The sequence below is a fragment of the Thermobia domestica genome, chromosome 8 (genome assembly GCF_964235325.1).
Source record: "Thermobia domestica chromosome 8, izTheDome1.hap1.1, whole genome shotgun sequence".
NCBI classification, from domain to species: Eukaryota; Metazoa; Arthropoda; class Insecta; order Zygentoma; family Lepismatidae; genus Thermobia; species Thermobia domestica.
The window spans coordinates 41,754,291-41,878,866 of NC_137461.1; the positions used below are offsets into that span (position 1 = coordinate 41,754,291).

General features: G+C 35.1%; 1 protein-coding gene and 1 long non-coding RNA gene across 9 annotated transcripts; one reads left to right on the top strand and one right to left on the bottom strand.

The window, feature by feature from the left end:
• Positions 1–12,165: 12,165 nt before the first annotated feature.
• LOC145692839 (uncharacterized) lies at positions 12,166–54,630 on the top strand. Of its 5 annotated transcripts, none has more exons than XM_081768344.1 (3): positions 12,166–12,421; positions 33,289–33,829; positions 47,848–54,630. In XM_081768344.1, the coding sequence occupies exons 2-3, from the start codon at positions 33,357–33,359 to the stop codon at positions 48,749–48,751; spliced, it is 1,377 nt and encodes a 458-aa protein (XP_081624470.1). In that variant the 5' UTR covers positions 12,166–12,421; positions 33,289–33,356; the 3' UTR covers positions 48,752–54,630. The 5 variants fall into 5 exon arrangements, with proteins under 5 accessions (XP_081624470.1, XP_081624467.1, XP_081624469.1 ...); XM_081768341.1 differs by lacking the exon at positions 12,166–12,421 and adding an exon at positions 12,488–12,640; XM_081768343.1 differs by lacking the exon at positions 12,166–12,421 and adding an exon at positions 12,513–12,681.
• Positions 54,631–57,469: 2,839 nt separating this feature from the next.
• LOC145692840 (uncharacterized) lies at positions 57,470–97,944 on the bottom strand. Of its 4 annotated transcripts, XR_014132652.1 has the most exons (4): positions 97,815–97,944; positions 70,393–70,705; positions 65,997–66,098; positions 57,470–57,716 (listed from the first exon to the last, which is right to left on the bottom strand). It is a non-coding gene; the product is annotated as an uncharacterized LOC145692840 (long non-coding RNA). The 4 variants fall into 4 exon arrangements; XR_014132649.1 differs by lacking the exon at positions 70,393–70,705 and having other exon boundaries at positions 57,470–57,751; positions 97,815–97,928; XR_014132650.1 differs by lacking the exon at positions 70,393–70,705 and having other exon boundaries at positions 57,470–57,751; positions 65,997–66,064; positions 97,815–97,926.
• Between the last annotated feature and the right edge of the window lie 26,632 nt (positions 97,945–124,576).

The window sequence follows — 124,576 nt, forward strand, 5'->3', positions numbered from 1 at the left end:
TGATGGAGAAGACAACGACAATAATGGTGACAGTTTTATTGCTCCAAGTGGAACAATGGGGACAAAATTGGATCTGGGACGTAACGTTTGCCGTCTATGTAAGCAGAATATTGTTCGCCAAGCCCTACTACAGATAAATTTTGGCAAGAAGCGAGTGTCTGAGGAAGAATTAGTAGTGTTTTTTGTTTACTATTTGATGAGCCAATGAAGAGGCATATACTGAAGTGCACTAAAGCTGAAGCGTATACGTAGGCAACTAGACTCACAAACATGGACTTCAACTCTTTCAGAACTACAATATTATTTGGGCCTTATTTACTGAGATGCTAATAGTACTTTGCAATATCCATTAGGGTCTTGTGGAAAAGAACAAATGGGCCACTAATTTATAGGTAAACAACGAATAGTTCAAACGGACAGTTTCGCACTCGTGCCAGAAATTTTGGTTGCATTTACTGAGAAGTGCACAAAATGTTACAAAATACATGACGTGATCGTTGCCGAGCAATTCTATCCTATGAAAGTCAGATGTCGATTTCAGCAATAAATGAAAAAATAAATCCGATAAACTTGGCATCAAGTTCTGATTACTTGCAGACGTGCAAAGTATGTCCTTTCCATATCTGGACAAGGATTTGGAATACCCTGCTGGAACACAGTTAAGTGAATTTGTAGTGTCTAGTTCGATAAACCCATTCACTAAAAGGGAATAAGTGTTACATGTGATAAGTTCTTCACGACAACGAAACTAGCTGAATCCTTTAGTTCTAAATGATTAGTTGGGGACAATAAAACTAAACAGAATAGAGCTTACTAAAGGTTTTGCAACCTCAAAAGACAAAGACCTGTATCACTGTGATGTTTACCATGATCAGAGTTGAGTTAATTTTAGTTTAGCGTCCCGTTCAGCAGCGAGGCTATATGAGAGGTGGACCTACTGATTAACGTGGAATCCGAACCACATGAGCTCTCGCCGGGAATCGAACCCGGGTCTCCCACGCCAAAGAAGCGTACGCTAACCGCGTAGCCACGAGGGAGCTCTACCATGATCACAATGGTAATATATTAACTGTCTATAAATGTAAGCGGATCAAAAGTGTTTGTGTCTTGAGTCCCATGCATAAGTAAGTATCAATTTCCGCGACACCAAAGAAAATGACCCAAAACTATAACATATTACAGTTAGATGAAGTTTTGTGTAAACATCGTGGATCATATGGTACAGAAATACCAGTACGATGTGAGTATAGACGGTGGCAAAATTGCGGTCTTTTCAACTTGGTTGATTTTACATGCTTTACTTTGTGGATAGTATATGAAGAAGCTACTGGAAAGAAAATCAGTTGGATACAGTATCCCCAACGTGTGGACAAAGAGATGATAGTCAATGTACTAATGGCAATGTCAGTGTATCTGAAATAGGGAAGCGAATACGATGTCAAGTACGATTGTCAAAAATTACAAAACAGCAGACATATGTTTCAAATGTCGTAAGTACGTTCGTGGATAGTGTACTGCAGAGATCCGAAAGCGAATTTTGTACATCAAGTGAAAGTAACACTATAATGGCCTCCTCCTAAGAAGATATTTTCGAAAGAGACAATAGAAAATGTTATTTTACAATAAACATTCACTCTCTAAGAGTTGACAGTAATGTTTGGCTATTTAGATTATTTAAAATCTATGGTATTAAACTTATTTTATTCATAAACATTTTGATATTACATATTTGATGTGCTTAATGTTTATAAATAAACATTATAAAATAAATAATTTGCGAGATAGAGTCACTTGTGGATGTGTCTCAATAATAAAGTCAAAAAATACAGTCATCCTGTGACGCCATTATTTTCTTTTTCAGTCAGAAACGGAAAGCAGTCAATTTGACTGCTTCGTGCTTCTAGGGGGTTCAAAATTTCCGTTCTTCTAGTGTTAAGAACAACAAAATATAGGTCAACGAAACATTTTGAACAGGTGCAGAGTTGTTTAAAAGACAACTTAAATGAAAGAGGTACGATATGAAACTAATAACTGCAAATTGAAATACCGGAAAAATACAAATGCAACAATACCTGCATATTCAAATACAATTAAAATTGAAAGCTAATGAGATACCTGAGCATGGTGTGATTTCACTAGTGCGGCAATGTCCTGTTCAATCTTCGTGACGCACATTATCAAGTCATTTAGAATACTCATTAACTTTTTTTCACACTGTCAAAGTTTTGTTAACCAAAATTGGTAATAGCTTTATATTTTAATCATATGACCCAAAATTAAGGGAGTGCTGAAGTTTCAAAATTTTCAAACTCCCATTTTGAAATAGTATAACGGATCGGACTGACCAAATTTGGTTTTAATCTATTCGCTTTTAGCGAAGTTACTGTATCCGTTGGTAAGTACTAACGTTGTAGTTTTCTTCTATTATACTTGTTTACTTTTATATGGGAAAGGGACATATTGTAATTGTTTGGAGTATAAGGGGGACGGAACTGTTTGGTTTTATCGGGAATTGATTGCGGATTTTCCGGCATTGAAAATGACATGACTCGGTGTACTTTTATGGAATTATAACGTGACTAAGATATAGTATAATATAATATGGAGGGTAGAGGGAATCATCATTAATGATTGCACCGGGACTCGAATTAGTATTCTCCCACGTGGAGAACCGTACGCTAAATATTTTGTTCCAGTGCGAACTTGTTACTTATGCATAGCTATGAATTGTGTAAGACATAACAGGTATATATAAATTTATTGTACAGAAAGTTAGCAGAATGCGCCCCCGGGACTCGAATTAGTATTCTCCCACGTGGAGAACCGTACGCTAAATATTTTTCTTGCAGTGCGAACTTGTTACTTATACATAGCTATGAATTGTGTAAGACATAACAGCTATATATAAATTATATTGTACAGAAAGTTAGCAGAATGCGCCTCCGAGAATCGAATGAGTATTCTCCCAGGTGGAGAACCGTATGCTAAATATTTTGCTTGCAGTGCGAACTTGTTACTTATACATAACTATGAATTGTGTAAGACATAACAGGTATATATAAATTATATTGTACAGAAAGTTAGCAGCATGCGTCCCGGGCAATCGAACCAGAGCTCTTCCACGTGAAAAGCCGTACGACAAACATTTTGCTTACCAGATGTTGTTACTTATATGTAGCTATCAATTGTGTAAGATATAACAGATATATATAAATTATATTGTACAGAAAGTTAGCAGCATGCGTCCCGGGCAATCGAACCAGGGCTATCCCACGTGGAGAACCGCACGCTTGCTTGCACTGTAGACTTTTTTCAGTTATAAATGGTATATTTTTACTGTGTATGAACAAACTTATATTGGATAGGTAGTTAACAGAATCTGCACAGCGAATCGAACCATGGCTCTCTTACATGCAAAGCCAATATGGTTGGGAACGTTAGTGCTACGTTGAATATCATATTTTGTAATTTGAAAACTCGTAACACGGTAACTAATTACAGTTTTTTTCTTTTCTGTTTTAGGTGCTGAAGCAAATAATAAGTGATAGGAGCGAGAAAAAGCAGAGAGCACGAAAGGCGTGGATTTGAATTGGATTATCACTTAAACAGAGATAAACTAATATTTAGTAAGTATTATTATTATTATTATTATTATTATTATTATTACTATTGTCAACTTTTGTGTTTTATTTCAGAAACGCTAGTGTAACAATGAGGATATATGGCGACAGAACGTTTAAAGTTACCGCAGATTGAACTTAAGGGTTTTTCATGTTGAAAGCTAAGGCAATAAAAAGAGACCCGAGATTGTTTGAACATATTACCCAGGACGAAATGTAGTAGTGAAGTTGAAAGGGAAACTTTATACGTATATTTTGTAATTGGAAGTCGTAATACAGCAAATAACTAATTCTTAATTTCTTTTATTGTTTTAGGTGGTGAAGGAAATAAAAAATCTTAATAGAAACACTGGAGATCAAACTTTATTTTCCTGAATTGTTTGCTTTTGAAATATAGCGGTGTTTTTAGTGAAAAGGAGTTATAGATTGGTTTTAAAACATGGATTCAATGAAACCGTTGGATCTTAGTACAAGAGGTGAAAGTGATTTTACAGAATTGTCATCTTTGCAGGTTACAGAGGTTTTATTTCAACCGGTGGTGATTTCGCACTTTCCACCACTGGAAACAGAAGTTACTCCGTTTAACTTGGATGTATTATCGGGAACAGAATTTTCATCCCAACCGGTGATGAGCCCGCAATCTCCCCCACTGGAAACAGAAGTTACCCTGGCGAACTTGGATGTATTGTCGTTTTCATCGGGGACATCCCAACCGGTGGTGAGCCCGCAACCTCCGCCACTGGAAACAGAAATTTTCCCGTTACTTGATGTTGAAAACGAAATAGAAGAATATCCCCCTACACCTTCACCAACAGTGAGTAATTCCCCGGTGCAGAATTGGGAGTTGGAAGAATTTTTGAAGTTACCATGTGAGTGTACTGTGGAACGTACATCATTGGATTGTATAAAAGAGTGTATAATATATTGGAAACCAGACGATATTTGTATTTGTATCGCATGCGGTTTTTTGGAAGGTGGACAGTTAAAGCATAATTGTTTGATGTTGGATACGGAATGTCTTGAACGGAAAGCTATAGAAACCATAACAAAAGTTGAGGTTCGTACAGAATTATTATCAATTTACAGAAAAAAGCATGCACATTTGTTTTTGATTACATGGAACTTTATTGAACGTTTCCGAGATCTTGTGTGTGACCTTGAATACAGGTCCACTCTATTAAAAATTTTACTAGAAAAAGATTTTGGGAAATATAGTGATATGGTGTAAAAAATGTACAAGAAGAATGTACGAAATTACGTTAAAAGTAACCTTAGTGTTAGTAAAAGATTTTTTGTATTGAAGTAGAATGTAGAATATATTGCCAATAACAATAAGACAAATATATATTTTTGCATTTATGTATTTTATTATAATGGAATATAAGTTTATGGAGTATATTTGGAAAATAATAGAACATACATCATGATGTTATATTAACGAATTGTTTCTTGGAAAAGATTTATTTTGTATTGCCTTGAAACATATTATTAAACAGAGAATTCGAATAAAATATTATTTGATTGTAATATAAGACACAGAATACATAGAACACTTTATTAAATGTAAGGAAAAAATGTTTTACACATGCGCAGAAGCTTTTATTGTAGGTATATAAATAGATGTATCACACTTGAAAAAAGTATTTATTTGATTTGTTTTTGCTGAAGAGCAGAAAAATGAGTAGCATGGAGACTGTTTATGTTTCACCTAGAGAAAAAGAAATTCAGCGTGAAAACGAAAAACCTATATTGTTAATTCACCCGTCTGACCCGATTTGCAGATGAATTACGTGATAAAGTTAGAATCATATATCCATCACAAGAAATAGAAGTGTATTATTTTAGACGCTATAATAGATATAATAATGAAATACTTCCGGAAAGTGATGATGATGACAGTGTTTTAAATATTAACTGTTTTGAACTGGAAGCTAATGAGTGCGAGTGTACTAGTGAAACTATTAGTGATACATGTGTTATATAATTATTTAATGAGTACACACCAAATTCAGTATTATTATGTGAAGCATGTGTTGAACATAATGAAAATGAAAAAGATCACAACTGTTTGCTGCAGTATGATTATGAATTATTACAAAAGGTGTGGACGATCTTAATTAAACGTGAAATGGAGAGAAAATCTATAAACTTTATTTAAAGAAGCATTTTATAGGTTGTAATATTAAGAACACTTATACTTTGGAGAAAAAGTTAATCTGGTATATGAATACATTACAGAGTGTGATTGTTATATCAAAGAAATAGTAGAAATGTTGTTAGAGAAAGATAAACAATTATTTAATTCTGTAAATGAACACTGAGACACTGTAGCATATGCATTTGATTGTGTATGAATAGAAGAACATATTTATTCTCATATATATATTAGGGCTAAATCCTTTTATGTAAGTTTGGAAATTACAAAAGGTTACAGAGAATTGAACTGTTATCTATATTATTTTATAAATGGATCAATTTGTAGTATTGTAATAATAAGAATTTGATAGATTACAAACATAGGACTAACACATGTAAATAATAGTTAGAGCTAAAATACTGAATTACTGGGAACTGAATTGTCAGTGAGAGTAATGTATTTTTAAAGAAATGAACTGATATTAGAAAAAATAATCTTAGTTGTTTATATGCTATATGAAGAAACTAGTGTTTAAGAAGAATATGGTAGGAAACTGAAAATATTTAATACTTTATTGTAGATTTTTAGAGACATTACCAAGGTAAGTAAATGACGAACTACTGTCGATTGTATGGGAATCACTGAGGTTGATACTTTGTGTTTAGTTTATGATATGAAGACTTTAACATTCTTGTTTACACACTTACTTTTAAATGAAAACAACATATAATCTTGTATGCAGAATGGATTGAATTAAGGGCGTACCTACGCGAGGGATTTATTGGATGCGGACCACATTTAAAACTCTATAACCCAACAAACATTTCAACACTTTTTAAAAGAGAATTATGGTTGCAGTAGGAGAGAAATGCGTGATATACAGTAAAGTCGATGTTACAGTACCCTTGTACTCTTTCTTTTCTTAGGGGCCGCGGTGGCTCAGTGGTAGAGCGTTCACCTCTGGTGCTTGGGGTCCCGGGTTTGATCCCAGCGCCTGCCAAGTGAACTTTGTGGTGGACAAACAACGGGTGCGAGGTTTTTTTCGGGTTCTCCCGTTTTCTCCCACTTTCTTCATTTCACCATTTTCATTCATTACTCATCATCACCGTCTGCTTTAGCCTAACCGGTATAACCATGGGACGTACAACTCAAAGATTTCATTTCATTGTCTTTCATTTCTTACGAAAGAAGTTAGTGTACTCTTTGCTGAAAATATAGATGACAATATTGTAAAATTACATGTCGTTTTATTGCAAGTAGAATAATATTACTTCAATAATGCTTAAACGCAGTGACTGTTTGTGCAGGATCCACCCTCCAACAAATTTCAGGAAGTGTAGATCATTACTTGGTATATGATTTTTAAAAGAATAAACATTGTATGGTAACCTCTTGAAACTTGTAGACCCACACCAAAGTATAGTCGGATATGGGGGAGGGCACGGTGACAGTGGTAGAACGAGATTTTGAAGTTTGTGATTTAAAACCGACCAAGTGAACTTTGTGGTGGACAACATCTGTATTCATATACCAGATTAAATTTTTCTCCAAAGTATAAGTGTTCTTAATATTACAACCTTTAAAATGCTTCTTTAAATAAAGTTTATAGATTTTCTCTCTCATTTCACGTTTAATTAAGATCGTCCACACCTTTTGTAATAATTCGTAAGCATACTGCAGCAAACAGTTGTGATCTTTTTCATTTTCATTATGTTCAACACATGCTTCATATAATAATACTGAATTTGGTGTATACTCATTAAATAATTGTATAACACATGTATCACTAATAGTTTCACTAGTACACTCGCACTCGTTAGCTTCCAGTTCAAAACAGTTAATATTTAAAACACTGTCATCATCATCACTTTCCGGAAGTATTTCATCATTATATCTATTATAGCGTCTAAAATAATACACTTCTTCTATTTCTTGTGATGGATATATTAATATGATTCTAACTTTATCACGTAATTCATCTGCAAATCGGTTCAGACGGGTGAATTAACAGTATAGGATTTTCGTTTTCACGCTGAATTTCTTTTTCTCTAGGTGAAACATAAACAGTCTCCATGCTACTCATTTTTCTGCTCTTCAGCAAAAACAAATCAAATAAATACTTTTTTCAAGTGTGATACATCTATTTATATACCTACAATAAAAGCTTCTGCGCATGTGTAAAACACATTTTTTTCCTTACATTTAATAAAGTGTTCTATGTATTCTGTGTCTTATATTACAACCAATAATATTTTATTCGAATTCTCTGTTTAATAATATGTTTCAAGGCAATACAAAATAAATCTTTTCCAAGAAACAATTCGTTAATATAACATCATGATGTATGTTCTATTATTTTCCAAATATACTCCATAAACTTATATTCCATTATAATAAAATACATAAATGCAAAAATATATATTTGTCTTATTGTTATTGGCAATATATTCTACATTCTACTTCAATATAAAAAATCTTTTACTAACACTAAGGTTACTTTTAACGTAATTTCGTACATTCTTCTTGTACATTTTTTACACCATATCACTATATTTCCCAAAATCTTTTTCTAGTAAAATTTTTAATAGAGTGGACCTGTATTCAAAGTCACACACAAGATCTCGGAAACGTTCAACAACGTTCCATGTAATCAAAAACAAATGTGCATGCTTTTTTCTGTAAATTGATAATAATTCTGTACGAACCTCAACTTTTGTTATGGTCTCTATAGCTTTCCGTTCAAGACATTCCGTATCCAACATCAAACAATTATGCTTTAACTGTCCACCTTCCAAAAAACCGAATGCAATACAAATACAAATATCGTCTGGTTTCCAATATATTATACACTCTTTTATACAATCCAATGATGTACGTTCCACAGTACACTCACATGGTAACTTCAAAAATTCTTCCAACTCCCAATTCTGCACCGGGGAATTACTCACTGTTGGTGAAGGTGTAGGGGGATAATCTTCTATTTCGTTTTCAACATCAAGTAAAGGGAAAATGTCTGTTTCCAGTGGCGGAGGTTGCGGGCTCACCACCGGTTGGAATGTCCCCGATGAAAACGACAATACATCCAAGTTCGCCGGGGTAACTTTTGTTTCCAGTGGGGGAGATTGCGGGCTCACCACCGGTTGGGATGAAAATTCTGTTCCCGATAATACATCCAAGTTAAACGGAGTAACTTCTGTTTCCAGTGGTGGAAAGTGCGAAATCACCACCGGTTGAAATAAAACCTCTGTAACCTGCAAAGATGACAATTCTGTAAAATCACTTTCACCTCTTGTACTAAGATCCAACGGTTTCATTGAATCCATGTTTTAAAACCAATCTGTAACTCCTTTTCACTAAAAACACCGCTATATTTCAACAGCAAACAATTCAGGAAAATAAAGTTTGATCTCCAGTGTTTCTATTAAGATTTTTTATTTCCTTCACCACCTAAAACAATAAAAGAAATTAAGAATTAGTTATTTGCTGTATTACGACTTCCAATTACAAAATATACGTATAAAGTTTCCCTTTCAACTTCACTACTACATTTCGTCCTGGGTAATATGTTCAAACAATCTCGGGTCTCTTTTTATTGCCTTAGCTTTCAACATGAAAAACCCTTAAGTTCAATCTGCGGTAACTTTAAACGTTCTGTCGCCATATATCCTCATTGTTACACTAGCGTTTCTGAAATAAAACACAAAAGTTGACAATAGTAATAATAATAATAATAATAATAATAATAATAATACTTACTAAATATTAGTTTATCTCTGTTTAAGTGATAATCCAATTCAAATCCACGCCTTTCGTGCTCTCTGCTTTTTCTCGCTCCTATCACTTATTATTTGCTTCAGCACCTAAAACAGAAAAGAAAAAAACTGTAATTAGTTACCGTGTTACGAGTTTTCAAATTACAAAATATGATATTCAACGTAGCACTAACGTTCCCAACCATATTGCCTTTGCATGTCAGAGAGCCATGGTTCGATTCGCTGTGCAGATTCTGTTAACTACCTATCCAATATAAGTTTGTTCATACACAGTAAAAATATACCATTTATAACCGAAAAGAGTCTACAGTGCAAGCAAGCGTGCGGTTCTCCACGTGGGATAGCCCCGGTTCGATTCCCGGGGGCGCATTCTGCTAACTTTTTGTACAATATAATTTATATATACCTGTTATATCTTACACAATTGATAGCTACATATAAGTAACAACATCTGGTAAGCAAAATGTTTGTCGTACGGCTTTTCACATGGAAGAGCTCTGGTTCGATTCCCGGGGGGCGCATTCTGCTAACTTTCTGTACAATATAATTTATATATACCTGTTATGTCATACACAATTCATAGCTACATATAAGTAATAAGTTCACAATGCAAGCATAAAATTTAGCGTACGGTTCTCCACCTGGAAGAATACTCATTCGATTCCCGGGGGTGCATTCTGCTAACTTTCTGTACAATATAATTTATATATAGCTGTTATGTCTTACACAATTCATAGCTATGTATAAGTAACAAGTTCGCACTGCAAGCAAAATATTTAGCGTACGGTTCTCCACGTGGGAGAATACTAATTCGAGTCCCGGGGGTGCATTCTGCTAACTATCTGTACAATATATTTTATATATACCTGTTATGTCTTACACAATTCATAGCTATGCATAAGTAACAAGTTCGCACTGGAAGCAAAATATTTAGCGTACGGTTCTCCACGTGGGAGAATACTAATTCGAGTCCCGGTGCAATCATTAATGATGATTCCCTCTACCCTCCATATTATATTATACTATATCTTAGTCACGTTATAATTCCATAAAAGTACACCGAGTCATATCATTTTCAATGCCGGAAAATCCGCAATCAATTCCCGATAAAACCAAACAGTTCCGTCCCCCTTATACTCCAAACAATTACAATATGTCCCTTTCCCATATAAAAGTAAACGAGTATAATACAAGAAAACTACAACGTTAGTACTTACCAATCTTCCAGTCTCTCCTAGTAGTAAAATATCTTCTTCGCAAACTTAACACTTGATGTTCCTGCTGTCTTCTTTCTAAATGTACACATCATGCAAATGCATCAGTATTTTTTATACCCTTCAATCTTTCCAGAAGTTTCGAGTGTGTTCTTTCCCCTATTCCAACAATAATAAGCTTAGAAAAAGACCTCGACGTTTCCAGCATTTTCTTTCACTCATTCCAACGATCAAAATTCCAGAATATTCTCCAACAGCTGCCGCGTTACATGTGCTGAATATTAATGAATCCAACAATCTATTACCTTGTTCTACGTGTGTGATCTGCATATTTTTTTCCGAAAGGTCTTTTCTGTATTTTGCTTGTCCAATTAACATTTCTTTTCACCGGAAACCATTTATTATGTGTCATGTTCTCTATACAACCTCCGGCCGCACTTGCAAACATTATGTGTCATTAATATGCGAAAAAAAAAGGTGTATCCATTCTTCAAACTGTCAACCGGCCGTGTATTACGAAGTGCAAAAATGTCAAAATTATCGACACTCATGGATATTCATGAGTGTTTACCGGATGGTAACTACCTATTAAGCTTTTGATATAACGTGCAATAATACTACTTTTGGAAAAGAATATTTAATTAATGCGTTACTCTAGAGTTCGAGTCCTGCCTTGCTTTAGTAATAAATACAATTGTAGACTGAAAATGAAATCCAGGCTAAGTGCCAAAAATTGAAAACTTCGGTTTAATGTAACAATGTGACCAATGTGCCAAATGCTACTCAATGTACTCAGTGAAAAACTGGCTATCTAGTATTCACTGTGGAAGTAGTTCAAATAATTGCCAGAAGAATGCGCGTAGGCCTATGTGCCACCAGGTCTGAAGTAAAATTTTTTTTTTTTTTTGCTAAACATTTTCATTTTGGCATTTAGCACGGAGTTTACAGTCAGTTTACAACTACTGACTTTTACTTTCGTTACAACTACTTATGAATTTCCCAACTTCTGTTTTAATATAAGATAATAATTAACCATAACGAGCAATAACGTGTAAGAATAACTTTACAACCGCCTTCCGGACATGGCCCCCTTACCGTCCCACCAATGAGTATTTTTTTGGAGTCCTGAATTTACCTGGTAAAGACACCAAGGGACATTTCCAAAAGGATATTACAGAATTTTGAATATATATCAGGGATGCAAATACGCAACAACATTTTATTCGCCCAAGAAAACGGTTACCATCCCACATCCCATAATAGAAATCTTACCTTCGGTATGATATTAAATACTCGCCTGTACCGATAAACCACTCGCGCCGGACGAGTGGTTATTTGCATCCCTGATTCACGTTTGCATGGGCGCCCTTTTCGTGGAATTGTCCACCGCCCTCGTTAGTATCCCAGCACGGCCCTGGTTTGCTGGGAGCTACGAAGAAGCGTGCAGCCAACGAAAATTTTGTGCTGCTAATCAGGCGCCTCATTCCACATGAGATGGAAAACTTAGTATTATAGTAAATAATAAAAGGGAAGGGGGAGCCATCCACTTATAGACAACGTCCATCAAAGGCGTGCGCTCTGGCGATTAAGCCAGCAGGAAGGGCACAGGTTTTACTAAAGAACAACTATGCCCAACTAGTAATTACTCGTTACTCCAAAGAGGGACAGCTATTATCGGTATTATTATTATTATTATTATTATTATTATTATTATTATTATTATTATTATTATATAGTTGTTATGAGATTAGTTTTAGCCCAAGCCATTAAACCATTATACGCCACCCTTGAGATGATGACGAATAATTGTTATTTAGTAAATAAGAAAATTAAGATGAAGAACTGTGTTGAATTCAATGAGAGTTTAATGTCATCTAGTCATAAAACCGTCAACAGGTGAACAATTTTGTTCTAATTTCAAAATTCGTTCTTGTGAGGTATACAGAAAACAATTTTGCATTTTTTTAATAAGAAAATATGCCAACATGTATTTGCAATTAGATTTTTACGTAAATTATAAATTCACAATGTGTTAACGTGAATTTGTATATGCTTATGAATTTGGTTAGTGTTCCTAGCAAAGATATTGCTCTCCAGAATATTTTTTGGTTGGTCTTGTGATAATATTACAATCGGAGTTGGTGAAATTAAAGGAATTCACCAGATTTAACTTTAAGAAGTAAATTCTGTCACGATATGTGTATTTACTGGCTGCAATGAAAAAATTTAAAATGGAAAACACCCAAATGAACCTGTGCTATGTGCTCAAGAAACACTACGAAATCTGTTTAGGCCTAACTAGTGATGGGCAGTGGGAATATTCGCGGTGGGAAGGAATTTAAAAAATGGGAATGTTCCCTGGCCTACAAATTCCCGGGAAGGAATTTATTTCCATTTCTTTATCTTCCAAAGGGGTTAAATTCCAAAGTTGGGCGTCCGTTTCCAGCGAAATTTTTAAAATTTACAGGAAAGATATGGATAATTTGATCGTTTGTGTGCTTGATAATATATAAGGGTCTCGAAAAATCTTTTTATTTGTTATATATAAGCGGTTATAAACACGGGACTGTACGGCGAGCGGAGGGAACTACTTGGCGCAAGGTAATCAAACAGTTGCATTGTGGGAAAGTAACGAGCATTTATGTTATCAACATGGCGAATGTACAAGGGCAATGAACTAACAATTTTAACATTTGTGAAGCAATACGTTGATAACGAGGAAAATCTTTTAAAAGTTTGTGAAGAGCATGGATTAATGAACCTAATAACAAAAAGTGTGGAAAGGAGATAACAGCGAAAAAAACGTGGCGAAAGCGGACGCCCAACTTCGGAATAAATGCCTTCCAAAGTATAAAAACCATATGCCTAATTACTTTATTTTAATATATTATGATTTACTTCTAGGTTTTAAAGAATTTGGAGGTTAAAAAAATTAAAATTATTTGACGGTACTTTATATAACTAATAATATGATTTTTTAAGTTCCATTTCCATTTGTATTAAAAATTAAGGTAATTGTTTAGAATTGGAGGTCCAAAACTAGCAAAAAGTAGGATGAATTATGAAAGAAATGAGTTGATTGTGATGTTCAGGCAGTCAAGAAAGTATCGAACACATTTTTTTAGGGCAGTAGGGGATTTATATAAGACGGAAAGGTAAGTGGAAGTGATTTATGTGAGAAAAGAAAGTGAATTGTTGGTAACAAAGATAGAAAACAACGTGCCATGCGGAGCTCTGACCCGCCTTCATTCCCTAACGCTCGCTCTGCAATACTGGCTGAATTTAATGTTCGTAACGTAATTTAACGTATGAAACCATAAAACAACCGCATCGGAATAGAATATCGCAAAAAAGTAGGTGCAAAAGTTGGCCCCCAATGCTAAAGAACAGCCAAAATTAGCAAAGTACTAATTTACAAATCATGAAAAGGAACCATTTTGTAAAGTAATTTAGAATTATGTATAAATAGAGATGAAGTACTATTAATAAACCCTGAACCACCATTAGTAATAGACGTCGGTCTGTCTCCTCTCTCTGATTCGAATTTCTGAAGAATTATTCGGACTTCTTTTACATGTGAATTAACGTTTGAAATTTCGAGAAATAGGTAGAATGAAAGGTCGTTTATGGCAATGTTACGTGCTAAAATATAAAGATAAGTAAGTATCTTGCAAATTTTATGAACATAAATATTTATGCGCAAATGTTGATAAATTGGTGAGACATGTATCTTCTAGCATTTACCCAATCTAATTGGTTATAACATTTATAAATGTAATGTGTTTATAATATCAGTAATGGAGTCAAGTTGAGAAAATCCACTTACATATAAATTTAAACTGTTGCTATATAATTTCTTTACACATATTTAATTGATAGAACATATTGTAAATAAATATACATTTATGCGTACTCTCTAAATATAGTAAAGTGTTAATGAAGTAACATAGTACCGTTCAGAATATACATTTTAAAGAATCCTCTGTGGACAGCAGTAATCATATCAGGGACGTAGCTAAGGGGGGGCCCGAGGGGGCACCGGCCTCCCCAAATCTTGGCTTGGCCCCCCCAAATATTTATGTAAAATTATGATACAATTTTTTTTTTAGCCGACAATAAATGAAAAAAATATTCATAGTAAACTGAAATTATTCATATTTCTAAGAAAAGGTTATTTTCTTTAAATCCATTTATAGGCTATTTCTTAAACGTTAAGTGAATGGTAATAAGAGTATAAGATCAGTAACTTTGGGGCCTGGGCGTCATTTTCGTTAACACTGGGGGGTTCTTCCAGCCCTTAGAGTGATTCCAGCCTTATAGTCGCCTTGAGGTGCTAAGGGCTAAAAATCTATACGAATGCACTTTTTATAACCAAGACAGAACTGAAAGGTCGATTTGACTCAAAGGCTACGAGAATCCCTCTCCCCCATTGCTGAATTTTGCAACATAGTATTTTATACTTTAATTGTTTTACTAGAAGGTATTGAGTGTAGATTTACTTTCGTATATTTATTATATTTAACAACGATTCTGCCAAAACAGATGAGAAACTATTTAGAACCCCTATACAGTATGTACTGGCGCTGGCAACAGGCTGAGCGGGAAAAAGAGTATTTTTGTACTGAATGTGGAGTGCGCAGTGTTAAGTTTGCTATGTACGTGTTCTTGAAATTAAGTTAAATATGGAGAGGTTTATAAAATCTGGATATTTTATTTCACATGACTGAATACCTGCGAGACTGAGAAACACTTGACGAGTACATTCAGCGAAACTGATAAGGTGCATGTTGTTGCTGAGGAAAATATTCATTCGGACAATGTTGATAAGGAAGAAGCTAAGGAAATTGCTAGCACCTCACAACAAAACATTCATGTGAATGACTTATTTTCAGAGAACCAAAGAAACTGGAGAGATTTTGGATCTACAAAACCACGCATCTAGAGAAGTAATAACTGCCCGTCGCGAGTGCTTAAAACGTATAGTGGCGATTGTGATCCATTTAGTTCGACAGGGATTAGCTTTACGAGGCAAAGATGAAGATGACAACAGTGTAAATAAAGAGAATTTTTAGTAAATATTCAAGTTGTTACGACGTTTTGAACCTTTTATAAAGAATATGCAGCGCCAGGGAATTCCACTTATTTGTCCCCAGAAATTCAAAATGAAGATATCTCATGCTGCGGCGAGGAAATCATCAATGTCATTATAAGTGAACTGAATGCCGCTGGAAAGTTCAGTGTTATAGCTGATGAAACACGAGATATTAGTGTTTCTGAACAACTTAGTGTTTGCGTGAGATATGTGAAAAATTCTAAAACGGTAGAGCACTTTTTGAAATTTGAGGAAAACAATTATCGAAACTTTGGCTTCTATAGGTGTTAATAAGGCCTCAAAATGCATTGGGTAAGCTTACGATGAGGTGAGCGTTATGAGAGACCACATAGGTGTTGTGCAAAAGTTATTTCGCAAGTCTCATCCCCTCGCACTGTATATCCATTGCTATGTGCACCAGTTAAATTTAATAATATTTAATAATTGTAAAAGTGTGTTCGTTCGAACAAGCAAATACCTTTATGATTTATTGCAGACTGCACGTAACTGTTTCTCTGTGTAAAAGCTTATAGACGATAAAGCAAGCTCAGATAGCGTTAGGTTTGGAGCAATCCAGTATACCTGGCCTTTCAGACATTCGTTGGTCTTCACATACCGGTATTTGTTCACTGAACGCTGTAAAAAAGAATTATGGAGCTATAATCTCTGCATTAGAGGGTAAGGATGCTAAGAAGACTACTGAAGTATTGCGAACAAACTGAAATCATTCGCAACTGTTTCATGCTTGATTGCTTTAGCAAGATTGTGGGAATTATTAGTGGCCTGAATAATTTTCTACAAGGAGAAAATATTATCCTAGCAGACGCCCAGCTATCTATTTGTTCGGTTGTTGGAGCCATAAAAGAACTTAAAACAGAAGAAAATTCATTGTGTCTCTACACTGAAGCATTGGAGTTTGACACACAAAATGGTGTAGAATGTTTTCATCAACCAAAGAGAAGAGAAAAGCGAGATAATAGTATGATGAAAGGTTTTCTGGTTTCCGTTAGTATTCCGAAGAGATACACTATCGGGTAGTATTTCACTATCCAAAAGTACATGTTTCAGAATCCTAAGGTACTCACGAAACAACTTGTATAGAAAGAGTTTGGCACCTTACATATAATTTGAAGTACTCACCAACTACCTTGTTGCAGAAGTACCGGAAGATTGTGAAACTTGGATATTTGGATAGGGCACATATTAGTTTCTAAGTGAAGTCTTGACCCGACTACGGTAGGTCCCATAGTTTCGGAGCTATGGATCTTTAGTTCTTTTTTTAAAATATGTTTTCGAGTGCTTATAACTCCGAAAAGAAGCATTTGTGCACCCAGGTTGGTCTATACTTTTTGTCCTATCTTTGCGTCAGAAATTACCTCCCAACGTCGGCGTTGTTTTGAAACACCCTATATATATATATATATATATATATATATATATATATATATATATATATATATATATATATATATATATATAAATTTCATTTGTAAATATGGCCCCCCCAAACTCAGAACTCTGGCTACGTCCCTGAATCATATGCTGTGATATAAAAATTAATTCAACTTTGAAATGATAATATAGTAATAAAATGCAATTTTATTTCTGATTGAACATAAATTCCCGGATAAATTCCTATTTTGGGAATCTTCCCGGGAATTTACCCATAACTAGGCGTAACTGAACTTGGCAGTGCGAATTTCGTGTAGCTGTGCTGCAGCTCGGATGTGCGTCCGTGGGACGATGCTCATCAGCGATTTTGCATTTGCTCTTAAGCGATAATAGTGGAAAAAGGTACATTCTTAAAAATGATGCCCTCTTTTCTTAGGCTAATGATTGTTTGATACACGCAAGCTATTCTGAAAAATCGAAAAATATGCTAGTTTCACGAAATGTTATTATTATTAGGTTAGGATAGATTCCACACATTTGGCCCCCTTTGTCTAAACAGGAACTTGACAAGTTTTTACTTTGGTCACTTCATTCATATTATGCGATTCTTTGATTAAGTGATTTGTTTTTTTGGTTTCGGTTCCAATGTGTGTATCTGTTCCACTAGGTACATAATGGTATCGAGTCACATGGGAATCGTCTCGTACTGTTTATGCTTTTTTTTTTTTTTTTTTTTTTTAACCGGGGAAGTTTGCATATCACTTGATATGTCCTCATCCTTGTTTTCCACCTCTTTACGTGGTTTGTACTGTTGGAAATTTTATATATAAAAAAAACTAAATATAATACGTGAGTACCTTACCTCAATTTCCACAAGCGTGGTTTCCTTTCGTCGTCTTGGATAAAAAGAAGAGAAAAAAAAACTTATCTTACAGGTAATGCTCCCTTTGATCTTCCTATCTTCTAGAAGATTCGACGTGATTTTCACACTGTCAGTCCTGTGCACAGGCTGGAGTCCAATATTATACACGTCCCAACTTCCTGCAGCACTAACTTTCAGTAACTATAAAAATCACACTGGAGCACGTAATTATACTCGCTTCATTTACTATTAAACTCATGTGTTAGACAAGTACACGATCTGTGTTGACCGCACTCTACGATAGTTGCATACGACTGCTTCCTACAGAGCAGCAACTTCCAGCGCACAGCACTCATACAGAACACGAACTGTAACTGTGCATCTCGCTACAACAACTGCCCTTACGTATTGTCACTAGAGGGCGTAAGGTAATACACGTCACTCACCCTGACGTCACTAAACGAAAACTTGATAAACAAAAGCACATAAAAAGATCCGTATGTGCAACACTTTCTCTTGTTGACAAGTTTTCGTCAATATTATGATACATGGATAACAATATTGAGTTACTTACATATATATACAATTAGTGTACAACTAACTATGTTCTAATTTACAAGGCCTATCTTGTTACAAAGTAGTGCTAACCTATTTCTCATGAGAGGCTTTGTGAGCAAATCTGCCAGCTGTTCTTGTGTTGAGATCTGCTTCACCCCTAATTCTTCTTGAGTCACCTTTTCGCGAATAAAGAACTGCTTGGTCTGAATATGTTTGGTTCTCTTGTGAAATTCCGGGTTCTCTGCAAGTCTCACCGCAGCGCTGTTATCGACTTGAATGACGGGCATCTTCTCCAGCTGTGCAATCTCTTGGAAAAGCCGTTTTAGCCAGATGACTTCCTTCGCCGCCTCTGTAGCTGCTACTAGTTCAGCTTCTGTGGTTGAGGTCGTTACCATACTTTGACGTTGACTCAACCAACTTATATTTCCTCCAGAATACAGCACAAGAACTCCCGTGGTTGACTTCCCTGTTTTCTCACAGCCAGCAAAGTCAGCATCACTGTAGCATTCAAGAATACCTGTATTCTTGTTATGCTGATAAACAATTCCTAGCTCAACAGTACCTCTTATGTATCTAAATACACGTTTTAGTCTCGTGACATCAGTGTCTGTAGGATGTTCAAGCGTTCTTGAAAGCACACTCACACTGTAGGCAATATCTGGTCTCGTACCTAGCATGAGATACATCAAACAACCCGCTGCCTTGCGATAAGGATAGTCTTTGTTTACCTTTTCTTCAGATGTTTTCATTTTAATAATAGGTGTGGTTACTGCTCTACACGCATCAAAATGGAACTTGTGAAGCAGTCTTTTGGTGTATGCTGTCTGATGTATCTTGATATCGCCATTGTCACGCCTCTCTATTTCCAATCCCAGGAAGTAGTGAGCCTCTTCTTGAACAGTTATCTTGAATTCGCTTTTCAGCGTCCCTAGGAATTCATTAACTTTTTCTTTGTTACTAAATGCGACCAGGCCGTCATCCACATAAAGAATTAAGAGAATTTTATCCGTATCTCTTTCCCGAATAAAAAGGCATGGATCAGCATCACTTTTCATAAAACCCTGATTAAGCAAGAAATCACCAAACCGTCTGTTCCAACAACGGGGTGATTGCTTCAATCCGTACAGACTTCTCTTAAGTTTGCACACCTTTTCTGAGCCATCTTGGTACCCTTCTGGCTGCTTTATATATATTTCTTCTTCTAGATTTCCATAGAGAAAAGCTGTGGATACGTCAAATTGAAGTAGATGTAGTCCCTCATTCGCTGCTACACTCAACATGGCTCTTATTGTACCAAGTTTTGCCACTGGACTGAAAGTCTGCTTGTAGCCGATGTCTTTCTTCTGACTAAAACCTTTCGCCACTAGTCTCGCTTTGTATTTCTCAATGCTACCATCTGGATTATTCTTAATCTTGTACACCCTTTTACATGGAATTGCCTTTTTTCCTTGCGGTAAATCACATAGTTCCCATGTCTCATTCTCGCGCAACGACTCCATTTCATTGTCCATTGCCTTCTTCCATTCAAAACTTTCTTTGCTTTGTATGGCTTCGTCATAGGAACTGGGACTGTCTAAGTCATTAACTAACTCTTCTACTGCCATCACATAATCGTTGTATTTTGCAGGTTTCTTCAGAGTCGCTCGGTCTCGCAACACTATGCCCTGACCATTAAGTTTCTCTTCCGTACTCTGTTTGGGAAACACTAGCGGTCTATCTTCTTTCATTTTTGCCGATTCTTGCTGGACTATATGTTTTGATATCTCTTCCGGTTCTCTACTCTGAACGTCCCTTGTTCGTAGTTGTACTTCTTCTCTAGAAGTTTCAAGTGTACTTTCTTTGAAAATGACGTCTCTGGAGATAATAACTCTTCTTTCTTCTTTAATCCAAACTCGATATGCTTCATCTCCATTGTAACCAATGAGATATCCTTGCTTGGCTTTCCTGTCCATCTTTCTTCTTTTTTGTACTGGAATGTGCACGTAACACTTGCAACCGATCTGTCTCATATGCTTAATCCTTGGTCTCTTCTTCTTCCAAAGTTCATATGGACTGACACCTTTTTGTGAAGATTTTCCGGTCCTGTTAAGAATGTAGATCGCTGTTGAGGCCATTTCTGCCCACATCTCTTGCGGAAATTGCAGTTCTTGGTTAGAGTAAAGGAATGTTCTTGCCATTTCCACAATGGTTCTATTCTCACGCTCACTACCCCCATTTTGTTCCGGTGTATAAGGCGCTGTGAACCGTTGATGGATGCCATACTCCTTGAGTATCTTCCGTACTTCGGCATTATCGAACTCTCCTCCGTTGTCGCTAAGAAACTCTAATGGTATGTCCTTCTGCCTTGGCACTGGCTAACACCTGTTTCAAGGCATCTTTCACTTCTGATTTTTGATGTAGAAAAACACCAAACCTGTACTTTGAATAATCGTCTCTGAATATAGCTAAGTACTTGTATTTCTGAAACGATTCACTAAAGGGACCACAGACATCTGCTGATAATAACTGTCCCACTGAAGATGAAGGTTTTCTACTACTAAACGGTAGTCTGTGCGCTTTTCCGTAAACACAAGAGTCACAGAGAACATTTTCATCTTTCACAGAAATATTCAGCTCTTTCTTCATTAAATCTTTGATATGTTGCTTGTCCTGATGTCCCCATCTGCTATGGTACAATTGTAAAAGAGCTTTATCAGACATCACAACATTCACTTCTTCACTATTACTTGAGGGTACTGGTTCAAACTGCGCTTTGAACAATGCCCCTTGTACTTTTCTTTTGCCATGAACGATAGCAACTCCGTCCACTAATAACAAACACTCTGTGGTAGAGGACGTAAATTTACTATTCCTATTCCTATCCTGTGCGGCCAAAACTGAGAACAGATTTTTCGTAATATTCGGAACGTACCACACATCCGTAAGGATTAAGTCAACTTTCTTGCCTTTCACTTTTGAAAGCACTTTGACGTCACCTTTCCCTACTGCAAGCAGCTTCTCTTTACCTGCTGCTGAAATACTACTCGGGTTCTCATACTTCTGATAATTGAGGAAGAAATCGGGTGTGTGTGTTACATGCTTCGTTGCACCATTGTCAATCCACCAAACGAAAGGTCCATTTTCTTTTGTAGAACATTCTTCGTTCGCAGAATAGACAATTGTCAACTTGGTTTCACTAGATTTCTGATTCTTCTTCTTCTCATTCTTAGGCGGTTTCCCTTCTGCAATCCACTTTTTGCACGTTCGAACCCAATGCCTTCTTCGTCTGCAGTAATTACAAATATCGTCTTTCTTCATCTTCTTCTGTAATTGCTTCGGCTGATTCACTACTAATGCTTCTTGCTCTGAAGACGCACCCTTGTACTTGCCTACTGGTGACCGCTGTACAAAGTTCCTTTCGAACATACACAATTGTGTAGTCAATTCGTCAAACGTACGTTGTACTTCTTTGGTCAGTAACATCCAACTTGATTTGAAAGTTTCAAGAGTACTGGGTAGGATATGTAACACTTTACAGATCAACAAAAGATCCGGTAATTCAGTATGCCCTTTGTCCTTCAATCCACTGTTAAGTTCCATCCACAAACTGTTCAATTTAGCTATGTGTGTGGAAACATCTTCACTTTCACTCCAAGAAAAGGCGAAAAAGTCCATACAAATCTTGAACAATTGATCTGTGGAACTTGCCTCAAATAGCTTCATTAAAGCTAACCACATTTCTTCAGCCGTATCTTTTTCCATTATCTTCTGGTAGACTTCGTCCGTTACTGCACTAGTTATCATCGACTTCGCATAACTGTTAGCTTTCCGGTAAACGTCAGCCTCTGCTCTATATTTCTTCTTTTGAGCTTCTGAAGCGGAATCTTCTAACGGTTCCGGTTTTCGCAACTTGCCATCGATAACTTCTAGTGTCCCTTCATGGTATTCTAATAAGTCCCTAATTTTTCTTTTCCATACGGGCCACTCTTTCTCACACGATAACGGTTTTATATTCTTTAACAAATCCATCTTCGTGTTTAAAGAAAGAAAACAAAACTGACACAGACCAACTAACCTACTAGGTGTATTTGAATACAAACGTCTCGACTTTTACTACTAGTAAACGTAAAATGCAATAAATCTATTTGCACTTCACACCACACTTCACTAGTTGCACTACACTTAGAATATGCATATGTCACTAGCACACCTAAAATAATGCGTAAGCCGTTCGTCGCACTATTCAAGCACTTAAAACCAGACACAGCAGTTTCGGAAAATTTCAGTAAGCACACTGGGCCTTATTAAACACACTGGGCCCATAACCAGTATGTTGGAAATTTTATATATATATATATATAAAAAAAAACTAAATATAATACGTGAGTACCTTACCTCAATTTCCACAAGCGTGGTTTCCTTTCGTCGTCTTGGATAAAAAGAAGAAAAAAAAAACCCTTACAGGTAATGCTCCCTTTGATCTTCCTATCTTCTAGAAGATTCGACGTGATTTTCACACTGTCAGTCCTGTGCACAGGCTGGAGTCCAATATTATACATGTCCCAACTTCCTGCAGCACTAACTTTCAGTAACTATAAAAATCTCACTGGAGCACGTAATTATACTCGCTTCATTTACTATTAAACTCATGTATTAGACAAGTACACGATCTGTGTTGACCGCACTCTACGATAGTTGCATACGACTGCTTCCTACAGAGCAGCAACTTCCAGCGCACAGCACTCATACAGAACACGAACTGTAACTGTGTGTGTGTGTGCATCTCGCTACAACAACTGCCCTTACGTATTGTCACTAGAGGGCGTAAGGTAATACACGTCACTCACCCTGACGTCACTAAACGAAAACTTGATAAACAAAAGCACATAAAAAGATCTGTATGTGCAACATGTACATGGGTGCATAGTTCCTGTGTTCGTTTCTACTGTCTTGGTGTTGCATATGTCTAGTAGGATGGAAGTTCCTTTTAATGAATAGAAGATCTAAATTTATATCTCTTACCAACATTAGTGTGTGACAATGATGTTAATAGTTACAAGTTCTGTTTTAGCGTCGAATTACTACAGCTCAATAGAAGTAGCAATGCATATAGAAAAAATTATACGTTATTATGTACAGTACGGCTGACAGTGAACTGTGTAGCATATTTGTTCTGTTTATAGCATTGGGGAAGGTATGTTTTATTTATGAAGAATGCTGTAGAACTATAATCTTAATTGAAATATTGAGTAGTTGGCTTTGTGTAGTTTGCAGAGTATATTGGGGCAAGTTTTTACTTTGGTCATTTCATTCACTTTTATTCGATTTAGTTATTTGGATCTTTCTCTTCGGTTTTGAGGACTACCTTTTCTTGTAGATTCGTTACTCGTACGGGGTCACATAATGACTTATTGTTGATAGTTTGGTTACGTTAGGTAAGATGAGGAACTGGTTCGTAGCGATTTTTAATGATTTGTTCCGAAAAACTATTTCCCTATGAATCGACTCATTGAATAAATTGACCAAAGTAAAAAGCGACTGGAAAAACTGGAAAACCTGGAAAAATGAGGGAATTTGAAGTTACTGGAAAAGTGTTGGAAAAATCAGGGAATTTTGAAAATTTGAGCAAAATGTCAGGGAATTTTGTGAGGTAAAAGTTGCAACTTTGAACTGGACGCACTCTCACTACATGCACTGGATACAATCGAAGATGAGGGCGAGTCTGCAACTAAGCAAAAGTTTGGGAAATCATCTGTGCAATCATACACTTCTGGTCACGCCAGTAATGCACGTACATAATGTAAAAAAGAGTATGTTAAGGTGCATTACTGCCAGGACCTGGTGTGCATAATTATTCATCAGATGGTTTCCCAAATTGTTTGAGAGATTCTAGTGGTTTTAATTCTGTGATATGATGGAAAAACATTTTTCTCTGTTGGTAACACTGGTCTTTATAGCGTATTTTGAGGAAGAACGAAGAATCAAGCGGGAGAGTTGTAATACAGCGTAACATAACAGAAATTAAAAAAAAAGAAAAAAGGTACATTTCTTGTTCAGGTAAAATAGTTGTAGTAACACTATCCTAAAGTTTGGTTTAGTAGACACTATCCTAATGTTTGGGTTAGTAGTTGCCCGTAGTAAATGTATTGTAAGTGCTATTAATGTTAATAAGTAATTTTGCGCCCTGGTGAGTGATTTTGTTTATATATGATCTGCAAATTTGCACAGTAATGGATTACACTTAAAAAAAAGAAGAAGATGATGAAAAGGTTTGTGGAAAGCTTAGGCCATACGTACATAAACACGTTTAAAAAAGTATGAATTCGAAAATTCTAAACACCGAAAAATTTCCCGTAAAAAAACGTGATATTAAGTACTGTTTCCACTCTTCAAGTTTTCGCTCCAGTGTTCATATAGAAACATAAAATATCAATTTCTATGAGTATTATACGTCTTTGATATGCCAGTTGTGTATATCCAGCTTTCTTATACGACGGTACTTTGTTTCTCCCACGGGTTAATTAATGCACCTCATATTATGGCTAGCTCCACGTATAGGTTGTGTTCTTTTAATTCCCAGTGGCTTACAAATAGTGACTTCTCTTCGTGGCTTCTGTCTTGTGAATCAGACAAATTCTCATTTTACTGTAAAATCTGTAGGAAAAGTGCTTCTCTTAGCAACATGGGAAAACTAGCGTTTGTTAGCTACATGAAAGGTTGAAAGCGTAAGGCCACAGTAAATGCTGCTGAATCACCCGCTAAAGCGGCCATGTTCATGTTTTCCAAAGACAAACCGGTAACCATGTGTAAAAAAAAATTAAGTGGTTAGTGCATCTGTCTGTAGTGACAATTTCCATGACTCAGAAAATAAGGCTTCAGTTTTTGGAACTACTCCAGAGACTGTCAATAAAACCCATGCCTGTTGTGATAATGCCCCTGATTCGACATGTAAAGCTTCAGTTTCTGAACCCACTACTGAGACTGAAACCCGTGTGTGTAGTGATACATGTGACTCGACACATAAGGCTTCAATCTCTGGACCAGCTACAGATATTACAACCCGTGGACTGCGAAAATTTCTTACCAAGGAGCAAACAACAAAAGCAGAACTATTATGGTGCTTGCAGTCAGTTTATGTTCATTCGTCCCTCTCTGCAACTTGCCAAATCTCAAACTTGTTTCCAATTATGTTCCCTGACATTGACATAGCTAAAGAAATTGCAGTCGGCAGAGCAAAATTGGCATATTTTCTAGTTTATGGTTTAGCACCGTATTTCTTAAAATAAACAATAAGCGATGCATCTGATAGTGGTTGTTTTCTTATTTCTTTTGATGAAAGCCTAAATAAAATAAGCCAAGCTCAACAAATGGACTTTGTGATCAGAATTTGGAGTAAGAAGGAAGAGAAGGTTGTTAGCAAATACTTTGGATCGTAATTTTTAATATACTCAACAGTATCCGATCTGTTAGTCGCGTTCAAAGAAAAACTTCAGTCCTTTGACTTAAGACGTCTTCTGCACATCTCAATGGATGGACCGAATGTTAATGTTAAGTTTCTCCGAGAACTTAAAGAAGAACTGTGTCAAGAGTTAGATGGGGAACCAATTGTCCTAGAATTCTGTACATGTGGCCTACACAATGTGAATAATTCTTTCAAAACTGCAATAAAATCTACCGAGTGCAATATCGTAGATTTTTTACGAGCTGTATATAATGTATTTAAGAACGTACCAGCAAGAAGAGCAGATTATGTCTCCTTTACTGGTTCATCAAAGTTTCCGAAGAAATTTTGTGCCGTACGTTGGGTTGAGAATACGGAAGTAGCTGATAGAGCACTAGAAGTGGTTAAAAACTTAGTTAAGTATGTTGACGTAGCGAAGAGAGAGAAAAAAGAACCAGAATGCGCAAGTTACGACACTATGAAGAAATATTTAGAAGATAAAATGATTCGTCCAAAATTAGCATTTTTTAAATTGCTTCCTTCTAATGTTGAACCCTTTTTTATAGACATTTCAGACCGAACAGCTCATGGCTCCTTTCTTGTATTCTGAATAGTCAAACTTAATGACAACTGCAATGAACAGATTCGTGAAACCTGATGTAATGGCTACAGCTACAAACATTGCTAAGATTAATATAACAGATCCCGAGAACTTAGTTAGCGCAAGGAACATCAACTTCGGATATGGCGTTCGTAATGCTATTAAACAAGTTGAGAATGCTTCTCCGAAAGATATACTTTTGTTCAAACAGAGTTATCGAAAATGTTTGCGGACATTGCACAAATTTGGTTGAAAAGACTCTAAAATTCCAGTTCACGAGAAGTCTGTCGTTTTGTGCTCCCGATGTAATCTCTAGAAACCCGGAAGTTGCCAAGAAACGGCTTCGTTCGTGCATTGAGACGTTTGTCGAAAACAAGTCGATTTCTGGAATGTGTGCTGATCGTGTAGAGAGGGAATTCATAATTTCATGTTCGGATCCTGTTTCTGGAAGAGATGAGAAATTACTCGCGGACAATTCGACTTGATACATTCTGGAAGAATGTTACTGCATGTATTGGAACCGAACTGATGCTATTCCTTAAGAAGATAATCGTAGTTTCACACGGGAATGCTGCTGTAGAACGAGGATTTTCAATAAATAAAATCTGCCTAATTGAAAATCAATCTCAAGAACCACTCGTGGCACAGAGATTGATTTGGGAAGCAATAGAAAGAGCTGGAGGTGTTGAGAAGATTGAATTTACTAAGGAAATGATCCAGTACGAGAGAAATGCCCGAACAAGATATCACGGAAGGCTTCAGGAGAAGAAAATGGAGGACAATGAACGTGAGAAAATTAGGATGATCTAGAAACGAAGAAGGGAAAAAGTGAAGATTTTGAAAGAAAAGAAGAGGAAAGTACTTGCGGACGCTAAGGAAGTAGCACAGTTGCTCGAAGATCAGATTCGCACATTAGAAAAGTAAAACTCGTACATTAGTGTTCAGTTTTTTTAAATTTCTTTATTATTGCTTTTAGAAACTTTAGTATGCTTTGGGTTAAGTTTGTGGAAATGTGAAGAGATGAAGTTTCTTAATGACACATAGTGAAGTACCTAACAAACGTTCTAAGCCTCACAATAAAACATAGTAAAGTACTGAGTAAGTGTTTATGTAACAGAAGAATTGTTTAAATCTAGAATTTTCAAAAAAAAAAAAAAAAAAAAAAAAAACTATGTGTATTAAATCAAAGGGCATTTGAAGATCAAATTCGCACACTACAAACCAAAACCTATACATTAGTGTCCAGTTTTTTTTTTTTCATTTTTTTCATTGTTATTCTTATAAAGTTTAGTGCGCTTTGTGAGAAGTTCGTGAAAATGTGAACAGATAGTTTCTTAATGACACACAGTGAATTACCTAATAAACGTTGCAAGCGTGAGAATGCAATATAGTGAAGTACTGAATAAGGGTTTAAGTGTGACCAAAGAATTGTCTAAATCTAAAACTTTTCAGAAAAAATCTATGTGCATTAAATCAAAGGACATCAAGGAAAGTGTTGAAAGAAAGAAAACAGGTAAGTTGTTTATTTCATTAACACTTAAACATTTTCAGAGTAATTTCTTATTTTATTATTGTGATGACACTCAGTTGTGCATTATTTCCAATTTTGTGTAGTTAAAATATATATAATTACAATCTCCATTGCACGTAGGAAGATATTAACTGACAAATTCAATATACTCACCAGAGACTGGAACAGGACGGCTATAGTATATAACCCAAAGTGCTAGGTGTTGTGTTTTATTTTTTCACCATTATGAAGACAGTTCTTGTTATAGTCTCTGGTGAGTACTTTGTATATATGATTAGTTTACTGCAGGCTTATAAAGAACTCTGGTTTCTCGCTATTGTACCTAGAAAAATTTCGAATTTGACCTGGAAAACCTGAAAAAATCAGTGAATTTCATTTCGCAAAATGCTTAGCAAACCTGAAAAAGTCTCCTACATTAGTTATAAATTTTTTATATTGTAATAGAGGGTCTAGGGGGCCTTGCTTCCCTCTTTGATATGATAATTTGGTTCCGTTTTGAGCAGTATGAAATGTACTGATTCTTGCCCCACGTGTTTCTGTTAATATTTTTAACATTGCACATTTCAATTTTTGATATGTTTAGAACAATGTTTCGATGGAAGGTTAGCATGGTTTTAAATGTGTCATTATTTGAATCTGTCAATGACTAAAATAACTGAAGAAACAATACAGTCTGAACCACCATCATTTCGATCCTATTGATTTGTTAGAATTGTTCCTAGTGATATTGAGCGAACTGTTTTGGAGAATGAGTTGCTTAAGAATCAATTCATTGTACGATTCATTGAGTGAAATGATCAAAGTATATACTTGCGAGGAACGTTTTCCTATAAGAAAACAAATAGATTATGTATCATTCATCGTTGGAATGTTTGACGTTTGCTCTTTATTTTAGTGTATCATATGTTATATTGGAAGTATATAGTAATATTTAAAAGGGAATTAATACTGCATAAAATTCACAAAGAAATAAAAGGTTAATGACATATGCAGAAAGGAAGGATACGCACTATATTTCATTTACTCTTTTTTGGGTCAGTACAAATGAAATCGATCAATTTCCAGTCAAAGGTTGCTGAAAAAAATTATTTATTTTTTTGAATTTTTAACCTAAGATTGAACTTATTTAGGGAGTTGAAAATGGGTATTCATTTAATTTTTAGCCGCGCAGGTTTGTTTGTGGCGGTCATTTTGTAGAATCGCCTGAGCGTATTTTACACTTTTCAGAGGATTCCCTTAAACGCTTTAAGATTTTAAGTTTTAAAGATAATGAGTTCAGACCAAAACAGTATTAAAGATAATGGAATACTGTGTTCTGTGTACATTGAGATGAACTTTAAAACGTTGGGAAAAGAAGTTCTGAACATTGGGGTTTGAAAGCTAGAAATTGACGTTTTGGTATGTACATATTGAAACGAAATAAATAAGACTCACGTTCAATTCTTTGTCTGCATAGAGACTAGATAGTAAACAACGTCTCAAAGAAGTTTCAAATTTGAGAACCGTATACTTGGTTTTTTTTTTTTTTTTTTGAAAGCTTTTAAATTTGCGAATTCTCGAAAATCGTGTAGTTTCAGCAACAAACATCTGAGGGAAGACAGAAGGGAAAAATCCCAAATTTTCACAAAATAGACGACAGTTGTGCAGCAGCAAGTGAATAAAATTGCATCACTGATACTTTAGTAGTTTCTGAGGTATAAATATTTGCAATGATGTGGAATTCACGATTTTAAACACTGAACAGATGTGCAGGTTTTTTGTTGATGTAGTATCACAGGCATAGAAATTGTCTGTTTCGTCAGAAGTAGTGCAATCAAACAGCAAGAAATTCGAGATTTGCTACTTGTAAAAGAATTATTAATACCAGATCATATCATAGACTTGTAGTTCTGACGAAAACAAATCAGTTGTTATGAATACTCACAATCAGACGAATTTACCGATTTCAGTACTTCCAGAACATAGATTGTTGTCATTTGCACCTAATTATACCATTACCTGTATATATGACAAAAATTGTGCATTGGGGAAGTGAAGACATCAGTCAGGAAAATAACGATCTTTTTGATAACTTTTTCCATCGCTCTTTCCCGAGATCCTCTTTTAAACTATGTACGAATGACAAAGTGTTTTTACCAATCACTAAGATTCGTCAGAAACTCACACCTACAGAGTTCACAACTCCTTCAGGTTGTACTTTTAATATCAGTGCTAAACTCTGTACACAAATTAGTTAACTCATATTTTAACAGCAGCGCTATAGGCAGAAAAGAAATAACAGACGACTTTCATTTTTTATACAAGACATGATTCATAAATTATGCACACTTTACCTATTTAACATTACTTTCGTTTTATTTTGACTTTTGCTACAAAGTTCAAATTAACTCCAGTGGCGCTTCATAATATTAAGTCCCAGTGAAGAAAACTCTTATAACTCAGAAACTGCTCGAGTCTCAGAGATGCAATTTTACCCACTTGTTACTGCATAACTATCGTCTATTTTGTGAAAGTTTAGGATTTTTCACTTCTGTCCTTTCTGTGATATTTGTTGGTGAAAATACACGATTTTCGAAAATTCACAGAAAAAAAAAATATCCAAAAAATCAAGTATATAGTTCTCAGATCTGAAACTTGTTTAGGACGTTATCTATTATCTAGTTTCTATGTAGACAAAGAATTGAACGTGATTCTCATTTATTTCGTTTCAAAATGTAAATTCGAAAATTGCATTTTCTAGGTTTCCAACTTCAATGTTCAGAGGTTTCTTTCTCAACATTCTGAAGTACGTCTCAATGTGAACAAGACGCAGAATATTGTCCTTCCCATTATCTTTAATATGGTTTTTGTTCGAACTCATTACCTTTAAAACGTAAAAATTTACAGCGTTTAACGGAATGCACTAAAAAGTTCAAAATGTGCTCAGACGCCTATACAAAATGGCCGCTACGCTAAAATCTAATTGAATGTCCGTTTTCAACTCTCTAAATGTTGTACAAACGTAAGTAAAAGATTAATAAAAAACTAAATTTTGTAGCAACCATCATTGGTCGATTTCATTTGGATCGCCCCTTTCATTTATTTATAGTATTTTTTGTTCTTAAAAAAAACATTAGCATTTTCACTCCAGTATATTTTATCGCTTCATCATGATGTGAACTTTTTTCATAAATGAAAAAATTGGAAGCAAAATTCTTTACACTGTGCAACTTTTGTGCTGGAATTTTTTGTAACATTGTTTTCCTGATATCAACCTAGAAAGTTTCCGGCACGGCAAAAAGAAAGCCTCCTTTTTACAATCAGCCGCTTTCAAATAATTTTCACAAATTCTACTGAAATGGTTTGCTGCTAGTAGTTTTCTTGTGCAGCATCTAATTCCTCTTCCAAATTTATGTGTATGACATTGTCAGAAATTTTCTCGACATTTATGCTGTAAAACAACATGCCCATTGTTTGGGATAAGAACGCCAACAGAACAGTTAGGAGCATTTGCGCCTCATGTAGTAACTAATTTACTTTGTACGAGGTCTTGGGTATAATGCAATATTGCTAACTCAGTACAAGCATGAAGGAAAACACATTTTAATTTGAAACACGTCTTTATATAGATCGCAGTTTCCGTATGTTAGGCCACTCCTTATGTATACATGATTAGCACTCATTCGAGTAATTCGAGTAATAACTGTAGCAGTGATGAGCTCAGATTTCTACCTGGAGAGTGAAAGAAATACTTCGAAAAGCACTGGTAACTCTAGTCGAATAAGATCCTCCGAACAATTTCGTAGCTCCCGGAGGAGGCATTCATTGTCGTAGGGGTAGAAAGTCTCTTGACTGTTTCGGTGGAGATTGTCTGTTAATTATTACATAAAGTAACAAAAGATACGGCTACCTCAAAGCAGTATTTATAAAGCATGAAGAAAATAATATATTATTGTTTATTTGTAAAGTAGAAAAATTACTGTATTCTCCATCAAGGGAAGAAAGGTTTACCACGTCATATGCTATGGCATTTATTATTATTATTATTTTTTTTTTAATTTAGTAAAGTTGAAGGGCATCATTTTTCTCTCAACGCTTGTAATACTTTTGTTATTTCGTTAATTTAAAATAGGTTTATAATGGACTATAACAATCAGTTGGGTATATCCTCCATAACATCTGTATATAAGAATTTCTTGCGTGCTCTCTGGATAAGCCTGTGCGCAAAATATATATTTTCATTTCTGATAAAAAAAAAAAACGTTGTTAGGATCCAATATTAACTAATAGGTACATGTTTCATATAATATTGGAATTAAAATTGACTAAACACCAATACAACATATCAACCAAAAATGCCATATGTGACTAGAAAAGAAAAAATTCAATGACATTTAAATACCGGAAAACTGAAACTACCCAAAAAAGTTAGGATGAGCATATTACAACATACAAGAACGACGACAAAATAAATTTAATTAGAAATTTCTATACCTACATGTATTTGACTAAAGACGAAAGGCTGGAGTGAACATGCAAATCTATCTTTCAAATATTACATTACGTCTTGATAATGCTATCCATTTTGAAGTGGAAAATTCGTTTATCGTTGTTTTTCATATTTACGTAAGAGATATGAGGTAGTAATGTTGCAGAGGAAATTTTAGTGCTGACGTTTTCTCTCCTTATGCAACACTGATCGTGCGTTAAGAATTCTTAACTTTATTTAAAAAGAAAATACAAAAACCCAGGATCGCACTTCCATCAAACGTACTTATGTATGGAAAAAATAATAATATTCAAGAAAGATAATATAGATTTATAATATATTTGTATACAAATGAGAAGGAAAAATAGATTAGTTTTCCCTTTAACAAGACAAAATATTAATTATAATTCGGATATTGATCAATATTTCGGTGTAGTTCTGTAGTTTCGGTATTAGGTATATTGATATTTTGGTATGAGTAGTAGGAAATTTGGATTTTTTTTGAAATACTGTGTTCAGTAAGTTTCACAACCCTATTCTGATCCCAAACCGTTCCACCCACTAACCGTCCCGCTTATAAATTTTGTTAAAACGAATAATATTTTTCTTACTGGTTTCAGATTTGTCTTCCATTAACATAAGTGCTGAATGTTTGAAATCTCCAACTTGAAGATTTTGTGTTAACGAAATGTCTTTTAATAATTTCAACTTGTGTTTTAATAAACTTGAAATGAAAACAGAAAATGTTCCTATTAAGGTTGAAATGGAAACAGAAAACGAGTCATTCGAAAACTGTAATTATATACTTTGTACTAGTAATACTAGTGATCATGAAGATCCCCTTGCAATACATTTGGAATATAAAAAACGAGAAAGTGGAACGGAAGAACAGAATATCGTTTCAGAAAGCAATGAGGATCAAAGAGTATCAGATTGGAAACTAACTTCAAAAGCAGTATGTTTAGTCGAGCGTTTATCAACAGCTGATGTAAATGCCAAACGTTTTCCGAGTAATATCAAGCCAGAATCATCCGATTTTACACACAAGACTAAAGAGTCAAAGAGTAATATTTCTGCCACTGTTGAACGTAAGAAGGATCATGAAGAGGACGTTCTGGAAAATTATAACCGAGAATCAGGTAGCAGTTCTCAAGCCCTTAGGTACGTTCAAATGCGTTTATTTCGTCAGTAGTATGTTTTGTATATATATTTCGTTTCAACACTTGGAATATATTGTTATTTATTTATTTTTGTTTTGTTTTCGTTTACTTTAAACTAAGGTATTAGAATCGCAAGCATCTGAACATGTAGAAAGCTCAATATATACTTAGCTTTGTAAGGGGTGAGACATTTCTGCAGTGGAATAAGTGTCCGAACATAACGGTAAATTGCTATATGCCTACTCCTTAAGCCAAATCTTGAGTGTTAGATTGAATGCTGAACACTTCTGAGTAATGTCAATCCCAGTTATTCTTACGAAACAGTGCTTGTAAGTAAACCGTTCATTCAGGAGTTATTTAAACAAGATGTAAACTGATGTCGAGTATGAAGGTTACTTAATATGAGTCTCCTGAAACACTATGTGCAATACGAAGTATGTTTATTTTATGGGAGAAAAATCGGTAATACGTTTGCTGTTGTAGAAAACTGTATCTCACGGGCTTATCTATAACTTTCCCCTCTCAGTCATTTTTATTATACAAATGGTAGTATATTTTTATGTATTTATCAGTTCTGTAACTAACATTATTTTATATACAGAACACCCTAGTAAGTAAGAATCACAAATACGGACCACACTAAGAAATTATTGAGTTTTTTTTCGTAGTGTTAAATTTATAGAACCTTTTCACTTGTTGCGATTGTTCCAATATTGATATGTCGTATCGCGAGCTAACTCCTACGGGCCCAACCAGAAATTGTGCTTTCGTAAGTAAAATTTTTCATCTTAATATATGGCTTCATTAACTTCACTGGTAAAGGTTCTTATCTCGGAAGCTTACATTTTATGATAGCGGGTCTCAACATACGACCTCGTACAGCGGGCAAAGCCTATAAAAGAATGTTTGATATTTGCCGGCAGAATAACATTTTTCTCTAAAAGAATGCTTTCTGCTGCTCTTTGGGCACATACCATGTTACGGGGACACGGTGGCTTAGTGGTAGCCTAGCTACCTTTTCACAGAGTGTTCTTCATCGATCCAAATCCCGACAAGTCAGCTTTGTAGTGTAGGAAAACCGTTTGCATGGGTTTCTTGGAATTCTTTCGTGGCCCATAGTCTCCTCATTTGGTGATTGTCATGCATCTCATCCTCTCGCTTAGCCTGGGTACATAATCGGAGGATTCTGAACTTGAAAATGACCATGTTACAGATAAGTGTTGAAAACCAATCTCCTTAAGAATAGTTAATCTAAAAGAACTAAAATTCGATTAGAATCAATAGGATCCAATAGCATATAAAAGAAAAGGAATTTGTTAATAATTTGTATAATTATTTTGGTACTTCGATTTTTCCAAACAAATACATTCCCTCGATACTTCGTCTTACTTAGGCCAAGAAAGCAATACTTGGTCTATAACGAAATATCATCAAGTAAAAGCATTAGTTGTTTTCTTTAGTGATATTTCAATACATAATTGAAGAGAAACGTTGTAAACGGTGCTTTATATTTGTTTAATGAAACGGCAGGGAGATGAATCATTTTCCGTTTGTTAAATAATTAAGTATTAAATTCTAACGTTCAGACATTTTTCATGTCATGACTTACAGCACAACAAGGGTCATAAAATCTATCCCTAACATGAGGATTAACACAGAGGACTTTAGGAGAATGTGGGAAAATACGAGAACCAAGAAGAATGAAAATCTTTAAGACTTTCAACTACAGTGCCTGATTTGTATAGAAAATAACTTCCTCATTTTAGCGTCACTTGATCTTCCTTTCAGACAGTCTTTCCTTTCTTGTGTTTATGCTATTTATAGCTAATATTTAACTCTGTTTATATCATATTAGTCTGATCTAATGTTGCTGCGGAGGAAGGGACCTTTGAGTGATTAAATATAAAGATTCACACTCGGATTAAGAAGAAAATGTCTGCGTTCTTTGTGTTTTCTTCGTTTTACCACGTAAAATTCAATTCAGTCCAATCATATTACATGTAACTAAACAAAACAGATAGAAAATGTTAACATGTGTATTCTCTTTTGAGTGTTGCTTAGACGTCGACCAAATAAGGATTGTGAACCACAGTGATAAGTCATAATAGTTCATAGAGAATTGAAGTAGAGAACTTAGTGGATCGTAGTGGGAAGTGTTGAGTGTAACACGGGTGAATTTTATGTTGACCCATGCTGTCTCGGATACACACATCATCCAAATAATCGAGAGCTTTTCATGGCATTGGCTTAAAAGACTAAACATTAAGTGTAACGCATAGTTTTAAGTACATTGCATACAAATTCAAATTACTAACTTAGTGACTAATCTTTTGTATTCGTACATAGCTTAGTTTAGATACTAGTTATTTAATTTATATCACAACCAGAGATACGAACTTTTGTTTGTTGTTTAATTTTGACGATTTTCTGTTATTTTCGTTATGTCTGACTGGTATTAAAATGTTAGTGTTCAGTAGTTTAGACTAGGTTTACACATTCCAGGGGTGACGTCAAATTTCTCATTGTTATTTCAGTTGCACTGCTAGAAGTCTTGCAGGTTTTTGACCTACAAATATTTCTTTCACGTTTCACGATCTTCAGCTTCCCCTTTTAACCCTTTAGGGATCCTGGCTTTTTGGGCTATTTTTTAGACTTTCAGTCAAGCAGCTACTGCATGGTCACTATTTATCCTAGGATCATGTTTCATACCTCATTCTCTTTAGAATGGAGCTGGCTTTCAAATGGTATCACTTGCATGCCCATACCGTATACCAGGAGAGGGAAAATTGATGTCGAAAGGAAAATTTTGAGGGATTTTTTTTGAAACTTTGGGTCCCTCTGGAGCGGCCCTGTGTGAACATAAAGAGCTCATAAAAATCTGATAAATAGTACTTGGTAGACTAAATGTGTGTACCAAATTTTAAGATTCTATCTTGAATAGTAAGGGCGGGAGAAATTTTATCAAGAATCCCAACAATGCCCCAAATTACCGCAAAACACTATGATCTCAGGGAAAAAATTTCCTGAGACATCTCTAATTACCCTAGGGTCATCTTTTGCCCATCATTCTCTTCAGAATAGAACTGCCTTTCAGACGGTATGACTCACGTGTCCCTATCATGTATGTAAGGATGGAAATTCCAGAAGAAAGGGATTTTTTTAAATCTAAAAATCCCTTTTTTCAACTTTTCCTCTCTGGACTCCCCTGTTTTAACGCAGAAATCGGGAAAAAATCTGGTAAATACTACTCGGTGGACTGAATGTTTGTGCAAAATTTCAATCTTCTACGTGAAAAAATAAGCCCGCAAAAAAATATACCGACTATGTTCCATTTTTCCCTATACAGAAGTATTTTTTGATAAAAATTCCCTGAGACGTCCCTAATTACCCTAGGATAATAATTCGACCGTCATTCTCTTCAGAATGGAACTGCCTTTCAGACGGTATGACTCACGTGTCTCCATTATGTATGTAATGCGGGAAAATCCCGAAAAACGGGATTTTTTGGGTCTAAAAATTACTTTTTTCAATTTTAACCCTCTGAACCCCCCCTGTTTTAATGCAGAGCTCTGAAAAAATCTGATAAATACTACTAGGTGGTCTGAATGTTTATGCACAATTTCAATCTTCTAGGTGCAAAAGTAAGCCCGCCAAAAAAAAAAAAAAAATATACCGACCATGTCCCATTTTGCCCTATATTTTTTAAAAATTCCCTGAGACATCCCTAATTACCCTAGGATAATAATTCGACGGTCATTCTCTTCAGAAAGGAACTGCTTTTCAGACGGTATGACTCGCGTGTCTCCATCATGTATGTGAGGCGGGAAAACCTAAAAACGAGATTTTTTGGGTAAAAATATCCCTGTTTTCAACCTTTGCCCCTCTGGAAACCCCCTGTTTTAACGCAGAAATCGAAAAAAATATCTGGTAGATACTACTCGCTGGACTGAATGTTTGTGCAAAATTTCAATCTTCTACGTGAAAAAATAAGCTCGCCAAAAGATAATGAACTTTGGCTTCATAAGGGAAAATATATATATTTCAAAATTATGACGTCATCACCTCCTATGTCTGGACGCAGGACGGTCTGAAAGCATACGTAATGTCTTCTACAATGTCTCTGGACTTGAAAAAAACCCGGAGGAAAAGCTCAAATAGAAGAGAAATAACGCAATGTACCATGAAATACCAAATTGTACAATAGGATCCCCAAAGGGTTAACTCAATATTGCCTTCCATTTTCGAATGATTGATCAGTTCTATTCCTTTTCTTCCTTTTGATTTCCTTTCATTTTTCCTTGTATGGCGGTATGAAGAAGACAATTTCTTCGCAATATATGTCCAATCCGATTGGCTTTTCTACGAATGATTCTGGCTAATTGCGCGAAATTTAGTGTGTGCCGTATATGTTCAATTAATTCTTATATTGTTCACGGCAGAAATTGTTTAATATTTCTCTTTTCTCGTTCATTTCATTCTTTAGTGCCTTATGCCAAGTATGTTTTTCTTAGTCAACTTCACTGTATTATTATTATTATTATTAATATTATCAGTATTATTAGAAGTAGTATTCGTAGTATTACTCATATCGATATTTGTGATGATACCTGTCTCGAGTCGTTGGCGTGTACTTATTGTGCACCTTTGTTATAGTACAAGTTTAAGGAAAACATGTGGTCACAACTAATCTCCAGTTGTGCACAAAATAAATCACAAGTTGCATGACAATTTGTGGTATGAGATGCGGAAATTGCTGATCTCGACAGTAACAGGCAGGATAAAATTATTGAAAGCATCTCTGAGTAAATACTCGGCATCTTTTCTCTATTTTCACCAAAATTTACCTCACAAATATACGAACCAAACCAACGGTGATGTGCATATTAGTTCTTGTATAATAGTTCATGAGCAATTTGCATATGGCCAGTAATAAAGCTTAAGTTTGAATGTATGTTGAAATATAGGCTACCACATGTCTTGTAAATTTATTCCATTCTTGGTTAATTTGTATTTGTCCATTTGAATTCTTGCATTTGCTTGGAGTAGTTACGCAGCATCCTGCACACAAAAGGGAAAATTATATCATTTTAAAGTACTATTAGAGGATACTAATATTTCCGAGACGTTTTCGTCGTTAAATAATTGTTCTTCTGTTTCCGAGGAGGTTAAAAATACTTTGCAAATATTTGTATGTTTAATATATGTAGTAAAACAATGTGAGAATGTTCACGAAACACGTTTGAACATCAGTTAGATATACTAGCCTAGAATAAATGTAAACTATTCCAAAACATAGAAGTACCTGAATTACTGCTATGCCTTTCATGTAGATGAGATTCTGGAACGATTATTTTCTGGTTCTATGATGTTACGTACAGGGGAAAATATGCGAATATTCCAAATACAGTGCACTCCCTTTCACTTTGATAGCAGTGGACTAAATCATAATAAGAAAATATACCAACATGTATGTTTAATTGAGATAATTCGTCCCGGTTCTTTACATGCAATGAGTGGGACTAACGATGCTTGAATTGGATTAGAGTTTAGCGTCAGATAACAACACTATATGGAACGTGGACTACAGCTTAACATTGTACCCGAACTATATAATCTCCCGCCAGGAATCAAACGCCGGTCTTCACGCTAAAGGCGCGTACGTTATCTACATGGGAGCTCGTGAGACGAAAGAGGCTATAGAGGATGAAAGAGATCAGCATAGCTCTTCTTCAAATAAATCATATATATGTGTTAAATTGATTTGATTTGGAAGCTTGAAACATGTGACTTGTATTTATGTTTTACGTCTTTCCTTTAGTTCTACCTTCAGCTTTCAAGCATTATTTTCGTTCACACCAACTAGTGGTTATGTGTATTATTACAGTCATAATTACGTGTACGTATCTTTCTGAGAAGAGCATTCATTCAGTTCTAACACTTTTTTTCATATAGTTTTTAGTTTCACATATTTCTCTTCCGACATCAGGCAAATCAGATTTATGAAAAGAATGCTACATGTATTAAAGTTATTTTCTGATTCTTGTCTTTTTATACCACGAACACATCTTTCTTAAGGAGAACAATTTCTCTTTACGTACTAAAAGTGCTGACGTTCGTCGGAGCTGTATAAATAACTACCATATATATATCTTATAACAATTTATATATATTAATTTTCCTTGTAATTCGTTGTAACAACTCTATAAATTAGTAAAGTTACTTTATTATTGTTAGGTTAAATTACTTAATCGGAAATCTTTATATCGTATCTAGATCACTTGTTTGTATCTATTTTACTACAACAGTAATCTACACAAAATCAATACTTAGTAAAACTTCTTGAATCTTGTTTATTCTTTATCTGTACCTTTATCCTTGTTGCATATAAATCTCTTAAAACATATTACTCATCATTATCCTATCTTCTTGTAATCTTGAAATCATAAATCATATCTTACATAACATCCATAATCTATATCTTGTAACTTTCTATTTGCACATACTCATGCCCAAATTACCTTAGGAACGGCTAGTGCACATTTTTTAAACACTTTTTATCTATGTATTCTTATATTCTAACATTCTCCCCTCTTTACAAAATAAGACTTATACCTTGAAACCTAACCTAACATCTTATGTAATCTTATATATCTTGTAGCCTAATCTAACAACTTACAACAAAATCTAACCACTTGCAACTGAAACGTATCACAGAAACAGAAATCAAATCAAAGAAATCTATGAATCCTCCGAATAATCTTCTTTTCCTTTCCATCTTCTAAACTTCCTTCTTCTTTGTTGCGCCTGCCATCTCTCCTGCAGAAAATCTATCTGTGCCTGCATGCACTTTTGTTTCTCCATCAGCTGAGCAAGAATTACGTCACGCTCTTGCAGCTCCTCCGTCCACGAAGTGTTCTTGCCGGCTTCCACAGAATCACAGTTCTTCTCCTTGCTATCAGACTCTTTCCGATGATCTCGTGACCTTTTCTTGTACCACCAATTGGCCCAACAATGTTTAACTCTCTTGGGAGAATTCGTGTGCTTATCCTCTAAAACTCCTATATCTGGGTAGTTCGGAACCTCTACTTCATGCAGCTCTGACATATGCCCTTGTAATCCGTCGGTTGCCACTGTTGCCAACCCAATCCTGTCTTGCTGTTGATCCGTGCATTTGGTCCTGTCACGCTGTTCATCCTTGCACTGTGAATTCTCTTGGTTCCACTGATCATACCACAATATGTCCGTCATGCCATAGTGTGGATCACAATCAGAAAGTGTGCGTTCCTCTTCCGTATCACAAAATACGTGATCTAACTTCAGCTGATTTGCCATTTCAACTAGTTCGTCCTGTTCTGACTTCATGATGGTATTTTCAGAGGCTTCAAAAGTGTCATATTGACAGGCTAATGCAAAATGATTCCTACGTCCACATTTTAAACATTGTTTTCCCCACGCAGGACAAGCTCCTCTCTTGTGTAGTAATCTACAGAAACTACACCGAGCAGGAAATTTCGGTGACGATCTTGGAGATGATGATGATTTTGGAGATGCTGAAGTGGAACTAGACCCATGCCGCTCGTTAACTTTTGCAAAACGATTTTTTGTCGAATGCACCATATTTATACCAGACTCTGGTTTAGGCTTATATAACCTCAACTGTTGTTCGGTGCTTTCCATAGTTAACGCAATGTCTATAGCTTGCTGGAAAGTCAAATCTTTTGTGTTTAACAGCTTACGCCGAATCGCTTCATCAGTGACTCCAAACACAAACTGGTCTCGAAGATTCTCATCCAAGCAACAAGTGTAGCCACAAAATGATGATTGCTTTTTTAGATCTAGTACAAAGCTATTAATAGACTGATAAGGCTTCTGCTTCATGCTGTGGAATTGAAATCTCTCCGAAATAACGTTCACTTTTGCTGCATAATATGTTTTCATAACTGTCTTGATTTCTTCATATGACTTTTCTGATGGTGAATTTGGCCAACACATATTACAAATTTGCTCATACGCTTCGGAACCAATAATAGCAAACAAAGTTGAGACCTTTCTGTCATCTGGGATTTGTGTGGCTATACATAAATGTTCAAAACGATCCAGATATGCTTGCAGGTGATCGGTTTCACAGTTGAAAGGTGGAAAACTTGGCAATGAAGACATTGTGTATCCTAGCTCTCTCTTTTAATCCTTCAATACAATCTGTTAACTTTAATTCTTCTTGGATCAATACTGGTATCCTAGAGCTTGAATCCTATCCTACCGACTGCGCCAAATTGTTAGGTTAAATTACTTAATCGGAAATCTTTATATCGTATCTAGATCACTTGTTTGTATCTATTTTACTACAACAGTAATCTACACAAAATCAATACTTAGTAAAACTTCTTGAATCTTGTTTATTCTTTATCTGTACCTTTATCCTTGTTGCATATAAATCTCTTAAAACATATTACTCATCATTATCCTATCTTCTTGTAATCTTGAAATCATAAATCATATCTTACATAACATCCATAATCTATATCTTGTAACTTTCTATTTGCACATACTCATGCCCAAATTACCTTAGGAACGGCTAGTGCACATTTTTTAAACACTTTTTATCTATGTATTCTTATATTCTAACAATTATATTAATTCCCTATTTCTATAATTGTCTAATAATTGTCTATTCAATAATTTGTCCTAACAGTAATCTTTTCTATGATTGTTTATGGATAAATTTATTATTCACAAGTGATTAAGAATAATGTATTCTGGAGTATGTATTAAACCTTCTCCCTTATCGAATAGAACTTGGATTTCTAGACATGGTTACAGGAAATTTTAAAGTGTGTGTATGAAAAGAGATAATCTATTACATATTTCAATATAATATGTTCCACTATTAATATATATATATATATATATATATATATATATATATATATATATATAATGCGTGTGTGTGTGTGTGTGTGTGAGGGTGGAGCGTGTTGCTATTTTGTTGGAAATTCGATGACGGCTAGTGCGGAAAGGTGCCATTAGTGGCACCGACTTTACTGATTTTTTAAATTTATTTTTTGGACAAGTTCTTACCCTGCTCCAACGGACTTAAAGTTTTTTGTGTTTGGTTAGGCAACACGCACAACACCAATGACAGAAAAGCTACTTGTACTTGTTCTTAGAGTTACCTGATGACTATAATACAATTATTTCATTAAAAGAACTTGTAGCAATGCCAGTAAATAATTTTAAAATGTTTACAAGTCAAAGTACACCCATATTAGCTCAGTTATATGAATTAACGTCCAAATTTTGTTTGGAACACCACGTTAACGATGATTGTAGGCATAGCCCTTGATATAACACGATTTTCTTTGTGCAACTCTTCATTTATTTTGCTCTGTACGCAAAATAACACAAACTCACTACGTTGAGGTTGTTGCATATCGAGTTCCGACCACCCACCCACCCAGTTGACATACGCTGAAATTTGACCTTAGGTCACGTAGTTCTTCTTTGTCTTGAAACGGGGAATTCCTGTTCTAGACTTCAGTTTGGCTTTAACGTAGCTATCTCTTGAGTTCTGCTTGCACTTTTTCGGCGCTGTCTTGGACACCGGCTTCACTGTGCGTTCCACAGCTTAACTATGGCAAGGGAATGTTGTTGTTAGAGTAGCTAAAGTTCGGATGTTTTCTTCAAGCTGCTGATCCGTTATTTTTCGTGTGATTGGCGGCTCTGTTAGACATTTAAGCCAATTAATCATGTCATAATAATTTTCAGCTGTAAAGTTTAATTTCGGATCAATGAAGTCACGTAGACGGTTTGATCTCGGAGTCTTCTGGCTGCGGCACTTTTTTATCCTTCTCGAGCCTAACGTTAGAATATGCGGGTTTTCGTCTGCTGTCATCGCTATCAGCAGGTTTTTATGAGCGTAGTATCCGTTTGTTTGTAGAACATAAACTACTATGTGTTGTAGATTTTCTGGCAGAAAACTTGATAGCTTAACTATGCTTAAGAGATGCATGGCGCCCATTTCGCACGAAGGATTTCGCCGTATTGAAAACTTGACGGGAGCGTATATTTTAACAATGTACTCTCAAAGTAGACATAAACTTGAACTAGGTTTATCAGTACTGATGTAGTAGCGAAGAATCCTGTAGGCCAGTGTAAGCCATCGTGAATGTGATAATGGTATTGGTTTTCTGTTTGCTACATCGGTAGTACACATTCCAGTAGATACAGCCTTACAAATTTCAAAGAGATAATTCTGGTCGCTGATTAAGCAATCTAGTTTTTCCATTTCAGACACCCATTCAACGGGAATGGCTATAAAGGAGACCGTCGATGAACGTTCACAATCCTTTAATATCTTTCCGATGGGGTCGGAAAAAGCGTTAGGCCCAGTCGTACCACCATCCAATTCGATAAATAGGTGTCAAAATGGCAACTCGTTGGTATAAAAAAGGCAAATGAAATGCTCCAGTTTCTTTCCTATGGATCTTTCTTTGTATCTGACTTATCACGCCGTTATCCCATCCTGTGTTCGTGGCTTCACCATTGCTGCCGTCTGCCTCAAGACTTGATACGTCGTACTGGTTCTTCTCTAAAAGATCCAATATAGGGTCGGCAATATCATTGCGAGTGCCTGACTTAGGTGTGGCATGACCCAAGTATTCTGAACCGGGATCCAGTAGAACTGTGAAATGCTTTTCTGTAACCTCTCGTCTTGGTAGTTGTCTGTTAATTTTTTCTTGCACAAGAGTTGCATCACTTTTCCGTCGAAGAAGATATTTGTAATCGCCCGGCCTAGCTGAGCCTTTTCTTTCTTAATCTTCTCTTCGTACCTTAGATCTGTCAACAATAAGGTTTTTGTCCTCTGGCGTTATGATTCTCTCGTCCTGAAATACGGCAGAAGCAATCAAAGCAACCTGTCTGACTGAAGCTCCAGTTCTAAACGCTACCTCCGCTGTATTTTGAATACAGATGCGCTTTAGGTTATTTTTCTTTCTTGGTGGCTCATCGAAGTCAGATCCAACGTGCTTCCCGATTCAACAGCTTCGCTGGATTCCTCTGACGACGCCAGTGCCTTTGACCTGTGCTTATGCCTAATCCCGCTAGTTGATGGAGTTGCTTCAACACTTCCAGCGTCTTTGTTGGTTGTCTGCATTTTAAATCTGCTTGCTTTACTGGAGAACATCTTTCACAGAAATTTGCTTGTTCTGACGTCAATATTACTAATGCTCAGTTTCCATGATTTTTTCTGGTCCAAAATAATCTTCAATTCTTGTTTTGGAATCTTGCGTGTCCTCTCACAGTTGCAATCTTCGGCGGTTTTAGATTTGCAAGATGCAATATCAAAAAGACACTTTTCCGCGTGGCAACTAAACCTGCACGAAGTGTTGCTTCATGTCCTTGTCAACTGAAATTTTTTCCTTGGTGCAACACTTATTATGAAATGTTTCCAGCATATCAAAAACTCTCTTTCCTGAAACCACAAGAATGCTTGCTTTACGCTAAACATGTACAACTCTTTGTCCAACTAACTTTACAAATGTCAGTAACTGGTAATTTAGTTACAATTTCGTCACCTCTTAAACCACTTCGAAACCATTGATAATGTCGCATAACGTCAGTGTACGTGGGTAACTGCACTTCACTCTTTTCACTTGGAGTGCCAAATAAGCCTCGTTTCACACTTGTTCCCGCGTTGGTCTGCTATGAGGCTTTTTCTTCATCTCGGTTTCCATTGCTTCCGAACTTGGAGACCAAAGTATACAAAATGTGTCTGAATCGTATCGCACTAAGAAGACTGTAACTTTAGGTACAATGCGCAAACTCATGTCAGAAACAGTAGCGAACTAAAACTGTTACAGCGTAAGCGACAATAAACTGTCCTATTGGATTGGTTGGCCGAAGTACGCAATACTTATACCACCGCCGAAGTTTCAGCGAGAATATTCTAGAAACGTCGGCGTAGACTCTGGAGCCAACGAGGCGAGCGGGAAGTGCTTGAATCTTCTGGACGGAGCCGGAAGTTGCGACAACTCTGGAAAAACGTGGCCAAAGTAGGCAACCACGAAGTTTTTTAGCCTGCCGCTACATGACATTTGCTGTCGGTGTACATAACAAGCGAAGAGTAGCCAAAAACAAATCGTGTAATATCAAGAGCTATGCCTATATTCACCGTTAACGTAGCATTCCAAACAAAATCTGGACATTAGTTCCAACAACTTTGCTAATATGGCTGTACTCATAAGCATTTTAAAATTATTTACTGGCATTGCTACAAGTTCTTTTAGTGAAATAATTTTATTATAGCCAGCAGGTAACTCTAAAAATGACCACATTAGTTTTTCTGTCATTGGTGTTGTGCGTGTTGCCTAACCAAAAACTTAAAGTTGTTGGGCCAGGGTAAGGAGTTTTCCAAAAAAATATTTTAAAAAAATCAATTTGGTCGGTGCTACTAATGGCATCTTTTCCGCATTAGTCGTCATTGAATTTCCAACAAAAGTGCAAAACGCTCCACCCTACTGTGTATGTATGTATGTATGTATGTATGTATGTGTGTGTGTGTATGTATAAACTTTTTCGTCAAAGATACATGATCACATAGGCTCCTTTTTGTACATAATACCATAATATTGTGATCAGTCGCATATCTTGCTCTTAGTAAAATTGAATCCTCTTTTATTTTTATTTGCAAAACAAGACAACCAAACAAAAACTAATTTGACATGAGTAGCTCGCCCAAGTGGCAATGCAATATAAGACCGTAATGTATTAAAATTAATCTGGTGTTTGGTATTGCCCTGCTTTAGAACGGAACGCAGCCTGGATAGAGGCTGAAGAAATAATTTCCCTTTTAAAACGGGACAGCTCCAACATCGTTAATACAATTTTAAGATGGAAAAAAATGCTCTTTACAAAAGTTAATGAAGTATTTTTTCTTCTAATTGAAAAGTTGATTTAACTGAAAAATTACCTTGTCATTCGATAATTTTGGTATGGTAACCTAGGGTAATGGGAAATTATGCGTAGCTATTACTATTCAATACACTTTGGATTGGCATTCATATCGTTCAGAATACTATTGCGTAAGGTCATTTGTAGTTGCAAGGCTTCGCGTGAGCATTGTCATTGTTAACAAACACATTGGCTCCCCAAATTTTTCGCTAATTTTGCCGTTGTATGTTGAAACTTCGCTTTTTCTGAAGTGCAATAATAGAAATAAATAAATAAAATAAGAAAGAAACAAATAGGTTCCGTCTAATCTTTCTCAAGTGGAAGCCTCTTTTCAAAGCTGAGTATGGTGTTGTTGAGCACTGTTCCCTTTCGATCTATGAACAGAGGGTCCTTTGGCTTTTTTCAGTAAACTTTTATTCATATCTGTGTCACTAAATTTAGTAGTTTGTGAATTTTTAAAAGTTAATACTTCATAACGAGGATTTCATAATTTATATAGTTTGCCAAAGTGTGGCAGGCTCATGTGGGCAGGTCATGTGTCTAGGACGGAAGAAAGTAAGAACGCTTTCAGTCTTAACCGGAAGACCTAGACGCAAATAGGGGGACAATATTAAAGGAGATCTTGTAGAAATAGGATTACAAAATAGGAACTGGGTCCAGTTGGCTAAGAATAGAAGTCACTGAAAAGCTTCTTTGAACGCGGCATTCAAACTCTGTATTGCATAGGCCATAGAATTAGTAACTTAGTTATCTAAAGTTAAGCTTGATACCGTATATGTAAATATAGGTGAAATTTGCGATAGTAAAAGAATTGACATCCACCTGTTTCGAGAATACAAATAATATGTACATCTTATATATTTCTCCGTTTCATATTTCTAGAATATTTCGTGTAGTAGCACAAGAATATTAGATTTCAATTTATCTTGAAATACAAAGTGTGAGAGCGCCTCCATTTAAGACGAAATATCAAACATAATTGAAAACAGGTATCGTTTCGTTGTTGCGGAATTTGATACATGGGTTTCCAATTCTTTGATGTTTCATAATATTCGATTGAATTTGTTGCAGGTCTGTTTCTACAGAGCCAAATATGTTCGTTGCACTAGAGGGATTAATTTCTCACTCAGATGAGAAATCTCACATTTGCAACAAGTTTAAAACACATAGGTTAAGACACAGAGGTGACAAACTTCATACGTTCCAAGAGTGTGAAAAGGCATTTAGTCTAAATTCAAATTTGGCGTCTCACATGTTAATACATAGATCTAAAGGATCTCACACATGCCAGGAGTGTGGTAAGGGATTTATTCGAAAAGCAAATTTGGCAACACATATGTTAACACATACAGGTGAAAAACCTAATATCTGCCAGCAGTGTGGCAAGGGATTTAGTCTAAATTCAAATTTGGAGAGACACATGTTACTACATGCAGTTGATAGACCTTGCACATGCCAGCTGTGTGAAAAGGGATTTATACATAAAGCGCATTTGGAAAGACATATGTCAATACATACAGGAGAAAAGCCTAATATATGCGAGCACTGTGGAAAGGGATTTACTGAAAAATCAAATTTGGTAAAACATATATTTGTACATACTACTCAGAAACCTCATACGTGCAAAGAGTGTGGTAGGGGATTTGCTTTGATTTCGCGCTTAAAGAGACACATGTCAATACATACAGGTGAAAGGTCTCACTGGTGCCAAGAGTGTGGTAAGGGATTTATTCAGATGTCTTGCCTGACAACTCACATGCTTACACATACAGGTGAAAAACCTCATATGTGCCATGAATGCGGAACGAGATTCACTTTAAGATTACATTTAAAAAACCACTTGTTAATGCATGCAGGAATAAAACCATTCACTTGCCGAAAGTGTGGAAAGGATTTCATTCAGGGTACACATTTAAAGCAACACATGATAACACATAGAAATAAAGAACTTCCAGGTGCCAAGAGTGTGGAATAGAATTTTTTTTTTCAGATTTCTTCCCTGACAGCTTACATGTTTACACATAAAGTTGAAATGCCTCAGATGTGCCATGAAAGTAGGAGATTTAGCTTAAATTCCAATTTTAAAAAATGAATGCAGAAGTGAAATTCCTTCACTTGCCGAAAGTGGAAAGGGCTTTATTCGGTGTACACATTTAAAGAGATATGATAACACATTGATGCGAAAAACCTCATAGATATCAAGAATTTGGAAAGAGATTCATTGAGAATTCTGACCTGACACATCACATGTTAATACACATATGTTAAAAGCATCTCTTCTTCCATGTGTGTGGGGAAAGTTTTAGTCGAAGATCTGTTTTGGCAAGACATATGATATTATATTAAGATAAAAGCATCATACAAGCCAAGAGTGGGTAGAAATATCGTGACAGTTCATATTTGGCAAGACATGTTAATTCATAAAGCGGGAACCTCTATGGTGCCAAGAGCGTGAAAAAGGATAAATTAAAATTTCTATCATGACAAGAGATACCATACGTGCAGATGAAAAACATTATAAATGCCCAAGTTAGGGAGAAAAATGTATCTATATTAGTTAGCAGTTAGTAATATACAGAAGAAAGCTCTTGGGTTGAACAATATGAAAATGGATTTATTAATAAAAATAATTTTTGGCATCATACATGTAAGAGCCTCATACAAGTTAAGATTGAAACAAAAAAGTTTGTGATAATTAAATGTTGCATGACACGTGTGTATGCATATAAGAGAAGAAACCCATAGGCGCTAAGGGTATGGGAAAGAATGTAGTGGAAATTCAAGTGACATTCATCTGAATTGTCAAAATCGCTGGAAACAACTTGTCTAAAACCAAGTCTGGCAATACAGGTGTTCGCTACAAAAAGCTATACTTCTCAAATTTTCAAGCAACACATGTAATAATCTTTTCATTATACCTTGATAATTATATTTTGTTAAACAATGATATGAAAATTCAGATCTGAATTTAGTATACAGATCGGAGAGTTCGATCCGCATTATATCTGAAGATTTTTTCTGAAAGTCACCATTGTAGACTCGGTGACAGAAACGTTCCACTTTGTGACCAATCTCATACTTAGTATTATACTGAGGAGTATATATATAGACTTATATGTGACCCCTTTAGAAAAAAACAAAATTACTCCACTGACAGCTCTTTCTCACGGACAAATTACCTAAGATTTGTAGTTTGTAATAAAGTAATCTTTTGAATAATAAGATACATTTTGTAACGAATCCATAAATTTGAAAGATAACGGGAAATATCAAGGTAATTTCTCAAGACAGAGGTTTTCACATTTTACTCGCAGACTCTTTCAGCCCTGTCTGATAAAATGCTAAAATATTCTCGTATACAGCTTTAAAACATGCTCGCCGAAGAGCATCATCTCTCAAACGTAATGGTCTAAAGCTTAGAAACCTAAATCCCTAACAGTACTAGCATGGTATCTTTGCATAGGCCAAAGCCCATTCCTTCGTCAGCCATTTTCCCAAAAATGGTGCTTGTCGGTATACATCATCTCAGTCGTTGTAATGTTCGTTCAGGGGTTCTGAATTTTTTCTCGCCATAACTTGAAATTATCCTAGGCGGTCTTTGTTGAGGAGGATACATTAGACTACAATAAATTGGTATAGATAATTGTACTTTTTTCTGTATACCACAACGGAGTCGTAATATCGCCTAATAATTAAATTCTAAATGAGAACTAATTATCTGTTCATTAGATTTAATTTAAATACATTATTTGACAATTTCAACACAGTTTTGACAATTTTCTTAGAAACAATTTTGATGCATCACATCGTTTTGCAGACATTTAAAAGACACCTTTGTATTTGAGTAAGCAAAAGATTTTCGTGTTCACTAAACGTGTTTTTAATAATTGTAATTTACATATTTATTACTTATTACAATACAGGTGAGGACATTCATTAAGAATCTGCATTGCGGTTGGGGATAGCTTACTGGGCCTCATCGAATAATGGTAGAAATATATAGATTCTTCTCTTTCCTAATGGTTTGTGCATATAGAAAGAAGTGTCGAGAGAGATGTGAGAGAGCAACAGATGACAAACTGACCTTTCTTCCTTTTTTTGCATGGCTGTTCGACATCAAAATCCATAGCAGTTGTTGTGATCAAGGATTTTTATTCCAATAATGTTTGTAAGTGTTTGACCTCTGGTTCATCAATCCAAAGACTATTATATCTATATGTATTAAAGGATGTTGATTTTCTACTTTTAATTTAGCTCGGGGATGCTCAAGATTAAAACTACAATTAAAAGTTAAGAACGGCAAGTTATTCCTCAGACGTAAATTCGAAAGCACACTAAAGGCAGGGCAAAATAATTTGTTGATTAAGCCTGACTTTTGAACCATTTATGTACGTCAAACCTATAAATATTATGTATTCTACCTATTACTTTGCATTAAAATATTAAAACCGTATACACATTACAACAGAAAAGGTGTATAATGAAATGAAACTGAAGTTCTTCACTAGCCAAATAGCTAACGCTCTTGACTTTTGTGAGATCCCTCTAAAGTTCTAGATTAACTGAGGGATCAACCATACTTTTTTCGGATTCCACTATTACCTGGAGGCTTCAAAATCTATAGCAATGCCGCCTTATGCAGAGTCGTTTTGACGTATGATTAGCGTCATACTAAATAAAGGCTTGACTGTTGCAGGAAACGTTAGTCAAACTCTTTAGTATGGCACTAATCACACATCAGAGAAACTCTGCGTATTGCCCATGGTGTTTAACGGGAAATTAATCAGCAAAACTATATTAATTTAACAACGAATTGCGTTATATCCATAGTTGTTATTTTAATGGATTATACCTCCTCTTTAATACCTCAGAAAATAATAAAGTAAACATTTATATTTTAGCAATGTATGAGAGACGAACTCCAGAGACAGATATTTTGGTAGAGAAGTAGTTCTGATAATTGTGTCTAAGAATCCATACCAAACAACCCTGTTCACTATTATATGCCAACGCAAATCTTAGACCAGTATATCTTAGGACAACATATCTTTAAAAGAAATTGTTTTGGATTTTGTTGACAAATTTACAAGCACCTGCGTAATATCACCGACGTATATTATGATCCTGAAATTTCTAACAAATCTTCGAATGTTCAGTGCTATTAAGTATAAAAATGCACGTATTACAATTTATGGATGTCGGCATGTATACTTTCGTATTTTGAATGTAAATTAGCTTATCAAATATATGTTGATGGTAACTTAAAAGTTTTCTCTTAATATTCAGTATCATTTTTAATAACCCAGATTGAAAAATTATCCTGGAACCAGGAAGAAAATCTTGCTGAAACTCGTTGGTTATAAGAGAAGATACGGGTCCCTCTTTGGAAATTAATCGACCAGCAACAGGTGATGGTTTCTGCTAGGAATTTAATGTTGGTATCCAGTATACGTTGCTCATATGCTGAAAAATCATTTCCATCAAAATATACTATTGTCTCATATCCTTTGCTGGATACTACAAACTCAATGTTTAAAATCAATATATGCTAAACATGTCAATTGGCTGGAGCAGACATATTGCATTCTATAGATATTGCTTAATATTGCATTCTATAGATATACTCCTACTATAAAAATATCGGTGTTCTTTATAAGTAAAAGTTAACGGAATGAAATATTTGATAAATAATTGTGACTAAAGTAATATAGCTTATAAATGGGCATTTTTCTTTCTTTCGATTTTCTGAGAGATAACAGCCAACCCTTGCCTTTTCCGAAAAATAGTTTTCGGGTCTCCGGGAAATTTTCTGTTTGTCGTAAAATTCTCCATCTTGCGTTTTTCCGAAAAATTTTCGTCTCCGAGTTCTTCCAAAATTTTCATTTTTTTTTTTTTTTTAGCGTACAACAAAAACCAGCGAGCTTGCAGGTTTGTAGATGTGTTGCTGGTACAGTAGAAAGTTTGCTGGTATACGCCTTATTTTGCTGGAAACTATATATTTCGGATCAATATTTACTAAACAAATTGATTTTTAGGAAATATTTAATCCATACTTACACTGTAAAAAATATTGGTGTTGTATAATTGTTTTTATGCACGAGAAAGTTTGAGACTAATCACTTTATATGATTATGAAATAAGCACTGGATGTGCGCCTAACGGCAACGCACATACGGGGTCAACAACGGATGGCCAATTCTGGAACTTTTACATTCCCGAATCCGGAGATTATAATCGGAAAAATTGTGGAGTTCTGTTAAATCTGGATTTCCGGGTTCTGGGGAAAATTCCGATTTAGGAAACCTTCTTGATTTTTTTAAATTCTGATTTTTTCGAATTCAGGATGTTTTTCTAAATTACGGAATTTTTACGAAATCGGGAATTGAAAATTTCGTTTTCGGAAATTCTTGACCATCCCTAGGATAAGCTGTCAAACTGATGCATACCCTAATAGCATATGACATTTCGGGGATGTTTCACCATACTCCATTCACATCGCAATTAGACACATCCTTCTGAGATGGCCCTAGTACGCTACTGAGAACTTTTAATATTAAACCTTAAAAAATGGTATAGTTAACATAACCATTAAACGGTTAATAAAACCAGAATAGTATTGCTCATATAGGGACAGCTATGCTTATGGCCAGTAATACCATACAGGTATGGCTATTAAAACCGGGTTATTGTTACCATATTGCTGTATTTTAGATTTAGGTATAATCGGAGTTAATAGTCAATATTACCATGCACATTAAGAAATGCCTACATCCCGCCTATACCCTATAGCTTTCCATAGAATATCATATTCGTTCGAATACTATTCCGTATAGGTATTGCAAGGATATAGATTGTTGGACAACAAGTGGACTACCATACCGTATAGCCATTGTAACCATTATATATTGTAGTTGCAAGACTGAATTTCAGCACCGACAATACCGTATGACTATTTTAACAATAATGTCTTACTGAGACAAGCATGTTGCACGGTAGGTGTGGCAACCTTTACAGTTGTTTTAACCATACTATATTGCTGGAGTTGCAACACTATATGACTATATCTACAATACGGCATGGCTATGTGAACAAGAACGTTTAGTTGAAGCAGGCATGTAAGATGTTAGGTGGAACAAACTTCATAGCTACTATAACCATATTAAATTGCTATGGTAGCCATGCCGTATTGCAATATTGAAGATAAATATGTTTGGTGAGAGAACAACCTAACATAGTGTGTGGAACAATTTCAGAATTGTCATAGAACCAACACGCACACATCATATTGATTCTGCTTCATATCAAACTTCACAGAAGATAAGACAAGGGTACTGTTAAAAACAGTTGCAGTAACCATTTCCATACCTCTTTAAAAGGTTAATGGAAATGTTTCTAATAATACATTTGTCGTATCTTTGAACAGAATCAAGGTGGTGTGTTTATATCTATCGTAACCATGCAGTGTTATTTCTTTCACAATGGAACTGAGGTAGTGTAGTATGCAATGTAGATCAGAAATTACACAGCATTTACAACAGCTACCTTTATTTTCCTTCAATCAAGTATATATTACAAAAGAATGAGATATGCAGCACAGTAATACCGAAAAGGAATTTTACAATAATACAGGTATGAAAGTATATAAACCTTTTTGTCAATGCAATGAAAATTAAAAAAAAAAAGTTAACCTGACATACCTTACTATATTAACATACTTTCGATTTACATTTCTTTCTTGATATTTCTACACTTATCATTTTATAAAATGTAAATGTTACTAAATAGCAGTTATTCCAAGTAACTGAAGACAGAAGACACATAATGATGATGTGTCCAAATTAGAATTATTTTTCATTTGACAATTTCAGTGTACATTTGACACTATCTTCAGAGAGAGGAAATAAGACGGCAAATTTTGGGTGAGGAAATTGAGAAGGACTCGAAGTATTCAATTTTCTAACCCATTCTTTTCCCATCCTATTTTTCTCTATCTGAAGATACTGTCAGGTGTACAGCGAGACTGTTAGACAAGATATAATTTTAATTTGGATACTAGGAGGTAGTTCAATTATATAAAATAGAAGTTTTGAAGAATAAAGTTGATTCACTTACTACAATGCACATATATACGGGGGGGTGATTCAGAACTCGTATTCGCAGGAAAATGAACTTTGAACACCCTGGTCCTCGCAAAGTCCTTAAAACCACAAAGAAAAAAGTTCTTGGTAGGACACGCCGAAGTCGTAGGAAAATGAATTTTGAATTCCCTGGTCCTCACAAAGACTTTAAAACTACAAAGGAAAGCGTTCTTTGTAGGACAATCCGCCTCCAACATATCTGTTAAATTTCAACATAAAATTATGAAATATTCAAATTTAAAAATTTTACTCCTTTGAGCGGAATATGGTACATCAACTCTGTCACTCATAGTAGAGGAGTTAGTGCTCTAAAGTTCATTTTCTTATGATTTCGGTATGCATACAGGCACAAAATATATTGATTCTAGTAAGGTGCATGTAAATAAACCTCAAATGAAATTAAATCGTGATTCATTTCACATTCTAAATTCAAACTTGCAAAATTTAGTGGCAAGTATTTTTGCTAAAGCTGATTCACACAGAACAGGAATTAAAAAAAATGTATATGTATTATTCCATTAGACGCACACTTACTGTTTTATTGATAATGAATATATTATATTACGATTTATGGCTCATTCGTTTTATTATTAATGAATCTAACACTAATGCCTTATTGTTGTAAGACCATATTGCACTTTAGAGTGCGCGGTGGCTCAGTGGTAGAGCGTTCACCTCCGGTGCTTGGGGTCCCTGGTTCGGTCCCAGCTCGCGCTGTGTGGACTTTGTGGTGGACAAACACCGTGCTAGTGGGTTTTCTCGGGGTTCTCCCGTTTCCTACCACTTTATTCATTCCACCATTTCGCTCATCTCTCATCATCACCGTCTCCTTTAGCCTAACCGGCATAACCGTGGGACGTAAAACTTAAAGATTTCATTTTTTTCATATTGCACTTTTGTTTTTAATTTACTTTCCACATTCCTAATACTGATACAAAAAATCATTTTCCAACCAAAGACTGCTAAGTTTTATCTTACACAGAAAACCAAGAGAAAAGTAAGTACAAGTTAACAAATATACACAATTTTTTTGAAACTTGGTAACCGTTTCCATTAAGAATGTAAATAATATGAAAAAATACAAAACATGTTACAATACTGCTTTTTTAAATGGAATTTTTTGTAAGTACCATGTAATTTTCTAGTGTCAATACCAACATCATAATAAATGTTTCTTCCTACGTTTGATAAATACGGAAACATGCATAAAATAAAGTTTAGAAGATTGAACTCGATTAGTGTTTCGATATGTCAATTGAATTTTTCCTATCATTTTATTATTATTATTTAAAAAAAAACTTTTTGTTGTTGGCAATGCGTATTTCTAATGCCATTTAATCTCTCAACAATTCATTCTTTCTTACTAAAGTGTATCATATATGACGGAGTACTCAAAAGTTTCCAGAATGGTTTTCCAGCTAGTGAAGTTTAAGCTAGTATGACTAAACACCACCAAGAGTTCCTCGTACATCCTTTGTGAGTAAGTGCCCTAAGCGGCTTTCTCCTAGGAAGTAGCATTTAGTTTTTCCGTGTAATTTCCCCCCAATTAGGCGCTCAGCAACAGCGAAATTGAAGGTGACGAAATTTATGAAACTAGGTAAAGCTTGAAAATCTGCTGCAGAAACTCATGATTGTTAAGTCAGCATTTAGAAAATATGCTTTAGGCCATGGTCAAACCAAAGACCATGTTAAAAGTGACAGAACATCAGCTGGCGATAATGTCTGTTCAGGACACCCGTCAATCGGCATAGGATTTTGCCCCACGAACAGAACATGGGGGGGATTGCTGTAAAGGCTGTGTAGAGACTTTAAGATTGTGAAAAAAAATATACAAGTAACTTTCCATCGGATTCACCAACTTCGACACCCACTCGTGTGACATTTTCTTATTCTTCAGAACGGAAATCAACTTCACGGGCCGAGGATTTGACAGCATAGAACACTCAAGCGAAACTGCCATCACGAACCACACGTATGGAAATATATGCAAAAATTAAACGCGATCTTCTAGCACAAAGTCGGTTGAGCATTGATTATCAAGTGATGCATGAGGAGCAATTGCCGGCATTTTACTCTACAGACACTGCGGAAACTTGGTATCCCGTCGTAGACATGACATTACTTAAAATGATAAACATAAACAAAGAATTACAATAGATGCCCGCACAGGCTGGATTACAAACGACACAATTTCACGACGAATATTTCCGTTAGAAGTAATTATTATTATTATTATTATTATTATTATTATTATTATTATTTATATTTTGTAAAATTATTTTCTTTCTACAATATGCATTATTTGCATCTAATAATAATAATACGAAAGAATTTTCTAAGCAGTAATAAGACATAAGAAAAAGCACAAGGACAAATAAAATACTTAAATACAATAGACAATGGTTAGAACCATCGTTAGTGTAACTTTTTGTAACACATAATATAAATGTTATGATATGAAAGAATATCTACCGTCTGAATATCTACTGATTATGTTTATGACAGTTGCCTCATATTCATTTTTATTTAATTTTAAATAAATTCTTTTAATTCAATTATGAATATGATTAAAACAACATTAGCGAATGTCATTTTAAATTTTGTGTGTTTAAAAAGCAAAGGGAACTGAAATAGCATTCTTTATTTTCTTTTCCTATCCAAGAGTAAGATGTTTTCTTATTACTCTGTATACCTCTCATTCAGGCAAGGACATTTAAACCACCCTTCTTTTGTCCCAATAACAATACTCGCTGAATGTTTGAAGCCAGAGAAGACCACACATACAGAGGACCCTTCGTGAACCTAAGGAAAGAAACAGGAGAGCTTTTAACGTCTCTCTGTGAAAGAGGAGAAAAATATTAAAGTTTGGTCAAACTGAATAGAATCGTAGTACAAATTAATCTCTAGGAATTTGTGAAACAGACATCTTCGTCAGGATGTCTCCATCTAGAAGTTATATAGGGGCCGCGGTGGCTCAGTGGTAGAGCGTTCACCTCTGGTGCTTGGGGTCCCGGGTTCGATCCCTGCCCCTGCCAAGTGAACTTTGTGGTGGACAAACACCGTGTGCGTGGGTTTTCTCGTGGTTCTCCCGTTTCCTCCTATTCTTCATTCCACCACTTCATTCATTACTCATCATCACCGTCTCCTTTAGCCTAACCGGCATAAGTGTGGGACGTAAAATTCAGAAATTTCATTTCATTTCATTTCATAGAAGTTACATAAAATTCTGGCACAGGTACGTAAGTTGGTATAAGAGCACGAACCAAACAAGAAGTCTACAAATGAACTTCCATAAAAATTTCAGGCACAACTTGTGAAATTTAAAGAAATCATGTACTTTGGAGAGACGACGCTAGATCACCCTAAATGGGCGGATACGAATAAAATAAAATTCATGACACCAAAATAACACTGTTCAACAACGAAAATGTAAATTGAACAAAATCAGCTAATTCTTATTGATTTTGTGGTGCTGATCACGAATATGAAAGTTATTTTTGAATATTAGCTCTACTTTTCGTTTTACAGGCATGTCTAATAATAACGCTTTAAAAATAAATATATTCGCTTCGTTGGGGTAAAATGTTACACTGATCCGGCAACACTGGAGAAACTATATGAACGCTTGGTTTCATTGTGTTCCTTATCTCAGTAGTGTTCTGCTATTGTTAGAAAAGACAGGTTTAGTGCAGTTATCAGCGTTTTGGGTGTGACGTTTGTGTAGTGCAGGATATAAAAATACAACTACAAGTAACATTATAGCGTTACAAACGAAATATCTATTTATGGAATATGAACATCATTTCCTAAGCTTTTGTGAAAATCTTCCGAAAACATCTCACTCCAAAGAACAAACGACCTTTTTGGAATTTGGAGAGGAAATAGATGATGTCACATTATAAGGTAATTAAAATATATATTTATTATATATAAACCAAATCGTCAAGGTATTTCTCTAAAACCCACCCAAAAGAAAACAGCCCCAATGTGTAAACTAACTTTTGTTGATTTTTGACGTACTGATATAGTGTTGTTACTGAAATATTTATTTACCGATTATAAACAAAATTGCCTGAGCCATATTTTGAGACAATATCACGAAAAGAACTTACATCAACAAGTTAACTATGGGTAACTATCCCATTTAGATCTTTTCTAGAAAAATGACCTACAAGATATTACAGGGTTGGTAATAGCATTTTGGTGTATACAATATAAATAAGAAAATTTGAGTCATTTTCGAGAAAATCACAAATTTCTATTTGACCCTTTAGTAAATCATCCTTATCTTAGAGGCAGAAAGAAAATTTTAAAAATAAGTCCTCTAGAAAATATTATGTAAACGTACGTGTAAAATTCGAACTTCACATGTTGAAAATATAGTCCCGACGCAAGTCTGTATAAATCTAGAAGGATGAATCAACAGACATACACAAAACTCATTTTCGGAATTTAGGAGCGATGAAACATGCAAATCTTTTGTGATACAAAATTCGATTATATTCACGACAACCACACTTTCTTCCTTCCTATTTTTGATCGAAAGTAAGAACAGACAGAAATAAAATAGCATTTAAAATACCATCGTACGTACAAACAATATGTGAAAACTTAACTCCTATCTATGTTATAAACTCAAAAGGAAGCATATATTATATATCCTTGTCAAAATCATCGTCCCTGCTCATATCAACCAACACAACTACAGTGAAATAACACTATTTCTTGGTAAAGTAACACACTTCTTCCAAACATCTGCAAATGTATATGTTCATATTTGAATGTCACCATTATCATTGGCATAATAGGTATTCTGCCATTATTGCATCTAACTTTCGGCAATTGGGTCGTTTCCATTAACCACGATGTTATTACGATGCAGTAGCAAATAAGAGTGGGAAGATGGTCATCGAAAAAAGTAAATTCTTAGGAACATGGGAAGAATATGTTGATTACTTATAGATCACGTGGCCTAGATGTTTAAGTAGAACATGAACTACACGAGGATTATACAGGGTTTAGTATTCTTTGGGATAAATTTGGTAAACTATATCTGAAATTAAGAACATATATGCAGTAAAAATAAAAATAAGGATAACAATGAGATTGTAGAAAAATATTGTTGATTAACAAAATTATTGTGTACTGCATATTGAACTGAGAAGGTTGTATTTTAAGTACTTGATGAATTGATTTATGCCATGTTCTTTGTTACCAGCAATGCGTTATAAAACGAAATCTACAGTGAAAGTAGAATCGGAACCACAGTAGTAAGTTTGATGCAGCCTCAAGGGTAATCGAACTTGGGAACTCGTGCACCAAAGACACATGCTCTAAACAGTAGATTAGGGAGAAACTCACTTGTATTAATTATAGTCATGGCCATGATTTTGTGACGGCATGGAATTATTGTGCCCCTGAGTTCGAGTAATGAATTATTTTTAATAAATTGTATACAAATATTCTGCTACAAATGTAAAATTGTTATGTGTGGACAAGCTTGCAGATAGAAATGATACTATGGTTATAGGCTTTTTCGAACCTGTTTCAATGATTTACATCAACTTCATACATTAGATACAGATCTGTATATTGAATTTTCCATGGTGTATGTTTGAAATACAAGTCACCATAAGGATTCAAATACTTCTTACATTATGAAATTAACTAGCGAATTCCCTACACATAGAATTTGGGAAAACATCATAAGAGTCAAACGTTGTGTTAACCAGGTTGCTTTCACTATCCAACTTATAAGAAAAGCACTTATATTGATTTGAGGGTGGAGAATAATTACTCGTCTATTGAGGGTATATAATGTTATAATAGTTTGTAGATGTATTTTCCTAGACATTTTATTCATTATAAATTTTGAAGTGAACATTTTAAAGCATGATTGGAACTGGTTGAAGTAGTTCCCAATGATTTTGATATTACAATAGGATTTGTACCCATCTGTTAAGAATTTGTTTCGTTTCCCAATTACATTGTAAGAATAAATGTCGAAGTTCATAATTTTTAATGAAACCTTAGCCTATTAAAATACAATATATGAACCTACACTCTAATTTAGGCTGTCGTAAATTCAATACGTTAAATAACAACAATATTTGAATTCCAAAAGAATTGAATTTTAGAACAAAGATATGTTGCACTGTACATTAACTTGATGACAATATTCTCAGCTGACTCTGCCATCTTTTAGCCAATTTTTCCATAAGCTACTAAGAACTCAATTATCCTCAATAGACGAATAAGTATTTACAACCCTAAAATCAATATAAGTGTTTGGCTTATGAGTTGGATAGTGAAAGCAACCTGGTTAACACAACGTTTGACTCTTACGGTGTTTTCCCAAATTCTATGTGCAGGGAATTCGGTAGTTCATTTCATAATGTAAGAAGTATTTGAATCCTTATGGTGACTTGTATTTGAATCATACACCATGGAAAATTCAACGTACAGATCTGTATCCAATGTATGAAGTTGATGTAAATTCACAGTTTCAGATACTGACATCGGATGGTTTTCATTTGAATAATTGTAATATACACTAAAAAAGTAAATACGTAGTCGCTAATGCTCCTGCCTTTTTTGTGAGTGCTCCCGAGTTCGATTCCTGGCAGGAGGCACTCAGTCGAAAAAGTGTAAAAATCTTTTTCATGCCAGATATCCTAAATGAAGTTTTTCTGGGATTTTCTCATTTACAACGCGGAAATGCAAGAGTGGTACCTAATTTATAGGTCCCAGGTCACCTCCTTACCTTCTCGACCTTCTTTTCCTTCCCTTTCCTTTGATAATGTGCTCGCTGTTCCCCTTAGGAGGGACTTTATGTCCTCATAAGTGACAGGCTAACATGGCCATAGATGACGAAAACAAAAGTCTAAATCCTAATCGCTAAATAAAAACAGCAAAGAGAATAGCACTTGCAAATAGCAGGAAAAGGATGTGACTTTGTAACCGATTCGAGTTCGGTGTTCTTGGTTCCTGGTCCTACCAATAAGTATTCTTCTGAGGCCTGAACTTACCTGGATTGGACGATGAAGGACCTCTCTAAGAAGGGTTACAAATTGTTTCCAAATCGCTCGTCGGTTTCAATGATGAGATGAGCATTAGGCGCCGAGACGTTCGGGTGTCTCGTCTCGAAAACCTCACGGACGATCAGATGGTCATCCAGACCACAACGCACACAAACATCACTCACACAAACAACGAAAATACACTGGATTATATAACACTATACTTATTTATTAGAATACTATTATGTAAATAAAAAATAGCCAAGAGGAATGAACACAACACTGAACACAGAATATGTATAATAATTTTCATCACTAAAATCACACTTTGCCTTTCTAATGCACTGTAACCCTTTATTTATATATATATATATATATATATATATATATATATATATATATATATATATATATATATATATATATATATATATATATATATATATATATATATGATTATAATTGAGATTTCACTGCAAATGCTTCTCTCACACCATTGACGCACTTGGGAGATTAGCACTGGGGGAAAAGTTGCCTGGATAATCCCACGTAGCAATCCAGTTGCTGCGCTAAACAATCCTGAAGCGTAAAGATGCGTCTTCAGCAAATTAAAAAGGAAAGTTTCCAAAGTAGAATGCTGATGTTGGAGGGCGCGTATATAACTGACATGTACGGACAAGGTCTGCGGACTTCACTAGTTGGAGGCTATCCGTAAGAAAACGTCCTTCACCGGTTAATAGCTTGTGTTCCTTAACACGAAGTCATACTTAATTCCCGACGCAACGTGCGTGGTGGCTGCGTAGAATACCGGAGTAAAACTCCATGAGCACCAAAGCTCAAGGTACGGGTTGCAATGGTCGACTGAAGAGTGTTGGCAGTTCATTCCAAAAACCACTCAGTTAAATCACCTTTGTGCGCATACAAACAGAATACAGAAAATAATTTATGTCAGCTTTAGTCAACTGCCCACAATGCACGAGACACTGCAATAACACGGGCGTGAAAAAGTACCTGGCGTCACTTTGGTCACTTGAACATCTGGTCAGCCAGTACTTCTCTAAACTACCGCAATATCTCCTTAAGCGATTAAAGAAAGCACTTAATTCAGTTCCAAATAACTGCTGAATATATACTGTGCATAATAATAAGTCAGGGATAAACTCTGAAATGGTTCGTCACTAACTGAAATGTTCTCACCAAAAGCAATGTTTTAAGCCTTTTAAGTGTTTTCGGTCGTTTTCGACCGATATTGTAGTGTCGATTCGATTAAAAGAGAACTAAGAATGCTATTTAGTTCCGGTTTTTTTCTATTTTCCAAGAGAGGAGGCATTCAAGAAAGCCTTGGAAGATTCTATACGCTCCCGAGCGTCAGAACATAGGAGGGTATGACGTCATCAATTTACAAATTCCCTTTTTTTACTGAGGTCTAACTTCAACATTTTTGGGTGAGCTTCTCTTTAATCCTAGATTCCTAACATTTTCCCTAAACAATTAGTGGACCAATTAGTTTTCATGAGAATTTTTTCAGATCTCATCGTCAACACAGAAGGGGGGTTCAAAGGTACAAAGGGGTAAAAAAAGGATATTTTTGACAAAAAAATCCCACTTTCGCGATTCTTGCTCCGCTCGGCTACATGATAGGGACATTTGAGTGGTACTTTCTGAAAGCCTTCTCGCTTCTGAAGAGAACGACGTATGAATCATCATCCTACAATAATTAGGGACGTGTCAGGAAATTTTTGAAGTTTGTATAGTATCCTTGGGAAATTTCGGAAATATTCGCAGAAGAGGAAAATATTTTTCCCACCGTTAGTATTGAAGATAGGAGATTGGTATTTAGCACAAGTAATAAGTACCATAAGTAATATTTTTAGAGTGATTTTCAGATCTTTATGTTAACCCTGGGCCGCGCCAGAGGGCCTCAAAACGGGGAAAAGGGATTTTTCTGCAAAAATCCCTATTTTCCTCACTTGTAACCTCCTTAGGAACGTCCTAGGGCCATGAGGGTGATACCATCTATAAGCCTACTCTATTGCAAAGAGAACGACGTATGTATCATCATCCTACGATAATTAGGGACGTGTCAGGAAATTTTTTAAGTTTGTATAGTATCCTTGGGAAATTTCGGAAATATTCGCAGAAGAGGAAAATATTTTTCCCGACCCGTCCTTAGTATTGAAGATAGGAAATTGGTGTGTGGCACAAGTAATTAGTACACTACGTAGTATTTTTGAAAGTGATTTCCAGATCTCTATGTTTACCCAGGGCCGCACCAGAGGGCCCGAAAACGGAAAAAAGGTATTTTTGGGCAAAAATCCATATTTACTCAATTTGTCCTTCCTTCGGTACGTCCGAGGGACATGAGGTTAATACAATCTTAAAGCTTGCTCTATTCTGAAGAGAATGGTGTATGAATCGTGATCCTACGATTATTAGGGACGTGTCAAGAAATTTTTGAAATTTATATAGGGTATCCTGGGACATTCTGGGAATATTCGCAGTAGAGCAAAATATTTTTCCCGTCCTTAGTGTTTAAGATAGGAGATTGGTATTTGGCACAAGCAATTAGTATACTACGTAGTATTTTGAAAGTGATTTCTGGATCTCTATGTTTACCCAGGGTCGCGCCAGAGGCCTTCAAACCAGGGAAAAAGGGATTTTTTCAGCAAAAATCCCTATTTTCCTCAATTTTTCCCTCCTTAGGGATGTCCGAGGGACATGCGGGTGATACCACCTGAAAGGATACTCCATTCTGAAGTAAACGACGTATGAACCATAATTTTACGATCATTAGGGGCCTGTCAGAATTTTTTTTAATTTGTAGGGTGCATGTTAGGGAAATTTTGGGCGTTTTTTTGATGCTCTCTCAAAATGGGTAAAAAATTTTTCCGTCCTTACTATTAAAGACGGGAATTTCGAATTTGTCACAAGTAATTAGTACACTACGTAGTATTTTTCCGAATTTTTGGAGGTTTGTGCGCAGACCCGGTAGGGCCTCAGGGGGTCCCAAACTTTGAAGAAGTTTTTTTTTTTGGTAAAAAATCCCGATTTTCCCTCAAATAATTCCCTTCTGGCATATTATAGGGACATGTAAGTGGTACCGTTTGAAAGGCTGTTCCATTCTGAGAAAAACGAGCTATAAACTATGATCCTAGAATAAATAGGGATGACACTGTCGCTGCTTATCTGAGACTCAAGAAAAACGCCGAAAAAGGCAATAATTTAAAAGGGTTAAATATATATATGAAAAAAACAATGAAAGACTTCTTTGTCCAGTTGTGTGGGAAAGAAGCAATTCCCACCAAAGAAAGAACTGATTTGCGTCCCAGAATAAAGTATAAATAGAACATAATAATCGCTCTCTTTACGAAATATACAGAGTGTCCACAAAAAATACTTCTATAACCTGGTAGCGGTTATAACATAGTAAATTAATAATATAAATGTACACTTCAATTCATAGGTTGATATTTTAATAAAAGTTAAACTGCTCTTGAATAATAGATGTTCAAGAAAATAAGTTTCTCTAGCGTTCGTTTTTCTCTGGTTTGTCTCTCTCTATCTCTTCCCTCCCTCCCAACCCTCTCTCTCTCTTTCTCTCTCTCTCTCTCTGGATGTTTCTATGTTTCTTTGTAAGCATATTTCTTTTTTTATACAATTTATCTTTATAAATTACGGGCTTGGATACTCATATACATATGTTGCCCCACAACATATTAAATATGTTATATTTCAGCAATGTACGACCCGTGATGCCAAGCTCTTTCATTCTGTGACATTAAAATTGTCAATAATTCATCCTTATGGCCATGGTGTGTGTCCACTTTTGTCTGTGAACCACCAAAGAAGTTTTCCAAGTGACTGCAGTAATCCAATAAGTTCATTTGTAAGAAGGAAAAATTGGTGAAAATTTCACTTATATTTCAGGACATTTTCTTCATGCGATGTGTTTTTATAGTACCGCTGGTACTTTCTCGTGGAAATTTAAAAATAAATAAATAAAATTGAAAATAAAATATAAACAACTTTCATGGTAAAAGTAAAAGATTAAATTTATTATTACCTGGTTGATAACAAGTTGTCCATGAACTGCGTATAAACATATCTGGAACAATGCTGCGAACATATACCCTGTGACGCAGAACAAGAAGAAATAGTCATTCTCCTGAGGATACAAGAAGAAAAATTAATAACTTAAAAAGAAATAATCATCAATCTTGGAAACGGGAAAATACATTTTCTATGTATATACCGTAGACTTTGAACTGGATACTAAATGACAGTTAAGTTTAGAATCTGTATTACTCAATAAATGAAACATAAAACTCACTGACATTAATTATGTGTCATTAAAAAATAAACTTATTAGAAACCTATAACAGTTTCTACACTCATCACCTGTAGAAGCCATACCTGTTAATACTCTCAGTATTTGCGGTATTCTCACTTTGGGAAAATGAAAGCCATGGCATGTGGTTCCTATTTCAATCCTAGCTCGAGCCAAATGGGCTTTGTGATCGAGAAACACCATGTGTGGGGGTTGTCTCGCAGCTACCTCTCACTTTCTTCATTCCATTATTTCATTCATCCTTTTTACTCTACATGACATAATGTGGGAAGTGAAACTAAAATATTTGTTTTCATTTTTATCTTTAGACAAGGAAATAGAAGAAACTATGAAACTATGCACGTGTAAAGTACTTTAGTAAAATTAAGTACATATTTATTGAGACACTACCAAACAGGTGTGATACATATGCTTCTAAATATTTAATATTTCTATAAAATGATTCCAGGACATTGTGTCCAACTAAACATCAAAATTACATGAAATTTGCTCTTAGGTATGTTCCAGAAAAGATATACAATTGCGTACCTAAGCTGAAGCAAGTCTTTTTTCTGTTTTGGCTGAGGGGATGTCTGATTTTGGAGCAATACTAACACTCGTATGGCAGCTTGCAATAAGTTAAATATCATATTTGAATACACCTGTTTCCGTAGAATAATTTTATTTGTAAGTATAAATAACGGCAAAAAATGATTGAATCTTTGTATCTACACTTCAACTACATTGGTGTGTGAAACTTAAGAACAAAAAAGAAACAAACGTAAATATAGTCAATGGAAATTAATTAACGTCCACTAACATGTTGTTAAAAGTCTTCCGTAAGTTCACAGGAAACAATACATTGCATAACGTGACGACAATGTGACCGTAGTGTCGAATGGTCGGCTTCAGCAACATGAAGCTGTTGCGTAAAAGGGACGTGAAAATATATGTCAGTCAGAGAGCAGATATGGTGCATTGTGGTAGTGTTACAGTATAATCCAGAGACTATACGTCGATGAATTCACACTGGGAAGTATCATCGGAAACTAGAAAAAATGCAAGGATGACAGGAGTGGCGAAGTAGTTTGCACTGTCAATTGTCTTATTTACTTTCGGATGCTCGAAACCACAGGTATGCTGTGAAAAAGAGAAGTGGTGGTAGAATTCAGTTAACTACAGTAGCCACGACTGCAATATTGTGCAACTTCAAATAGGAGTAACTTCAATAGATGGTAGAGTTCCAAAGATATTTAAGAAAATTGTATATCTCTTACTATCATGACGCAGTGTAGCATAGTCTATATGGCGGGATTCACTTTGCCCGAGGTCCATTGCATTGTTTTTCTTTGACACCTACACTTCAGCGGCACCGTTAGGGATAGTACCAATAATAGCCTGACCGGGTAAAGGAGGAGTGAGGGCCCCGTTTATTTATTCAATGAGAACAGATTCAGTCCGAGCAGTGATTTTGAACGTAGGCTAATCTGTTTTGGTGTCAAAAAATTCAATGCCCCCAGCAACCTTGTCGAAGATGGTCATTATGGAATTTCTGTAAATGCAAGCAAAAGTCCGTTCCATGGCATGATGATAGATCTTTTTAGAATTAAATGACAGAATAAAACAATAAACAGATTTCTCCAACTTTTCACGAAAAATTGATTTTGAAACAAATGCCAGGTTAAGATTCAAAGTTTGTGAGGTCTAGTGAGAACAGAGGTAACAGATAGAGTCGATAATTTCTTTAAAAACGGTTAACTCTGGAGAGGACGAAAGTCAGCGAGACGTGAGAATGCCATGACATTTGAGATATAAATTTAGTAGGTGATGAACGTTTTTTCAAGACATAACAAAGAATAATGTTCTTTAGTGAAATTAACGTTATCGTGCATTTAGATAACGAAAATGAAGCAATTAATCACTAAAGTTCGATGTTAAAATTTATTTCATCTAGGATTTTTTGTAAGTTTGGATGTACTGTATTTTTCTGATAAGTTTTGTAAGAATATGTTCTTCGTAGAAACCTTGAACTAAGAATAGTGAGAGCAACGATTAATATAGTACTATAGGAATATTGTTTCGATAGCGGTTAGCGTACACGCGTTTGGTATGGGAGGCTCTGGTTCGATTCCCGGCTGGAGCTCATGTTTCTTCGGATTCCACCTTAATCAGTAGGTCCCGTCTCATATAGCCTCGCTGATTAAAGGAACGTTAAAATCAAAATCAACTCAATTCAATTGAAGATTGTTTCAAATAACAAAAAAATACAGTATATACTAAATAACCAACAAATTCCTAGATAATACCTAGGTAGATATACTAGTCGTAAAGAAAGAAAGCTATTGAAACATACAATTACTGAAGGTGTACTTTTGCACATTTTTTATGCAAAACATCATGTAGTGTTGCTTCGTAATCTTATAACAAGAAGTAACAGGAGTAATAAGGAAAATTTACCGTAGCAACTAAGTATGCGGATAAGCATAATTCCAGTATAGCTATCACAAATATTTGTAGAACCACTGGTTGAAATATTTCTTCTATCTCGTAGAATAAGCTGAAAAAATACTATTGATACGTCATTGGAACTCAATGGAAATCAAGGTATTTATTCTATAGGTGTTATCGTAGTTAGAAATTGTAATGTACATTGGTCATTACTAAACTTTTCAGAACATTAATAATTAGAATTATATTAATAAATTGTTAGCATTAAGATCAAAATATTTGAAATGCTCTTTTTATTTATCAGCATTAAAAACGGAATTTACACAAATTAATTAGTCGAAAACGTATTGAATCTTCAGTCTATTAGTTAGCGGGTTACTGATTTAGAAATTTGACTCATGCTGCTTGTTGTGATATATTCTGTTAAATTTGTGGAGAGTAGGCTGGTATAATTGGTAAGATATTCTGAGTTAAAATAGTTTTATAAGTTATGTGACAATTCGTAATTGATACCTCTTAAAGAGAATTAATTGTGTCCATATTCGCTCGAATAACGTGTATATATATGTGCCTATTACGCCCATCACACATCTTTAGAAAATTATTATTAAGGTAAACGACCTAAAAAGAAATTTTCAATAATGAACAATAGGAGATGTGAGTATTTTGTATTCTACACATTTTGACAATACTTTTACATGCATAGTGCTATTTTACTTTCAAAAGCGAATGTATTTACGTCCTTCCAAATACAACAACTTAGTGCTTCTATTTGTTAGTGCTGATTAGCATAACCAAAAATGGAACAGTTGTTAGTTGTCATTCCTCCACACTCGTTAAGGGATTATTATACATTGTAGTAGATTAAGATATTCATATGTTAAAATTTATATTTTAGATATTCCGTGACTATGTTGTTTATTATAATGTAGTAAGAGTAGTGATACCAAATGAACAAAGTACTAGCTTTATATTCCGGAAACTGCTGAGCTAAAGTGAAAGGGATCCAGGTGTTCTCTTGTTAATGCGCAAACGTTTCGTGATATATTATTCGTGAAAATTTGAGAACGTAATATGCTCTAATATACTCGTAAGACCAATGAAAGCGTGATGTTCTTCTACGACAAGGGGAGAAGATATATAATGTAAACATAGAATGACTGGAGTTGCTATGTAAGAGTCTCGTTTTAAAACAAGATCCGAATTTGTATTTATAATAAGTACATTGATTCAAATGTACTTCAAAACCAAAACCTTTGAAGCGATGCTTAATATGGATATGACAGATAAAGAGGGTAATATTCAAGTCAAAAACATTAGTTGAAGGATTTAGGTAATAAAGTTATTGTAGTGTTTCAATCTTATGATTAAAACTAACATGTTCCCTGCTTACAGAGCTATCTAATTTTACCACACTTGTAAAAGCAAAAATTCTAAGTAAGTTGTTTTTTTCTTTATCGCTGAGATGTTTTCTAATATCTAGAAAATGTATTAATTCGTTGTTATATATAGAAATAATATAATACCTTTCTGTTTGTTGGCAGACTTTCTTATAATGGCAACTCTTAACCCAACCCATAATGTTAATGAGAACATCTATTGATAAATTTTAGTTAATATCCAAGTATATTCTTTGTACAAATACCTATTTACTAACTTTTAATTTTCAAAACATATTACGTACCTCAAAATGCGTTGGTGTTCTTCAATCCAAATTATTAATTCAATTTTAAAACTATCAGACACTTCAATTAAATCAGTATGGGACTGTTCATTCTTGTTATTTTGAATTGTCTTCTGTAATTTGATGTTCTTACACAATCTAGTTTCTACTGGTGTGAGACAACCAGGCTCTCCAGAAATTGTATTATATCTTGTAATGCTTGAACCTTTGTCATTACTAGAATCTATTAATAACTGGACGCAAGATCTTTCCAGATGGCATAGTAGTTGTCGGATATATATTGCGAAACCAAATATCAAAGAATCGCCACCTCCTACAACAAAAACACCCATGATAATAGTCCATGTCTGAACAACAATGACACCACCATATATAAAATTAGATTGAAGATCAAATGGATAATACATTCGAATAGGAAGTGGTCTAGTTGTTTCAACAATTTCTTCTGTTTCATTATATTGTGCTGATAAATCAACACTTGCTGGTGGATACAATATACTACGTGACAAAGGAAGAAAACCATACAATACTGCAATTACACTACAAAAGTCAACAAAGAAATGAGTTACTATTTTATAGTGTTTAGCGGTGATTCTAAGACATGTTTCAAATGACTTCTGTCGTCGTCTCAAATAAATGTTTCATAGCTTTTGAATTGTACAGCATGAAAAGAACACGAAATGTGGCTTGGAGGAAAAACAAAGAGATTTGAATGTTTACAATAGCTGTGCTTATAGTAGACACTTGATGACACAAATCAACTATTCCTAAGCACGCGTGTAACAATGGCATTCCAGCAGTAATAATATAATGAACAAATCGAGTAATATAGAAAACACATTTTGAACTCTGCTTACGTCATTCTGGAGACAATGTACCAGAAATTTTCAGAAGTTTTATTGTGTCGAAATGATAAAGAACCCCGCACAATCCTTACGGAAATTAGATTTAGGTGGAATTGCTTGAAATCGTTATATGTTGTAGATATTGTGTACCTGAGAAAAGTCTCAATGGGTACAACCAAAAATCACTGATCGTTTGGCAACTACAGGGCCACTTTTTTGAAAATAGCAGAGGATAACGATATTCTGGATTTCAGTAAAAATAACTGAAACCGGGATATGTTGTAGATATTTTGATCCCGAAAAAAAGTCTCAATAGACACAGCCACAAATCACTGACCATTTGGCCACTACATAGGCACTTTTTTGAAAGCAGAGAAAGTAACGGTATTCTGGATTTCGGTAAAAATGAATGAAACCGTGATGTACCTATTGTGATCCTGAGAAAAAGTCTCAATTTCTACAACTATCCATCACTGATCGTTTGGCCACTGTAGAGCTTTTTTTTTTTTAAAAAAAAAAGTGAAAATAACGGTATTCTAAATTTCAGCGGAATTGCTTCAAACTGCGATATGTTGTAGATATTGTGATTCTGAGAAAACGTCTCAGTGGGCAACACCACCAATCACTGACCGTTTGGCCAGTACGAGGCCACTTTTTTGAAAGCCACCAAGCCAAAGATAGTGATATGATAGATTTCGGCCAAAATGACAGAAACCGTGATATGTTGTAGATATTGTCACCCTGAGATAAAGTCTTAATGGGCACAACCACAAGTCACTAATCGTTCGGTCACCACAGGGTTACTTTCTTGAAAACAGCCAAGTATAACGATGTTCTGGATTTCTGTAAGAATAAGTAAATTTGTGATATATTGTAGATCTTTTCATCGTGAGAGAAAGTCTTAATGAACACAACCATCAGTTGTTGACCGTATGTCCACTACAGTAAAACTGAAAAAGGGCCGTTGCCATAGAAACCACCGTTTGCATAACAACGAATCCTGTCACGTTTTCCAATCTAAAACTGATAAAGGGCAAGAAAGAAGAAAAGAAAGAAAGCTCTGTAACAAATGAGATGCATGGAATAAGTCGTGAGTGGGAACCCTTCACCCCTGGTGGGGATATTCATGAAGCTATCAGCTTATGTCTAATTATATTGGAATATAATATCCATTTCTTAATTTCGAACATACTAGGTTCGATCGAAATGAGAAAACTTTTTATCGGACTTCTAAAGAAAATAAAATCAAATAAATACATGACCGTGTTTATTACATATAGAATTCCCAGTCACGACCCCCTTTTCAGTTTTATTAAAAATAGAAGAAGAACATGAAGAAAGGAAAAGGAAGATAGAAGAGAAAAGAGGTAAAGTAAGAAGGTGATAAAGAGAAAACTGTTACTGGATATTTTGAGAAATATGGTAAAGAAAAAGTGAATAATTATCGAATTGGGATCATTTCCAATAGCTATTGGGTGAATGTTTGGTATTAAGGTGATCAAAGGTAGACACATGTTAACCCATACATCCCAGACCTAGATCCATTTAACCCATACTACCGAATTATCCCAATCTAGCTCTGAGATAGATGAGAAAGTTTAATTTAACTGTTTATTCAATATTTCCAGAAGTTCTAGACTAATATCCAATATTTGAAAAACAAAACGACGAAGTTGATGGCATGTTAGAATCGACCACAGAGAAAGAAAAAAAAGCAGAGTAGCACATATTTGTCGAAGATTTTGACTTTCACAGTTCTCCCATGATGATCATTCGTTCAGGCTACTTCCGTCCTTTTTGCTTACTTTATAGAGCCAACTTAAGTTAGTATTGACATTCAATGACTTTAATTGCCAACTACTATTAATTATAATAAGTCACACATATATGTCAAAATAATTGGTGCACTTAATACTAAACCTACATTTCACTCACACACACATTCATACAGGACAATGTATACTTCAGGTTGTATTTAGTTGAATTAAACTAATCTAACTACATTTCTATAGACATTTATTACATTTCAATAAAAGAAAACTTAGTTTGACATAACAGGAAAAATTTAATACATGAAAAGAATGTTTCATAAGCATGCACAGAAATAAGCTACTTTCAACAAGATCAAATAACACATTTCTCTTTCTAGAGATATTAAAAGTTGGATTACATAAAAAAAATTTCGACAAAAGATGAAAGACAAAAATAAAAATAAATAAAGGGACAAAACAAAAATTCAAAGGTCAATATATTTAAGAGTCAGTGCAATGAATACATATCATTGCGGAAAAAAGAAAGAAAAAAAATATAATTGGTTAATCATTCTTTAAAAAAAACACTTTAGTAGCATTTTATTGAGTCTCTGTCCCAAGAGGAGACATTTCGACAATTTTATGAGTCTTTGTTCTCACGTCGATAATAACTCCTTTTTCAACTCTCTTTATTCACTATGATTTGTGTCCATGAGAGTATTTAGTCGTTTTGGTTTTAATTACAGACAAATAGTTGCTTCATATTATATATATATAAATTTCTCATTTCGTCACTTGACGCACTTGATATAAAATTTCAAAGTTTATCAAGATTTCAAATATCGAGTCCAGTCCCAAACATTGGGAACATATTTCCATATTCCTGTATTCACACTACTAAATTATTGACCAAATTTCAGTTCATTGAATTTAAGATCACTAATTTTTTTTCTAGTATAGATCGTGGAGTCAAAGGTTTCTAGTCACTGAATAGTTAGGTTTCCGATCGTAGGGAAAGGATTTGCTTCATAGTTTACTGATAGAAGATTCGTTGGTGGGGCGCACTGTTTCGTAGCTTACTAATTTCACTATGATCTCGCAAAATAAATTTGGATAAAGATTAGGGTTATTTTTACTTTTCTTACGACCTGCTACTTGTTTTATTTACATGCAGTATTTAACATGAGATTCAACTTTAATAGTCACAAACATCAATAACAACTCAACAAAATGTCATTTATTACAATTTACGCGGTAATACTGTATATCACAAATAGTTGGTCAATATCGGGTGTCAAAAGTCTATGGCAACCTAACACAACCAGGGTAAATACCGAGCCCTTTACATACATACTCGCATATATATATATTCATATTACTCAATATAATAAATTTCACTTTAATATCCATCTTAGTATTTCGTCGACATTTAAATTCTACATAACCGTTTATATTCAACAAGTATTCACGCTTGCTTGGCTCAAAATAAACAAAAACCCTGACTATAAAAATTCACTTTTTTCCCTTATAAGGTTGCAACATTGTACTTTATATTTAAACCCGATAATCAATAATCATTCTCAATTTACTAAAGATCTGCGTATAAAGAAATAATTGGTGTTATTTAATAAGTTGACATAAGAGGTGGAAATACAACAAATAGAGCAGGCACGTAACTTTTCAAACTATGTAAGTACATATATATAGATGTATATACAGAGAAAGAAAAAATCAAGGTTATTCGAAACTAGTGGGCCCAAACTACTAATACATACACACTATATGACCAATCAATAGAAAGAAAAACCAGAAATCAGTCGTCAATGGGTATAATTTGTACGATCAATGAATAACAAATAAGTTTCTAGGAATCTGAAAGCATAGTGTACCTTCTCGTCAGTTTCTCCCGTGGTGGATTGAATATCGCGAAAATGGTCCTGAGTTGTGCTGCAATACCTCCACGAATTGCATCCCTCGATGTCTCAGTTAGTACATACGATCGAAATAAGTTATATGAATATTGTATGTTTTCATGAGTTTCAGAAACCGGGGGGTTGAAAAATTAAAAAATAACTCTAGAGGAGAAGTAGAAGAAGAATAGGTAAAGAGAGAGAAGACAGAACACTACAACTACGAAAGATAAGTGGTCGAATTTACGTATACAACATACTATAACCAAATATTCTCTTTTATGAAAAAAGGGTTCGGCTTACCAAATAAATAGCCGATAAAAGATCTCTGCAAAAATGAGACAAGTCTGTGTCCACGATGGGATTTTCGGAAAGACAATGGCTTTAGGGAAATCCCACCACTCACCGTATCCGGTCAACACCCTTGAAGATCCCGGAATCCTCCGGAAGGTTAGAGACTGCGTTAATTTAGAATTTCAAAAGAAAAAAATCATCCGACCTCTTGAAAACTAGAAGATTCCAGAATAGTAATGAAATTAGAGTAATAGCTAAGATATCCCTAATTAGTGATTTGCCAAAATAAAATAAAAAATTAAATAAACTGAATTTTGGATCGGTGATTTCTATTGCCAAACTTCACCGATAGCTCCTCTTCGCAGAATGCGCTAAATTCTGAGGCATCGATTAATTTCCATCACTATCTAGTTTGGAAACTGAGAAAAGAAGACGAAAATATTCAAGGTGGTATGGGGTCGATGCCCGGGTACGGGAATGACATAAATATTAATTTAGTAGCGGTTGATTTAATCGGATAGTCCGAACTGAGTTATATGAGCACTGCATAATAAATAAATAAGGTAAGCAACGAAGAAAAAAATCTCGGAGAGGCAATGAATGTTAAAGGTACAAATGACCGAACCTGTACTTTTCGAAGATCACAGAATATAGCAGTTAGTTTTCTTAATTATCATTTCTGTCAACCTTTAGGAGTAATTCCCACATGATGCTACCCTATCTATTGAAAGGCTTAAGATCCGGGGCTGTTAGTATGAGGTACTTAAATGCGAAGCAACACACAATTCCCAACTACAATTTACTATCCAAGTAGCAAACTCGGTTGGATGAATGTACCGGTGTAGAAGTCAAAACGCGAGAGATTTTTTTAGTAAACGTATTCATATTTTCACTATATAACATACACTAGGCCTATCCATTTAAATATAGGTGTCATATCATCTCATTCACTTCACATTATAATCGTATTATTATTATATCGTTACATTTAATTATTATTTACTCATTTCCACACGAAGAAATATTTTACGGACAACCTATTTCATACATTTTACACGCAGGCCATACACATATTTATATTACACAATAATAAATATATAATTATCACAATCTATCACGCTCAAACTACTACACGATAACATTCATCGAACCACGTACTCTTTGTTTCAAAGCACCAAAATTGTATTTACTTCGCAGTTAAAAAAAATCATACGTGCGTATTCACTGAAAGTTAAATTGTCAACGATTAATCTATTTCTGATTTGTTGATAGAACTAAAGCAACAACGTAATTTTTCTACAGCCACGGGAAAAGAGAATTTAATACTACATTTTGAAACAAACAGTAACAGCATATGAGCTTTACTTCTATTAAGAAAATAGGTATTCTTTATTTCAGTGGATATTTCAATTACTACTGGACCTAGCAAGCTGAAATTTTCAGTACAGTAAGATCTCATGCTATCTTATATGAAGGTATACTCATCTGAACCGAAAACCATGTCCACGGGATGTAATTTAGAAATAAATGGCCAAAATCAAACAACTTAAATCACTAACTCATGCGATGTCGTAATGTCAACAAACAACTGATTACCGAAAACGGGCACTATGGCGCTGTAGTGGAGGCATAATTTACCGTGTACTGAAATATATACTTGTACTCATTAATCACAAATCTAATATTTACTCTCGTTTATTGTGCTTTGAGTTAGACAAATGGTATTAAACTACTGCATATTTATACACTGTCCATACGGTAAAATCACGCACTCATACAGAACTACGAACTACACACCACTATAACTACTACACATAAATACTACTAACTAAATAAACACCATTTAATTACATTCATATTGAGAAAAAGTACTCCCTTGTTGGTATATACAGTTGGCTCTATTTAATTTAGGGGGGCAAAATGAGAAAGGTAACCCTAGGTCCAATTCACCTGACCAATTGTTTACATGATGATTGCTAAAGATTGATGCCCTGAGGGCACCTTAACGAGATTTATTAAGGGACCCTTCCCCTGAAAGGGGAAAAGGCCCTAAAACAAACAATAACTAACCCATTCCCCCGCTAGAACTGGTTCAATTTGGAAAAGGGGATAGGAGCCCCTTTACGCTAGCTTAAGCTGCCATTATGATTATTTACATTACAACTATCAAACCTACTACGTACAGACACTTACTAAAAAAAATCACATTTAAAATATAAACTATAGAATATACGAAACCAGGTCGTATTTCCCCTAATCCCTAACTGAATCTATGGTTTGAAAGAAAAAAGGTAAAGTCACTATTTCACTCTGTCTATTCTAGCTGGGCAGCAAACATGGCTTCCTAGTAAACAGAAATCCGGAATTTGTTATTTCTCCTTGGTTTTGCAGTTCTTTCAGCTAAAGTATAGGTTTACAGGCTCCTATATAATCTTATGGCGTTTACTGCGGCATTTAATCTGATTTTTAATGGATTTTCACTAGAAATTTAAGTCCTTACCAGCAAATATAGAGTAGATGCTGTTCACGGCTGTGCTCATAGAATCGTCTTTTATTATTATAATAACATTGCGCTGAAAAAGCCAGAGGTAGGAGAATTCCTCCAATCAGAACGAAAACTTTAGCCGCGGAAATTACAAAACAAATAGAAATTTGGCAAATCCAGATATAACCGGATCTGAAAGTGACTCTGGACTAGTGAGAGGGGGTGAGGGAAAATTTAGGTACCTGACTAAATTCTACATTTGTCTGAAATTAAGAAAATTTATATCCAATGACGGAACTATGTTTCGGTATGACGTCAGAATGGTAAACCTTGTAACTATTCAACTTATATATGCGAAAATGGGATTTACACTTAATCAAAATATAAATAAAATATATTATTCAGTGGGAATATGGTTACTAATGAAACCTTTCGATTCATTATATTTAATTCGAAGTAAAGAGAGTAAATGAATTGTGTAACTAAACCGAAATTGAATAAAAAAAATACTAGGTACAGGGTGCGTAAAAAATGTTGCCATTACTTTCAACTGTTATGGTACATTACAGTTTTCCCCGGCCCATTAACAAAATTTTGTTAGAATAATGCTAACTAATGTGAATACTAACTAATGATGCTTGTTAACACACTCATTCATCCCATTCAAATGTTACCAGTTACACTAGGACAGTATATTATATCTACTTGGGGTATTGCGCGAGTAATTCACTACGTTTTTCTTCTGTACAATTGAAAATCTTTAAATTTCGAAACTAGTGAGTTCCGATACTTTTTTTTTTCAGTAGTGTTCACATAGCAATAGAACGGATAGAAGTTCTAACTGAGAAATCGACAGAAACAAGTCGTGAGGCTTTACTCGCCGACTAGCATATCCGATGATATTAGGATCCAGTTTCTCGACTATCTCTTCCATTTAATATTATTCTAGGTTCACTGTTACCACGCACTTGCGAAGGGACTGAATTCTGGGGTCGATTTACATTATTGTTACTATTATTGTTATTATTATTGCCCTGACTATTACCGTTCTCTCTTCTTCCGTACGTCCTGTTAAAATTCCTCCTGGTGTTATCGCCCCTATCCGGGTTCGATTCCATGTTGGTACGGTCATAGGGACGATAATTCCGCGATTTTGAACATGGGCCGATTCCTGAATAGTCGCCGGCCATTATTGTTGTTTTCTGAGCCATACCCACTAGGATAACGAGATCCAGCTTGGGTATAACTCAGGAAATCTGTCTGGCAACTTGCCGTTACCTTCGTCTTCATCGGTTTTAGAATGTTTGCCTGTCGGGCGAAGTATCGTTTTGGTGGACCACCAACTTCCTTGCCGCACAAGGCAGCTCAACGTGAGGTGACTTCTCGCACCGTTTGGCACAAGTGGGACGCTATGGCCCGGGACTCATTGGGTGGAAGAGCGTTAACTATAATATCTACCAGTTCGGCCTGAGAGGGATGTTCAGCTATCTGATAATATAGTTCAATGATTTTCCAAGCATAGTCCAAAAGGGACCCATACTTGGAACGATCATACCGGAGTGATTGTAAGTTTCTCTTTTGGAGCCGCTCGAAGTGCTCATTACAATACTCTTCTTTGAAAAGAATAAAAAAATCACTGAACGTCCGGATTTGGTATTTAAGAGAGGCAAACCATGCGCCCGAAGCGGCGATCAAACATTTTTCAACTATTTGTAGGCGTTCCCCATCAGTAAGTTTGTACATATCTAGATATTGTTGCAGTCTCCGCAGGAAAACTCGAGGTAACCCGTTAGCAATGTTCCCATCGAAAGTGGGAAAACGTTCAATATCCCGGAGGGAAACTTTAGAGCTCATACTATACGGGGCAGGAAAAGAATCTATTGGAATCAACGCGTTATCCTGAGCGGTTGGGGTTGTCACCGGATTTGCCACCGACGGAGTGGTCACCGAACTGAACGCTCCCATATGACCAAGAGAGGTTTTATAATTAGTGTTGACCATGTGAGGTTCGAACTTAGGACCCACCACGGCAGTAACCGACGGTCCGGCACATCTCTCTCCCCTTCCTGGCAGCACGCTGTAAGATTGTACCATTCCAAAGGTAGAGTGAGCATTTACGCTAGTGACTGTTGTAGTCACAACACTCGACTGCATCGGTACATCGAAATTACTCAACCATGATTTCGAGGTTGGCTGATGCGGGGGGCAATACATTGCTGTGTCCCGTGCATCAGGCAACACTTGACTCTTTCCCGGTTGGACGTTACTTGTTTCTGGGAAAATTTTCCCTGGAGAATCGCTATCAGGAAAAGGATAGGAGATATCAGACTTGACGATTTCCAATTTAGTAATATTCCCCTTAAGACTGTCTACTTCGGTTTGAATTTGACCAATCCTTTGATCAACAGACTCTAGTTTAGTATCTATTGATAGGTTGGATATTGCAACATTTAATTTACTTATTCCAGCCTGCTGCTGTTCAACCTTTTGTTCGATGTTACAGAATCTTTTGTTTGTGCTCTCAAACCTTACATCTATTTCATTTAATTTTTCATTTGTTTCGTCTCTGAGCTGCTCGGTAGAATGTTGGGCCTGGTATCTAACCTGCTCTAGTTCAGTAGACGTTTGCCCCTTCAATTTGCTAATCGAAGAAGCAAAGTCTAAGCAGATCTGGTCAAATTTATTGTTTAGTACCTCGAATCGAGCATCGGTGTCTCGTTTCGAGGTATCAAACTTTTCATTTATTTCACGTCTCATTTCTGCATTCTCACGCCTCAGATCTGCACTATTTTGATCTAACTTCTCATTTATCTCATTTATCTCACGCCTCATATCTGCACCGTTCTGTTTCAATTCATCAAATTTGTTAGAAAATTTTTCATTCATATTAGAAAATTTTTCATGCATCATTTCCATCATCTGGCGAATTAATACAGACGTGTCAGACCCTCCAGATGACATTCCTTCCTTCGGGTTTGCCGTCTGATCCCGAGAATCACTGTGATTTCCATTCTTTTCCTCATCATCGAGGTCAGATATCTCCGCTGGAGATATTTGGCCTCGGTCCTTTTCACAATCCTCACAGTATTTTATTATTTCGCCGGTTTGAACTTTTTCTGCATTTTCAGCAGTATCATCCAAATTTGTGCAAGCAAAGTGGATTCATTTCAGTCCACAACCGGTGCATCTTATTAATCTCCGCGGGGCGCGAGATCTTTTCTCTTTTTCATCTAACGTGCATTGAGTGCACGTGACTTCACATTCGTCCTGTGACAAAACAACTTTTTTATTTGTTGCCATAGCTTTGACACACTATACACTTTACAAAAGACAAGATATATATATCAAAAATACACATATACTATAAAATACTTATTCGCTATCAAGACAAGTATTATTCATGAATTAAAGGACTCCCATTCTCTTTCCTTCCTTGAAACCCTTCTAGCGTTTAGTTCTAATTAAGAAAAAATTTTGACACTCCTTCTCTTTTTCCCCCTTAGGAAAGGAAACAAAAATGACAAAGTAGCCAACGACTCTACTTGTTTCACTTGACTATAAAATTTCTCTTATTAATTTCAATGTTGTGATCAATTCAACATGCCTTCAACCTCACTCTTTGACATTCTTTAAAAAAATTCAGATCTATCGGTCACCATTTAAACTGAGATACGTTGCCATGGGAACAAACGTTGCCATGACAACCATTCTTGTCGCGGTTCGATAATCAAAAACTGATTGGCATGATAACTGGTATTATTCAATAAGCATTTTCAGATCCGTTACCACAGCAAACATGCGTTACCATGGCAACAGTCTTGTCACGTGTCGCCACTCTAAAACTGAAAAAGGGCCGTTGCCATAGAAACCACCGTTTCCATAACAACGAATCCTGTCACGTTTTCCAATCTAAAACTGATAAAGGGCAAGAAAGAAGAAAAGAAAGAAAGCTCTGTAACAAATGAGATGCATGGAATAAGTCGTGAGTGGGAGCCCTTCACCCCTGGTGGAGATATTCATGAAGCTATCAGCTTATGTCTAATTATATTGGAATATAATATCCATTTCTTAATTTCGAACATACTAGGTTCGATCGAAATGAGAAAACTTTTTATCGGACTTCTAAAGAAAATAAAATCAAATAAATACATGACCGTGTTTATTACATATAGAATTCCCAGTCACGACCCCCTTTTCAGTTTTATTAAAAATAGAAGAAGAACATGAAGAAAGGAAAAGGAAGATAGAAGAGAAAAGAGGTAAAGTAAGAAGGTAATAAAGAAGAAACTGTTACTGGATATTTTGAGAAATATGGTAAAGAAAAAGTGAATAATTATCGAATTGGGATCATTTCCAATAGCTATTGGGTGAGGGTTTGGTATTAAGGTGATCAAAGGTAGACACATGTTAACCCATACATCCCAGACCTAGATCCATTTAACCCAAACTACCGAATTATCCCAATCTAGCTCTGAGATAGATGAGAAAGTTTAATTTAACCGTTTATTCAATATTTCCAGAAGTTCTAGACTAATATCCAATATTTGAAAAACAAAACGACGAAGTTGATGGCATGTTAGAATCGACCACAGAGAAAGAAAAAAAAAGCAGAGTAGCACATATTTGTCGAAGATTTTGACTTTCACAGTTCTCCCATGATGATCATTCGTTCAGGCTACTTCCGTCCTTTTTGCTTATTTTATAGAGCCAACTTAAGTTAGTATTGACATTCAATGACTTTAATTGCCAACTACCATTAATTATAATAAGTCACACATATATGTCAAAATAATTGGTGCACTTAATACTAAACCTACATTTCACTCACACACACATTCATACAGGACAATGTATACTTCAGATTGTATTTAGTTGAATTAAACTAATCTAACTACATTTCTATAGACATTTATTACATTTCAATAAAAGAAAACTTAGTTTGACATAACAGGAAAATTTTAATACATGAAAAGAATGTTTCATAAGCATGCACAGAAATAAGCTACTTTCAACAAGATCAAATAACACATTTCTCTTTCTAGAGATATTAAAAGTTGGATTACATAAAAAAAATTTCGACAAAAGATGAAAGACAAAAATAAAAATAAATAAAGGGACAAAACAAAAATTCAAAGGTCAATATATTTAAGAGTCAGTGCAATGAATACATATCATTGCGGAAAAAAGAAAGAAAAAAATATAATTGGTTAATCATTCTTTAAAAAAACACTTTAGTAGCATTTTATTGAGTCTCTGTCCCAAGAGGAGACATTTCGACAATTTTATGAGTCTTTGTTCTCACGTCGATAATAACTCCTTTTTCAACTCTCTTTATTCACTATGATTTGTGTCCATGAGAGTATTTAGTCGTTTTGGTTTTAATTACAGACAAATAGTTGCTTCATATTATATATATATATAAGTTTCTCATTTCGTCACTTGACGCACTTGATATAAAATTTCAAAGTTTATCAAGATTTCAAATATCGAGTCCAGTCCCAAACATTGGGAACATATTTCCATATTCCTGTATTCACACTACTAAATTATTGACCAAATTTCAGTTCTTTGAATTTAAGATCACTAATTTTTTTTCTAGTATAGATCGTTGAGTCAAAGTTTTCTAGTCACTGAATAGTTAGGTTTCCGATCGTAGGGAAAGGATTTGTTTCATAGTTTACTGATAGAAGATTCGTTGGTGGGGCGCACTGTTTCGTAGCTTACTAATTTCACTATGATCTCGCAAAATAAATTTGGATAAGGATTAGGGTTATTTTTACTTTTCTTACGACCTGCTACTTGTTTTATTTACATGCTGTATTTAACATGATATTCAACTTTAATAGTCACAAACATCAATAACAACTCAACAAAATGTCATTTATTACAATTTACGCGGTAATACTGTATATCACAAATAGTTGGTCAATATCGGGTGTCAAAAGTCTATGGCAACCTAACACAACCAGCGTAAATACCGAGCCCTTTACATACATACTCGCATATATATATATATTCATATTACTCAACATAATAAATTTCACTTTAATATCCATCTTAGTATTTCGTCGACATTTAAATTCTACATAACCGTTTATATTCAACAAGTATTCACGCTTGCTTGGCTCAAAATAAACAAAAACCCTGACTATAAAAATTCACTTTTTTCCCTCATAAGGTTGCAACATTGTACTTTATATGTAAACCCGATAATCAATAATCATTCTCAATTTACTAAAGATCCGCGTGTAAAGAAATAATTGGTGTTATTTAATAAGTTGACATAAGAGGTGGAAATACAACAAATAGAGCAGGCACGTAACTTTTCAAACTATGTAAGTACATATATATAGATGTATATACAGAGAAAGAAAAAATCAAGGTTATTCGAAACTAGTGGGCCCAAACTACTAATACATATACACTATATGACCAATCAATAGAAAGAAAAACCAGAAATCAGTCGTCAATGGGTATAATTTGTACGATCAATGAATAACAAATAAGTTTCTAGGAATCTGAAAGCATAGTGTACCTTCTCGTCAGTTTCTCCCGTGGTGGATTGAATATCGCGAAAATGGTCCTGAGTTGTGCTGCAATACCTCCACGAATTGCATCCCTCGATGTCTCAGTTAGTACATACGATCGAAATAAGTTATATGAATATTGTATGTTTTCATGAGTTTCAGAAACCGGGGGGTTGAAAAATTAAAAAATAACTCTAGAGGAGAAGTAGAAGAAGAATAGGTAAAGAGAGAGAAGACAGAACACTACAACTACGAAAGATAAGTGGTCGAATTTACGTATACAACATACTATAACCAAATATTCTCTTTTATGAAAAAAGGGTTCGGCTTACCACATAAATAGCCGATAAAAGATCTCTGCAAAAATGAGACAAGTCTGTGTCCACGATGGGATTTTCGGAAAGACAATGGCTTTAGGGAAATCCCACCACTCACCGTATCCGGTCAACACCCTTGCAGATCCCGGAATCCTCCGGAAGGTTAGAGACTGCGTTAATTTAGAATTTCAAAAGAAAAAAATCATCCGACCTCTTGAAAACTAGAAGATTCCAGAATAGTAATGAAATTAGAGTAATAGCTAAGATATCCCTAATTAGTGATTTGCCAAAATAAAATAAAAAATTAAATAAACTGAATTTTGGATCGGTGATTTCTATTGCCAAACTTCACCGATAGCTCCCCTTTGCAGAATGCGCTAAATTCTGAGGCATCGATTAATTTCCATCACTATCTAGTTTGGAAACTGAGAAAAGAAGACGAAAATATTCAAGGTGGTATGGGGTCGATGCCCGGGTACGGGAATGACATAAATATTAATTTAGTAGCGGTTGATTTAATCGGATAGTCCGAACTGAGTTATATGAGCACTGCATAATAAATAAATAAGGTAAGCAACGAAGAAAAAATCTCGGAGAGGCAATGAATGTTAAAGGTACAAATGACCGAACCTGTACTTTTCGAAGATCACAGAATATAGCAGTTAGTTTTCTTAATTATCATTTCTGTCAACCTTTAGGAGTAATTCCCACATGATGCTACCTTATCTATTGAAAGGCTTAAGATCCGGGGCTGTTAGTATGAGGTACTTAAATGCGAAGCAAAACACAATTCCCAACTACAATTTACTATCCAAGTAGCAAACTCGGTTGGATGAATGTACCGGTGTAGAAGTCAAAACGCGAGAGATTTTTTTAGTAAACGTATTCATATTTTCACTATATAACATACACTAGGCCTATCCATTTAAATATAGGTGTCATATCATCTCATTCACTTCACATTATAATCGTATTATTATTATATCGTTACATTTAATTATTATTTACTCATTTCCACACGAAGAAATATTTTACGGACACCCTATTTCATACATTTTACACGCAGGCCATACACATATTTATATTACACACTAATAGAGGAAAAGGTTTAAATATGGGCTACCACTTTTATTTTCGTTCTCATTTTCAAACAATGTATATAACTGAAAGTTTCAATGTTCAATAATATATTTCAAAGATTACTCTTTACTACAAATATTATAAAGTAAATAAAAAGTACATATTTCTTCGGAAAAAAACTAATTTTTTTAGGAGCTCCAAAATTTAAGTTTTTAAAAACTGGTCTAAATATGGGCCCCAGTTTTAAAAAATCGAAAATAAATACATAGACCTTAAAAGAATACAAATCTAACAGTAAGATTAATCCAAATGCAAATGAAAGTTCTACTTGCAAAAATCACATATGTATATGTCAGCATCTGCACCCTCACATTCAGTGTGTGCCCACATCAAACACATTTGGCTCATAACCCACAATTCGTTACGACGGTCCTCTGAAAATTTCATATCACACAACATGCAGTTTGCATCGTTCTCTTATGGAATTCTTTGTCATATCGCGAGTTCAATATCACTTTCCCCGCTGTCAATTAATTTAATACCAAAACAATCTTCATCTTCTGAATCACTACACTCCTAGTTTTTATCTTTCTTCTTCCCCACTTCTGATTTTTTTCTACTCTTCTCCGTTTCGATCCATTTTCCCCCTCTGCTTTCCTGGAACAACCTTGTTTTCTCTAATTTTCAATGCCCTCTTTTATGTTTTCCTTAGAGTTTTCAAAATCCAAATGCCTTTTTTCCTGTTTTCCTTTCGTTGCTGACTTTGCCATCGAGGCGGACAAAGCACCGTTATATGGAGAACCTGTTATGCAGGAGGCGCCTGCAACCTTCGGACCTCGATTACTAACCTTCTTCTTAATTACAGGAAGTGGTGAAATGTCGAAAGATGTCACAAGACCCTAGCCCATATTTAGACCAGTCATTGTAGCCCATATTTAAAGAAAGACGCTAATTTGTTTTGAAATGTTTTGATGATGTATCCTTATAAATACTTACGATTTAAACATGCAAATTATAAACGCTATGTAGTAGGAATACAGTTCATATGAGGCAATTGGTTTAAAGCATGTGTGGAAACAAGAAACGTGAAGTATATACATACCTACAAAACTTTTAGCACGACAAAATTGTCTTCTGCGCACTGAACAGCCAACAAACACAAGTACACATGCTCCGATCTCGCCCCCAACTGGTGCCTCGCCTTTTGTGTATACAAGAAACGAGCTCTTACAGTTTCCGCCTCAGTGCAGCACTGTGGAGCGCAGATATTGCTGGTAGCCCATTTTTAAACCCTAGCCCATATTTAAACCTTTTCCTCTAAATATATAATTATCACAATCTATCACGCTCAAACTACTACACGATAACATTCATCGAACCACGTACTCTTTGTTTCAAAGCACCCAAATTGTATTTACTTCGCAGTTAAAAAAAATCATACGTGCGTATTCACTGAAAGTTAAATTGTCAACGATTAATCTATTTCTGATTTGTTGATAGAACTAAAGCAACAATGGAATTTTTCTACAGCCACGGGAAAAGAGAATTTAATACTACATTTTGAAACAAACAGTAACAGCATATGGGCTTTACTTCTATTAAGAAAATAGGTATTCTTTATTTCAGTGGATATTTCAATTACTACTGGACCTAGCAAGCTGAAATTTTCAGTACAGTAAGATCTCATGCTATCTTATATGAAGGTATACTCATCTGAACCGAAAACCATGTCCACGGGATGTAATTTAGAAATAAATGGCCAAAATCAAACAACTTAAATCACTAACTCATGCGATGTCGTAATGTCAACAAACAACTGATTACCGAAAACGGGCACTATGGTGCTGTAGTGGAGGCATAATTTACCGTGTACTGAAATATATACTTGTACTCATTAATCACAAATCTAATATTTACTCTCGTTTATTGTGCTTTGAGTTAGACAAATGGTATTAAACTACTGCATATTTATACACTGTCTATACGGTAAAATCACGCACTCATACAGAACTACGAACTACACAACTATAACTACTACACATAAATACTACTAACTAAATAAACACCATTTAATTACATTCATATTGAGAAAAAGTACTCCCTTGTTGGTATATACAGTTGGCTCTATTTAATTTAGGGGGGCAAAATGAGAAAGGTAACCCTAGGACCAATTGTTTACATGATGATTGCTAAAGATTGATGCCCTGAGGGCACCTTAACGAGATTTATTAAGGGACCCTTCCCCTGAAAGGGGAAAAGGCCCTAAAACAAACAATAACTAACCCATTCCCCCGCTAGAACTGGTTCAATTTGGAAAAGGGGATAGGAGCCCCTTTACGCTAGCTTAAGCTGCCATTATGATTATTTACATTACAACTATCAAACCTACTACGTACAGACACTTACTAAAAAAAATCACATTTAAAATATAAACTATAGAATATACGAAACCAGGTCGTATTTCCCCTAATCCCTAACTGAATCTATGGTTTGAAAGAAAAAAGGTAAAGTCACTATTTCACTCTGTCTATTCTAGCTGGGCAGCAAACATGGCTTCCTAGTAAACAGAAATCCGGAATTTGTTATTTCTCCTTGGTTTTGCAGTTCTTTCAGCTAAAGTATAGGTTTACAGGCTCCTATATAATCTTATGGCGTTTACTGCGGCATTTAATCTGATTTTTAATGGATTTTCACTAAAAATTTAAGTCCTTAAAAGCAAATATAGAGTAGATGCTGTTCACGGCTGTGCTCGTAGAATCATCTTTTATTATTATGATAACATTGCGCCGAAAAAGCCAGAGGTAGGAGAATTCCTCCAATCAGAACGAAAACTTTAGCCGCGGAAATTACAAAACAAATAGAAATTTGGCAAATCCAGATATAACCGGATCTGAAAGTGACTCTGGACTAGTGAGAGGGGGTGAGGGAAAATTTAGGTACCTGACTAAATTCTACATTTGTCTGAAATTAAGAAAATTTATATCCAATGACGGAACTATGTTTCGGTATGACGTCAGAATGGTAAACCTTGTAACTATTCAACTTATATATGCGAAAATGGGATTTACACTTAATCAAAATATAAATAAAATATATTATTCAGTGGGAATATGGTTACTAATGAAACCTTTCGATTCATTATATTTAATTCGAAGTAAAGAGAGTAAATAAATTGTGTAACTAAACCGAAATTGAATAAAAAAAATACTAGGTACAGGGTGCGTAAAAAAAAGTTGCCTTTACTTTCAACTGTAATGGTACATTAGAACAGGTTCAGATTTTTGAAAACAGCCGGGTATAACGATATTTTTGATTACGTTGTAAATGAATGCAATTGTGATAAGTTGTAGAAGTCATGATCCTGAGAAAAATTGTCGAATGCTCTCCAGGGTTTTCCGTTGTCCCTCAAGATAAACATCGGAATGTTGTTTCTGCTTAAATGATGTTAGTCGCTATTCTCCCCATCCCTTTTCCGGGTTGTCAGCAGCTCGAAGAAACCATCCGAATTTCAGCTACTCTAACAACAACATTCCCTTCCCATAGTCAAGCTGTGGAACGCACAATGAATTTGTAGTCCGAGGCAGCGTCGAAAACGTGCGGCCAGAACGCAAGAGATATCTACGTTAGAGCCAAACTGAAGTCTAGAACAAGAATGCCCCGCTTCGAGACCAAGAAGAACTTCGTGACGTAAGGTCAAATGTCAACGTATGCTTACTTGGTGGGTGGAACGTGGAACTCGATGTATAACCACCTCCCCGTGGTTAGTTCTGAGTTATTTTGCGTACAGAGCAAAATAAGCGAAGAGTTGCAAAAATAAAATCGTGTTATATCAAGGACTATGCCCATAATCATCCTTAACGTGGCATTCCAAACAAAATCTGGACATTAATTCCAACAACTTAGCTAACATGGCTGTATTTTAACTCATAAACATTTTAAAATTATTTACTGGCATAGGTACAAGTTTCTTTTAAAAAAATAATTGTATTATAGCCATCAGGTAACTCAAAAACGACCACAAGTAGCTTTCCTGTCATTAGTGTTGTGCGTGTTGCCTAACCACACTTTAAAAAAGTCCGTTGGGGCAGGGTAATGGGTTCTCTCCCCCCCCCAAAAAAATCAGTAAGGTCGGCGCCACTAATGACACCTTTTCGGCACTAGCCGTCATCGAATTTCCAACAAAAGTGCAAAACGCTCCACCGTATTCCCTATGGGACAAGAGCTGTGGTTCTCGCGTCTCGAGGGACTGTCGTAAAAATTTTATTTCGTATCGAAAAGCGTTTCTATTAGAAAAGCACTGGCTTGTCTGGTACATCTTCATGAAAATTACGATTGGTGTCGTATTGTCTCGCATGCTACCTTACGTTGAATTAAAGTAAAGGTAATTACTTCTGGGGGATTGAACCTGGCTCTATATCAACAATTAGGTAAACATTATAATATGCATTTACATATACTTGCTATACGCATTCATATACTGTAAGTATAAAAAACATATGCATGTTTTTCTGTGAATAACATGATAAAAGATATTGAAGTCAGTATTATGTGAAAAAGAATGAAGAAGAAAATTTCTAGTTCATGTATAATATTCATAGCTACATTATAAAAGTAAGAGAATCCTAGATAATGAAAAGGACTAATTAGTGACCGAAACGAAGAAAGAACAATTAAAGAAATGTCATATCAAATGGGCTTAAATTAAACATAGCAATGTATTGATTACAGTTCGCTCATCAAAGAGAATTCAATATCTAGAATGGTACATTCTGTGCATTTTAAAACATTTTCCTTGCGACATAGAAAAAAATTATGGTTCATTAGATCGCTCGTTTCATTATATTTACACTTATAAATTATTTATATGTTTCCTTAAATTAATTTAAAGCTATAATTTTCAAAATTTTCTTTTCTAGCTCTTATAAAAAACTGTTATTTTTTCAATGAGTAAATACAATTGTAGTAAGGGATCTTTGTTCTAATTAGATAAGCACCAATGACGTATCAAAGCTCTTATATATTGAATTGCAACAGTACCCGTATGAAATATATTAAGAATAAAACGTGTTCAGGTTTTAATATTAATTTAATGTATGCATCATTCGTTAATTTCTCATGCATATACAGTAGGGTGGGTCGAATTTTTTTTTTCGAAATTTGAAAATGGATAGTATGCAAAAGTTGCTACCCATGACAGAGGCTTTGCACGAAAAATTTGAGATTTTTCGGATCACCCTTTACCCTGTCGCATCCGCCTTGAAAATTTAAGATTTTGGTAACAGGGCAACCTGCTTAACTCTACAGTAACGTCATCTCCGACGGCTTCTGGCAATCTATAATAGAAGGCAAGAAATGTTCAAAGCATAAACTTAGTCTCATTGACATTAGGAGCTGTTTTAGAATACCCTAAATATATAAATAGTGAGTTAGATAAGACGTATTCCTAAAGACATGATGCCTATTGCCTTTGAAGAAACAAGCAATTATTGTGTGAGACAAATGATCATCCGCCAAGTAGAATATTAAATCAGTGCCTTGCTCGCAAGAAACCAAGCAAGAAGAGAACAAATAGCTACAAGTTAAATTGAAACTAAGTGCAACGGATCTTCACGAGTCTGATCATTCAGGAATCCTGACACAAGTAAGGGAAGCTCTATCATTTTCTGAAGATTCGTCCCGTAAAAGGATCGAAACTAACAGTATATTTGCTTTATATTTTGATCCCGAATATTCAAATAAAGGTTATCACCAGACATGCATATCTATCCCTTGCATCGCTTCCACTGCTTATTGAAATGGAACTGTAATACGTGAAGTAACATTAATCGCTTCATCTGTTTTAAAAGGCATTGGATACGGAACTGGAGACAACGGTACGTTTGTTATAGGCAAATGTAAAATTACTAGAGAAACAAAGAAATTAGGCAAATCTTTGTAAGAAGAAGACAAACGTAAAAGACGAAAGAATAAGAGCATATATTTTGACGGACGAAAGGACAAAATATTGTAGAAGGAGACGAGAGGTGAAAAATATTATCGAGGTGAAAAATATGAAGATCATGTAACCGTTTTGGAGGAATCGGGATCACGTTATTTAGAACACATTATCCCTGAGACGGGATAAGGAAGTGAAATAGCCAAACCACTAATGAAGTTTTTAGAAACAGTGAAGTCGATATGTCTCAATTGGTGGCTATTGAGTGCCACGGGACAGCAGTAAATACTCGAAGAACGAATGGTGTTGTAGTATCTCGAAAAAGAAAACTTAAACAAAGAAGTTCAGCACTTTCCTTGCTTGCTATACAAACGAATTACCGTTAAAACATATGGTGAATATCCTGGATGGTGTAACAACAGAGCCAAACACCTTAGCAGGACTCATAGGTGCCCAGTTAGGGGACCGCGAAAAGGAAAACGCTCTGAAGTCTCACCCAATTACACTGGTATTAGTAATGGAGATGCAGAAAACATCCTATCTCAGTACTGATTAGAAATATCTATTCGAAATCCGCCATGTTGTGTCATCGGGAATATGCCCCTCAGATCTAAACAGTAAGAAACCAGATCCCGTAGTGCAGTCACGGTTGCTAATATTTGTTTGCAGAATACTACGACTTTACGTCAGCACCCTCAACCCAAGCAACAATCTTAAACTTCTGGCAGAATATGTCATTCGTGTCTTCCCACTGGTTTGGGATTCGTCAACAGATTTCATGCACAGAAGGAGCCAGACATCTATGGAATATCATCTGCTCCTCAAAGTTTTTACCCATGAATACAAGAAAAATAGTCCACACTGTCATTCAAACAAATGGATTCTCTGTACATCCCGATAATTTGCTTCTAGCGTTGATTTCTCACCCCAGCAGTGAAATAAGGACCGTAGTTTAGAAACGGATCAAGGAAACTCTGCAAAGATGCAAAACGGCCGAAAAAGAATCGTGAATTTGTTGCTCCCCGATTAAGATTTGAAGCGGACTACCACCACGAAATGATCGACTGGTTTGCAACCAATGTAACAGAGCCTCCTATTACCAGCACCTTATCAGATGCAGGAATGGAGGACAATATTGGAAAGTGCGTGATGGTAGATGAATCTGCGGTATGGTTTCCTTGCCATACCAAGCCGTCGAGCGAACTATAAATTTAGTGACAGAAGCCCCATCCAAAGTTTATGATTTCAAACATAGAGATACGATAATTATGGCGACACTAGAATCGAAAAAACGAATACCCAAATTTGCATGGAAGAAGGATTTAAATCTGAAAATTACAACTAAAGCTATGAACGCAAAACATGCAGAGAGCTGCACATTTAGGGTATTCTAAAACCAGTCCCTAATGTCAATGAGACTAAGTTTATGCTCTGAACATTTCTTGCCTTCTATTATAGACTGCCAGAAGCTTCACAGACTATGTTACTGTAGAGTTATGCGGGTTGCCGTTTTACTAAAATCTTAAATTTGCAAGGGGGATGTTTCAGGGTTAGGTTTGATCCGAGAAATCTCAAATTTTTTGCGCAATGTCTCTGCCACGGGTAGCAACTTTTTCGAAATACCCATTTTCAAATTTCGAAAAAAGTCTTTTCGACACACCCTAACATCCAGTAAATTCCAGCATATTTCTGCATCTGATTGTTTGTAAGAGCTTAGGTTTAGGATTCAGATTTCTGGGCTTTCGGCACCTATGGTTCGCTACATATCAGGGATAAAATCCCTGTTCGAGAACACTATTCTGGAAAAGGGAAGGGAGAAAAGATTGGGGAAGAAATTAAGCGACCTAGGACCTGTAAGTTAAGTACCTGTCCGGCGCTTGCCTGGTGTGAATGAGAAAACCCAAAGAAAACGTCATTCAGGATGGCTGGTCTGAAAAAGATTTTCACAGTTTTTCAACCGAGTGCTCCCTCCGGGAATCGAACCCGGGACCACTCACACCGAAGGCGAGAGCGTTAGTAATGCTTACTTGAAAGATATAATGTTATATTTATAATAAATATTCTGGTATTGAAATTTGAAATTCACCTTTTTGGAACATGATATTCTCATATAAAGCCGTTACGAAGATGACTTTTATATTTTTTATCAGGTCACCCACCCGTTTGTACTTAACTGTGACAATTGTGATCATTTTTCTTTTCTGAATTAAATAAAAATCCTACAGAATTGTGGTGACATGCCTAAATACTAAAACTTCATGTTTCTACGTCAGAAATGTTAACCCATAAAAGCTTAGCTTTTAGACAATTTTCCTTTCTGCAATGATTATCTGTTGAAATCGAGAATCTTTTATCATTGACGTAAATCCTCAAACCTTAAATTCACACTTTTATATTATAGATGACAGTGGGTATTACTGAGTTTCGTAGCTTACAGTTACTGAATAGTTTGGTTTTTATTCCACATCAACTGAATATTAATATCTGAGAAACTTTAGATTCGGTACCTCTTTCTGACAATTCCTGAACGTCAAAAACAAAAATGGCTACCACTCGGAATCTAAAGGCACTAAAATTAAACTAATGATTTTTCTGAGACCACAACATGATGGTATGTGTGTGCAAAATATAACGCAGTTGAGATATACAAAGTAAGATTAATACAAAGTAAATGCAACAGTGGATGCTAATAATTATCACATACACAACTTACTTGATACTCATTTATAATAGGATGTTTCATTGTATATTCTTTTCAACTAAACAACGCGCCATGAAGGTGGGTACAGGTAACTACCATAACTTACCACACCAAACTTCAAGTATCCTCAGCTGATTGGTAATCCCAGAGGCATACTAATTGGTTAAAACAAATAAATTGACATAACACATCGTAAGTATACGTTACTATTAATTGACGCATGGTTGTTGTTTAGAAATTAAAAAATTTAACTTGTTGATTCAAAATATAATCATTCAAGTTTATTACCGAACAGTTTCTCACCAGAATATCTAAATTTGTGATTCAAAATATTTCGACTTTTGTAAAATTGCAACACTGTAATGGAATAGTTTGTATAGATTTTCCACATCTTCACAATTTAAATTTATTTCCTTTCACTATATATGAAAATTTTCACTGCGCAAATTCACTCTTGCACTTCGAAAAGAAACACTATATTTTCTATCATTCGAAAATTTAAATTTCGTTGTGAATGCATTAACGAAAAGATATGCTATTACAAGTAATTTCGTACCATATATATTTCAAATATCAAAATTTTAAAAATGGTATCTCTCATTCAACATTTTCAATATCTTATGAGGTGCAATAATATATGAAGCGAAAAAATTAATATTCAAAATTTTTTCTGAATCTATCGGCTATAACCATTCACATGATACGTACGATAACATATTATTAATTTTATTTGAACATTCAAAATTTTCTGACGTACTAAATGTTAAAAAATATCTATAGTATGAAAAATAATTACTAATAACAAAAGAAATTTTGTACAAAAATTTCTGCAATGTAACCAAAATTTATTTTTCAATGCCAGGTCAAAAATATGGAAAATGGGCAATCCGGCTATGTGTTACTGTCGTTTACCCAATTCCTTTTCGTATTGGATTTATTACAACATCGTGAAATAAAATTCCCATGCATTCAAAAATTTTGCTTTTATCTTCCATACCAGGTATCCATCGGATTTTGGTAATACAAGAACGCAATATTCTGTAAGCAGTAGATTTTTGTGCTACCTTACTATGAGAATTAACAGATTTCTTACGATTGGTTTGTACACTCGGAACATTTACTATTTGAGTGTCATTGCAAATGTTGGCAGCGAAGAATTTACACTTTCTACGTAGGCGTAATACCTTACCTGATTTACGCACTTTTTTGCAGATTTTCGAGTTATTTTTCATTTTCGCACGATGGAAAAACCTTTGCTTACCTTTTTCGCTTTCCAGACAAAAATTTCTGTTTCTAAATTTCTCAATAACATTTCGAGTTGAGTATAAAGTATTGGTTGGTGTATAGTCAATCTGAACGTTTTGACTTAGTTCAATTCACTTTTTCTTACCTTTTCTGAATCTAAATTTCATAGATTTACAAGTTGCACGATGTATGCCAAGCGAACGTGGAATGGTTTCATTTTTACTAAAACATACGATTACAAGTGTACATACTGTACCTTCTAGCAACACTAAACATACATTACCAATGGAAAAATAACGCAACTCATCAATCTGAACTGGTTGCCTAATGAATCTTACTCTGGGAAAACTTGTAACATGCCGTGTATACACCACAAAAATTACAGGACTTATAGACAAACATTTCTTATCAACAAGTAGCATTGAGCCGGAGGGGGCAAACAGCTGATCCACCCACTTCCTTTCACATAAGGGACAAGTGCAGACTTTAATTTCGTCTAAAAATACTACAACAGTATCACTTTTTATTTCCCTAGTGGTGGTTACGTTAACCACACTCGTACTACTATTGGAGGTAGCCTCCATGAAGTCAACCTGCACGGTGTTTACATTTACACTGGCTAATTTAATACTTACTTCATTCCCTTGAGAAAATACATCATTACTCTGTAAAACAGATACATATTCCAGCTGGGTTGTAATGCTTTGTAATTGCACAGTATTATTATCCAACAACTGAAACAACTCATTCCACCTAACCAGTGGCGTAGCACACTTTTGCGGGCCCCCCCGCAAAGTATAGAGAAGGAGCCCTAGTTGCAAAGCCGACAGAAGTAAGGTTGAAGTTCTACTTCTTTAAATCTTTATTCATCGCAAGGCTTCGGGGCCCCCTATACCTCGGGGCCCCCCCGCACTGCGGGGGTTGCGGGGGCAGCTGCTACGCCACTGCACCTAACATTTTCACTTTCATTAATTTGAACAAAATGCGACTCTTGGACTTCAGATAACCTACCTTTTTTAACAGGATTTGGATAAAGATCAGTATCATCGGCAACATTTTCCAATTTCCGTTTACAACTTTTAGTTCTAACCTCAGAAGGACAACTATGACGAACATGTGCTAACGGGTCCACATTAACTTCATCTACAAATTTGACCTTTTTCGGAATTCTGTTTTCCTTTTCGGTTTGACCCACATTATCTGACATAGTATGTAAACTGACATCCTTGCTACGTTTTTTGAGGATAGATTTGATACCACCAAGAGCATTTTTAGGAGAATTTTCAATATTACTTGAAAATAGTTCTTTCTCCTTTCCATTGAAGGAACTGTCATGATCACTAAAAGAACTGACATCATGAGAATACTTTTTCTGTAGAAAACTTTTTACAGTACAATCCGGTACGAACGCAGTAAAAACGATTCGTACAGAAAAGTCATCAAATTTGTAGAAATGTTTTAGTGGTCCTGCTATGTTCACGTGAACTTAGCATGACTACTTTATTTCTCGATTTTTTCGAATTTGAGACCGGTAGAAATGAAAATTCTTACGGTACAAATGTAGAACAAACGATTCGTATAGACAAATCTTCAGATTTGTTGAAAGTTGTATTCTGGTCCTGTTGGGTTCACGTGATCATAGCAGAACCACTTTATTTTTCGATTTTTTCGAATTTGAGACCGGTACAAGGGAAACATTTTACGGTACAATCCGGCACAAACGTAGAACATACGATTCGTACAAAACAATCTTCAAATTTGTAGAAATATGTATTCTGGTCCAGCTAGGTTCACGTGAACTTAGCAGGACCACTTTATTTTTCGAATTTGAGACCGGTACAAACGCAAAATTTTACGGTACAATCCGGTACAAACGTAGAACAAACGATTCGTACAGAAAATCATCCAATTTGGAGAAATTTATAAGTGGTTCTGCTAAGTTCACGTGAATTTAGCAGGACCACATTTTTTTCGATTTTTTCGAATTTGAGACCGGTACAAACCAAGAGTTTTACGGTACAAACCGGTACAAACGTATTATATGCAAATATTTATAATTTTCAAAAGTTGTCCTGCTAAGTTCACACTCGTGCCCAAAATTTCTCATTGCAAATGTGAAACCCTATTATCAGCCTATTTTGAATTCTTATATCATTTCGATTTTCTGTATTGCATTAAGTGCTATTTGTTTATATTCGACAGCTCATATGTAAACGGGTGGTTACACCCTAAATGAAAGTACATAAAACGAAACATTAAGATAAAATATTTCTCAATTAGGGATGCCAAATTTTAAGAAAACATTTTTTTAGTGAAACTTAAAGTATCTTACGGCACTTTCTGCAGCGTTCTCCACTAACACGACTTATCCATTTAACATCGACATCTATCAACCGAAGAATCTTTCATTTAGGATAAAGCACCATTAACTACATTAACTTCTCCCCCAATGCATGGTGATTATGTATTTGCTATAACCAATCAACTTTCATTTTATTCTCATAATGCATTTCCTTTTTAGCATAAACTATTTGTGGAGGGGAAAGCTCGGGAATAAATAAATTATTTTTAATTATTATTTATACTTTTATACTATTTGATTTAATTTAATAGACTTCAAAACTATGTTGTTCATAAGTGCCATAAGTCTTATTATAGAACGGTCATGTCTATCCATCCATTCATATCAATTCAAAATGGAAGTGTTTAAATTGATGAAACATAAACATTTACAGAGAAGACATTAAGAAAAATTTTTCTACAAACGATACAATGCAGAGGTAATAGTGGATCTGAAAAGGTGGGGGGTGCATGGTCACGCCGTCCCCGTGCCTATCTTTGGCCATTATAATTTTCTATGAAGTGGAGGGACGACATAGTCACATTCTGGAAGTGGAGTAACGGCATCTTCCGCTTTTCCCCCTTACTTTTACCCCTGATTCAGTGTGTTAAGGAGACTTCTCATAATTATCCGCAACACTTTACCAAAGCTGAAAGTGGTTTAAATTCACTATTACTTCCGGTTTCAATACAGATTTCCATAGAGCAGAAAGAATGAAAGACATCAAGAAGCTTTTTTTTTTTGTATTTCAAAAATTGAAATGAAATATTTGAGTTTTACGTCCCAGGGTTATTCCGGTTAGGTTAAAGTAGACGGTGATGATCAGAGATGTATGAAATGGTGGAATGAAAAAAGTGGGAGGAAACGGGAGAACCCCGAGAAAACCAACGCACACGGTGTTTGTCCACCACAAAGTTCAGTTGGCGTGAGCAGTGTTTTGAACCCGAGCGTTCCAAGAATAGGTTAAAACTCCTGTGTTAACCTACTATTCAACCAGGTTGTGGTTTACTAATTTTCTGTTTCAGCGTTTATCACTGTAGAAGGAAGACGGTAACAGATACCGAGAAATAAAAAACAAAAAAACAAAAAAAAAACAATACGGCGTCTCAAGGAAATGAACCAACGTTACTCGGAACACTACACAAACTTCTAACTGATATTGTTGCAATTTTACTTCTAGTTTTAATATGGTTCTCCTAGAGCCAGAACGTTATGATATATTCGTTGTGCAAGAGTCATTGAAGTGGAAGCAATGTTACAAAGATATATTTGGTGTTTCTATTCCGAAATGGACCCAATCGAAGCAGCAGAAGAATAACAGAAGCGGAAGGGGCGCAAAAGAAAGGAAAATTGTTAACTTTGGCATAGGATAATTTGAAATAGCCCTCACCTTAATGCAAAAATGGTGGAAAAATTGTGCAAAAAACACGTTTGTTTTCAGTTTTATTTATTTTTGACAATGTTGCCATCACTTTCAGGCCCCGAAAAAAAATATGTTGTACCTAAGGGTATAACAAATTTTTAACCAAAATATCAGCGACGTGTCCCCCCTCCCCCAAATTTTTTCCTACAATTTTTTGAAATTTTTAACACGCAAAAAAGTAAAGAAAATAAGCATCGATGATTTTGAAAAAAAATGCACATTTAGATTTAAATAGTATCTACAATCTGTGAAACTTTCAAACTTTTTCTATCATCCTCAGAAAAATTTAAAAAAAAATATTCAATTTTGAGCATGTATGATACGATAATTCGTTAGGTGGATCAAAATTCTTTGAGGTAGTTTTAGGTCAAGGATAACCTTTTGGGTGAATAGGGACCCAATTTGGATCAAGGTCCGATTTCACTATCTTATTAGGAAAGACACTTTGATCAGTTCATTCATGTTACAAATATCGAATACGATCCGTCATACTGTTTCAAAATGGAAGCCGTTTTAAAATTTCTGAACCTCACAACTCCCGTAATTTTGGGTCATATGATAAAAATAAAGCGATTTTTAATTTTGGTTTTAAAAAATGGACAGTTCTTTAAGAAATTATTGAGTATTTTAATTTCTGAGAAATTTCTCTCTTTAGTTCATACTTTGTTCTTAACATTTATTTAAGAATAAAAATATGCCAATCAGAACAAAATTCAAAATAATATTTAAAAATATTTTCCGGTATTAGATTATATGTATCTCTTCCGCTTATCTTCGCGACCTTCAGGTCTAGAAACCCTGATGTATATATATATATATATATATATATATATATATATATATATATATATATATATATATATATATACATTCTAGCAAAGAAGTATAAGTTTCAGATGTTATTAAAGTGCTGGCTCAAGTAGTTCAATCCCTTTGTCAGCCCGTAGCTATGTTTGAAGATGATGATGCACTTCGGAATTTGGACTTGCATCGTTGGAGTACACATGAAAACACAAACTGTTTGATCTCAAAATTGTACACACTCAATCCACTATGACTGGAAAACATTTAAATTTTATAGGGTACCAGTTGAAAAGTGGGAAAATTAAAAGAATACCAGAATCATGAACACAAGCAACATGTGGTACAGCTGGTACGCTCACAAAACAGGATTATTTATCAAAAAATATATAAAAATAAAACTAGAGCCCAAAATACGAGTGTCAACTTAGCAGGACCACTTTTGAAAATTATAAATATTTGCATACCATAAGTTTGTACTGCGTTTGTACCGGTTTGTACCGTAAAAAGTTTTGTTTGCACCGGTCTCAAGTTCGAAAAAATCGAAAAATAATTAAACAAAATAATAATTAAACAAAAAGTCAATGGATACAGAACAGAAATCAAGCTTTATTCATATTGTAAAAGTAAGACCTGTTTTTACATGGAATATGCTTAATAGGGTGTTTTACTTAAAGTGCAAACAATATCCATAAACTAAACTGAAGGATTTATACACAAGAAATAAAAAAAATAAATTCACATCTAACATTCGATATAAGCAACAAGATAATAAACACATAGATAGGTCCTTTAGGGAACTGTATGGTATGCCGTCCTATACGCACCAAAAATATATGTGTTACGGATTCTTTATTGCATTCATTTAGTGCTCTTTATTGTGACAGTGAGAAGTTCAGGGAACAAGTTGACAGTGTAACTCCAGATACAAATTCGGTTTCTACTATAAAACTAATGTGGAAATTTTACATGACGGCATTTGCCTTATCAATTGTGAAAGTACTCTTTTGAATATATTAAAACGAATCTTTTAATTCATTCCATCCTGGACAGAAACAATAACTTGCAGTTCTCTCATTTGTACGCACCGATAATTTCCAGATCGCACGTTTTAATGCCAATAAAATGACAATAATTGTTGAGTATAGCAATAATTATAAGCATAGTTATAAAAATTTTAAGATATATATTATTTCTAATCTTATTTCTAATATCTAATCTTATCTCTAATATATCTTATCTTTAACTTAGCAGGATGACCTTATTTTCCGATTTTTTCAAATTTGAGACCTGTACAAACGCAAATTTTTATGATACAATGCGATACAAACGTAGAACAAACGTTTCGTACAGAAAAATCATCAAACTTGTAGAAATTTATCAGTGGTCCTGTTAGGTTCACATGAACTTAGTAGGACCACTTTATTATTCAATGTTCTCGAATTTGAGAACGGTAAAAACGAAAACTTTAACGGTACAATCCGGTATAAACGTAGAACAAATGATTTATACAGAAAAATCTTCAGATTTGTAGAAATTTGTATTCTGGTTCTGCTAGGTTCACGTGATCTTAGCAGGACCACTCTATTTTTCGACTTTTTTGAATTTGAGACTGGTACAAACGAAACGTTTTACGGTTAATCCGGTACAAACGCAGAACAAACATTCGTACAGAAACATCTTTAGATTTGTAGAAATATTTATTCTGATCCTGCTAAGTTCACGTGAACTTAGCAGGACCACTTTATTTTTCGATTTTTTTTGAATTTGAGATCGGTACAAACAAAACTTTTTACAGTACAATCCGGTTCGAACGCAGTAAAAACGATTCGTACAGAAAAGTCATCAAATTTGTAGAAATTTATTAGTGGTCCTGCTATGTTCACGTGAACTTAGCAGGACTACTTTGTTTTTCGATTTTTTCGAATTTGAGACCGGTAGAAATGAAAATTCTTACGGTACAAATGTAGAACAAACGATTCGTATAGACTAATCTTCAGATTTGTTGAAAGTTGTATTCTGGTCCTGTTAGGTTCACGTGATCACAGCAGGACCACTTTATTTTTCGATTTTTTCGAATTTGAGACCGGTACAAGCGAAACATTTTACGGTACAATCCGGTACAAACGTAGAACAAACGATTCGTACAGAAAAATCTTCAGATTTGTAGAAATATGTATTCTGGTCCAGCTAGGTTCACATGAACTTAGCAGGACCACTTTACTTTTCGCTTTTTCGAATTTGAGACCAGTACAAACGCAAATTTTTACGGTACAATCCGGTCCAAACGATTCGTACAGAAAATCATCCAATTTGGATAAATTTATAAGTGGTTCGGCTAAGTTCACATGAATTTAGCAGGACCACATTTTTTTTCGAATTTGAGACCGGTACAAACCAAGAGTTTTAAGGTACAAACCGCTACAAACGTATTATATGCAAATATTTATAATTTTCAAAAGTGGTCCTGCTAAGTTCACACTCGTGCCCAAAATTTCTCATTGCAAATGTGAAACCTTATTATCAGCCTATTTTGAATTCTTATATTATTTCAATTTTCTGTATTGCATTAAGTGCTATTTGTTTATATTCGACAGCTCATATGCAAACGGGTGGTTACACCCTAAATGAAAGTACATAAAATGAAACGTTTTTATAAAATGATGATAAAATATTTCTCAATTGGGGATGCCAAATTTTAAGAAAACATTTTTCTAGTGAAACTTAAAGTATCTTACGGCACTTTCTGCAGCGTTCTCCACTAACACTACTTATCTATTTAACGTCGACATCTATCAACCTAAAAATCTTTCATTTAGGATAAAGCACCATTAACTACATTAACTTCTCCCCCAATGCATGGTGATTATGTATTTGCTATAACCAATCAACTTTCATTTTATTCTCATAATGCATTTCCTTTTTAGCATAAACTATTTGTGGAGGGGAAAGCTCGGGAATAAATAAATTATTTTTATTTATTATTTATACTTTTATACTATTTTATTTAATTTAATAGACTTCAAAACTATGTTGTTCATAAGTGCCATAAGTCTTATTATAGAACGGTCAGTCTATCCATCCATTCATATCAATTCAAAATCGAAGTGTTTGAATTGATGAAACATAAACATTTACAGAGAAGACATTAAGAAGAATTTTTCTACAAACGATACAATGCAGAGGTAATAGTGGATCTGAAAAGGTGGGGGGTGCATGGTCACGCCGTCCCCGTGCCTATCTTTGGCCATTATAATTTTCTACGAAGTGGAGGGACGACATAGTCACATTCTGGAAGTGGAGTAACGGCATCTTCCGCTTTCCCCTCTAACTTTTACCCCTGATTCAGTGTCTTAAGGATACTTCTCATGATTATCCGCAACACTTTACCAAAGCTGAAAGTGGTTTACTTCCGACTTCAATACAGACTTCCATAGAGCAGAAAGAATGAAAGACATCAAGAATTTTTTTTTTTTTTGTATTTCAAAAATGGAAATGAATTTTTTGAGTTTTACGTCCCACGGTTATTCCGGTTAGGTTAAAGTAGACGGTGATGACGAGAGATGTATGAAATGGTGGAATGAAGAAAGTGGGAGGAAACGGGAGAACCCCGAGAAAACCCACGCACACGGTATTTGTCCACCACAAAGTTCAGTTGGCGGGAGCAGGATTTTGAACCCGAGTGTTCCAAGAACAGGTTAAAACTCCTGTGTTAACCTACTATTCAAGCTGGTTGTGGTTTAATTTAATAATTTTCTGTTTCAGAGTTTAGAGAACCGTAGAACGAAGACGGTAAGAGATACCGAAAATCTGTTTAAAAAGAAAAGCAGTACGGCGTCTCAAGAAAATGAACCAACATTACTCGGAACTGTACAGAAACTTGGAAATGATATTGTTGCAATTTTACTTCCACTTTGATTTTCAAATCAATTAAAAATTTTCAAATCAAATTGTGTTGCTTGGGAACGACGGGTCGTCACTTGCACCCAACTGCATTAACCGTTGGGTCAACAAAATGACTACATGTCACTCTAGAGTATTTTAAACCAACACTTGGGTCATACTGGTTAATGGAAAGTGTCATAATTCGTGAAACATATAGTATAAAGGAACAAGATTTACGTGCACAATTTAGTACTACCTAGGTACAAAAATTACCACATATGTTTGTTATTTACTGTCTATTCATTCGAAATTATACAAAGTTATCTTTTGAAAGAGCACGATTGCAATAGCAACGTAGCTCCGGCTTAAATGCCAAATATACTGCAAAAAGATGTGAAATAACTATTTACTGGCTGTGAGAAATGAAAGTATTCCCAGCCAGTACGTAATTATTTCTGATATGCTCGGAAGACGATAGCTTTGGTGTTGAATAAAATTCCAAGTAACACGCTAAAGTGGTAGTCACTTTGCAATTAACTGATGGTATAACATTAACCACATGTGTTAAATCCCGTAACGGTTAATATGACCTTTACTCCTTTTAATCCATTATATTGTCATGTTTTAACTCCACCCTGGTCATTGTTGGGTTATTTGCACCCCCTCCCTTCTTCAAGTAACTCCATAATGTGGTCATTTCTAATCCCACGCTTGTTCACTTTTAACTAAACGTTTATTCAAACGCATAATCGAGTTAATGAAATTTACACTTTGGTGGGTCATATTGTATACCAAGTTGGGTTAAATGTATTAACCAGTTATGCGATTTTACACCAATTGGGTCGTTGAGTTAGACTTGTACATATAACTACAATTTGGGTTGAATTTATTTCAACCCAATTTAACTAAACGTTTTGACCCTATTTGGATCGGATCAGTTTTAGCAACCCGGTTGGGTTAAAATATGCACCAATAGGGTCAAAGTCAACCCAATCATTTTTTTCAGTGCACTCAGATAGTCCTCAAAGCAGTCATTATTAACGGGTTACAACTAAAAATCTGCACAAAATGTGCGGAGTCATAAAATAAAACCTATTCACACAGTCATCGCTATTCTTTCGTATGTTGATATTACACTCTTTGTCTAATTCACAATATGTTTGCTTTCTTTTAGATGCGAAGTAACTGGTAGAAAATGGCGTCAAAGGAAGAAGTACTCCGTGCATGCATTGTAAATTTCCACGAAAAACATCACGAATTGGGGAAATCATATTGTGTGAAACACTTTGCTGCTGAAGGTGTGCCAAAAAGAACAATTTATGCGATACTTAAATCAGGAACAATAGAAAGAAAAGCAGGAAGTGGTCGAAAGGCAGCAATTATGACGAATAAAAATAAACAAAGACCGAAAAAGATGTTTGACAAGAAAGACAACATTAGTCAGAACGATGCATCAAAAACATCTAAGTGTTCACAACAATACATATCTAAAACATTAAAATCAATGGGAATCAAAGCATGCAAAAAGCAAAAAGCTCCGTCTTACACAGATACGCAAATAAAAACTGTGAAATCAAATTGTCGTTGGATGGTCAGAAATTACAAAGGAAAATCGTTTATTTTGGATGATGAACGTTACTTTAGCCTTTCTAAATTCCAAATGCCCGGAAATGACATTTATTATTCCCCAGTCAAGCAACACACTCCTAATATAAAATATAAAGGCAAGCATAAATTTGAAAGCAAAGTGATGCTTTATTTAGTTGTATCAGACAAATGTGTGTCACAGCCTTATTTCAAGCCTAGTGGGTTAGCAATCAATCAAGATGTGTACGTGAAGCAATGTCTTCAAAAGATCTTAGTTCCCTTTATACGAAAATGTCATTCTGACAATAATTTTATTTTCTGGCCTGACAAAGCCAGCTCTCATTATGCGAGAAAGGCTCAGAAGTACCTCATGTCCCAAAACATCCCTTTTGTGCCCAAAACCAAAAATCCAACTAACTTGCCCCAGTGCCGCCCAATCGAAGATTTTTTTTTTTTTTTGACAATTGAGTGACAAGGTGTACAAACATAATTGGAAGGCAAAAACTGTTCAGCAGCTTCAAAGAAGAATACGCAAATGTTTAAACGAAATTGACCCAACTGGCGTCCAAACAGCCTGTGCGTCTATTCCAACACGTTTGCGGACTGTAGCTGATCACGGACCATTTGCAATGTGTCATTAGCATTTTCTTTTCTGCCTATGTATATACTGTAAATAAATGTTGACACATAGTTTCCATTTGTCGTCTGGTTGCTTTTATCTTACCTCACATTTTGTGCAGATTTTTAGTTGTAACTCGTTAATTGCTTTGAAGAAAAAGAATGGAATCCACACTCTGGCTGCTCAAAATGTCATTCATATACAAGCTAAGCATATTTGTTTCTGTTACTCTCAGTTTTTCTCTCCATTACGTAGTTAACTTTACTTTCAATTGCACAATGAAATAAAGAGATTTTTTATTGTGGGCCTTTCAATTTACAAATTTAGATGTGCTGTAAAAATTCTCAAGAAAGAACGGTCCTATAAATATCATTGTGCAATATATTTATAACGTTAGGCCCGAAGAGACCCAAGAAATATGATTCTATATATAAAAATTTACGATCCGAGCCCGGCCCGAACCCGAGGTTATTTATGCTTTGAATGCCCGAGCTTTATAAGCAGACCTCTAATATGCTATTACTATCCCCAGTACTCTACAGAATTCAATTGTTTCCAGTTTCAACGTTCGTCTCAATAGAACGAAAATGGTAGTAAACAGCGAAAATCTATTTTTTTTTTTTTAAACAACGTACAAACACTACCCGCATCGATGTACCAAAATAAGAAGTAGTTAGAATTTACTAATATTTCCGGTTTACGAAAAGGAAGAATTTTACGACAAGCATCTATTTATTATTATTATTATTATTATTATTATTATTATTATTATTATTATTATTATTGCAAAAATACAGTTTTGCCGAAATGTAAGACATCTAACAGCCGATATTGCTTATCGAACTGAGTATCATCATATGCTTGAAACTAAATTCTTATGCCCGGTTTTCTCGTCAAAATCTAGAACTAAGCGAATTGTGATGCTAAAATAAGTTCGCCGTTCGTAGTCAATCGGTGCGCTTGAAAATCTAAGTAATGAAAATATATTTTATTCCACTGAAATAACCATTTATTTGTGTACTGCATTTGAAAAGTAGACAATTATATCCGTAAGTTTGAGTACTCTTACAATTAAACACATAATCGTGAGAGTCGTGCACAACATACTTTCAGATTGGATAGCAGTCTGCAAATTTGCTCTAGTAAAAGCCTCAAGGACTTCTAAAATTTAAATAAAGAAATAATGAAGCTGAAAAGCGAAACGAATAAGAAGTAACATATTTCCTTTACAGAGAGTGTTGAACTGCTTACGCAGAATAGTCTGAATACCACATTACTATATAAAAGTTGAGAAGCAGTAAAATTCTTTAACTTTATGTAAATATTATAAACACGAATATTTGATAATATTGTCAAAAGTTCAGGTTTTCGTTCTTTTTATGCCTCAACGACGCTATTAGCAGATTAACTTTGTAATTTACAAATTGACCTACGAGCTAACTGTTTGTAGGTATCTGGAAAACTCCTAAATTGTACATACTTTTCCGTCGTTTTCTGATTGCCATCTTATGATTTCAAATTTAAGTAACGTTTCGAAATTACCATAAATAGGTCTTTCAAGCTAACCAGAAAGAATTTGGGACGACCTTAGGAAACAAACAAAAAAAAATTATTCTCATTTCTGATGATAAAAATCCTTTTTTCTTCTTTTTTAAAGTGAAAGGAGTTTGTGTGTATTTTAGGCAACGTTGTGCCAAAATGTCTTATTGGATTCTACATATTTCTTTTCTACCAATTCTCTCGCAATCTCTTTCAATAACATCTACACTGACAAAAAAAAAAAAAAAAAAAAAAAAACGTTTTGTGGATATGGATATGTATTTTTTTTCACAGAATCCACATTTTGAAACCCCAGGGAAATCAACCGTGTCATTTTTTTATTTTATTTTTATTTATTTATTTATTTTTGGTGCGAACGAAAAGTTTCCAGAATTTTGGATAGAGTCATACAAAAAAAAAAAAAAAAATGTTCATCGACCTCAAAGGATGGATTCAACGTATTTTGTTACACCGAATCTAACTTTCTAAACCATAGGACGACTGGCCATGTCAATTTTTTATGGGCGAAAACAAAATACATGGAATTCATACCGTAGGGACCGCTACACAGAACTTTTGTTTTTTATAGCTGTGTTACGTGTCTTGTCCCTGTGCAAAATCGCTAGAGTTTTTCGCCCGTAACAAAAAAATTGGTACCATTGATTTTCCTGAGGTTTCGAAATTTGAAGCTTAAAATATACAAAACGATAATCATGCCTGTTGTTCTGTATGGTTGCGAAACATGGTCACTTACTCTGAGGGAAGAACATAGACTGAAAGTATTTGAGAACAAGATCCTGAGACGAATATTCGGACCTAAGAGGACCGGGAATGGGGAATGGCAGAAACTTCATAACGAGGAACTACATAATTTATATGGTCTACCCAACATTATTAGGGTTGTCAAGTCTAGGAGGCTTAGGTGGACGGGTCATGTAGCTAGAATGGAACAAAGTAGAAACGCTTTCAAAGTCTTTACTGGAAGACCAATCGGAAAACGACCATTAGGAAGACCTAGGCGCAGATGGGAGGACAATATTAAGATGGATCTCGCAGAGATTGGAATACAAAGTAGAAACTGGATGCAATTAGCTAAGGATAGAAGTCAATGGAGAGCTTTTGTGAATGCGGCATTGAACCTCCGGGTTCCATAGGCCATAGAGTGAGTGAGTGAGTAGCAAACTACAACGAATTCATACCCTGGGATCCGCTGAACAGAACTTTTTTTTGTATAGGTCTGTTACGTGTATCCTCCCTATCCAAAATCCCTCAAGCATTTCGCCCGTAAAAGGGAATTCACAAAGTCAATCGTTCTCCGGTTGTTTTGAAATTTGCATTCCGTGTAACCAAATACACTAAATTCATCCCTTGGCGTCAGGTGCACAGAACCTTTGCTTTTGTATACCTGTTTTACGTGTATCTTCCTACCCAAAATCCCTCATAAGAAAAAAATTGACATGATCGATTTTCCTGGGTTTCGAAATTTGGATTGTGTTTAACAAAATACATCGAATTCATACCATAAGGCAGTGGTTCTCAAACTTGTTGTTACCTCGACCTACATTAAATATTAAAAAGTATTTTGTGGCTCACCTACTTTTATTCAAATACACATTATCATTCTACGTAATGGTGGTATTTCAATTTTGCAAATTATAATTCTAATTTTTCCATATAAAGGTAATACAGAGCTAACACTATTCCCAACGCAATGTCCTACCCCTTAACAGATTTTGACTCACCCATTCTCTTTCCCTTCTGACCCAGCATCTCTACTGACTGTACAACAGGGCAGGGCTCTGAATAACCACTTACTCTTCACCTCATTCATCTTCTCTCACCTCTCTTTACCTCATCATACAGGAGATGCCAAATTATGTATCTCACTGAACATCCCTTACCTCAAATGCGAGAAATCCCTGGTTCAATCCTCGGTCATGTAAGATAATGTAGAACATCATGTCTGTTGGTTTTCTTGAAATTCTTGTGTTTCATCTAATATTAATTTTTTTCCTTTCCCCATTCTTTTCTGATACATTTCCGAATAGTGTTTCCATTTAACATTGGAACGCACATGACTTAGAACAAGGTTAAACTCCCACGGGTGCACAATTTGCTCTCTATGACTTTGTATGTCTTTATTATTAAGTAAACGATGAGTATAAATCATAATTTGTTTCTGTGGCTCTCTATCATATCGAGGAAAAAATCTTTGAGTTTTACGTCGCATGGTTATGCCGGTTAGGCTAAAGGAGACGGTGTTGATGAGTAATGAATGAAATGGTGGAATGAAGAAAGTGGGAGGAAACGGGAGAACCCCGAGAAAACCCACGAGCACGGTGTTTGTCCACCACAAAGTTCACTTGGCGGGGGCTGGGATCGAACCCGGGACCCCAAGCACCAGAGGTGAACGCTCTACAACTGAGCCACCGCGCCCCCCTTTATCATATCGAGGAGATGATGAACCGAATCTCAGTAAATGTTACACAAGTTTTCCTTTCACCCCAAGACTGTAAACCGAATATTGACAGACGTTTTAACATTTTGATTTTTATCCTTTTCACATCATTTTGCCATCTAACACAGTTTGTGCTTTGAGATTTATTGTCCTATAGTATCATGTGGGATGCGTCCTTTGTGTGTGTGTGTGTGTGTGTGTGTGTGTTTTAATGAAATGAAATCTTTCAGATTTATTTCCCACGGTTCTAAAATGTTCGCTAAAGGAGATGGTGATGATGAGAATGAATGAAATAATGGAATGAAGAAGTGTGAAGAGACGGGAGAACTCCAAGAAACGTCACGCACACAGTGTTTGTCAACTACAAAGTTCACTTGTCGCGAGTTGGGATCAAACAAAGGTCTCATCGCACCACAGATGAACGCTCTACCACTGAACTACTGATTCTTGTTTTTTTTCCTTCTCCTATAATACAAGAAGATCCTCTGACGATTTCTCAATAAACGCTTTTTTCTCTATATGTCAAATGAGTTTACAAAAAATACGTAGAAGGTAGTTGCATTGATACCATTAACTAATGTCAAGGTTTGAAACTAAGAACCAGATAAATGGACAAATAATCTTGCTGGAGAAGAGCTATTCATAGACGGTTACAGTTCTGGTTTCAAGGAAACTTGACGTTTAAATGAATCTAATCTGGATCTCAGTAAATAACGGGAAAGTGTCATTTTGACTTGATTTTGAGTTTAACGTCCTTTACAACAGCGAGGCTTGTAGACACAGGTAGCACGTCGTTTTCACATCAAATCTCACAAATATCTTTATCTCGATAAAGCAATTGCAAGCCATTTTTCCTTTACACAATTGCACACCCTATAGACGTCGCAAGATCATGTTCTATGAACACCGTTATTCCTAAAGTGATACACATTATATGCATACATTATTCCAGTAAACACTTCGAATTCCGTTATTTTGATTGACCAGTGATCGTTCTTCAACACACCAATAGCCTGTTTCAGCTCAAACGTTTGTAAGTGCCATTATACTGTTAGCAAATCAACTGTTTCCATGCAATTACCACACTTTACATCATAATACAGTATTACCCTCCACGTTCAGGGTTGGGCTCGTTTTTGGAAAATTGGACATTAGGTTCAGCATGCCTTCCCAATGTGCATATATTCGTTACATAAAACCTTAATCCAGATATTTATATGATGCTCCATTTATACTTTTACTACATTATCTATCAAACTGTATCTTTTGATGTGCAAAACGATAACCGAATATTTGGCACTCACTTTACTCTAATATTTTTGTGTCACTAGAAACAGTTTCCTTCAGTATTACCAACAACATGTGAAGGAAATGTGCTAGATGTCCTTTGGAAATAAGCTTACGCAAAAAATTGCAAGATATTCAATTGCTAACTTATAACCCGCCTTGTAGATTTTAAATCCCTTTTTTGTGTGTATGAGTATAATTGAGTTATAGTAAAATTTGAAACTTTGAATTTTACTCACTAAAGACTAACAAGCAATATATACATGGCTTGAAATTGCAACAAAATCCATCAACAACTAATCTGATTTGTGAAAGACAACAGCCATATTATCAGCTGAATTGAAATAAGTCATCATCGATGACATCGCAGGTAGCCGAGGCGCTGGAACTGGATGCACCATCGTTGGATTGTGCATTGATTGTGTTTGTGTAAGCTTCCATTATCCCAATTTTCAGAACTACTTCTTTCATAGTAACATTACTTACTTTTCCGTAGAACCATATGAATCATGATGATTGCATTGAGAGTTTTCAAGCGAATTAGATATCCTATTTTATTTCTTTAATAATTAAAAACAATCTCTGTGGCTTGAAAAACTGAACAGTTTAGTAAATTTGTATTACAAAACTTTCAATCTTGCAATCAAATGCAAAACTTAAATTAAAAAGTAGCAAACGGGCCGTTACAGGAGCGACATTAAAATTTCTTTCTGAGTCGACATGTACTATTAAGTAGTTGTAAATCTGTGGATGAGAAGAGAGAAGAAGAATGACAAACAAATGTTTGTTGCGCAATCTGACTACAGAAATCAATTAATACAATAATATATAATGACAAACAGGCAAATTTTAAAGATTACACTTCATTTTCAAAGTGTAACTTAACGGCAAGTAAATTTACTTAACGGCTAATAAAAAATCCAAAAATGGCAAAAGAGTTTCACAAAATAACTTAAGCTATATTTAAGGCTATAAGCATTTCGTAGAGTCGTATGGCTAAATGCCTCTCCAAATAGGCTCCTGTCATTTACAACGAATCGCCTACAGACTCTTCACTTGAATACTCGTTGCAGTAATTTGCTTTAGTACCTTGTGTTCATTTTCTATGTCCTCGAAATTTATCTTACTACATCAGGCTCTTCGCTTCATATTTTGAACTTGTGCAAAGATTTAATCCTTAAAAACGGACATGATGTGAACAAGTTAAAATGTCATAGAAGAATGCTATGCTCTCTATGAACATAAAGCGTTCTGCAACGAATAGAACTAGGGGGATGGAAGAAACGCTCTAATATCAGAGTTGTCGATGCTAATATGAAGCTATCCTACGATTTCTTTTTCAATTTATTTGTAAGTTTATATAATATAATCTAATATTAAGTAGAAATATCTTTGAATGCTTGTGGAATACTTACGTTATTATTATTATTATTATTATTATTATTATTATTATTATTATTATTATTATTATTATTATTATTATTATTATTATTATTATTACAAAATTTGATAAAGTTACAGCATTACAAGAAAACCCAACGTGTAATGAAAATTCAAAAAATAAATAAAAATACTTTTTACAATACTAAGTGAAAGCTTCGTTATGATGCACAAATTGTCCACTGTTTGGCGTTGGATGTAAAGTATTGATTTGCTAGTAAATCTCGAGGAATATAAAGCAGCGTTGCCAGATCTAGCATAATGATGCTAGATCTAGCATAATTTGCATGTCTTTAGCATCTAGCATCTTGCTTTTAGCATCCTGCCCAAATCTAGCATAATTTCAGCAAGTTTATCAAAAAGCCGTAAAACCTGGAGATGAGAAATAAGTTGGTCGTGGGAAGAAAAAGAACGGCAGAAATGTATCCTCTTCCATTGATTCATACAATCGGTAAACCATACAGGCAGTCTTATTTTCCGAAGTAAGTTAGAAACGGCTTTGGGCTTTTTTTCTTTTTTTTTTTTTTTTTTTTTTTTTGTGGCTCCATCCAGGGTTTTCGAATCCTTTAACTGCGAGGCATGGGCGGAGCTATGGGGACCATTCTCTCCCCAACTTTTTGACAACTTCACCATCTTTATTTCTGATTTCATGATCATCTTTATTCCTGAAATGAAAGGTCCGAGACCGACCAAAAATTGCCCCCGCTTCCTCCAGCAGACAATTCCCAACTCCGCTTATGCTGCGAGGTAATTTTCTTTCAAAATATGTAAACAAATACTTTGCATTCATTTATACGATATATACGCCATTGAGTCGGGCAACGAATGCACTAGTTTAGTTGAGTTAAAGCTTAGGTGCGTGAAGTATTGAGTTCTATCCACACATTCTTACGCTCTGCGTATTTTAAGTTACGTTATCGTATCTCAACTTCGTTTTTTTCTTTCTTTTAAAACTCCTGAATTAGTAGCATAATTTGACCGAATCTAGCATAATTTCGATCAGGTTTTGGAATAATTCCGAGCTGTGAGTCTGGCAACGCTGATATAAAGATAATTTTCTGTAACAATGTTATTTGACTCAATTAATGAAGAGCTACGGAAGGAAACCCACTTAGGTTCAATTTTAACAGCCTCATAACGAAACCAAAAGAAAGGAAGACAATTAGTCCACCTTTGGGCATCCCATTGTTAAATAATGTATTCTTTACCGTATACAGTAACAATGCCAGGTTTAATCTTTTGTAAGGTTAAGTGGAGAATCAAAGTATTTTTGGGGGGATTAAGCTATATTTAGGTATACCGAAAATAAAAGCGTTTTACTACTTAACCTACATTACAATGAACATGTCTTGGGCGGCAATCAGGTAGCACCAGAAACACCCTTCTCCATGTTCCCTCTAGCGCCATCTCTAACCATATGTCTCGATGTTAGAAATCGGACGTTCAACTACAATGTATAGATATCGCTCACGTATTTCTATTTCATGTAAATATTCAGGAACAATTTCTTTCCTGTATTCACACACACGTGATTAGGCAAATAACAGAGTTAAAGATTAGATATGTTGACTCTTAATTCTATCTACAAAAAGGAAGCTGAACTATGGAATTTTGTAAGTAGGACCTATCGTATTAATTGAATTGGTCTAAAGGCTCATGAAGAAATCCCCAATGTTATTTAAATGGGTATTTTTCTTTTACCTATAATCTCAAATTTTAGGTATTTAAAATTGGAATAAAAACTTAAAATCCAGAATGTTTGTACGTTTCCGTTAGCGGTACCCAACTAAATCACCAAAAATAAAAATTTCTATTTTTAGAGTGGTTTTACGGGAAACTGTAAAATCTTTTCCATGTTATTCATATGGGACATGTTCCACACCAAAAAATGTTTAGGCATTTCCGGCAGGGTTAGAATGATGAAATTTTGGTATGATTGTAGCCTTCCGGGACTAACCCACAGAAAAACTTCCAAAAGTTAATGTTTTTTAAGGGGTCTAATGGGGCTGAAAAAATTCATGTTATTTAAAAGGGCGTTTTCTTGGGATACAAAATCTTATCTTTTAGATGCTTAAAATAGGAAAAGAAATTTAAAACTCGATAGAGTTGTTAGTTTAAGAAGGCGAGGCCGTAGGCTGAGGAAACGTGGGGGTTTGGGGCAGAGCATCCTGTACAATTTGAATGTACAAGGGCCGTTCAAGGTTGAGCGGGATTTTCGTACGTAAATAATCGATGAATAGCCGGATCATGATGAAACTTTCGGGTGACGTAACGTATTCCTTCTCGATTAGCCAGCGCACGGCATGACGTATTTGGCGCATGCGCAGTAGTTGCAGCGAACATGGTGGCAAGTAGTGTGTCTGTGGCTGTGGAGCAGCGGTGTGAAATCAAATTTCTTGTGAAGGAGAAAGTTAAACCAGCTGAGATTTTCAGAAGACTGCAAGCACAGTATGGTGAACAAACGATGTCACGGACAAGAGTGTACGAATGGTGTGAACAGTTTCGCGAAGGACGGGAACTGGTGACAAATGAAGCGCATGGACACATTCGCCTGACTGCAGTCACACCAGTGAATATTGCACGTATTGAGCAAATGGTTCGTGCGAACCGGCGAGTAACAGTGCGAGATATTGCTGCCGAGGTGAATTCAGTATTGGAAGTGTTGAAACAATCATTCACTAGCACTTATTCTTCCGCACAATCTGTGCAAGGTGGGTTCCTGCCAACTGGCAGCTCTCACACGGCCAATATGAGAACAATAACTGTGGCCGAAATGCGCTGGGAACCTCTGCCCCATCCCCCATAGAGTCCATATTTAGCCCCCAGTGATTATCATTTGTTTGCACCCTTTAAAGACCATCAGAGAGGAAAGAAATTCACGACACATGAAGCACTGCGGAACTATGTCCTCCAGTGGCTACGACAACAACCAAATTCTTCCTACGCCAAAGGAATCAGGGAGCTGCCACAACGATGGCAACGGTGCCTCGATGCGCACGGAGAATAGTTCGAAAAGCAGACATAATTTGGATCTTCTTGTGCTATCTGTTTCCTCTGAATAAATAAAAGTCCCGGTCAACCTTGAACGACCCTTACTAAAATACAATGACAATGCTAAAAACAATGTTCAAAATAGTGGACTGCAAAGGCTTGATACGTATATCACATGAATGCAACTAAATATAATTTCACTGTATTTAAATAATTACAACTTTAATTTCCACGAAACTAAACACACTCAAGGTCTTTTTAGTTGCAACTGCTTGTAATATAATGGGTAACTTTTCAAACTATATTGCATGCTCTTTGACCATGATATATGATCCACTAAAAAACTTCATGCACATACCTCAAACACTCACACTTCGTAAACAATACAAAAGCTTTAAGCAACTTGAACACTGTTGCCAACTAATGACACACTGTTAAACACACAAATACTCCCAAACACCCCCAGTTGGCCAAATTCAGTGAATAATAAGAGCAAATACACGAAATACACTCTTGATGCAAAAGCAAAAACAAAGGGATGCGAGGCTGTACCCAAGCAAAGACGGGGTCTGAGGGCGGAGCCCCCATCTAGCCAAAGGCCAGTGTTGTTTATAAAATGTTAGGTCAATGAAACTGAAGGTCTTTATGCATAGAAACATAAGAGTGCCGAATAGGAATAAAAATGCGATGTTAACTTAATTTAGCCATTTTAATGACTGCAGCTCTTTCTGCATGAACTCATTCAATTGTCAAATGATGTCATTTGCATAATATGTAGGTTTAAGTTATGTTAGTAAAGGATATCTGATTTTAAATTGTAATTCATTCATATTTGGGTTCAGTTTTAATAATCTTTCTCAATTGATATGTATTTCAATTGAACTCAAATGAACTTTCAGGTTATAAATTATATAATAAATGCACTTTGGTTAAATTAAATAAAACAAACAATGTTGTGTTATGAGCTTCTTTTACTTTCTTTCTAAAACAGACACTACATGCCAAGGATGTTATAAATAAAGGATCTGCCCATATGTATCTTCATCCTATTCAATCTATGAAGCCAAAAAACAACCGTGCATCGGCACGTCTTATTGGCTACTCTCGTTTCCACCATAGTCTGATTGGCTACTCTCGTTTCTGCCATAGCCTGATTGGCTACTCTCGTTTTCACCATAGTCTGATTGGCTACTCTCCTTTCCACCATAGTCTGATTGGCTACTTTCGTTTCTGCCATAGCCTGATTGGCTACTTTCGTTTCTGCCATAGCCTGATTGGCTACTCTCGTTTCCACCATAGTCTGCTTGGCTACTTTCGTTTCCACCATAGTCTGATTGGCTACTCTCGTTTCTGCCATAGCCTGATTGGCTACTTTCGTTTCCGCCATGATTGTTGGCTCAAAACATTGCGATCCTATTGGGCGGAGTGAGCAGAGTAGGGGTGGCGAAACTGTGACGTATGGCTTCACGATTTATTTGTAAAGGCATATCCTCTATTTCATAAGATCTTTGCTACATACTAACTTGTACAGTGTTGACAGGTTGTTATTATCATGTTCCAATGGACATGAGGAATGAAAAAAGATTTTCTATAATCACGTAAATTTTGAAATGTTTAATCTGTGAACATATCTTCGAAACAGAACCAAGAACAAAAATAAGAAACTAATCTAAGAACAAAAATAAGTCCTATGACCTTGTTGCAAAAGAAAAAACACGTAAATGGAATTTCCAGTAAAATCAAAAATATGTTATGAAAACATTTTCAAGGCGATTATTTTAAAGAAAAAAGGAAAACATATCTTCCTTCATAACGAAAACCAAGTGTAAACAAGTGCTTTCCCAAAAACCAAAATAGTCCCCGTAACAGTTTAAAAATTAGCATTTTGAACGATAAATCATCATTCGATCGACGTTCATCAACAGTGCAGTTTGTGAATATTCGATCCACATTGTTTGGTGACTACCGCCTTCCAGGACCTACAGGATGTCTCCGTTGGACCCGACGACCATTAAGGGACTCTTTAGTTTGTGAGTATGCTCAGTGCTAATAATCATTACATGACCAATTACTGTGAAAAAAGGACTGCATGAACACAGGAGAACGCACGAGAGTTATCAAGGACAGACAACTTGATAATTACTCCGACCACTATACTGTTTGAATCAATGTTGTAATTTTGTAAAAATCATTTGCTTTATTTCTATTGTTTGATTTTAGGTGATGGTTATCTTCTTTCAATAAATGTATTTTACTTGGATGCTGTCTTGCTCCTTATAAGGTAATGCATCTTCTATAATATTTTATTTCTATTTCTCAAATCATATAACGTGACAAATGAGCAACTATCAGCATCATTTTATTGTTTAAATTGAACTAAGAACAGAAAGTATGACAACAGGGCTCCAAAGAACTGAAAAGCGAGAAAACATAAAGTTATTTATAAAGTTATATATAGCATACTTTATACATCTCTCTCCAGTACCTAGCGATCTCACCTATTTTGCACCGGGTTGCGAGTTTGGTTTACGGTACGAGAGCATATTGAGAGTGTTAAAGTGATTGTGACCTCACTTTTAACTACTAAACTTCACCAAATAAGTAAATACATGAATACACTTTATATTAAAATATTGTAAGGACTATTAACACGTGTTCTATAATAGCAAAGCTAAAAGTCAATACCATTTGAATAACTTTCCGTAAAGTAATGAAAGAATGATATGGTAAGCTGTAATGTTAGTTTCGGGCGTAAAAATGTATTCAGATGTTCGATAATGCAGAATAACTCACAACATCGCATAAAATAGAGGTCAGTTTACAATCAATATGAACAAACATGATCCCAACGTGTAAACATTATTCAGAAATACTAGATATTATGCATAATTTTCTTTTTTAATGAAAACGATTTCTACAGTGTGGAACACAATCGATAGAAATGAGTTTAGCGAATGAAATGAATACTGTGACGGGACGTTGGCTTGTAAATGAAAATGAAAAATTAAATGAAATCTTTAAGTTTTACGTCCCACGAATATGCCGGTTAGGCTAAAGGGGGCGGTGATGATGAGAAATGAATGAAATGGTGGAATGAAGAAAGTGGGAGGAAACGGGAGAACCCCGAGAAAACCCACGAGCACGGTGTTTGTCCACCACAAAGTCCATACGGCGCGAGCTGGGATCGAACCAAGGACCCCAAGCACCGGAGGTGAACGCTTTACGGTTGTAAATGCGTGTCGATTATGCAAGCGCGAATTGATGCTGAATATATATACTTAGGTGGCTGTATACAAACACGAGTTAACACTGCGGTCCGCTAATTTGCAAACAGAGTCTGTTTCAAACACCTTAAAGTGTGTCTGAAATACAATAGAAACAAAATTTGATATTTTTGGTTTTCTCACTATAATTTTAGCTCCACAACAATTTCCGTACACATTTATCTCATTTTAATAAATTTTGACATGTCTAAAACTAAACCTTCATTGCCCTCGCTTCTAGGAAAAAACATCAGGTTGAAGGCATAAAATACTTCAATTGTGTTGTCAAATTCCAAAACGCCTCTTGTCCACTTTTCTGGAATATATTTTCTTTTTCGTGATTTTGCGTTGCTAATACCTAATTTCAGCTGATTAATCCCATTTAATGGTTCAGGTATATATTTTAGAGTTTGCAAAAGTTATTTTACACGCTCTCGGATATACTAATTAAGATGATAACAGAGAAAAACAAGATTTCTCGAAAGGTGTGTAAAATTGAGAAGAGACTTTTTCGAAACGGGCAACACAATTATATTCCCCAACATGAAAATTAATCGTAATACTGTCGTAAAAACTGGTCAATCCGTATTGCTCTTGAAACGATAACATAACATGCCACATTTTTTATGTGATAAGTATTATTTCATGATTAAAGTATTGAAAGACTAGCTCCCATGTTCAACGATTTCCTTTCATTTAATTATTTAAGGAAAAATGAGAAATAAACTACTTGTGCAATAGTACACAGAAGAACTAGGGCCTACCTCCCGGCTTGTTGTATTAATACCTTTTCACTTATATGTGGTAAAATGTTTTTTAGACCAAAGTTCGCTACTTCAATCTTGCAAATACTTTCCAATTTTTTCTTCAAGATGCTGGAATTTTATTCTAATGTACTAGTACCAGCTAGTGAGTACAAACGAAAACCCATCTTTCTTCTAACTCAGATCTTGCACTATTAGATTTTGGTAATATCACAAGAAGCAGTATACACGTGCAACTAGAGCATTGGTCAATCTTATTTATCATTTTAATAAAAGACGTGTTGACCCATGTCTGTATAATTGGTGTGAGACCAAACAATGCACTACGTACACTTTCTCGACATTCTCTAGTTTGGAAGAAGATTCATCGATAAATGGGCAATTATACTATATGAACATATAATAAATCTACTTCAAATGATAAAATCTATAATAGCGTAAAGAAATTACATCTATTTATTGCAAAATAATCGAAAGAGAAGGAGATAAAGTAATTATGCAATTTGTGTTGGGAATGACTATACAAGGCTATGGACACAGAATGTTACGGTATAATGGCACATGCTTTTATATTGATGTTTGTTCCTAGTAGGGATTTTGTGCAAACGAAACCTTGTTGAATCGCAATCAGATCAAGATGGATAGGTAATTTAAGAATCTCTTATGTACTTCCATGGATATCTCAAATTAGGTTAATATATTGTTAAGATTAATTTGGAGCACTGTTGGTAACGGAAACTCTATTGTAGAATTTGGAAGTTTAATGCAATAAATATCTTATTAGTATTATGTGTGATTATGTTTGGTCTTATGAAAAGTTACACCTAACTCACTCTTACGAATGTAGAGGTACTCACTAGTGGATGAAAGTTAAGAATAATTGTATCCAAGTTACGAATGTGCAATAAATAATATAAAATAATATTTTAATATTTTTTTATTAAATAAAGTATTTGGTTATGTCAGAAACGCAATAATCAATGAAGAATTAAGAATCTAGAGTAAAGATTTGCTCCACTTACAACATTTTTATGCCAATAATATTAGCCAATGGAGTTTCAAGTCTCACATAACAAATTTTGTTATTTTGCATTATTATGACATTTTATATCAAGATAGAATACCATAATAAATGTCTATATAAGCTGAGAGAAAATAACGTAGGTTCTTATCGCCCCGACGCAGTAGAAGAAAAGAGTGAAAAATTGAGTTCCAGTGAGTCTCAATGGTTTCTCACACTGTTCATTAACTACCTGCAGAAACATTTGCGTTTCTCTAGTTGTATCTTTCCATGGCACACTATATAAATCTTGAATGAGATTGCTTAACTTATAACTGTCATGGTTCATTTCAGTTCAAATACTTTCACTTCAGTTCACCTTTAACTTCAAATTTAGAAGTAAGAAATGACTAGCACTGTGTTGTGTGCGGCAACTAGCGTTTGAATTTGACCGCTGCTCGTACTTCCAGAAATTCGCTTACCGAGATCAATGTTGCCAATTTAGCTATTCTATAACTAAATCTACACTTATTAGCATGCAAAAATGTGGGTTTGCTATTAGGTACAATTTCGCACAAGTGAATTTTGCAGAAGTAAACGTACATTTCTAGCCATTTGTTCTTAGAAATAGTTCTACCTCGTTTTCAAACAACATCTCTGCTGAAAAAAATATGAATTAGAAATAAGTATAGCTTGCTATTTTTCTAAACATTCTCCTAGAAGCAGTATTTATGTTGTTAGTAATCGTATGCACTTTCTTTGCATCATTTCTGTTTTATTTTCAAGTTAAATGTTGGCAAAACTGACCGAAACGTTGCTAGCGCAGTGTTCTTGGAATCCTACTTAACCGTGAATGTTTTATGTTCTTATGGACTGAAGAACATTATCAACATATTGGGATATTCTCCCCAATGAAAGTAAATTTTTTACCGGAACAATACGTGGAACATATATTGGTTCAGGTTAAACATTTCCGTTCCCGAGAAGTAAAGCATCTCCTATTTTAAAACAACACTGCTATGTGAAGTGGATATGTTCTACATTTAATATCAACACAACGATAACTGATATGATACAAAGCTCTATAATACGTAGAAGTTTCACGTTTTTTATTTCGAAAAGAAAGACTTTATTTCGAAAAAAAATGCTTAGATAAGTATCATTCTTACAAGTCACGTAGTCAGGATTTTGTAATAGGGGGTCAGTGATGTTATCACCGAGGCTCGATCATTTTAACCTGTTTTACTGGCAACGTATATTGGTTTATTTAGCCAGGATTTCGTAATGAGGGAGGTGGGACGTGATATGAAATACTCTGGTTATGACACGAGGAGCTTGACCAATCTAAACGATTTTACTGGCGTTAGGACAATAAAATGAGGATATGTCGACAACCTATTTTAATAATGAACTATGAGTAAAAGAATATAGAAAAAAATATTGAAAAAATGAATATCTGCATTCCTTCTTTTGTTCATTCAAATATAAAAAAATTCCTTTCATTATGACCTCCGCTAAAAACACATATCCACTATTATAAAAAAATGCATAGTCAATAATATCTTGTAAAATATTTTACAATACTCGTGTTCTTTTCTCTGTTAAATTAAATGTTATCAGAATTTTCTTTCCACACAACTTTTTTTTTATTATTATTCCGTCAACTACTGTCTGTTCCACGACCAGATTAACCCATCTGGAGGCCCGGGGCTAGAAAAAAATATGTGGCTCCTACTGACGTTGCCTAATATTTGTGAAAGTAGAGTAGGAAAGTTAAGGGAATATTTTTCATATATTTGATCATACTTTATTTTATGAAGATGACTGTACCTTTATGATTCTTTTTATATAGCCAGTTGAGATTTTGATAAGAGTAGAGGCCCCTGTCCACTTGGAAGCCCGGGGCTACAGCCCTCCTAAGTCTCCCCTTAATCCGGTTCTGGTCTGTTCCAAATGACAAGTCAAAGGGGCAGTAGAAAACTGTTTCTGAAATAATGTTTGATACTCCAGAGAAGCGATTACGAAAAAATATTTTTAGTTTTAGTTTTTTTTTTTTTAATTTTTAACACTGATTCTTCTTGTTCTCATTTCTTTTTGTTTAATTCTTCCTTATTTGTTTTCATATCTGGTTTCGAAAGGGGGAATGACCCCCCGGACCTCCCCCTTGGTTACACGCCAATACTTATGTACGTGCATGCTTTTCAATTGACGAACAAATTATGTTCTCGTTTACAGTGCTTCGATTTCGATATCTCAAACCATTTCGGACATAATATGATAAAAACTGCTGGTTTGGTAGCTTCAGTGAAATTTTCGTACGTGTGCGGGAAGATGTCAGTAGCTAATATATAATGCATAAATGTGCATGAATAACAGTTCATTTTATACGGTTTGTTTCATTAAACAAGCAAATTTTATAGAAATATAACCGTACTTAGATCTTAGTTTTAGTTTATTCATAGATAACCAACATTTATGCCGAATTTCGGCATTGTGTGATGTGTTGCAATTATTAAGTGGCAATACTTAGTTTAATAAAATATGTTTTATATGTGATTCAAATTATTGAGTGTTAAATGTTCTATCCAAAAGTTATCAACATTTCACTTCTTGCTTTCAGTCTTTCACATTAATACAATATAAATGAAATGTAAAAACAAATCTTTGAGTTTTACATTTATTTATTTATTTATTTATTTATTTGCCATCAACACAATAGGCATAAGCCCAATTATAGTGGTGGGTATTACATAATATATTTACAACAGTTTTCTTAAACATAGAGTTCATATTGCAGATGTCAATTTCTTTGTGTTTGATACATATTTTGTTATAACATTTTTAAGTAGAACACATTCTCCAAATTGGTGATTTCAATAATACATTGGTCCTTGCTTTTTTTGCAATAAAACAGACCAGAGTTATTAGCACGAGTTTTAAGTGTCGGGACATGAAAATTTAATGTTGATATGAGATCCGTACAATTAAATTCGTTTTGTACTATTTTATGGAGAAAAATCAAATCTGTCACATTTCGCCTTTGTTCAAGTGTAGGGATACAGAAGTTGTCTATTAATGTTAGATAATTTTCATAATATGGATATATTCCAGTTGTCTTGTACGTCAAGTATTTGATAAATTTAGATTGGACCTTTTCCAGTTGGTGTCTGTATTGCTGTTGTGATGGGTTCCAAATCACAGCAGCATATTCCAGTTTTGATTGGACATAGGCATAATACATTTTTGTTAGTGTAGTACTATTGTTAAATTCCTTTCCAGTTCTAATTATGAACCCTAACATCTTGAGAGATTCGTTAACTATGTTCTCTATATGGTTATTAAATGTCAATTTCGTTATCAAATATAACTCCAAGATCTTTGAGTGAATTTAATCTATTTAGTAAGATCTGATTCATTGAGTAATCAAACTCTATTTGACTTTTGTTTCTGGTAAACGATAAAATTTTACATTTGTTTATGTTTACATTAAGTTTGTTACGACAACACCAATTAGCAATATTTTCCATGTCACATTGTAAATCGAGACAGTCATGGATGGTCCTTATCCTACCGTATATTTTGAGGTCATAAGCAAAAAGCAATTTGTTACTTAATAATATATGATCAGGGAGATCGTTAATGAATAAAAGGAACAATAATGGACCTAGATTAGAGCCCTGGGGAATTCCAGAATAT

What these genes read in the sequence shown, in the direction of transcription:
- LOC145692839 (XM_081768344.1), top strand. Translation starts at nt 33,357, where the DNA reads ATGTCTTTTAATAATTTCAACTTGTGTTTTAATAAACTTGAAATGAAA. An exon ending in AGCAGTTCTCAAGCCCTTAG is followed by an intron (nt 33,830 to 47,847) that starts GTACGTTCAAAT and finishes AATTTGTTGCAG; the next exon opens with GTCTGTTTCTACAGAGCCAA.